This window comes from Miscanthus floridulus, chromosome 5, assembly GCF_019320115.1.
Source record: "Miscanthus floridulus cultivar M001 chromosome 5, ASM1932011v1, whole genome shotgun sequence".
Lineage (NCBI taxonomy): Eukaryota > Viridiplantae > Streptophyta > Magnoliopsida > Poales > Poaceae > Miscanthus > Miscanthus floridulus.
In genome coordinates, this window is record NC_089584.1 from 43,693,480 (window position 1) to 43,837,658 (window position 144,179).

The window sequence follows — 144,179 nt, forward strand, 5'->3', positions numbered from 1 at the left end:
ACTCCTGTGAGGCATTAGATTAGGTGGTTCTACCATAGGTGGTATTAGAGCATAAATGAGGAAATAAAGCTTCAAAAACCTTTCCTAAAATAAAATTTGACAACAAATTCTTTTCAAAGAATATGACGTCTTTATGCGAAGTTATATAAGTAGCCCTATTACTATAGTTATGTATCCAGGATAGATAGGCACTCTGCTGACTTAGGAAGACTTAATCAATTTTTCTGTAGGTATACTGACCCGAGCATAGTCTGATAGTATCGACTAGCTATAGGGAGAGAACGATGTGCCAAAAATCTAAGAACGGTTGTCCTATATATTGGCAATAGTGGAAGGATGTATAGGACGTGCATTCATGCATATCCTAGTTTGTGCATTGTAGTGCCCGTATTGCTTGTAGATACACCCTCCATAGGTGTCACGCGTGTCGTATTGTGCACGACTGACTCTTTCCTGTTCTGGAGTTATTTCTACACTGTGGCTTCATGCTCCGCGTTCACCTAGTGGTTCATGCCGGTCAGTGACCCACATCTCCTATACTCTTTTCTACGCTTTTGTTGGACCCTTGCCCTATAGTCGTACTAGTCAGTAATGGCCTCGGACATCGCTCGCCTCGAATGCGTGAAAAATTCGGTCGATTCATTTATAGTGATTCTACGTAAGAACCCTGGTGGACTGCGCCAGGACCATCGATCGCTCTGTCTTTATAAGTAGGGCCTGGCTGACCCATTGGTACCACCACTCAGCGCACTTTAGCTCACCTAGTTTTTTCCTTTGAGCAAGCTTTTCGCTTAGTCCTTCCTCACAACACCACCAGGGATGGCAGGAGCCTGGGTTAGTAGTTACTGCCTGAATGTTAAGGGTTTTCTTAGAATCTTGCATGACACCCTGCAAAAGCTTAGAGCCAAAGATTGTCCTAAGTATGAGGGCCGTGAGTATGAGAAGCATGGCACTGAGTGGTGTGAGGTTACCGTCTACATTGGGAAGAGTGAAGAGTTCCCTGATATCACCGAAGCCTAGAATGTGACCGTAATCGGGTTTCGCTTCATCGACACCTACCAGGTTGTATCCCACAAAGCCTTGTGGTACCTTTGCCAGATCTATGAAGAGCCCATTGCTCGTACCCCCATGAGGTTCTTTCAATCTTTGGAAAAGAATCAACGGGACATGGAGGGCTCGCATGGAGGCTTTGCAAGGGCGAGATGCATAAGAGGATAGTCCAATCATGGTGCACTTGACCATGTACCTGCTTGCTCTAGATGAGCAGTATGACCTGACAAGCCTCGGAGCTGAGGAAGTGCCTCCGACTGAGCCGAAGAGGCCGAGATCTTCTCTAGGATGCTCCAAGTGTAGCTTGTCGAAGCGCATGCCAGTGCGACAGCTACAGAGAGTCGGGAGACTGCCATATCAGAAGCCCTGAAGGAGGCTAAAGATCAGCATGCCCATCAGTTGGGAGAAGCCTATCTTATCACCAGGGCCAAGCGGAGGACGCTGACTGCTAAATAGCAGGATCCCTTGATTATAGAGGGAATCCCTATCCACCTGCCAGAAAGAAGGAGAACCGGTGTTGCTAGTACCTCTAGCACCACCACCCATGGAAGTTTTAGAAGTAGAACCCTTGATTCCTCTCACTCAGCCATTGCCAAGAGAAGAGGCAGATCCATAGCCAGGGCGGTAGAAGAATCCACTGAGCCTAGGAATGAAGATGCAGTGGTCCAGAGTAGATTAGTTGCCTTAGGGATGATGTAACCGTAGTAGTAGTGCTTTTCGTCGTTGTCCTCTGGTATCAGTACTCTTGTTGTGTTGTTCGTCCGTAGTTGTTGGGATCAGTTCGCCGTAGGGGAGAGTGAATGCCTGTATGATGTACCCGTATAAGACCATTGGAATGTGTATTTTGTTTATTTCACTGTGTTTATTACGTCCATCTACCCTTAAGTTTATGAGACGTGCTTAGAGTTTTCAAGGGTGATGTTAAGCGAGTTACAAAAGAAGTTACCATTCAGATACTAGCAAACCAATCATGATTGGATAACATAGGACACTATATCGACTAATTGTGGATGCCCCAGTAGAACACTTGAATCTCCCTAAATCAAATCCTGTCATTGGATTTGAATTCCCTATTCCTTGTTGTGAAAGGAACCCTTGTTGTTTGAATCTTCCCTTGCAATACTCCCCTTATTCTGTGGTCTATGACCCCACCACCTTCATTGCATGTAAGTTGGTAATAGTTGCCTGGTTAATAGCTTATGGTGCCACTGACAAAACTGAGGGCTCTCTGTGGAACAGCTGCCACATGGTGATGCTGCTCGGCACACGCTGGTATCAAGGTTGTTGACCTAAGTACCTTTACCAAGTTACACCGCCATACCGCTTTTACTACAAAATATTCTCCTTGGAAATGTTTAGGTGTTCAAATGGGAAATCCACAATGGGTTGATGAAGTAGTGTTCTCCCAAGGTAAGCAAGAGAATGTGGTTTCAGAGGAAGAACGTAGGACATGGTCTTGGTTTACATGAAAGACGGATGTGGAACAAGGAAGGGAAGAAAAGAAGAGTCGTAAGGAAAAGTTAGCCAGTGGGTAGTCGGGAGTGATTGAAAAAGCCTGAGTGGACGTCATGTCCCAAGCCTTGTGTCTAGCTTGACCGCACTACTGCATGCTGGGTTATTTCGTTGCGTGCCCTACGAATGTCATCTGTGTCAGGCCCATTAACACTCCGTTCTCGCTGTGGTCGCGGCATAGTGCCGCACTCACCATCTTCGTGCACTGTGCTGTTTCTCTTTCCCCCTAGCATCCGGTCGGCTCTAGACTCCCATGCCTCGTCCCCCGTACCAGATCCCCCCTCTTCCCCCTCCCTTCTTTCTTCTTTTGGGGACACTGGCTGCCCTGCACTGACTGCCTCGTCGAGCTGAACCCCCTCTCCTCTCCTCTCCCTTATCCTCTGCCCGCTCGCGTAGGAAGCGCACCACGGCCAACTTTATCCCCATAGCATGAACTGTCTGTGTATCCCATCCATGTCGTCTCTACTTTTGGTGCATTGCGTTCCACCTCCATTCGCCACTATAAGATACCCTTGGTCCTTGCTCTTCTTCTTCATCCCCATCCCCTCGAACCTGACGTAGAGCTACTGAGATCCAATCATTATTGTGGAGCTAGGTTCATCAGTCTAAGGTGATAGTGTAATCTGAGAAGAAAGGATCTGGTTTCCTGAAGAAGTTCAAGTATACCGTTGGTTAGTTTGGTCTTAGGGTTCACGATGTTTGACTTCTCAGTCTCCTGTTTCTGGATCTATTGGTCATACGCCATGTTTTGAATAATCATTATCTTATTGTTTCTTCATTGCCCTCGTCTATCACGACTTCTGGATTAAGCTTTGGGTGTACTAGGTTGCTCTTAGCAATGTATCCCTAATCCCCGTGTGGGTTAGTATTCGAAGTCGTGTAATCTTTCGTGTAATTTCTAATTTACAAAATGTAATAGCGTTTTCCCTCTTTTGGTTCTTGCTTCAAATCTCAGGACGAGATTCTTTTTAAGGGGGGTTGGTTGTAACACCTCTGGTGTTACGAGCTTGCTTAGCACCTAGGTTAATACCTAAGAGAAATTAGCAAAACAAGTTTTCAGGATTTAAAAGTTTAAAACACACATAGAATGATGAGTGAGTCTTATGTGGTTCGCTTTGATGGACTTAACTAAATACCTGAGTTAATTCACTTAGTGCGTAAAAGTATTTAAAAATATTCGATAACGGTTCTAGCAAGTAAATGGCGAATGGCTTATTCTGTTGGATTGAGCATGAAAACAATTTTTATAAACAAAGTGAAATATAACTTCTATTTAGAACTTAAATAAAATTTGAAGTGCAAGTTAGTAGTTGAGAATGCAATTTTTTTGGTGAGTAAAGGTTGTTCAATGGTATATTGGGAGCTTCAAAATCAAATCCGTAATTCAAACTAGAACATTTCGTTCAATTAGCGGGGCAATGAACTTATGCTGCGGATGCCATTTTTGGTAGAGTATTTTGGCCAAAATAGCTAAGGGTGCTTAAGTATCTCGCTTCATGTGTTAGTATGTAGTGCGGGCTAGTGAGTGAAATAGTCGTTGGGTGAAATTAATAATGTTTGGGTATCCCAAAAATATCGATAAAAGTGGTAGTAGCTGTTAGTCTAAAACTGAGTCTTAACTTTGAAATGTTGGTAGGCAATGCCATTTTGGCAAATTAATTATAGAAAATCTAGTTAAACACTTGTGCTATATTCTTATTTAGTGGTTTACACCAAACTGAGTACGTTGTGGTGATATGGTAGTTGGTATGTTTGGAGCTTGTTTTGGCCACTAAATAATTACGTTAAAACATCAAGAAAATGAAACGGGTTCGGCCATTAGGCCTCTAGCCGTTGTCACCACGCGTCTCAGCGCATTCTGCCAGTGTTTGTCCGCGCCGTGGCCTGGCCTACCGACTGAGCGCCTGGCCGAGCCTAGCCACCATCGCCGCGCTGTCGTCACCGATCGCCTGGTCGCCCTCCTACCGTGCCTTGCCCCCGCTGCCCCTGCTGGCCAGCCTTGTGGCCGTCAGCTGCACGTCGGGCCCGGCATGGCCGTACCCGCTCCTTATTGTGCGCAAGCTATAGCCAGCCATGGTGCTGCTCATGCACATCAGGCATAGGTCTGTGCCTTACCCTCTCATCACCTCAGCCGCGGTAGAGCTCATCCTCTGCCACTCGACCTGCCTACCTCGCCCTTGTCTTGATGTCGTCGCGTTGCCTACTGCGTCGCTGTTGCATGTGGCCGCGCGCAGGCACTTCTTTATGGCGTTGTCCGTGCTAACCGATGCGCCCTTCCTGGCCATGCCGTGCCACGTGTGCCCCTACCCCATGCCCTAATCACTCGACCAGTCAGCTCGCCAACTCACCCTAGCTCAGAGACTTTAAGTCGTTTCGTCATCACTAGTCACCATGACCGCCGCTCCTGCTCCTCCAAATTCGCCAAGCACAAAGCATCCCCATCCAATTCCTTCTAGCCAGGAGTGCTTTAGGTTTCTAGCTTGCTCATGAATGAAATCGTGGTGGAAATCGTCCACCAGAGAGCGCGCACGTAGCATCGCCATCGCCGTCGGTCAGCTCACCGCTAGAACAGAGCACGATTAGGGGTAAGGCCCTAACCGGCGGTAATGGTTCGATTGATGGCACCAATAGTCGTTAATCGATCCCCTCTATCAGGGTGCTCACCCTCCTTCGGCCAGGTTTCTCGCCAACGACTCGAGGGGTGCGGCCATGTCCACCTTGGAGTGTTGCTACCCTGGTCACTCGTATGTGGCCGGGCCAGCTCGACCGTCCTTCGCTCCAAACATCTCCACAGCGCGGACCGCGGTGAGCCCCTACTGCCTTCCCACCAGCCTCTACCTCTCCGTTAGCATCCTAGGACGTCGGCAGTGCTTGTGCCACCGTGGCGGGTGGCTCGGCGCCATGGACAGAGCGTTGGGACTATTGTTTTTCTCCCAACCGTCGTCTTGGAGTTCGTCTTGGCCCTACGGACGCTCGTCGGCTTGCTCGGGTAACCGGTGCCCCACTCTGTTGACCGCGCGTAGGTGTGCTGTGCCGGCCGGAGCTGCGCCGCTGTGCCTAGGCACGACGGGGGTTTCAGTCTTTGCCAAGGTGACGTTTTTTGGGGTGCTCGGTGCGAAGTATGTCTCTGTTGTAATAGTGTGCGGAGTCGTCGTGTGATAACGCGTAGTACGAGGACTCTTCTGCAAAATTGCCAGTGCTCACGTGGGCTCCACGTCGTGGGCCGCTCGTTGGTCTGGCCTGCTATGCGCGTGGCCGTTCCACGCGGGTCGTGGTAGCTGCTGGGCCGAAAGGGGTTGTCGACTGGCCCTTTCCGTTATCTAAATGCTTTTCTAATATAGGTTTTTAGTTAACTTGTAAAATCAATATAAAATAGTATAGGAATCCAAAAATTATGAAATCAATTTTGTTAGTCTCCTAAAATCATGATCTACCCGATAGTGTATTTTGTTCATATAAGTTTTATATGTTTTTAGGGTTGCTCTAATTATTTGAAATGTTTAATATTGTTAAAATATGAACTTGTGAGAATTTTTGTGAGAAAATGATGATAGTGTTGACTCTAAAAATTTTACAGTAAACTCCTAATAATATTAGTTACTCATTGTAATTTTTATAGCTCCAGAATAATTAGTTTGCTAGGTTAACTATTGAGCCCTAGTTTGAATATATATTAAATCAATGAAATAGATAAAGAAATGCCTTGGGGTTTCATGACTAAAACATTGGTTGAGAAGTAATGTCTTATTCGATAACATGGATACGTAGACTAGCGTATTAGAACTATCTCGTTAGCTTGTGAGGCGTGATCGGATTTCTAATCATTTCGGTTGTCGTCGATTATTTATATTTATGCATTTGCATCAATACTTATCATAATAGGAACGACGGTGGATCAGTTTTTATAAATGGAAGTTTTATAAATGGAAGTTTTATAATTTATTGTCATAGTTTATATCCATGCTTTATCATGTCAGGAATAGATATTTATTTCCGCTGTAATTCTGATCACATCTTTATATTCCGTTGTTCAATTAAATTGTTCATAACTCTAATAATATGAATACATTCCGCTGTTATAACAATAAATATTATACTCTGATGTTGCAAGAAAAGTGATGTAAGAAAGAGCTAAAATGGTGCAAGCTTTATTCTTTCATTTATGATTCTGATGGAAAAATGTGGATTTTCGGGTTCTCCCTTGTGGTGTGCTCGACAAAACTGCGTGATTTAGTGTCGTTCCTTGGGTACTTAGTGTCTAATAGAAGACGAATACTCCTGCAAGGCATTAGATTAGACGGGTCTATCATGGCTGCCCGTCGTACGTCCGTCGTACATCGTCCGAAGTGGCCGGTCGCCGGCGGCTGTGCGACTGCGGCCGTGCTCCAGTCAGCTCGTGTGGTGCAGACGTGCAGTGCTCTCATCAACTGTGCGGTGCGGCGGCGGCGGCCAGCTGCTGGGTGGTAGCAGTCTAGCAGTAGAAGATGGCGATGGGTGCGTGGGCTTAGGCCTTAGGGTTTAGTAATTGATGGCCCAATATAAAAAAAAACAAATGATAGGAAAAAAAAATATGACGCACAGAGGACTCTAATTCAGCACATACCATAACAACTTTATCCTGCACGGGCAAACCACCACGTCTTTGACGCGTTCCTTACACAGTTGGTACGCATTCCATTAGTTAAAGGAACAAGTCGAAGCTGTATACCCCTTCGTTCTACAATTCCTAAGAGTGTCGTACCACGTTCCACATTCCCGTACCACGTTCCCTACGTTCCTGGAACATGGCCTGCTAAGGTTGTAAGTGCAAATATAATATTAAGGATTCTACAAGCGCACGTAATATCATTGTAAGCATATCACCGAAAATATTCTAGGTATTATTATTTATATTTTATCATAGAGAAACAATAGAATAAAGATTTATTAATAATAAAGAAATATCTATTAATCAACGAACCAGCATGGCTAGAGCATGAGAAAATATAAAGATAGGAATTAAATATAATGACACTCAAGAGATAGACCATTAATGATTAAACAAATGTGATAACTTGGGTGAGGTATATATTCTTACTACAAGCATATATGTACTTATTTGGGCTTTGTTCAGTTTTAAAAAGTTTTTTCAAAAAGTGCTACGGTAGCCATCACATCGAATCTTGCGATATATGCATGGAATATTAAATAGTAGATGAAAAAAAACTAATTACACAATTTGGATTGGAAATCACGAGACGAACGTTTTAAACCTAATTAATCCATAATTAAATACTAACTACAATAGCTAAATTCCCAAATTTCACGCCGACTAAACGAGATCTTGTTGTAGCAACGCGTGGAGACGTGGAGGGGGCGAAGTTTCTGGAGAATATTCGGTGTGAGGAGGTGATCGAGGAGTTTTCAGTCAGCTTTGGGCGATTGACTCGCCGCCGCCACGGAACCTTAGGGTTCGGCCCTCCGATTCCACCCAAATCCCCATCTCCAACTCCGACGGGCGGCTCTTCTATATCCGGCGGGATCTGGTGGAGTCAAGGCATATCTCTCTGGAAGACTGCTTCCGGGTTGGTCGCTCGAACAGGATCACCAAACCGCCGGTCGAGCTCAGTTTCGCGAGAGATTTCTGGGGCAAGGGGGGAGAAAAGGAGTCCTTCGCCGAGATCCTCAAGCTTCCGATGGCGGAAGGTGGGAGATGGGTGTGGCAACCGGAGCCCAGGCGGCCTCCGCAAGGTCCGCGTCCACCTCCTCCTCGATCGTCGGGGCCTCAGAATCTAATAGCGATTCCCGCAACCCCAGGTGCAGGGATGGATGGATTAGGGGCGTGTTCACCAAGAGCAGCAGAGGCAACCCCGACCTCCACCACCACCACCCTGGCAACAAGCGCCTCCTCCGCGCCAGCAACAACCGCCACCTAGGCGGGGAGCGGCGCAGGGACGCGACCAAGTTACCTAGAACCAAGATCAAGCCCCGATCATCGACCCAAGGTATCGCAATCTGACTTGCTACAACTGCGGTGAACCAGGGCACTTCATGGGGAATTGCTTGAAACAAAAAAATTGCTTCATTTGTGGGGTAGCGGGCCATCACATGAATGTTTGTCCTGTTTGGAAAGCTGATCATCCTATTGCTGCTTATGTGGGGAGTTCTAGTCATGGATTAGAGTTTTATCAATTGGAGATCCCTTCAGTGGAGTCTACTCTGTGGTTGAATCTGACAAACTGTGGAGTGGTTAGAGTTAAGACTGGACAAATCACGTTGGCTGAGTTAGAGGCTGAGCTTTCTGAAATATATTGTAAAGAGTGGCCATGGCAGATTAGGGAGCTTGAACCTGGGAAGTTTCTGGTGCGGTTTCCTTCTCACAAGAAAGTTTCAGATATAAAAAATTATCCATCCTTCAACCTGAGAAAAGAGGGTGTTCAAGTGGAAGTCTTAGAGTGGATAGGAGATCTGGAACCTTTTGCTGCGCTACAAGAAGTGTGGGTGTAGATTCTGGGAATACCTCCTAGGTGGTGCCACTGGAAGGTGTTTGCCCAAATTGCATCTGGGTTTGGCTTGATGATTGAGGTTGACTGGACTACTATTTTCAAGACTTTATATGAAGTTGTGAGGATTAAGGTTGCTTGCAGGGAATACTAGTAAGATACCTAAGGACAGACTGTATGAGATGAACAAGGACCTGTTTGTGGTGTCTTTTGATGTGGAAGGTGTGAAGGCTGCTGATCATAGACAACCGGGCAATGATGACGGTGGGGGTAATGATGATGACAAGAAGAAGGATAATGGTGAGGATGATGATGATGATGACCTGTTAGATGATGATAATGACCTTACTAAGGATAAGATGCTCCAAGATAAGGAGAAAACACCTGCTAACGAGAATAGGCAGAGCTCTGTTTCTGGTGCCAGAACAGTCAACATTGGGATGGACCAATCTGATCCATGGGGGCAAGAAAAGCAATTGATTGCTAGCATGAATGGAGTTGTGGACAAGCTGTTAACAACTAAGGAACAGGTTACACAAGGTCAGCATTCTACTAATGATGGAGAGAATGTTATTGCTAATGATAACCTGAAAGGAAAGGGTACTATGAGTATCATTAATGATATTCCTCCGGTGGATGATGGTGATAGCTTACATGCTGGTTTAAACCAGGCCAGTGGAAGTCTTGTATCTAAAAAGGCTGCAACTCTAGTGAGTATGGCATAATGTCAGTTTCAGACACCTGATGCCTCTCAGAGTCAGAATTCTGATTGTCAAATTGTGGGTAACAAGTTCTATAAGCTGATAAGTGAAGAGTCTCATCACTCCAAATGGGAGGAGTTTAGGAGAATGGCGCAATCGGCTAGCATGAATGAGGAATGTGCTAATCTGTTGAGAAGAATGGACCTGGAGGATTCTGAATCTGATGGGGAATCTTCTAAGTCAGAAATGGCTGTGGATGAGAAAGTGATTTCTCTGGGGGAATCGGTAGACAATAAAGAAGCTGATCATGTTGAGGAGATCCAAGAAGTGGGGGTTCTACAAGATGAGCGGGTGACTCAGAAGAAGATGATGCAATCTGATGGTGATCTAGTGACTGAACAAGTCAAGAAGAGGCAGAAAAGGAAATGGGGCCCTATCTTGAGGATTGATCGTCCTAAGAGAGTCCCAAAGGATGGAAGGACTGTCATGCAAAAGGCTCAAGATTTTAAGGAGGCTGGGAATACGATGAAAGGTATAACTCAAAGAACTTCCTTTGCTTTTGAAAGCAATGAAGTATTATTACAAAAGGCTGTGAGCGTGAATATTTCTTTTGGTAATGATAGTAAGAATAAAAAAAGGGCGTACCCATTGTAGAGAGCTCCCGCTCTGTGCGGGGTCTGGGGAAGGGTGTCAGTGGCAAGCCTTACCCACGCCTGTCCAATGCCAGGAGACCGCGACTCGAACCCGGGACCTTCCAGTCACAGGCGGTAAGACTCTACCGCTTACACCAGGCCCGCCCTTCTAATGATAGTAAGAATGTTCATGAAAAATTGAATAACCTAAAGAATAAAGAATTGGGTGATAGAGAGGCTTTTGAAAACAATAACCCGGAGGCTAACCTCCCTAGTAATCTAGATATTGCTGTATGGGTTGAGGATTTTCCTCCTTTAAATGATGTGTGTGCTGGTCCTATAAAGAAACCTTCCTGTATGGATCCTAAATCATGGGTTGATGTAGCTTCTAAAAGCTGTGGTGATAACTCTGATATAGTTAGCAATGATAGGAGCCTTTTTGAATATTAGGGGCCTTAATAAAGAAGGTCGTCTTCAATGCTTAGCAGATTTTGTGAAAGATAATAGTTTGGATTTTGTTGGTTTACAAGAAACAAAAAAGAAAAACTTAAATGAGTCTTTTCTTTCATATATCCATAAGGATTTCAGTTGGCATGTGCTGCCTGCAAAGGGGATTGCTGGGGGTATTTTGGTTGGTTTTAATGACAGAAAATTTGAAGTGCTAGCTTGTATGAATGGGGAATTTTGTGCTTTTGTCATGGTTAAAAACTGCTATGATAAGTTTGTTTGGGGTTTAGGGTTTAGGGTTAATAGATGTCATGGTTAATATTTTGTACCTTGAGCCAGCAGGATAGGGATAGAATGGATAATATTAATAATGATTTGGAGGGCTTGTGGAGGCTAGAAGAAATAAGAATTAGGCAGAGATCTAGAGATAGGAGGATTAAGGAGGGGGATAGAAATACAGCTTATTTCCAAGCTGTTGCCAATCAGAGAAATATGAAAAAAAGAATTCCTGGCCTTGATGGGCCTGAGGGAGGGGTGGATTGAGGAGAATGATGTCATGCTTAAGCATGCTGTTTCCTTTTACAAAACCTTGGTTGGTATGGAGGAGGACAAGGGGGTCAGTTTAGGAGAAGATTTTTGGGAAGAAAGTGAGAAGGTGTCTGAGGAGGAGAATGATATGTTGGAGGCTCCTTTCTCTGAGGCTGAGGTGAAGGAGGCTGTCTTTGGCCCTTATGCTAAAGGGGCCCGGGACCTGATGGTTTCTCTTTTCTTTTCTATCAGATTTTGTAGGATATTCTTAAGAGTGATTTAATGGAATTAGTCAATTGTTTTGAGAAAGATATGTTGAATCTAGATAGGTTGAACTTTGCTATGATTACACTTTTACCTAAGGAGCCTGATGCCAGGACCCTTAAAAAATATAGGCCTATTAGTCTTTTCAATTGCAGTTTTAAGATTTTTGGTAAATTACTGAATAATAGATTGATTAAAGTGGCAAATAGATTGATTGCATCTAACCAAACAGCCTTTATTAAAGGCCGGTATATTTTAGAAAGTGTGGTGGCGGCTCATGAGATAATCCATGAGGTCCATAGGAAGGAGTCAGGAATTATTCTGAAACTTGATTATGAGAAGGCGTATGACTGGGTTAGTTGGAATTTTCTGGAAGAAAGGTTAAAGTCTAGGGGTTTTGGAGCTAAGTGGAGAGGTTGGATATCAAAGGTGGTACAGGGAGGTTCCATTTGTATTAGAATGAATGATGAGAATAGTACCTTCTTTAAACCAGGGAAGGGGCTTACACAAGGGGATCCCCTTTCTCTCCTTTTTAACTTGGTAGCTGATGTTTTTACTAGGATGCTCATGAGGGCAGCTAGAGTAAATCTGATTTCTGGTTTGTTGCCACAATCTGAACCTAGGGGCATCATTAGCCTCCAGTATGCTGATGATACCTTACTTTTCCTTGAAAATAATCTGGATAAAGCAGCCAATTTAAAGTGACTGTTAGTTTGTTTTGAGCAATTGTCTGGTATGAAAATCAATTATGATAAGAGTGATCTTTTGGTTTTAGGAGTAGATGATGAGAGGGCCAATGAGTTTGCTAAAAAATTGTGTTGCAAAAAGAGTGATTTCCCTATTAAATACTTAGGAGTTCCCTTACATTTTTCTAAGTTGAGAAGAGAGGATTTACAGCCTGTGATTGATAAAATTGTTAAGAGGATAGCTGGTTGGAAGGCCAGGCTCCTATCTTATGCAGGAAGACTGACCCTACTTAAGTCTTGTCTAGCCAGCATTCCTATATATTTACTTTCTGTAATCAAGTTCCCCAGGTGGGCTATTGACATGATAAACACCCATATGGGGCACTTTCTTTGGAACAACAATGAGGATAGACACAAATATCATTTGGCCAATTGGCAACTTGTTTCTCAGAAAAAGGAGATGGGGGGTTTGGGTATCCCTGATTCAAGGAGTTTGAACATGGCTCTCTTAAGTTCTTGGATTTTTAGATATCACTTAAATTCAAACTCCATCTGGACAAGAATTGTCGATTTCAAGTATAGAACTAAGAAACCTAATATTTTTTGTTGTCCTGATGTGGGTGTATCCCCTTTTTGGAAAGGGGTTATTTGGGCTATGCATGCTGCCCATATGGGCATTAAATGGGTAGTTGGAAATGGTGAAAAAGTGAGATTTTGGGAGGATCAATGGCTTGTCAATACTAGCTTGGCTATCCTTTTCTAGCCTCTTTATATTATTAATGAACAGCAAGGAAAGTCGATTAGGGATGTTTGGGATGGTGAGGAGCTCCAGCTCTCCTTTAGGAGAAATGTGTCTGAGAGACTTATGAGTATGTGGGAAGAGTTAAGAGCTGCTGTGGAAAGCATTGTTTTAACAGATGAGGAGGATCAAATCTTCTAGAGTAATAGCTCATCTGGAAAATATTCTGTGCAGTCTCTATATCGAATCATTAACCATAGGGGTGTGGTTCCAGTTTTTGTTCAAGCTGTTTGGAAGAACATTCCTCCAAGGGTACAGTTCTTCCTTTGGTTGCTATCTAATAATAGAGTGCTAACCAGGGATAATCTAGCTAAAAGGAGGGAAGTTACTGATCCTACTTGCCTGCTTTGTGATGAAAAAGAGTCAATTTCTCATTTGTTCTTTCACTGTTGTGGCTAAGAATGTTTGGGAATCTGTCTCATTTTGGCTTACTAGAACTGTTGGTACTGACTTTGAATCTGTTGCTTCCTTGTGGATAGCAAATAAAAAGTTCATGGTGTGTAATATTGTCTCTTCGGCGATTATCTGGGTGCTTTGGAAATTACGCAATGAATTATGTTTTCAGGGAGTGCCGTGGAGTGGGATGAAGAAGGTGTTTGCTATAGTGGGAAGGATGCTAAGAAGCTGGTTGCCGATGTTCAAACCGGTGGTCCAGGAGAAGATGGAGCAGGTGAATCAACTGGTGAAAGTCGAAGCAAGCTCAGCACCGTGGATCAAATGGAGTTTGGATACATCAGGGTCGGTTCAATCAACTGTTCAGCTTTTGGAGGGCTCAGGAAATGCGTCAGTCTTACAACGTAATAGGGCTTAGATGTGGTTTGGCTGCCGTTCCTGGCATGCTCTTTTCCCTTTTGGCCATATGGCCCTGCGTTTGTGCGCCTAAAGTACTATGAACTGCAACTTATTGCTTTATGGTAATAAAGCTGGGGAAACCTATTATTCAAAAAAAAGATTAACTCCATATTCATGCATAAAGGACATTGCTATGAAGAGCATGGCTAAACATATCTCTTCTCTCGCAACCGGGTCGTACTAGTCCTACAAATGAGGTGGATTACGGAGAACCTTGTAGTTGTCACTCTACTTGGTCTACCACACGTTCTCACTTGCAGGGTGCATCCACAGGCACTACTATGTATAAGCACCACGCTTACACAGTCTGCTAGTTAGCGCGGTCGACCACTAAGCTAAGCGCTCTACGATCCTATGCATAAGCATAAAGATAACTTCGATTACTTCTAAGTGTATAACCAATGTAAGCATAATCAAGTAAATAATAATATAGCATGTAAGTATTGAAGTCTCATAAGCTATGAAAGTAAAGATACAATGGCTTACCAAGCCTCCGATACTAGATCCAGAATCTAGACATGAGTCCACTCGACCCTAACTCTTAAGATAATAATCTACTACATTGGAGAGTGAAAGCATCTAGGCTCCTAGTTGGGTTTCGGTGATTAATGACAATACAAGATTATTATGACTAACGCGTGTTTTGCAGAGGCAATTAAGTTAGGTCATGGTAATGGAGATCGATTGGGCAATCATGGATGTCATGCCCCTATGATGGAAATCGTTTCGGTTTTCAAAGGATGGACGACAAGGTTAAGGATGACTAGTTCTAAGTGTCGATTGGAGTTGGAGAGACACTTAGAATAGTTTAGGACTTTGTTTTTCCCTTGGCCGTACTATTAAGGGGGTATGGACGGGTAGCTTGACCTAGGTGAGTCTAGTGAGTTAGGTGTGGTGCACACTTACTAAGTCTAGCACTAGGTAGCTCCAACAAAGCCCTTAGATCCTATGGAGCAAACTTTATTCACGTATGATCGAAAGTTGGAAGTGAATGGAGGGTCAAATACTGACCGGACGTTGGCTCCGGTGCGATCGGATGCTAGCCGCAGGGTCCGGTCAGTTCATTTGACCGAGGAGATTGCGTCTGGTGTGACCGAACGCTGGGAGGTTAAGTGACCGGACGCTGAATGCCTGCGTCCGGTCGACTCCAGTAAGGTTCCAGAAGAGTGAATCTGCGACCGGACGCGTCCGGTCAAAATTGACCGGACCCTGAGGATCCAGCGTCCGGTCGAGTACAGTAAGCATCCAGTGAGGGTAAAATGGGACCGGACGTGTCCGGTCAGTGGTGACCGGACCCTGCCAGCGTCCGGTCAACACTTAAACACTGGTGTGCGGGTTGAACTGACCGGAGCGTCCGGGCAACATTACGGGAGCGTCCGGTCACCCCGCAGAGGCACATAACGGTTCGTTTTTCAGGCTATCTTATAAATAGAAGCTCCACTCGTGTGTGGAACCACTTTTGCTCATTCCAACAGCTAAGAAACACGTTTGTGAGTGCCAAGAAGAGCAAGGTCCTAGTGATGTGATTGAGATTTGAGAATCCAAGAGAGTAGCCTCATTAGTGAATCAAGAGTAGCAAAGTGTGCATCCACCGTTCTCATTAGGCTTCGCATGGTCAAGTGAGAGTTCGTGCTTGTTACTCTTGGTGATCGCCATCACCTAGACAGCTTGGTGGTGATTGGGAGCTTGGTGATCACCCGGCGGAGCTTGTGGGTGACCCAACTCAAGTTTTGAGTGGTTGTGGGTGATTCACCACGACGGAGTGTCGAAGAATCAACCCGTAGAGAGCACTTGATCCTTGCACGGATCAAGGAGGAGCTACACCTTTACGCGGGTGCTCCAATGAGGACTAGTGGGGAGTGGTGACTCTCCGATACCTCGGCAAAACATCGCCGCGTTCCTCTCTCTCTCTATTTACTTTGAGCATTTACTTTGAGTATTTACTTTGAGCAATTCAATACTTGTTCTTACATTCATAGAATTACCATGCTAGAGTAAGTTTGGAACATAGGTTGCAAGTCCTTTATGCGTTAGATTATTAAAAACACTTTTATAGGCACAAGGGGTTAATTGGGCTAACCGTAGACTTTAATTATTGCAAGAAAATTTAGAATTAGCCCAATTCACCCCCTCTCTTGGGCATCTTGATCCTTTCAGAGAGTTCTATACCTATTCCTCGTGGAGTGACTTAATATTGATCTCGATGATCTCTCATGGATTGAGGATGGCCTTCTGGAGGAGATCAGGGGGCCTTTTACAGGTTGGCCGACCCCCTGTCAGCCTCTCACCCTGATCTTTGGTGGTAAGTCTTGTATGATGGTCTTGAGGCCCTTTTGGGTTGAGTCCATCACGGATCATCAAAATTACTTCACGTATTATGGACCATTTTGGCTCGTACAATGGCTAAATTCACCTGCATGCAAATATTCATCAAGACTTGTGCAATTTGTTACTTTAAAGCTTCTAGTCCTATGGTGATTGTTTGATTTTTAGGATTTAAGCAGGTAAAATTAACGGTTTATTTTGGCGGTAGAGACCATCAACAGCAACATGCTCCACCATGCGCTTACCTCGCTAGAGTTGGATGATGTAACAGAACCGACCAATTATACGAAATTAAGTAAGAAAATCATCCGCCAGAGCAGACGCTTTAGCAAACTTAAGCCCGTATAACCCGGTAGTCCGTGAAATCACGAAGGATTTCAAACCAATTCATGTCCCAGCCATGATCGTAATAAGTTTAGCGGTCACCAATCACATATTACATAAAAGTTTGCATAACAGATACATCAGAGTTTAAACATAGTTATTACAAAACAAGTTCGAATAAAAGTAGCGGAAGGCAATTGTTTAAAACCACACACACTCACACGGAGTTCAAATATATTGCCATCGAATGATCATCTCCCACAAAAGCATCAGATGAGACGTAAGGAATGACCATGCCCATGGTCCTAAGCATCACCCATCGCAGGATACAGGCAGTTGATACAGTAGCCATAGTACATCTGCCCATCTGCAACAAGTGGAAATAAAACCCTGAGTACGAGAATGTACTACTTACCCGACATAACCGAAAATAAATGACACCAAGGATTATGAAGGGCTTTATAGTGGGGTAGCTGACTCATTTGCAAAAGAAGCATTTTTAGCATTTCAAGAACCTGTCTAAAAGCATTATTGCCAAGTTAATTATTATTAACCTGTCAACTAGGTTTGCACCTATGCTAGATTAAACATGTGATTAAACAGATAATGATAACCAATGATCATTAATCAACTTCCGTGCTGTCATATTCATTATAACTGTCCAAGTGTTCCATAACATTTACTACGATGAAGTAACTCAAGTCAAGTGCTCACTATCCAGGAGCGATGGCGATTCGAATCGATTCCTAACCAGCTGGTGATTTGTTCCTTACACAAATCTCACTCACCCGCTAAAGTGAGATATTGATCACCGAGTCAACTTTCCAGGAACCTCGAGTTTGCCAGGAACCACATGTACCCGGGGGCCGACCGACTGCACTTTGGCCTTATCATCCCGCCCCCGTGTCCTACCACACCTGCTTCGGCACAGTGCGCTGCGGGCAATTTACTCGGCCCGAAAAATCTCCCAGCTTCGCGGTCGGAAGGTACTTTATCCGGCCAGCTAAATGTAAGGCATGCGTTCAACATGACTCGAGGCCCAACAACGGCCGGTCCTTAATCGACACAGACGGAAAACACTACAGTCCAAAACACTGCAAGTCCCCGTCCGGTCTCAACTTCATTTAACACTTAGTTATACCATGACTTCATAGTCATCCAAACAGATCCAGGTAACCACCTATAGCTCGCAGGTGACAGGAAATCACCCGACTTCTACCGGTCTAAGCCAGCTAAGCATTGACTCGATTACGGATACCAGGGTAACAAGGATATAGTATAACAAAGGTAAGCAAGGTATAATGCAGCAACGGTTGCAAACAACTCCTGAACGTAATGCATTAATTAAAGTAAAGCATTTAATTAAATCATTGCAAACCGGGAGAAAAATGCTCCGGGGCTTGCCTCTCTCGAAGGAGCTCGGACGGTGATCGGGGCACTCCGGAAGTTCCTCAACGCCCTCCTCGTCGGCTTCTGGCACTTCCTGCGGCTGCACCTCGAACTGCTCCTCGGGCTCCTCGGGTATGACGACTGGGTTCTCGGTTTGCGATCCTGTATGATGCAATGCGCGTAAGTGATTATGCAAACGGTGCATCGAAGGGGATGAATGCGATGGATATGTTTAATGCAAGGTAGTCAACATCATTCAAGAAACTATACTACGAGCACATGTCATCTACTGCATTCTCTTCTACTACTAATATTTAAGTGAACCTATCTTATGAAATGCTTCAAAGATACACCAAAGCTTTACTAATTTCTTAATCACACTTAAAGCAACACTGGCTTAAACCCTAATTAATAATAGGTTTGAATAGCAACATATATTTCTGATGCTCCTAAAAATCTGAGAAAATTACAGTAGCATACTACTACCCTAAACAGACTACCATAAAAATTTCATGGCATTTGGATAAGTAAACTATCCTACACAAAAATGACAAGCTATAGCATGAAAATGAGCATGAAATTACTTTGTACTATGAAAAGTGTCAAACAACAGAATTAATATTTTTCCTAGGTTATTCATAGCATATAATGACTGTACAAAATTTACCACATGCATGTTTTATACAAAATTTGCTCTCTAGCAAAAATAACAAAAATCAGCCATTTAAGGTACTTGAACTACACCTCAAAATTTTCCTACAGCACATACATGAAATATATTTTTCCTAGGAAGTACATGACATAAGAAGATTAACAAACTTGGAATCATATTTTTCTGAAGCCTATATATTTTTCTACATATTTTTCAAGTTATCAGCAATATTCAAGATTAAATAAAATCCTATAGAAAAGTATATCAAACATGACATGCAATAATTTTCCCAAGTAGATCTGGTAATAAGGAACCTAGAAAAATTTGTTTCAACAAATTTGGAGCAACTTTGAGTATCCAAATATTTTGCAAACCATTTCTGTTTTCAAATAAGAATGAATAAATTGAAAACAATTCTTCAAAACCCTACTGGGCCGGCCCGAAGGGAACAGCTGGCCCACGGCCGCTTTCGGCCTGCGCGGCCCGAGCGAACAGGAGGAGCGCGGCGGCCCAACCGGCGGCAACCCCCGGCCTGGCTCGGCCTGGCCAGCCGAGGCAGAGCGCCATGCCGGAGCGCGCGCTGGCGCGACGGCGGGGCTCGGCCAGCGGCCGGCGGCCGTCTCCGGCCATGGCAGCGCAAGCCAGCAAGCGCAATAGGTGTGCGAGGCCAAGGCGAAAGCAAGCAGGCAACTACGCTCGGCTGAGAAGGGGAGGAAGAGGGCGCTCCACGGCGGCCGAGCACGGCGGCGCCATGGATGCCGGTGGCGAGGCGCGGGGAGGCTTACCCAGGGCTCGGAAAGCGGCGCAAGCGCAAGCGTGAGCCAAAGGGAGGCGAGGCGGAGCTGCGGGCGCGACGAATTGAAGAATGGCTCGGTGGTGAGGGAGTTTGACGCCGGCGGAGCTCGGGGCTCGCGGCGAGGGCGGAGCTCGGGCTCGCGGCGAGGGCGGAGCTCGGGCTCGCGGCGAGGGCGGAGGGAAAGGCAGCGCGGGAGGAGTGAGGGCAGAGCGCGTGCGACTGGCAGCAGGGCGCGCTCCTCTTCAAGTCCGCCAGTGCGCTGCGCGGTCAGGGCTAGCCGGGCGCGTGGCGGACACGCGGCGGGCGTCGCCTGACGCGTTCGGGACGTGGCGCGGCGACGGGCACGGCGCGCGGAAGAAGAAGGCGCGGCGCGCGGAGGCAGGCCGGGCTGGCGCGGTGCTGGGCTGGGCCGAGCGAGGCGAGGCGCGGGGCGCGCGGGAGCTCGCTGGGCCGGCTTCGGCTGGCAGGCCAAAAACGAGGCGGCGGCCCGCTAAACAGAGAACACCCTTTTCAATTTCTAATTTCAATAAATTTTCAAATAACAGTTTTCAAATATTATTTTGAGCAAGAAAATGACCTCTTTTGAAAATGTACTAAAAATGAAAGTTGTTTAGAATTAAATTCCCTACAACTTTGCTTTTATGACCAAAGTCCAATTCTATCTAGATTTTAAATTATAGAATCAAAGTTAAATTTTAACTCAAAACCCTAATTTTGGGGAATTATTTTCAAAGCAAAATTTGGCAATAATTCAAATACAAACCTTGCTCCAAAATTTGTGCTAAACCATTCTAGATGATTTACAAGCATAACCAACAATTTCTACTCAACTAGCCAGCAAGAATCAGGGCAAAACAACTCTAATAAGTGTATGCACCCTTTTCTTTTCACAAACATGCTTCGTATGTTTCAAAGTAATGTTTCAGTTGTTATATGCCAGATTATGCGTGTATGAATAGGATGCTTGATGATACACGATATGTATGATTAGCAATGCCTAAATGCAGGCATAACACCGGGGTGTTATAGATGAGAAGGCCATCCCAAGCATCTTCTTCATCCTCAAGCCATGGAGCAAGCCCGAAGCCGATCTCCCTACACGAAGCATCCTTGGGCGCGAGGTGTTGCTGTTGGAGCATCCCCATGACATGGTGAGCAAGCCCCAAGCCTTCTCCCTCTCCATCCCCATCTCTACCAGTCTCCCTATTGAGATCCATGCCCATCCATTGGCCACCATCACCATGGGTAAGCTTGAACTCCACGCACATCATGCATGATGACCCAACGCCTAGGTCGAGTTCCCCACATTACTAGAAGATCATTGGAACAAACCACACTTGAATTAGTCTCTAGATGCACCTGAAATCATTCTCAGACAACAGATTTCACACGTCATGTGTGAATCATATACTTGCATGACTTCTTGCTTCTCCTTGGATTGATCTTCAAGTCTCTTCATGAGCAAGTCCATCTTAGCTGACAACATGTCTACTTCTTTGACCATATGCATACCTCCACCTTTCTTGTGAGGCTGGAGACGTTCTTCCGACCAGCCTTAGTTGGAAATCATCTTCTCTATAAGATCTTTTGCTTCAGTGATAGTGAGTGATAAGAACGCTCCTCCAGCAGCAGCATCCATATTCTCACGGGCGCTATTGATCAACCCGTGGTAGAAAGTTTGCATGAGCAACTAATCCGATCTTCCATTCTATGATGAGGATATTTTGAAATATATTCTTGAAGGCGTTCCCATGCCTCGAGAATTGATTCATCATGTTGATGCTGAAAGCTTGAAATTCTTCCACGCAAGGCATTGGTTTTACCCATTGGAAAGAACTTTGCTAGGAATAAATATGTCATAATGACGGCTTATAGTTAACGTTAACGACCATTAACAGTTGCATCATTTGTTTTACCCCATAACCTGCCTTAAAAATTCTTAGAATACCATGTATTTCAGAACAGAGGGAGTATATCATGATAGCCACGAGAACTTGAACAAATATACTCCATCCCATAATATAGTACATTCAAGCATTAAAAAATGTATCCAAATATAAAGGATTTTAGAGAATAAGATATAACTTTGCATAAAATAGTACCACAAATGTGGTAAGTATTATATCTTTACTTGTCATTTATAAACTTCTCTAGGACAGAGGGAGTACATGTGCTTGTGCAATCTTACCAAATATGGAAGACACCTACTAGCACCATGTCAAAAGCCACATAACATTTATTTATGGATAGAGTTATCGCACGACTTGTCGCGCTCCCACGCGAGCGCGCGACCTCGCCTGCCTCCGCCTCCCACCATTGCCCGCGGGCGCTGGTAACATGTCGCCTCGCTGCACTGCCCATCCTTCGCTCCCCGACCGTCGGCCCTGCCCTCCGCTAATTCGGCGCCTCCACCAACCGGCCACCACCAATACTCTCCCACCCCTATTTCGCCCAAACCGCCGTCTCCACCACCATGGTCGGCGGCGCTTTGCCGCCTCATCACCCACCCACCCACCGCCACTAGCCGCTTGGCCAACCTGGTGCAATCTAGAGCTGGGGGAGATGGCTAAACCCTAACCCGCTTTCGACGACAGCGATGACGCCGGCGCTAGCTCGACGGTCGCACGGTGTAGCAAGCATGTGACCGTCTGAAAGCTCTAGTTTGGTTTTGGTGAATTGATGAAACCCTAAGTGCTAGCCTAGTTTATCAAAGTGATTATGAGATAGGTAGCACTACTCCAAGTGATGAAGCAATGGTGAAAATCATGATGATGGTGATGGCATGGTGATGATCAAATGCTTAGACTTAGAAAAGAAGAAAGAGAAAACTAAAAAGCTCAAAGCAAAGGTGAAACTTGATAGGAACTTTTTTGTTTTGGTGATCGAGACACTTAATGAGTGTGATCACATTTAGGATCGATAGCCGTACTATTAAGAGGAATGAAACTCATATCAAAATGCGGTTATCAAAGTGCCACTAGATGCTCTAACTCATTACATATGCATTTAGGATCTAGTGGAGTGCTAACACCCTTGAAAACATTTGTGAAAATATGCTAACACATGTGCACAAGGTGATACACTTGGTGGTTGGCACATTTGAGCAAGTGTAAAGAAGATATAGTTGAAAAGGAGTTAGTCGCGCTGGTCACAGAGTGACCGGACACGTCTAAAATTGGGACTGGACGCGTCCGGTATTTTATCCAGTCTTGGGGTAGTCAGACAGAAGTGATCGGACATGTCCGGAATCAGGACCGGACGCGCCCGATATTTGGACCCGAGGTGAGCGACTAAGTGAAAGTGACCGGACTCTGGCTTAGTGGAGTGACCGGACGTTGACGAGTTACTGTTCAGCATCAGGTCAAAGTGATATAGCCCAATGTAGGATTGCTGAGAGCGACCGGACGCGTCTGGTCGTCACACCGGACATGTCCGGTGTGAACCAGCAAGTATCTGGTTTTCAGTGCAATAATTCATCGGACGCTGGGAGCGTCCGGTCCGATGTGATCGGCCACGTCCGGTCAGCCCAGAGCGGCTCTGGGAGCTCTCTGGACTCGACCTGACGCCGCGTCTCCTGGGTCCAGTCATTTTCTAACAACGCGTTCGATCACGTAGTATTATTGTGCACAGAGATAGCCGTTGGGCGCCAATGGCTAAATAATTTGAATGGGACACGTGGCGGTTAGGCTATGACCGGACACAGCGACCGGACACGTCCGATCACCACACCGGACGCGTCCGGTGCACATGACCTACGCGACCGGTCGTCCCGTAGTCAGTCCAATAGTTGAGCCAACGACTCTATTATTTGGGGGTGTCTATAAATATCATTTGGCTGGCTCTAGCTCACTCTCTTGGTCATTTGCATTGACATAGCAACCTTGTGAGCTTAGCCAAAGACTTTCCACTCATCTTCCTCATTGATTCTTCATCTTTGTGAGATTAGAAGTGAAAACAAATGCATTGCTTGAGTGTTTGCATTTAGAGGCACTTGGTGTTTGTGTTTCGCTGCGGGATTCGCTTGTTACTCTTGGTGGTTGCCGCCACTAGACGTCTTGGAGCAGCGAGGATCGTTGAGCGGAGGTTGGTGATTGTCTCCGGCTCCGATTGTGGTGATTGTGATGGGTTCTTGATCTTTCCCCGGTGGAGAGCCAAAATATACTCTAGTGGATTGCTCGTGGCTTGTGTGATCCTCATCTTGTGTTGGTTGTGCGGCACCCTATCAAGGTTTTGGCGTGTGATGCCAATTAGCGCGTGAACCTCCAAGTGAGTGAATCGCCATAACGAGATTTAGCTTGCCGGCAAGCAAGTGAACCTCGGTAAAAAGTCATTGTGTCATCATTTGATTCCGAGGTGATTGGTCTTCATTGGTATTCGTTCTTGTGATTGATTGGTTCATTTCTTGACTCGGCGGTATAACCATCTTGTTCTCTCTCTTTACATTATCGCAAATTAGTTGTCAAGCTCTTTATTGTAGTTAGTCGTAAAAGCTTTTTAGTTTGGTTAGTGTGGCTCTTTAGTTAGCCTTTGAGAGCACACTAACTTAATGTAGTGACATAGCCATTGTGTGGATAGAGATTATATAAACTAGAATTGTGGTAGGTGGCTTGTATTTTAGTAGGCTAGCGCAACACTCGCTTCGCCTCATATTTGTCTAACCGGTTTGTTAAGTGTTGTTGTAGAATTTTTTAATAGGCTATTCACCCCCTCTAGCCACTAGGACCTTTCATCGTCGCATGTTAGAGTTTACATTTATTTATTCCATTCCATTGCCAAACTCCTTTTATATATATGCCACTAAAGACATACATGTAACACCCTCGGTGTTACGCCTTAATCAAAATACTAAACCATGTCATGAGCATCATGTTTATGTATTATTGCATGTGGTAAATGAGAAATTAAATTTTATTGCACTAATTCTCAAATTGAGCTCTAATTTATTCCTTGTCCAAATTGTCCTTCCAGCACGTCATCTCTCTCCACGTGAGAGCTCCATAGCCACAAAGTCAAATGATACATTATTATCATTCACTAATTATTAGCATACCACTTGACAAGATTTATATCTCCATCAATCTTGCGACGCGCCACGGTCATCTCTCGTTGCTCTAATTATCCCGCCTTTACTTTGCTTGCTAATCACCTTGCAAAATTATCAGTGCATGACGCGTTGCCGCTGCCATAGTGTGTCGCACACGCTACGCATTAATCTCACTCACAAGTTTGGCTCACTGAGCACGTCGTTCGCTCACTGCTCTGCAAACGCAGTGCACGCACCCTTTCCTCACGTCAGACTGAAGCAGTGAAGATTTTCCTCACGCCAGACCAAAGCAGTGAAGATTTTCCATACGTCGACACTGTACTGGTGGTCTTACATGAAGCAAGATATCACCCAGTTCGTTGCGGAGTGTGACACTTGTGGTAGAGTCAAGGCAGATCATATGTGTACTCCTGGGTATCTGCAGCCCTTGCCCATTCCTGTTTGGAAATGAGAGGATATTTCCCTAGATTTCATTATGGGTTTACCCCGCACCTCCTCGGGCTTTGATTCTATTTGGGTCATTGTGGACCGTCTCACCAAGTCTGCCCACTTCCTTCCGGTGGACACTAGATACAATGCCAAGAAGTATGCGGAGTTATACTTTGATCGGATTATGACCCTACATGGAGTTCCTCTCACCATCATCTCTGATAGAGGGTCAGTTTTTGTCTCTCGTTTCTGGGAGAAACTCCAGGAGTGTTTGGGTACTCGTCTTCTTAGAAGCTCGGCATACCGTCCCCAGACTGATGGTTAAACTGAAAGGGTGAACCAGGTGCTCGAGGATATGCTGCGGGCTTGTACCATCTCTTTTCCTGAGAAGTGGGATCAGTGTTTGAAGCTGGCCGAATTTTCTTATAATAACAGCTATCAGGAGAGTATCCGTATGGCACCATTTGAAGCTTTATATGGACAGAAGTGTAGGACGCCACTAAACTGGGTTGAGGTAGGAGACCGTGGGTACTTTAGGCCGGATTTCATAAAGGAGGCTCGAGAGAAAGTAAATATAATTCATGAACACTTGAAGTCAGCTCAGAGTCGACAGAAGGCTTACGTAGACAAACGAAGAAGACCTTTGGAATTTGCAGCTGGAGATTATGTGTATCTCAAGGTATCTCCTTTGAGAGGGGTACATCAGTTTGGTGTCCATGGCAAGTTAGCCCCTCGGTATGTGGGTCCATACAAGGTGTTGCAGCAGTGTGGTTCCGTTGCTTATCGTCTCCAACTCCCTGAAATTCTCTCGGTAGTTCACAATGTATTTCACGTCTCGCAACTAAAGAAATGCCTATGAGTTCCTGAAGAATCTGTAGAAATAGAAGGACTCCCGCTCCAACCTGATCTGTCTTATGTGGAGCATCCTATAAAAATTTTGGATGAGAAGGAGAGAGTGACCAGGAACAGGGTGATAAAGTTTTACAAGGTACAATGGCAAAATCATTCTGAGGCTGAAGCCATGTGGGAACAAGAGAGTTACCTACTGAAACATTACCCTCATCTCCTCAATGGTTCTGATAGTTAGTTGCTGCGTCGAAATGTATTTCCTACCTTGTTCTCACACTAGGCACATGAAATCTCGGGTCGAGATTTTGTTTTAGGGGGGTAGATTTGTAACACCCTCGATGTTACGCCTTAATCAAAATACTAAACCATGTCATGAGCATCATGTTTATGTATTATTGCATGTGGTAAATGAGAAATTAAATTTTATTGCACTAATTCTCAAATTGAGCTCTAATATATTCCTTGTCCAAATTGTCCTTCCAGCACGTCATCTCTCTCCACGTGAGAGCTCCATAGCCACAAAGTCAAATGATAAATTATTATCATTCACTAATTATTAGCATACCACTTGACAAGATTTATATCTCCATCAATCTCGCGATGCGCCACGGTCATCTCTTGTTGCTCTAATTATCCCGCCTTTACTTCGCTTGCTAATCACCTTGCAAAATTATCAGTGCATAACGCGCTGCCGCTGCCATAGTGTGTCGCACACGCTACGTATTAATCTCACTCACAAGTTTGGCTCGCTGAGCACGCCGTTCGCTCACTGCTCTGCAAACGCAGTGCACGCACCCTTTCCTCACGTCAGACTGAAGCAGTGAAGATTTTCCTCACGCCAGACCGAAGCAGTGAAGATTTTCCATACACGTTCATCCACAGACATGTGGAAAACACTGTACCTCCGCAGAAAACACTGTTCATCCACAGCAGCATGTCGTTCCCGCGGCGCTTTATTACCTTTAAGCAAGCTAGTTTAGCCACTAAACTTACGACACGTCGTTGTCGCGCCTTTGCTTCTCCATTTCCTGCGTCTCCTGTCTTTAAAAGGGACACGCCGAGCCGCCGAGCCATCTCGCTCCGCTGCTCACTTTTTTCTTCCTCTCAAATCAAGTTCTTCTGTTCTTGCCCGAGAGAGCTGCGTCTATCGATTTCTCCCCGAGCTATAATCAGCTGAGGTAGCTAGTTTATAATTGATCTTCTTATTCTCTAATGTTTCCTTGACCTGTGGTCTCCTCCTCAATTAATTCCTTGACCTGCATGAATGAACCAGCGCCCACCGCTGAACACGTTCAGCCCAAAGCCCACTCCAGTCTTGATGTGCTCGTAAGTCCAAGACCACTCAAAGTTCATCCTTGAATTAATTCTCTCATGACCAAAGACCACACCACCGCACATGGCACGGAGCCAGAGGACAACCCTGCCAACTCGTTCATGCTTCCTGACTACCTGGCTTGTCATGACCACCCACAATCAGTGCTATATATGGTTCTGCTCCGCTCCACGCAGGGCAAGCGATTGCTAAGCTCCCTGGTGTCTCTCCTCTTGCATTGCCTCCGCACATTGATCACCGTAGGTGACACTTCATTCAATTCTGAGATAGCTAGCCTGCAAGAATTCCTTCATTCTTCTTCTTATTTTCTTGACCCGTGGTCTCATCTAGTATTTCTAGACCACAGTCATGTGCAAGACCAATAGCGTGATTAGCCTCCTCCAATAATATCATTTTCTTCATCTCTAGAGCTCATTTGAATTTATTTATTGTGAAATAAATTTTGTTAGATTCATAAATTCATGATCTATCTGTTAGTGTAATTAGTTCGTATAGTTCAGTGATACTTTTAGGGTTACTTTATTATTTTAAGATGCGTATTATTATTATAGTTATTTAGAGGATGAATTTTTGTGATGCTTTGGTAGAAGTGCTAGCCCTAGAATTCTTTTACAGCAGGTTCATTGTATTATTATGTATTCACTGTAATTTTTGTGGCCTTAGAATAGGTTGATAAATATGGTAGCTAGTGCACCTTGTTTTATCATATATATAGTAAATTGATATCAGCAATAAGGATGCCTTTAGTTGCTAAGATAATACATGAAATGTTTCATACCTGTTTAGTGGGAATAATAGGTAACTTTGTGTATTAGTCATTAGAGTTAGCTTAGTAGCTTGATAGATGTATTCTTATTTTAAGAGTTGTGGTTGCCTATATATTAATTATTGCATCATCATCACTGTATGCATATAGAGGACGAGCCACTGGAGATTGTGACCTTCGGCGAGCAAGAGTACGACGAAGTCGTCGAAGAGTACGAGGAGATCCTCGTGCAAGAGGACGTTCCGGAGCCACCCGTCACTGACTTTGCTGACACCGCGCCTGCCCAAGGTAAGCCCTGGTGCATAACCCCTATTTTTAAATGATCACTGAATATATTTATATGATATGCATTTACGTTACAGGCATTTTATGGAAGCTACATGCATAAATATATCCACCATGAGTCCTACTAGTACAGGTCGAGTAGCTGCTATGCTCAGGATGTCGGTAGCGTGAGTAACCTGTCGTTACTCGCAAATAGGTGATTAAACTATGATATCATGATGAAATAATAGAAAGGAAAATGGTGACCGGACAGGGATGTGGATTTGGTACTGATGGGTGTGAGGGGTTGTATCCTGCGGCCAACAGGGCATAGCCCGGTTATACTTTTTCCCTGTCTATGTCGATTAAGGACCGGTCGTTGCATATGACTCTAGGCAAGTCACAGATTATTGTCCCGAGCACATACTTGGGTATGGGCGCAGGGAAGGCTTGCTGCTCTCTTGTTGCGGATCCGGCTCTTTCCAGACCGACTGATGGGAAGAGGAGGTGGTGGAGGTCCTTGCACCGTACTGAGTCCGGAACTCAGAGGCGGGGGCTTGGAGTCTAAGTTTGGACGGGGACCTGGACACCTGGAACATGAGAGTGGTGGGTTAGTCCTGCTTGTGCCTGGGGTACAAGTGGTGCGTGTGTCTTCGGGGCACCCAGCTGGGCACATTGATTCGCGAATCGCCGGGTTATCCGGTACGGCTTGTCTGCGGTTTAGCACCGTAGTAAGAACTGGAAGTGGAAAAAAAGAAGGAACAGTATCGATTGCTCAACTCTTGCTTGAAAGTAGAACATGTGCTTATATAGATTGACTAGATGAAAATTTAATACGGCTGATGATAATAATGTATCAATAAGGACTCACTATTAGTATTACTTTTTGCTAAAAGAGAACCAGCAAACCATAAAGCCTAGCATATTCCTTGGAGTCGGGAAAGTATTCCCACTATCGGATAAGTCTTGCGAGTACATTGTATACTCAGGATTTATTTACCCCTGTTGCAGGTGACGCTTGAGGAGTTCCTTGTGTGGAGGATCCATCTGGTGGGCTCAGACAGAATCCTCGTTATCTTATCGCTAGATGTTATCTTTTAATATTCCGCTGTTTATTATTCTGCACTCAGTATTTGGTATTGTAATAATGTACTTTTCAAGAAACTCTAATGTATGAGATAGACTTGTGTTGTAACTCGTTTTTATTATTGGATCCTTGGGAAAAATGTGGATCTTTCGGATTCTTCCTTGGGGTGTGCCCGACGGACACCGCTCGCTGTAGTTACTTTCGGGGTGCTTAGTGTCTGATGGAAGACGAGCGCCTTCATAAGTACGCTATTTCGGGTGGTTCTGCCATAACACAGCTGCAAGTTTGAAAACGATAAATTCCTTAATCCGCATGCTCACTTTCAAACACGTGGCTGGCTAAAGCAAAAGTACATTTGACGAGTAAATACGGCGTGCCAAGGACTACGGCTGTGAAGTGAAACTCAGAAAGTCAGAAGTCCATTCCTACGGCTCATGGACCCGGTCCAGACAGTCCTAGTGGCGGCGTGGGTAGATGGGCAGTACGTCGCTCGCCTCGCCTACTCCTCACCGGCCCCCCATCCTCAACCCGCCACTATAAATCCCTCTGCTTCCGCCCAGCTCTGCTCCGCCCGTCCCAGCGACGCACCACTGATCTCCCGGCGAAATCCCGCTCCCGCGTCCCCCCTCCTCCGGCCGCGCCTCGTTTCGCCCCCGCTCCGGAAGGTTCGCTGCTTCCACACCCCCAGCATGCACACTCCCCCGCTGCTTCTGCTGCCGCTCTCGCTCTCTGCGGCGTTAGGCCGAACGGTCGGCGGCCCGGATCGCCGGGCCGCGGATCTGAGGATCCGCGTGCGCCGCTGTCGGCGGGATCGCTCGTGGATCTCGCGCTTCGCGTGTGATTTAGTGGGTTTGGGCGGGAATGGGCTGCCTGCATGCCGCTTGTGATCTGAATTTGGCCGGGAAGTGATCCCATAGCGCGACTTTGGTCCGAATTGCTGCCCGGTGGTGCGAGGAGTCGTGGGGTTTTGTTGGATACTGGTGATTCGGACTTCCGAGTGCTGTTTTTGTAGGGATCTGAGGGGACCGAGCGGTCTGGTAGTGTTGGGTTTGGTGGCTTTGGCAGCGACAATTAGCGAGGGTTTAAATTTGTCGTGTTCGGGAAGTTAACTTCGATATTCATTCTGGCTTAGTCCGTTGTTAATGATCGTTTAACTCGTTTGCAAGTGATGTCCATGATCTTGTAGGAATGGGTTACTGGGCATTTGAATTCAATGACTCGTATGTTATTAGGAAAAAAAAGAGAAATGCTAATGGTCAACCGGTTGATTTTAGGGACATCTCTCAACCGTTTTTTTGCCATCGGATGGCGTTCGATCCTCCTCTCCCGTCCTCCCTCATCCGTCGATAGAGAACCAACCGGATAACTTCGGCCTCGTGCTCGCCCAGGCTGCGTGTCCACCGCCGAGTAGTGCAGCATGTACGTGAGCAAAGGAGAGAGGGACTGCTCGTGGGGCCCGCGCCGGTTGACCAAGAGTGGAGCAGAGGCGCTGCTCCCTCCGTTTCTTTCTGCGTGAGAGGCCGACACCGTTTCGTTTTGCCTGGGGATGCGTGTGCACGGGCGTCCCGGGCACCGCCCCTTCCAGTTGCAGCAGTTTTGTGTGGATTTTGTATATTTTTTTTGAATTTTGTGAAGAATTTGTGAACAATTTGACATATTTCTTTGGTGTCTGGAATCCATAAAAAATAATTTGTATTTTTTTTTTGAAAAAATTGGCATATATTTATGCTAATCTCAAATTACATCACTCTGTCCAATAAATTACACTGAAGAAATCATTGTAAATATAGTAATAAGTCGGTGTAAATATAGCTATAAGATAGTGTAAGTGCATAGAAAAAATTCAGTTGATGGAAGGGGCTAAATCAACCAGTTGAAAAAGAGATTTGGACAGCAGGAATAGTAGCCTTACCAATATTGGACTAGGATGCTAGAGAAACAAAGAGGTTTGGACGACTTGGATGTTGTAGCCTATAACTTGCTCGATTTTGTCATTGAAGAATGATGGAAGTAGTTGGGCAATGATGCCAATGCAATGTGCTGGTCTGTTGTACTTGAGATCTGATTTTCTGCTTCGATTTTGGCTCCTTTATGGTATACTTTTGGATGTTGAGCTGTATTCTGTATGTTGTACTTGAGATCCGATTTTCTGCTTTGATTTCAGCTCCTTTATGGTATGCTTCTGAATATTGAGCAGTATTATGCGGGTTGCTGAGCTTCCTGTTTTATTTGGTGTAAGTGGATTTTGGAAGACAAGCTCACACCTGGACCTGGGGTGCGTTTGGATAGAAGAAACGTTTCAGTTTCTTGTGAGAATCGGGTGATTCACTTCCAAACGGTCTTTCCCGCAAGTGATTCGGAACCGAAACGTTTCACCCGTTTCTACTTACGCATGTGAAACGGTTGGAAGCTGGTTTCGCACTGATTCTCATCTCATTGCTTCCTACTTTTTTTGTTCTTTTTTTTTGCTTAATTCTTTTTTAGTGCAACAAGTTAAAATGCTTTGTATTTAAGTTGTTCTCCATCCACAAAAAGTTTAGAATTTTTTTGAACATATTTTTATTTAAGAGAATCTGAATCTACCAGCCAAACGATTTCCTAGAGTGACTCCGATTCATCACCAGAAACGTTTCTTAAGAGAATCTGAATTTGAAACGTTTCTGCAAGAATATTGAGCCCTGTCAAACGCACCCTGAGTGTCCTGTTTATGCTTTTGTATTTGACTATTTTCTTGATGTGGTCATATTATAATAGGATTTAATACGCCTTGCGTTAGTGTTTATAGTTTAGGACTGTAAATTCATTTTTTTTGTGTTCGCTATAAATTATGCCTGTAATTCTTTGTTTGAGATCATTGTAAAAGATTCCTTACCTACCTGGTTATGAGATATGAGAAGTAGAATTAGCTATACTGCATGATTGTTTACTGGAAAAGAATTCAAAGAAATTAACGTAAGTTAGCTATAGAGCTTTCAGTTTTGTATTTTCTCGCATTTGAGATTCATCTTGTAGCTGTTCATTGCAATGGGATGGATTTATGATAGCCCACTATTAGTTTGGTTCTGGTAGCTCACTGGAATTTATGTACAAGGACTGTCAGAAGTAATATTAATTATGATTTTGTATTGTCTGCCCGCTAACTTTTCTGTTTAGCATATTATATAATTCATTTTTTTACAGGTGCAGTAAATCATGGCGACTGGCCAACTTTTTTCGAAAACTACGCAAGCACTATTCTACAACTACAAGCAACTTCCCATCCAACGGATGCTTGATTTTGACTTCCTCTGTGGTACACATCAACTCTTCATTCTTGGTTAACATGGTTGAATGGCATTCCTGACTTACTTATTCCTTACCGACTTTGTGTTCCTTTATAGGGAGAGAAACACCTTCTGTTGCTGGAATAATCAATCCTGGTTCTGACGGTTTTCAGAAACTTTTCTTTGGACAAGAGGAAATTGCTATTCCAGTTCATCCTACGTAAGTTCTGTAGGTCCTCGTATCCGCCATTTCATTGGGCAAGAAAATTGTTCTATCTTTGGTGATGACTATGCTATTGCTAGCACAACTTGGTATTTACTTGTGTATCTTTTGTAGAATTGAAGCTGCCTGCCATGCACACCCAACAGCTGATGTATTTATCAACTTTGCATCCTTCCGGAGGTTAGCTATTATTTCAATTATTCTTTTGCGAAACAGCGCATGGTCTTGAGTAACTACATGTTAACTATATTTGAGGGTTTTGCAGTGCTGCTGCCTCTTCAATGTCAGCTTTGAAGCAGCCAACAATAAGGGTTGTAGCCATTATCGCTGAGGGTGTTCCTGAATCAGATGCAAAGCAGCTAATTAGTTATGCACGTGCTAATAACAAGGTAAGGACTAAGCTTAACAAACTGTTTTTTTCAGACCAGATGATTCATTTACAAGTTATCATCTAAACAGTACAGCTTCATATCAATGAAGGATTATATCCTTCTAGACAAGTTTATAAAAAAATTGCTTCTGGTTCATCCCAGATATTGCTATTGGCACACTCCATGTCTTGTCACCTGCATATTGTCCCTTATTTTTGGTAAGCAGTTTTAATATTGTTTGAAGGTCATCATTGGACCTGCAACAGTTGGAGGAATTCAAGCTGGTGCTTTCAAGATTGGTGATACCGCTGGAACCATTGACAACATAATTCAGTGCAAGCTTTACAGGCCTGGATCTGTTGGTTTTGTGTCTAAATCGGTATTGCCTTCGTACCATTCTTTCTTTATTTGGTTTGGTTGTCTACATACAACAGCAAGAGCATGAGCCTTGGATTTATGTTTAGCTAGAATATGGAAATATAAATGCATATGCAACTAGTTTTTAGGTTGAATTGCTGAATTTCTGTTTCTTCTATTGCTCACTCATTGGCTAGTTTATGTTCATTTGCATGAGTATATTCTGAGTGTAGTTTTGGATGATCATATGCATCCCAAACGCCAAATAGGCCATGACAAACTAACATTTCATTTACATCCTCAGGGTGGCATGTCAAATGAGATGTACAACACCATTGCCAGAGTGACCGATGGTATTTATGAAGGTAACACAGCTGTGTGAATATTTTATATTTTCAGCGCACACAGATGAATCTGTACTAACTATTATTTTCAATGGTCAGGAATTGCAATTGGAGGGGATGTTTTCCCTGGATCAACTCTGTCAGACCACATTCTGCGTTTTAATAACATACCACAGGTTTGACATTTACACTGGTTATTAGATCCATATGTAAAAAATAGTTAGTTTCTTGTAGTGTTATGCATATGCATATTCTTCGTTTACCTTTATGGTGAATTGTCTGTGATGGTGAAAGGTCCTAATGGCTAGAGGGGGGTGAATAGCCTATTAGAAATTTCTACAACAACACTTAGCAAACCGGTTAGACAATTATGAGGCGAAGCAAGTGTTGCGCTAGCCTACTAAAATTGCAAGCCACCTACCACAATTCTAGTTTATATAGTTTCTATCCACACAAAGCTATGTCACTACACTAAGTTAGTGTGCTCTCAAAGGCTAACTAAAGAGCCACACTAACTAAACTAACAAGCTCTCACAACTAGCTACACTAAAGAGCTTGACAACTAGTTTGCGGTAATGTAGAGAGAGTGAGCAAGATGGTTATACCGCACCTCAGAATCAAATGATGACATAATGATTTTTTATCGAGGTTCACTTGCTTGCCGGCAAGCTAGTCCTCGTTGTGGCGATTCACTCACTTGGAGGTTCATGCGCTAATTGGCATCACACGCCAAACCTTCAATAGGGTGCCGCACAACCAACACAAGATGAGGATCACACAAACCACGAGCAATTCACTAGAGTACCTTTTGGCTCTCCGCCGGGGAAAGGTCAAGAACCCATCACAATCACCATGATCGAAGCCGGAGACAATCACCAACCTCCGCTCGACGATCCTCGCTGCTCCAAGCCGTCTAGGTGGCGGCAACCACCAAGAGTAACAAGCGAATCCCGCAGCGAAACACGAACACCAAGTGCCTTTAGATACAAACACTCAAGCAATGCATTTGGATTCACTCTCAATCTCACAAAGATGTTGAATCTATGATGGAGATGAGTGGGAGGGCTTTGGCTAAGCTCACAAGGTTGCTATGTCAATGCAAATGGCTAAGAGAGTGAGCTAGAACCGGCAATGGGGCTTAAATAGAAGCCCCCATGAAATAGAGTCGTCGTACCCCTTCACTGGGCACTGCTCGGGGCGACTGGACGCTCCGGTCAGATCGACCGGATGCACCCTGCCAGCGTCCGATCAACGGATGGCTGCCACGTCATTCCTCTCTTCAAATACTGAGCGTCCGATCCCAACGGTCAAGTGATGACCGGACGCAGCACAGTGCCACGACCGGACGTAGGACCCCAGCGTCCGGTCACTTCCAGTAAGGTTCCAGCTGCGACCGGACGCGTTAGTTTGATCATGACCGGACGCAGGACCCTAGCGTCCGGTCATTTCCAGTAAGCCTCCATTCGCAACCGGACGTGTCCGGTCATGCCCGACCGGACTCACCCAGCGTCCGGTCACTCACTGTCTCCTCTATGCACTGCCACGTTAGCACGACCGGACGCACCCCGCCAGCGTCCGGTTGAAGACCGACGCCAGCATCTTCACTGCTTCCACTGACCGGACGCACCGGTCCATTTGAGGCCAGCGTCCGGTGCACTTTGTGAAACCCTGTCTTTTCTGTACAGTGCGCCGGTGGCACCGTCGGACTGTCCACACTCTACAGACGGACACTCTGCCAGTGAAGTTTCTTACCGTTGCTCCCAAGTACTAAACACAATGTGTATCACCTTTGTGCATGTGTGTTAGCATATTTTTCACAAACATTTTCAAGGGTGTTAATACTCCACTAGATCCTAAATGTATATGCAATGAGTTAGAGCATCTAGTGGCACTTTGATAACCGTATTACGATACGAGTTTCACCCCTCTTAATAGTACGACTATCAAACCTAAATGTGATCACACTCGCTAAGTGTCTTGATCACCGAAACAAAATGACTCCTACCACTTATACCTTTGCCTTGAGCCTTTTGTTTTTCTTTCTTCTTTTCCAAGTCCAGGCACTTGATCATCATCATGGAATTGCCATCATCATGTCATGATCTTCATTTGCTTCACCACTTGGAATGTGCTACCTATCTCATGATCACTTTGATAAACTAGGTTAACACTTAGGGTTTCATCAATTCACCAAAACCAAACTAGAGCTTTCAGATGGCATGTACACTCTAATAATATATTAAGACTACTCCTGTACCATACTCTTACACACCTTTTATTCGACAAATAAAATCTTTTGACTTAATGGTTGTTCAGCATAAGAAAGCTTTCAGCATGATGTTCAACGTTTACAATTTGTAACTGAAGCCTGGAGCATTGGTGTACTAACTTGTTGTATTCCATGTTTGTTGGTTTCAGGTTAAAATGATGGTTGTTCTTGGTGAGCTTGGTGGAAAAGACGAGTATTCACTTGTGGAAGCATTGAAACAAGGAAAGGTTCAGAAACCAATCGTGGCATGGGTTAGTGGGACATGTGCACGTCTATTCAAATCAGAAGTGCAGTTTGGTCATGCTGTAAGTTTTGGAAAATAACTTGGAACCCCCCCCCCCCTCCCCCTCCTCCGGGTTTCTGTCAGAAGAATGGTGTATTTACTATCCAGAGATTTTTTTTCTTGGGACGAACAGGGTGCCAAGAGCGGTGGTGAGTTGGAATCAGCACAGGCTAAGAATCAGGCACTAAGGGAAGCTGGTGCAATTGTGCCTACTTCATATGAAGCTCTAGAAAGTGCAATTAAGGAGGCATTTGACAAACTGGTATGTTGGTGAGTTTTGCTACATTGTTGTCTTTTAAGCATTAGTATTGAATAATCTAATGTATGGGAATCAAGTTTCTGAGGCTCAAATATATTTGACAGGTTGAGGAAGGAAAAATTTCTCCTGTGACTGAATTTACACCTCCGTCCATTCCTGAGGACCTTAAAACCGCAATCAAGAGTGGGAAGGTCCGAGCTCCTACCCACATCATCTCCACTATCTCTGATGACAGAGGTTAGGTTGCTGGTGCCATGTTATTCTATTTATGCTTGGTTTTTTTTCATCTGTATGTGTCTCCCCCCTCTCTCAGAGCTGAGGAAGTAATATTGGGTGCATGCTTGTGATGCAGGTGAGGAACCATGCTATGCTGGTGTCCCTATGTCTACAATTGTTGAACAGGGTTATGGAGTTGGTGATGTTATCTCTCTTTTGTGGTTCAAGCGCAGCCTTCCTCGCTATTGCACTCAGTTTATTGAGGTAAGTTAGGGTATATATGATATACTGACATTGATACCATATCTTCTTTACAGAGTTAAGGCTGTAGTAGCTGTTGACTATTCTGACTAACAATGGTTTTCTATCCTGAGTTCATTTAATCTATTTTTTTTTCATGCGCCTCATAGATATGCATCATGCTTTGTGCCGACCATGGTCCCTGTGTATCTGGTGCTCATAACTCTATAGTTACTGCTAGGGCTGGAAAGGACCTTGTTTCCAGCTTGGTGTCCGGTGAGCTATTTGATTTCTACATGCAAAACTTCTACCCTTTGCATAGGTTACCAATATTTACGGCTGAAACACTGAAACGGAGTTTTATTATCACAGGATTATTGACAATTGGTCCCCGTTTCGGTGGAGCAATTGATGATGCGGCCCGATACTTCAAAGATGCATATGACAGGGTGAGCGAACTTAGATTCTCCTTGATGTTTTTAGCATCTCCATGTTTCTTAGATCGTTTAATCACTGTAATGGGTCTATCAATTGGTTGCAGAACCTCACTCCATACGAGTTTGTTGAAGGCATGAAAAAGAAGGGAATCCGTGTGCCTGGGATTGGTCACAGGTATAGCACACATAGCCTTTTCATGAGTCAATCATAAAAAAAATCTTTGCACTTGAAAATGGTTTTGTGAGACAGAAAATTCACTCGCCTGTGTCAATTAGGATTAAGAGCAGAGACAACAGGGATAAGCGTGTGCAGCTTCTACAAAAATATGCTCACACACATTTCCCTTCAGTCAAGTACATGGAATACGCCTGTCAGGTTGAGACCTACACCTTGTCAAAAGCCAACAATTTGGTCCTGAATGTTGATGGTGCGATCGGGTCACTTTTCTTGGATCTTCTGTCTGGAAGTGGAATGTTCACCAAACAGGAGATCGATGAGATTGTGGAAATTGGTTATCTTAATGGGCTCTTTGTGCTTGCACGTTCAATTGGCCTGATCGGGTGAGTCCTATTCTGTTGTTAATTGGCTTCTCTTTGGTTATGCTATGCAATGATTGTAATGTTTGGGTCTTATGTTGCACTTACACATTTTCCTAGTTTGACCATTTGTTTTGCAACTAGTCACTTTTCTGAAAAAAAAATGTGCTACTTTGATTCGCAGGCACACCTTCGACCAGAAGAGGCTTAAGCAGCCGCTCTACCGTCACCCATGGGAGGATGTCCTGTACACCAAGTGAGATAGAGCCATTCTTTGCAAGGCATAAAGTATGTCTGTACACTTCATAAATCGAGCAGTTGCAAAAAAAGGCCGAAGTTGTGATTGTTGATGAAACTAGAGGAGAGAGAGGAAGAGGAACATCACTAGTCAGCACTAGATTGTGTGTTTTGTGTTGAGTTGCAAATTCAAGTCCTGATTTTTGTCCGGCCAAGAACCGTTAGGCCATATCTATTTGAAATGATTCAAGTCCTGATTTTTGTCCTGCCAAGAACTGTTAGGCCATATCTATTTGAAATGATGCTTCCATTATTATTTCACGATATACGGCCTCAGAATTGAAGTTTCCCTTTAAATGAAGTCTCGCATACGCCCTTTGATTTATGCGTTGATAAATTGCATTTCTTCAGGCACGCACCATTTGTGATGGTTGCATAAACCATCCCTTTTTTCCATCCAAATTTCCTCCGACCGTCCGACTTGTACGCAACAGATCGTCAAAGGACACCTGTAATCATTTTCATTGCCTGTGTGTGTGCATCCAAGTCAGGCAAAACCCCAACAAGTACGTAATAAACTTGCATATATAATAATTTTCACATGGTTATTGCTGGCCGGACTAGGAATATGATCTAGCGTGGCTCCGCGTCGAGCCAGCCGTCGGCAGAGACGTAGGAGAGGTCGACGAATTTGGCGAGGTCGTCGCCGCTCAGGTCCTTGGTCCATGGCACCCGGCCCGTCCGGTTGGACCCCTGCCCCGTGCACCCTTCCTCCACCATGGTCAGCGTGCCCCTGTTTGCAGTTGCAGATTCGATTAAACCAGTCAGTCGGTCAGATTGGCAAAATGCCAAGCAGCAGGGCTCTCCGATAGACAGACAGATGAACCAAACGACCACTCACTCTGTGCCCTTGTAGCTCCACGCGTCCCACCCCTGGCTGACGACGACGCCGGACATGTCCGTCTGGTAGAAGATGACCCTGGCGTAGCGGCGCCACGCGCGTCCCAGGTACGCCGGCGTGACGCCCCTCACAGTGCACCCTTTGAAGACGAAGCCGCTGGAGTCGGCCTCGCTCATCCGCCCCTGCGCCGTGATGAAGCCGGGCCACACGGGCGTCCGGGCCGTCCATATCTCGCACCCCTGGAAGATGGACTGGCCGTTGCCGAAGATGAAGTCCATGGCGCCCTCGATGTAGCAGCCCTCGTAGTAGTGCCTCCCCTCGATGTCGCTCAGCGTGTCCTGGACGCTCACGAAGCCGCACCGGTAGAAGGATGACCGGTCGCCCGCCACCAGCGCCGCCACCGCCGGCGCGATATTCCCGGCCCCGTTGTACGTGTTCTGCGACGACGACGGACGCCGGCCACACCGTTGCATTGTAAGAATAAGAAACAAACAAACGCCTGCTCACTCAGCCAAAAGGGCGTCGGGCCGGACGACGTACGGACCTTGAAGGTGATGTCGCGGGCCATGAAGTCGGCTGAGTAGGCGGCGAACGTCGGGGAGGCGGCGGTGCTCGAGTCCCCGCCGGCGTGGTCCGCCCACTCGATCGACGTCTGCTGCCACCCCTCGCCTTCCAGCAGGATGAAGCTCTTGTTCTGCGGTATCATCACCTTCTCACTTGGTGCATCATGCATCGTGACCAACAAAAAAAAATACAGAGACAAAATTAGCTCCATTGCTATTACTGTGCGTCTGTGCCTGAAACTGAAACCGCCTGTTGAGAAGTCTTTCTTCTTAGATTAGATTAGACGAGCGAAACATGTAACTGAAAGCTGGGCGGGGAAATGGAATGAATCTGGATTGGAGACACTCAAACTAAAACCTTTCACGTTCTTCATTCAAGCGCAGGGTCGAGATCCATCCATACTCTGAACTCTGAACAATACAAGTTGCACTCGAACTACACAATGCAAAGCGACGCACTGCATGGATCACTTACTTGTACACGCCGGCGGCGACGTGAACTCGGATCCACTGGCCGTTGCCAAACGGCACAGAGTCGACGGCGTCCTGGACGGACGTGAAGTCGGTGCCCCCCTTCCGGTTGACGAAGATGCTTCTGGCCACCACGGCCCTCGCCGCGTCGTTGCAGCGACCTCGAGGCACGGCGGGCGCCATGGAAGCGAGCACGGTGGCCAAGACGGCTAGGGCCATTTTGACCAACGGCGGCCCTCGCCGGAGCCTCATGTTGCCCGGCCCCGAGAAGACTTTACCGGCGGCGGCGGCAGCAGCAGATGGGAGCAGCAGGGCAGCAGCAGGGCGGTGGACCACGACGGGGCAATTAGAAGGGAGTAAATCCAGGGGCGAGTAATTGTCGTCATGGCTGGATCGCCGGCCGTTCTGAGCTTGGCAAGTAATCGTTTCAGTTCCCAAGTTTCTATAAGCTGCCTGAGAATGCGTATCGTCTCACGTGATTTTTGTCTAGCCGCACCTGCTTCTTCGTGATCCTCACCTTCCATTCCACCGATGGAGGAGGTTTCAAAGCCTGCTCTCTACGCTCATTATTGCGTCTAGTAAATATTAGCCCCTTTTTTCGCCTTCATAAAACCTAGCATACTTATTCAAATTTATAATAAGCAAGTTTTAGTGTATACTAGAAATTACACTAGTACTACGCGGAGTAATAACTAAAAATGCTTTAGCACTGTATTTGCTGGTTGCTATGTATGCACATTGCACACGGTAAATTTTTTGACAATATCAAGTCTTTGGAGATATTGCTCAAAAAAATTACGCCTTACGTCCTCAAAAAGAAGGCATGACATACGGTTGACTGTTCTTATTTAGTCAGCGACATGGGCCCCGTTCGGCTTGCTGAAACTTGGCTGAATTCGCTGAAAAACGCTGTTATGGCTGAATTATTGTGAGAGAAAAATACTGTTCCGGCTGAAAAAACAAGCTGAATATTGCGGATTATAAGATAAGCCGAACGGGGCCATGGTCGCCAAATGATTACCATTAGGCCGGCATTACAGAAATGCATTATACTGTGTGTGATGAAGCCTACTAAATGAGAGGGAATTAGGTAAGGAGGATCCTTTATAAGTATATATATATATATATATATATATATATATATATATATATATATATATATATATAGTAAGGTTTGTAAACCTTTATTAGTTTATAAGAAAATTATAGACTGTGTTACATAAATAATTTGCCATCGATCTGGTATACATGATGTGCACATTCTAGCGTTACTTTTTTTTTTACTTCAATGTAGATTATTAAAGCCTTCCATAAAACATTGGAGCATAACAAAGGATATGTTATCCCCACTATGCTTGTTGGTTGACATTGATGGAGAGTCACCAAGATTCCAAGTGCTTTGCATCACCAAGATTACATGGATACAAACCCCCTTACTCAAGCTATTGGCCTAAAACTCTCAAAAATATGTTAACTAAGCTCAAAACCAGCCTTGGATTTGATCTCTAAGTTCGCATATGGTGGATTTAGTGTCTAACACTTGGTCTAGGTTCTCATAGCTCGAGGGCACTCGAACACACTTGAAATGGCTGGCTAAGGGCATATTAATAGCCCACCAAAAGCTTCTAGCATTGAGAAAAGCCCGCAAACACAAACATCATTAGATGATCTGATGCTCCCTAAAACCCCTCATTAGATTGTCTAGTAGGGTATCTGACCATTTCTAGCTATTGGCATTTGAGCCATTTCCACACGGTCTCATGCCACTGAATGATTCGCCAGTTGGTACCGTGTTGTCCACCATATCATCTGGTGGCTCACTTCATCCAAGTGCCCACATTCCTGTGAGTAGCACCGGATGAACAACCACCTCCTTTAGCTTCTTTATCGTATGAACTGTTATCCCTATTAACCAATGCTTTCAATAATGTGCACACTGTTGTTCATCATTGCTTGATCCTATGGCCTTCACTTCTCATGATATCATCTGGTGAACTCTGGCTTCACTGTGCATCATCTCTACATGTCACCATATGACCTGTTGGGCCTCATCAAGTGCTCGAATGAAGTATCTTCACTATATGTTATTTCTTTTTAGATCTTGATCAATCTTCTTCTAGTTTGTTCCTTAGCAATCAAATGCAAGAATTATCTATTGGATATTCTTTTGACTATAGCTAGTATACCAGAAGAAGGCATTATCCTAGTGATCGTCCTAACAACTCTGTTTAACTATAAAGCCAATGGTAGCGCCAACAGATCTAGCAAGGATAGCTAACATTTCGGCTACCAAGTTGTATTGCTGCATATGTATATGGAGTGGCACAAAATCTCCAAGGGTGTGATTGGTTAGGTGTAGGGCTTAAGCCTGGTGCCCTGGCTGCACTACTAATGTATAACTTTTTTGAATTTAGTTACTTGTTTGGTTTGCTACATGTATAAAGCAGTTAAGTTGAATAGATGCTAGATTCCTTTTAGGGCCAAGCTTCATGCAGAAGGTCATCTTTATGGTTCTACCGATGTCACAGAAGATGACAAATAAGAGAAATTGGTGAGAACATGAGCAAAAAAGTGGATTACCTACCTTGCCTCTCTATAATATATGGTGGGGGAAAAGCTAAGTCAAGATTGTTCTCCCGGTCAACTATTAGAGAAGCAAGCAAATATATAGGCCAAAAGTTCAGAGTGCAGCCCAATAGGTTATTGGCTAGGCAAGTAATCAACCCCACAGGAGATCCTGAACCACTAACCCTACACTTATTCTACACCTAGCTGGCCCATCGAAAGCCCATGTCAAGGTGCCACATAAAAAAGTAGTTAATCCTAGATCCTATCTACTACCGCTCCTAGTTCCACCCTCCCCCACTGCTAGCTAACGCGAAGGTAAGATTAGGGCTGAAGCCCACTCACCACCAACCCTACGCGCTCCCACATGCCACAACCCTATGCTCAACATGCCCTCACTCCTGACCACAACCCTTGTCCCACAATCCCATAGGCCACAACCGTACACACAAGACGCAACGCATGAGGTAGAGCTGCTCATCTGCTCCAATTCAAGCTTCTCAAACCACAAATGTGCTCATATCATATGTGGAACACCTAGATTCGAAGATGATGAGCTGCTACTTCATTGGATCTATGACCATAGTGATGGTGGAAATTATCTTAGATGGTGGATGTCTACCTCCTATCTACTCCAAATCGATTAGTCCTTCAGCTCCAACAGTGTGAAGGAAGGTGATAGTCAATCTCTCTCTCACTCTCTCTCTCTCTCTCTCTCTCTCTCTCTCTCTCTCTCTCTCTCTGTGTGTGTGTGTGTGTGTGTGTGTGTGTGTGTGTGTGTGTGTGAGTGTTCGTGCTAGATGGGGGCAGACCTAGTAGTGTGGCGGGCGGGCTCATGACCCCCTACTGCTTTCATGCTAATGGAACCCTTCCTAATTTTTGTAGACATGGAAGAGAGTAAGGAGGGGCTCTAGAGGTTGAAGGTGACTTGAGCCCCCTCTTCTGTAGATTTCTAGATCCACCACTAGTGCTAGATGTGTATAACTATTTATTCTTTTTTTACAAAGCACATGGCTATTTACTTCTGACTGGTCGAGTAATAAGAAATAGGTGTATGTAATGGATCACAGATGTCATGTTAATACGTGATGTATGAAGAACTAATGAACATCTATGGGTGACGAACTGATGAACATGTGCAGGGATGGAGATCCCCACACGGATTAATCTTCGTATGGGAACGAGGAAGGGAACAAGGAGAAAAGCTCCCCCACGAGTTTTGATGGGATGTGGAATGTTTCTTCACGTGGGGATGGAGGGAGAGATATTTCTCGATGATAATTCCCATATCCATCCCTAGTCCTAGGGGCATCATCACACGTTCCAACGAACAAGTTGACCTGGCCAATGCAATGACCATCCAACATGACGAGGTGACATGGCAATGTGTGGATGGCCCAAGAAATACATTGGCCCGTTCGACATACGGGTAAACACGCACATCTAATATTTATATCTCTAACCATTAATTTCTAGAAATTTATATTGTTTAGCATCATAAGATTTATATTTTTAGATTCATAATGAGAAATATATTCATAATATACAATTTGCATGTTTTTTTGGACAACATATATAATTTGCATGTTGTTAAACTATACAAGGTTATAGGGATTTTGGTGGTCAAAATTAGAAGTGTTGACTTATGTGAAGTTAGAACTATAATAATTGTGAACCAGGGTGTAAGTATTTTTTTTTTCAAAATGTAAATAAATCAAGGTGTGGCCTAGGTCAAACAAGGTACTTTTTTGAAATTATGATTGTTTTTTTTGTGAAGGGAAGGCATAATTATTATATTAAAACATGATACAGTATATCCCTAAATTACATATGAAAAAAACTAAAAAAGATACAATATTCTATACAGATTCTTCTATCGTCTTCATCCTTAGTGGCTCGTTGAACACCAAAGCTAGAGTGCAGTCCTTATACTAAATCCAATGATGAACCCTAAAATATGGGACATGCCACGAAGGTCCAATGTGCTGGAACCAATCCAAAACACATCTTTGCATCTTGTTGGACGCCTAATTTTCTCTCCGCGACTATTGACGATGAGATATATAACCCAAATTTACTGTCCTCATGGGGAGTGTTCAAGAGCACTCCCCACTTGTAGATAATAATGGCCACAAATTGGCCTCCTACCGATGCGACACGATGATGACCTCATTGTGGCAATCTCTGGAATCATCATAGGTAAGATGATCCCGACCAAATATCGTCTAATTACACCGGTAGACTTATTTAGATGGTTTGTTTGGTTCCACTAGGCTAAAAATTAGCCCTTCACTTTTAGCTTACTTTTAGCCTTTGGGAACCAAATAGGTAGGCTAAAAGGGGAGGACTACTTTTTAGCCCCATAAAGCAACTCCAACAACTCGGCTATTCTTATCGTGGAGGCTATTTTAGAATTTGTATAGCAAAAAGAAGGCTCCAACAGATATGCTATCTAATTTTGTAAAATATGAAGTTGGCTATCCCTTGATTTTCGGTGGCCATATATAGCCAACCACAGGCGTTGGCTATATGACTTTGTAAAATAGCAGGGCTGTTGTAGATCTCTTCTTTTTTTTGATAAGTTTTCTATTTTATAAAACAGCTAAACAATGGAATTTGTCAACTAATTTTTACAAAGCTGTTGGATTTGCTCTTAGTCCATTAATTAGCCCCTCAAGGTGGGTTAAAGAGGGCAAAAGTGCTAACATGTGACTTTACTCTCTTTCTCTCTCCTCTTCCTTTCACCTTTTAGTCGCCTTTTAGTACCTGGATCCAAACAGCCATCTTAGACTAAACTTTAGCACCTTTAGTCCATGGTCTAATCTTTAGCCCAAGGACAAAGAACCAAACAGGGTCTAAGCAAACCAAATCCAAATTGCTATTGTAAATGATAGATGAGTCTCCTCTCATTCTTGCCACCAGCGGACTCGTTGGAAAGTGCTCGCAGCGGCGAGGGGCCTAAAGGGCGGCAGCTTGACACCTGTGTTATAAAATTATAATTGCTTTGACTAGCAAATCTTTACGTAACACATTATCTTAAATGAACAAAATTATATATTTTGAAAAGATATATTATAAAGTTCTGATATAAATAATTAAAATTAAGAGTTTGACTTAAGATAAGGAACTTAGATGGACTTCTCATAGAAGTAAGTAAATAAGATTTGAGGCACGATCATGTGACGTCAGGCACTCCGAACGTGCCAAGAGATATGGCCCTGATAAAACATGATCAAATATACGAATCATGGCATACCATGTCTGTGGCCACTGCCTCATGAACACGCAAGCTCTCTAGTCTTGTCTGACACAAATTCACCACGCTATAAGTATATCTTCTCAAACGCATCCAGTCAAAATTTCAATTGGAAGCCGTGAAGCGTATGACGATAACCACTCCACAATTTCCCGTAAGAATTTAATTACTGCCTCGCTCTCCTCGGTACAAAAGGACGACGACTCTTGGCGACGCTCCAAAGTAACGAAATACGAGGGCTCCGCTCCGTAGCATTTGCTCTTTTATATTTCCTCACAAACCGTCCGCACCGCCAACCCGAGCAGGGTCCTGGCCTCGCTCTCTCAGCGTCGGCCTTGACTGCGAATGGAAGCCCAGCTACCGCAGCTGGACGACGACGACGACCTCTAAGGTTGGCCAGCCATCCTCCAGCTCTGCGCCGCGCCGTCAATCGCATGGGTTGTCCTCGACCTCGAGAGGGATCTGCTGTTGCGATTGTGTTCATGGCCTTGCTCTTCCTCTTAGCTGGCCAAGGTCTGCGACTCTGCATGCTGTATTTGTTGCTCTCTTATCAGTCCGTCAAAACTTATATTAGTGATGACCCTTTTCGATCGTCTGTTGCATGATATGCACGACAATGGCTGACCAAACCATTTACTGATCACTGTGCAGCTGGAGTAGTGTCTTGTCATCCGTCGCCCACCGTAGCGGTGAAGCATCAGGCAGTGCACGTCCGCAAGCTGCTCAACAACACCAGCAGTAAGAAAGATTGGTACTATGTTTTCCTCTTTTTTTTGGCTTTCGGATTCGGAAAAGTTTGCTGGACTACTTGGGCTCATCCCTGCTGTTATGTACACTCCTCTATGCGTGCATGTGTTGATGTTAGAAAATTAGGTATTTTCATAGTCAATTTAATCCAGAAATAAAACATCAGCAAGTTCGTGACAACGTATATGTGCATGTGTATATCACTAACAAAAGCTACAGCATGCAAATATAACATACCGATCGATACAGTAAGTACGCAAAGTACGGTAATAAGAGAGTTTAGAGTGTACCCAGCGGAGGGTCCTATGCCGAGAGCATCGGAGGCTCCATTCGCACCAGACATAATGTGTTGCTTGAAGTCGTGGACCACAATCGATGCAGGAAGGTGTACGCAGTGCAGTCCCATGAACGGTCACCGGGAAGAAGACACCTTGCTGTTTCGCGAGCGATCACCAGGAAGAAGACGTCTTGGACGAGCAGTCGTGGAATCGCTCCCCAAAAACCTAATCGCCGCACACCCCGTGCAAGGTTCGCAGGCGAACGAGGGTTCTGGAGGCACCTTCTCTCCCATTGCTCCGTGCGCGCAGAGGTACGGGATGGAGATGCGAAAGTAGCAACGGGCAGCAGCAGAAAGGAAGAGTGAGTGGTTTTTCAGCGCGCGTTAATCAAAATACGAGCACCTTTTTTTATAGAAGCAAGAGAAAGGAGATTCAATGAACTTGGACACTGTCACAGGTGATTGATAGCCATTAACGAGCCATTAGTTACCAGTAACCTCCAGCCGTTACTAGTCATTGGTGTCAGCCATTAACTAGCCTTCAGTTATCAGCCTTTAAACCACGTCGGTTGCTAGTCACTAAACACAGCGTTAGTTACTAGTCATCAACTCATGATTAAAAACTGCAAAACTAGACCAAGCCCAGCCCACACATCATGTCGTCGCGCCGCGCCGCGCCTCAGCACGGCTCGGCGAGCGAGCGCGCATGCGTGTGGCACCCTCTCTCTCTTCCTCAACTTCTCAATTAGTGCACAGATAGTTCACCAATTTAAGTTGGTTAAGATACTCCTTAACTGCCCATTTGGGATTAATCACTTTAACCACCTAGCATTAATTGTGGGCCTTGAGATTAAATGAAATAAATGGGCCTAGCCCAAATATTCCAACAATCCCCACCAAATTTCGAGGCACACGAGAAATGCTCTCATTTCCACTGCTGCTTTTATATACCAGTTTTCGATGGAGACTGTTAAGTTGAACATCCACCTAGAGAAGAGGCTACACTTATTCACAACTGATCAATAGACTATGCCTTGAATTGACAGTCTTGTGTAAACAAACTTTACCAAAACTCTTTTCTGGTACTAGGCTGCTTAAAAGCATCCCCGTGGTTTGGAGCGTATAAGTCATACTCCAGGCCTTTCATGAGTATGTAGAGATTACCAAAATCTTATAGACTGTGACCAGCAGTCTGACTCATATAGGTGTGTTTCTCAAAAGATGTTCTGTAGGACAACATCTTTGCTTTAGCAAGCCACTTGAACACATTAAGGTAAAAACCAACCTGCCTTACAGAAAGGAAAGATATGCATCAGAAATGAGTCTTACTAAGGATCTTTTCTCACAATTTACCACTAGCTTGTTTCACCATCCTACTTCACGGGATCTCCGATCACATAGAACAGGTTACCACTATAGTAAATTTCATGTGGGTCTCAAACCCATCTCTCTCAATGCACTTTCTATCACATTGCGTGACAAACCCTTAGTGAATTGATCTGCCAAATTGTTAGACGTGTGAACATAGTCCAACGCTATTACTCCAGAGTTCCTCAATTTTCTGATAGATTTTAGTCATCTCTTAACATGCCTTGTAGACTTCATGTTATCCTTAGAACTGTTAACCTTCGGAATCACAGTCTGGTTATCGCAGTTCATAGAAATAGCCGGTATGAGTTTTTCAACAACCGGTAAATCCATAAGGAGATAACGAAGCCACTCGGCCTTAGAGCCAGTGGCATCTAATGCTGTGAGTTCTGCTTCCATTGTAGACTTCGTTAAGATAGTCTGCTTGCAAGACTTCCAGAAAACAGCACCACCTCCAAGCGAAAAACACACATCCACTTGTGGCATAAAGCTCATCAGTATCAGAGATTCAGTTGACATCACAATAGCCTTCCAGCACCTTCGGGTGTCCGGTATAACGAATAACATAGCTCATAGTGCCTTTTAGATAGCGTATCACTCTCTCAAGAGCACGCCAGTGAACATCTCCCGAGTTTGACACAAATCGGCTCAGCTTGCATACAACAAATGAGATGTCAGGCCTGGTTGTACTAGCAAGATACATGAGCGAACCAATGATCTGGGAATATCTCAATTGATCCCTTGCTATTCTATGATTTTTTCTCAATAGCACACTCGGGTCATAAGGTGTAGGAGTAGGTTCATAGTCACTAAACCCAAAGTGACTCAGCATCTTTTCCATATAGTGGGATTGTAACAGAGTTATCCCACCATCATCTTCTCTTAGAAGCTTGATATTAAGAATAACATCAGCCTCTCTCAAATCTTTTATTTCAAAATTATTAGATAAAAATTCCTTCACCTCCTCAATCACTTTGAGGTTGGATCCAAAGATCAGTATGTCATTAACATATAAGCACAAAATAACTCCTTCACCCCCGCCATACCGATAGTACACACATTTGTCAGCTTCATTCACAACAAAGCCAACAAATGTTAAAGTTCTGTCGAACTTCTCATGCCACTGCTTAGGAGCTTGTTTTAGGCAATGTAATGACTTTAATAATTTACACAACTTGCCTTCTTGACCATTTGCTACAAACCCATCCGGTTGATCCATATAGATCTCCTCCTCTAATTCTCCATTTAGGAAAGCTGTCTTAACGTCCATTTGGTGAACGATAAGACCATAAGAGGCTACCAGGGAAAGCAAAACTCGAATTGTAGTCAATCGGGCAACCGGTGAATAAGTATCAAAGAAATCCTTACCTTCCTTTTGAGTATAACCCTTGGCCACAAGTCTTGCCTTGTACCTCTCGATAGTACCATCAGGCCTAAGCTTTTTTCTGAACACCCATTTGCACCCTATAGGCTTGCACCCATAGGGACGATCAACTATTTCCCAAGTTCCATTAGACATAATAGAATCTATCTCACTCTGTACTGCTTCCTTCCAAAAGTCAGCATCGGGAGAGGAATATGCCTCTTCAATGATCGTTGGTGTGTCATCCACAAGGTACACAATATAATCATCACCAAAAGACTTTGCAGTCCTCAGTCTCTTACTTTTTCTAGTGACTATAGTGTTATCCTCCTCAAGATTTTGCATATAGGATTCCTCAATTTGTTCTATCGGAGTAAAATTTTTATGCTCATGGGGAATTATAAATTCATGACCAGTCGTGCTAGGTGTATTTTTCATGGGAAATTCATTCTAAAAAAATGTAGCTGCTCTAGATTCCATGATTGTATCAACAACCATCTCAGGAACACTAGAATTTATAATTAAAAATCTATAACCTACGCTGTGAATAGCGTAACCAACAAAAACAGAATCAACCGTCTTTGGTCCAAGCTTTTGCTTTTTGTTTATTGACACATTCACCTTTGCCAAACAACCCCAAGTTCGCAGGTAAGAGAGATTTAATCTCTTCTTCTCCCATTCCTTGAATGGTGTAATTTCTTTGTTCTTTGCGGGCACCCTATTCAGGACATGACACGCTGTCAATATAGCCTCACCCCACCATTCCTTAGATAGTCCCACAGTCTCTAATATGACATTAACCAAATCAGTTAGAGTGCGGTTCTTTCTCTCCGCAATCCCATTGGACTGTGGTGAGTATGGTGGTGTCCTCTCATGAATAATTCCATGCACCGCGCAAAACTCAGAAAATTCATTTGAGAAATACTCTCCCCCACAATCGGACCGCAAACGCTTGATTTTCTTCTCAAGTTGATTTTCTACCTCAACTTTATAGACTTTAAAACAATGCAATGCTTCATCTTTAGTTTTCAATAAATACACGTAGTAAAATCTAGTACAATCATCTATAAATGTCATGAAGTATCGTTTACCGCCTTTAGTCAATTCGCCATTCATTTCACATAAATCAGAATGAACGAGTTCTAATGGTGCCAAGTTCCTCACCTCAGCAGCCGTGTGAGGCTTGCACGGTTGCTTCGATTGCACACACACCTGACACTTAGAATCTTTGACTAAGTTAAATTTTGGGATTAAATTCAGATTTGCAAGCCGCGTGAGACAACCAAAATTAATGTGACAAAGTCGTGAATGCCATATATTCGACTCATCCAAAACATTAACATTGTTCACTACTTTATTACACACATCATCAAGCAAAGATAAGCGGAACAAGCCTCTACAATCATAACCTTTTCCAACAAATGTTCCATGTCTCGACACAACACACTTATTGGACTCAAGCATAATTTTAAAGCCATCGCGACACATTTGAGAACCGCTAACAAGATTCTTCTTGATGGAGAGAACATGCTGCACGTTCTTTAATAGCACCATTTTTCCTGAAGTAAACTTCAGAACGACCGTACCAACACCAAGAACACGCACATGCGAACCGTTTCCCATCAGTAAGGCTCCAGTCCTGGTCGGCCTGATAGGAAGTAAACAAAGAAACATCCGCACACACATGAATATTAGCACCGCTGTCCATCCACCACTCAGGTGAAAGACAAACTAAAAGAACAAGAGGTAAAAAATTACCATACCTAGATATTCCTCCTTCAGTCTCGCTAATCACTATGTTTGCTGATTTCTTTTCTTGCTTATATTTACGGTCTGGGCACGCACTTGCTCAATGCTCATCACTCCCGTAAATAAAGCAACCTCCACCTTTTTTGTTGTTTTTCTTCTTAAACTGTGCAGTTTGCTTAGGATTTGTATTGTTGTTCTCTTGCATGTTCTTCTTTTTATTATGGGATGCAAATGAGTTTTTCTTCTGCACCATATTGGCAGTGGAAGACTCAACTCCTTTTCCATGGTTGTCATTTGCTCTCACCCTCTCCTCAACATCAAGAGATCCAATAAGCTCAGTCACGCTAAACTCTTGTCTCTTGTGTTTTAGAGAAGTAGCAAAATCCCTTCAAGAAGGTGGTAGCTTAGCGATTATACCGCCAGCCACAAACTTATCGGGTAACAGACATGGAAAATGTTCTAGTTCCTTTGCTAGCGCTTGTATCTCATGAGCATGTTCCACTACAGAACGATTTTAACCATTTTGTAGTCATACAGCTGCTCCATAAGGTACAGCTAACTACCAGCATCAGAAACTCCAAACTTTACCTCAAGAGCATCCCATAACTCTTTGCCTGATGTGCAAGATATGTAGTTTTTCTCATACTTAGGATGAAGTGCACTAATCACGATGCCTCGAAATAGGTTATCGATAACCAAGAACTTTTGCTCCTCCTCAGGAGTAAATTGTTCAGGCTTCCCCTGTGCGGCGTATCATAGCAGTCAACCACAACACCATCTTGGCATGTCATATCATAAAATTCTTGCCATCAAAATTATTCGGCTTCAAAGCAGCAGCAAAACCACTGATAGAAAATTGCCTAACATTAGGTTTTTGGATTGTTAGAAAATTAGACATTTTCATGGTCAATTTAATCCAGAAATAAAACATCAGCAAGTTCATGACAACATATATGTCCATGTGTATCTTACTAACAAAAGCTACAACATGCAAGTATGACATACCGATCGATACAATAAGTACGCAAAGTATGGTAATCAGAGAGTTTAGAGTGTACCCAGCGGAGGGTCCCATGCCGAGGGCATCGGAGGCTCCATTCATACTAGACATAGTGCGTTGCTCAAAGTCATGGACCACAGGTGACGCAAGAAGGTGTACGCAATGTAGTCTCACGAATGGTCACCGGGAAGAAGACACCTTACTGTTCCGCGAGCGATCACCAGGAAGAAGACGTCTTGGACGAGCAGTCGTGGAATTGCTCCCCAAAAACCTAATCGCTGCACACCCCATGCAAGGTTCGCAGGCAGACGAGGGTTCTAGAGGCACCTGCTCTCCTGTTGCTCCGTGTGTACAGAGGTACGGGATGGAGATGCGAAAGTAGTAGTGGGCAACAGCAGAAAGGAAGAGTGAGTGGTTTTTTAGCGCGCGTTAATCAGAATAAGAGCACCTTTTTTTATAGAAGCAAGAGAAAGGAGATTCAACGAATTTGGACACTGTCATAGGTGATTGATAGCCATTAACCAGCCATCAGTTACTAGTAACCTCCAGCCGTTACTAGTCATTGGTGTCAGCCATTAACCAGCCATCAGTTATCAGTAACCTCCAGCTGTTACTAGTCATTGGTGTCAGCCTTTAAACCACATCAGTTGCTAGTCACTAAACACAGCGTCAGTTACTGGTCATCAACTCGTGATTAAAAACTACAAAACCAGACCAAGCCTAGCCCACACATCACGTCGCCGTGCCGCGCCACACCGCGCCTAAAGCGACCTAATTTCCGCGAAGGGAAATCGACAGAGTCGAAGTGTAATAAGACCATTGTAGATCATATTACCCAAATTCCAGTCGAATATCACATCCATACAACGATAAATTCAGAGTACAAATAGTGCGGAATTACATAAATTATTACATCGCCGCATTGGCAGAATCAAAAGTAGCATTCATTCAGAACAGCTTGAAGATAAGATCACCAAACTCGAGCGTAGGCACGAACCCCTCAACCGTCAAACTCCTCGGAGCTATACTCCTCAGCAGAACCTGTGTGCCAAAATTTATCAGTACGATTTGTACTCGCCACTCCCACCCTATGAGCGTTGCTATGTGGAAATTGGATGCAGGTTGGATATATTCAAAAGGAACCTATAAGGCTGGGGTTTCCTATGTATTAGCACATTAAGTATATAATAATAGTTGGTCAAGTTTTAACACCATTCCCACACCCATTCCACCCCATGTCCATCCAGAGCTAGGTTTCGATCTTGGGATCGATATACCACCATCCACATCATTACCATCCCATCTCTCAGTTGACAGGCCAACTCCCTCTCAGCACTGTCTCAAGGCCCGTAGCCCCTGGCTACGACCGACACTCTCTCACAGGGGAGGAAGAGAAGGACTCATCTCACTATCTAGTTTAAGCGAAACCTAGGAAAGGTCCATAGCCAACAAGTCGGCACATGTATCGATCGATCAACCATACACTCTATAGAGGTTTTACATAACCACAAGATCTGCCTTCTTCGCTGACCGTCGTCAACTGGGCTGATTCCGGCCGCTTTCTAGCCTAGGATAATGCCACTCTACCATTTAGCCCTGGTACACTCCAAGTCTAGTCTGGGGTGGCTGAAACTATGAGTCATGAGCCGGGTCCACAAGGTCTCCATGAAGTCTCGGAAGGGTGTGGGGGAAATCCTCCGCACCCCGTACCTCCTTACACTATCCGCTATCAACCTAGCAGTAGTGGCAATATCCTACCAAGTAGTCCAGCCATCCCGCACCATATAGGGCGAGTGGTACGTAAGGCTTCCCAGTGAATCTGAGTACTAGTAAGTCCTTAGGGATGACCAAGCTAGAATATCTTCATCAGGGTTTCCATTTACCGTGCTACCACAACACCTCCACCCTGGGCTCCTCCCATCACAGGTTCACACCCAGGACCACCTCATATACCATTTACCCACCACAGGTATCCATTTCCAGGGGTGCCCAGGTAGCACCCCATGGCAAGACTTGCCCCAGGCTCGTCGTATACTCCAACTTGGTCGACACAACCCTCACCCTCCACACACCCAAGTCACACACACAGCACTCTCCCCATAGTCCAGATAACACCAGTTTCCACCACGCATTAATGTAGTATAAGCGTAGTAGAAGTATTAGCAATGAAATATAGTGGCAAGCGTGTGTCTAGCCTAATAGCAGGGTATGCAGGGGTAAGGTTGCGTCAAGGTAAAGGCCATCAAGTAAGCATACTACCATGCAAGTCCTATCATAGTATGTTTATAATAGTAAAGTAAAGCAATAGCAGTTCTATATTAGCCATGCGTAATAGGTGCTACGAGATTGGGTGGGATGTGGCACCTTTAGTGTAGTCGTCTCCGTTCTCCTCACGGTACTCACGATCCTCGTCCGTCTGGTTCTCCTCCGAGTCTGCAACGATCGTATTATAGTCGCGTTAGCGATGTCTATAGAATAGCATAAAGAAGCAATGAAAATTCAAAAGAGCCAAATGCACTCAAACATGGGTTCATTGCGTAAAGCTTGATTTTAGATGAATTTTGGTCCTAGTTTCGTATTTTTCCGAGGTCGTATGAATTAGTTATGAATTTTTGAAGTTTAAATTATTTTTGAAAATGGAAAAGGCTGAATTAATCCTAGGCTAACACGTGTCAGGCTGTGACTGGTCCACGTGGCATGCTGACGTCAGCATGACATCATTGGCTCGGCTCTGAGCTGACAAGTGGGGTCCTGCTGATGTCATCATGACGTCATCAATGTCATCAGTCCGATAGGTGGGACCAGGGGCTCTTGGGTCACTGACATGTGGGTCTGGTCAAAGTCAAGGTCAAGTCAATGGATGAGTTAGCGGTCCATGGATCAGGGTCACTGACGTGTGGGGTCAGTGCTCCTGATGCCAGCAGCTAACGTCATCATGACGTCAGCATGATGTCACCCTAGCTATGTTGTTACTGATAGGTGGGACCCGCATGACGTCAGCATGACATCACTTACCGACATGTGGCTCCCGAGTCTTTGTGTCATTGACATGTGGGGCCAGGTCAACTATCAACGTTGACCGGTCAACGGTCAACTCGGACTGGGTCTCAAACGGGCTCTGGCGGGCTCGGGTTGGGCCGGTCTGGGCTGGGCCGACCCAAACACATGGCATACTATGGCGCTGCCACGTCATTGTCATGGGCTCCTACTGGGCTTCGTCTACCATGTGGCCTGCACTGTGTGGTCCACGGTGAACTCAGGTTCACGGTCCATGGACCGTTTGTAGGCCTACGGTGGACCGAGTCCACCGTCTTTTCCTTTCGGCTCGACTCACGTGCACCGAGTGCAGGGCTACGCTGCCCATCTCACCCCCTCTCCCCTGTTTTTCCCATGGCGGCTTACACGCCGGAGGCGAGCGCCCGGTGAGCCTCGCTAGTGACGCTGGTGCGCAATCGATGCGGGTGAAAGCTCCGCCGAGCCTCGGCGTCTTCATTGGTGGGGTTCACGTGGCATGCGGGGTCCCATGGTGTGCCGGCCACGATGGCGGTCTTCCGGGCATGATGGCGGCGTCGGTGAGGTTGCTACGGCCTCAAAGAGGCATCTTGGTGGTGTGTGTGAGCTTCACGAGGCTATTGTGGGCACAGTGATGTTCTCGTGCTGCCCTAGCGACCTCCGGTGGTGGCTGGCCGCGTGCACAGAGGCATTGGCAGGGTCTCAAACGGCGGCGAGCTCGTACCGATTGGCTGGGGAGGGGTCTCAGCAAAGTGCTCACCACGTAGTGCTCGACGAGGCTAGGCGATGTAGTGGCGGTTCAAGGCCATGTAGCTCCAGAGGCAGTGCAGCGCTGCTGTAGCCGATCGTGGCGTCATCTCCTGCTCCGACGACTTCGGTGGTGCTCCGATGGCGCCCCCTTCTCCCTTCTCCCTCTTCTCCCTCTTCTCTCTTGGCTCGGGTGCGCTGTGGGCGACCACAAAGTGGCGGCGGGGTGATGAGAGAGCTCAGGGGCTCCCGGGGTCGGGGCTCTTATAGCCGAGCTCCTTGGCATCCATGGCGGATGGCGATCGAGTGGTGGAGGCGCGGGCATCGCATCCAACGGCCCGCGCGTGGTTGCGTTGGCGCGGCGCTAAGGGGACAAGGCCAGGAGATTCGTGTGACCCCCTGGCCCGCACCTGCCACGCTGGTCGGGGCTTGGTCGGAGGAGTGATCAGTGTGCGGGGAGGAAGACAACACTATGGCTGGCGTGTGGCTGACGTGTGGGGCCCGTGTGGCAGCGGCAGCAAGCAAGGCAGACGGGCGCGCGGGTGTGAGCGGCATGCTGGGCCAGCTCGTGGGCCGCGTGTGCGCGCGCTGAGTGGAAGGCGGGCGTGGTTGGGCTGGCTGGGCCGCGAAGCCGAGCAGGCCTGGCTACTATGAGGCTTCCTTCTTCCTTTTCTTTTTCTATTTTGTTTTTCTTCTTCTTTGTTTTGAATTCAAATTTGGTTTGAAATTTGAATTCCAAATTGGTGTACCTTTTAGATATGATGCCCATATCATTATTATATATATATTAGGAATTTATTTAGCTATTTTGTATAACAAAAATAGGTGTAGTTTTGTTATACACAAATGGAAATAGTTTTCTTTTTAAACATGTATTCTTTGATTTGAGTATTAATTACTTTATGGTGTATTTCTTTAAAGGAGTTTTTTTAGGCATTACATAAAACAGATGAAAATCCAATCACCATTTTAGTTAACATTATATGCTATGTTTCTTTTGTCAGCATTTATATAAACATGATTTAACATATGGCATGCCATGCTTATGTGTTGACTTGGGTTGGGGTTAGACCTAATGCATCTCTTTGGTTGGGTTTCTATACATGACACTTATCAACACATGGGAGTTTTTGAGAAAAATTTTGTAGTTGGTATTTTTGGTGTATGGATTTTTGGGTTGTTACAGTCCTACCCCCTTAATAGAATCTCGTCCCCAAGATTAAAGTGTAACGTACTCTTCGAAAAGATAAGGATAGTGTAGCCGGAGGTCAGACTCTTTCTCCCATGTTGCTTCTCTCTCTGTGTGATTGCTCCATTGGATCTTGCACATAGGAATAGTCTTGCTTTGGGTCTCTTTGGTATCTCTGCCCAGAATTCTGATAGGATGTTCTTTATACTCAAGTGTATCTTGAATGTCAAGTGTATCAGTTGGAACTACTTCATCGGGCACTCTCAAACACTTGCGTAGTTGTGAGACATGGAATATGGGATGTACACCTACCAATTCCTCAGGTAGCTCAAGTTTGTAGGCGAGCTTTCCAATCCTCTTGTAAATCTTGTATGGGCCAACAAATCTAGGGGCAAGCTTTCCTTTCACGTGGAATCTGACAGTTCCACGTAGCGGGGATACCTTGAGATAGACGAAGTCTCCCACATTGAACTCAAGTTCTCTTCTTCTTTTGTTAGCGTAGCTCTTGTATCGGCTTTGAGCAATCCTCAAATTCTCCTTCACTTGAGCAACTCCTTCTTCGGCATCTTGAATCTTAGCGGAGTCAAAGAATGATCTTTCTCCCGGTTGGGACCATATCAAAGGTGTCTTACAAGGTCTGCCATACAGAGCTTCAAATGGCGACATCTTGATACTAGCTTGGTAGCTGTTGTTGTAAGAGAACTCTGCATAGGGTAGGCATTTCTCCTAATCAGAGCCATAATTCAGCACACTAGCGTGAAGCATGTCTTCTAAAATCTGATTTACTCGTTCAGTTTGTCCATCTGTCTGTGGGTGGTAAGCGGTACTGAAATCAAGTTTGGTTCCAATGGACTTGTGCAGGGCTTCCCAGAATCGGGACACAAACTGAGGACCACGATCAGACACAATTCTAGAGGGAGCTCCATGCAGTCTGAGAATATGCTCAACATATAGATCTGCTAATTTTTTGGCATTGGTCTTGGTCTTAACTGGTACAAAGTGAGCAATCTTGGTCAAACGATCAACAATCACCCAGATGGAATCATTGCCTTTCTATGATCGGGGCAATCCAACTATGAAATCCATGGATATGCTCTCCCATTTCCACTTGGGAACATCCAGAGGCTTTAGCAATCCTGCAGGCCTTTGATGTTTAGCCTTGACTCTATTGCAGGTGTCACATCATGCCACATGTCCTACAATGTCTGTCTTCATGCCTTTCCACCAGAAGTGTTTCTTCAAGTCTTGATACATCTTTGAACCTCCAGGGTGAATACAGTACTTGGAATTGTGAGCTTCTGACAGAATTTCCTCTCATAGTACTGGGTCAGATGGAACACAGATTCTGTTCTTGAACTAGATGGTTCCTTGTTCATCTTCTTGGTGGTTGGTCTTGTAGCCTAGTTTCATCAGACCACGGAGATATTCGATCTCTTCACAACTTTTCTGAGTTTGACGGATGCGATCTGTGAGATCATACTGTATGCGGAGCTCATTCAACAAGCCATGCAGTAGTATCTCTAGTTGGAAATCATCCATCTCTTCCTTGAGCTTAGGTGGTACGGATTCAGTGATCAAAGTGTGATAGTAACTCTTGCGACTGAGAGCATCTGCGACTACATTAGCTTTTCCCGGATGATAGTGAATTTCCATGTCATAGTCCTTGATCAACTCTAGCCATCAGCGCTGCCTCATATTCAAATCTTCCTGAGTGAAAAAGTACTTCAAGCTCTTGTGATCGATATAGATATCACACTTGTTGCCTATCAAGTAGTGTCTCCAGATCTTCAAGGCATGCACAACTGCTGCTAACTCAAGATCATGAGTAGGGTAATGGTCCTCGTGTTCTTTCAGCTATCGAGACGCATATGCTATCACTCTTCCATCTTGCATCAGTACACAACCAAGTCCTTGATGGGATGCATCACAATAGACCACAAAATCTTTGCTGATATCAGGCAATGCTAGCACAGGAGTTGTCGTAAGCTTTTGTTTCAATTCCTAGAAGCTTTGTTCGCACACGGGCATCCATTCAAACTCCTTAGTCTTCTTCAGAAGGTTGGTCATTGGACAGGCTATCTTGGAGAAGTTCTCAATGAATCGACGATAATATCCAGCCAATCCCAAGAAACTTCTGACTTCTATCATGTTACGTGGTTGATCCCACTCTTTCATAGCTTCAATCTTGGCCGGGTCAACTGCGACACCTTCAGCTGATAGTACATGGCCTAAGAAGGCAACTTCCTATAGCCAAAATTCGCATTTACTGAACTTTGCGTAGAGCTAATGTTGGGCTAGTTTCTCAAGCACCGTTCTTAGATGATGTTTGTGTTCTTCAGTGGTGGATGAATAGACAAGGATGTCATCAATGAATACCACCACAAACTTATCCAGATCATCCATGAAAACCTTATTCATCATGTTCATGAAGTAGGCGTGAGCGTTCGTGAGTCCAAAGGACACCACGGTGAACTCAAACTGCCCATACCTAGTCATGAAAGCTGTCTTTGGGATGTCACTCTCTCGAATCTTCATCTGATGATAGCCAGATCTGAGATCAATCTTGGAGAAATACTTGGCACCTCGAAGCTGATCGAGCAGATCATCAATCCTTGCAGGGGGTACTTGTTCTTGATGGTGACTGCGTTCAAGTTCCGGTAATCAATGCACATTCTCATTGAGCCATCCTTCTTCTTAACAAACAGAACAGGGGATCCCTAGGGTGAAGCACTGGGTCTGATATATCCCTTCGAGATGAGCTCATCAAGCTATTTCTTGAGCTCGGCCAGTTCATCAACTAACATGCGATAGGGTCTCTTGGCAATGGGTCCTGTTCCCGGCAAAAGATTAATGATGAACTCTACATCACGGTCTGGTGACATACCCGATAATTCTTCAGGGAATACATTGGGATAGTCTCTGACCACAGGCACATCATGAACTGTCTTCTCCTCTTTCTGTGATTCTGAACTGGCTTTAAGGGCACACAGGATAGAGGTGGACTTTCTAGACTGGGGTTCACATCTAATGACTTGGCCTGATGGGTGGGTCACTTGGACATATCTAGGTGAACATGATATGATACCTCAGTGATTTGTTAACCAATCCATACCTAAGATGACATCTAGGTTTGTGGAAGGTAACAGGGTTAGGTCGGCTTTAAAGGTAAGGCCCTCAATGGCAAGACTCACTCCCTTACAGATGTGGGTGCACTTTAGGTCTCCTAAAGGTGAGCTGGTGATGATAGGCTTTCCACGTGGGGTTATAGGCAGGTCATGCTCTCATGCAAACTTGGATGATATGTAAGAACAAGTTGCTCCAGAGTCAAATAGAACTAATGTAGTATTGTCATTAACTAAAAACATATCATACACAACGTCAGGGGCAGCCTGTACTTCCTCGGTGTCCAGATGGTTGAGACGTCCATGGGTAGCAGATCCCTTGAACTGAGACTTCTAAGTAGCTGAGTTCTGTGGGCACTCAGCGGCTTTGTGACCTGGCTGGCCATAAGCAAAGCAGGTGAAAGGCGTACCACCTGTAGGGGTTGGCGCGGGTGCCTTCCAATTTCTAGTGTTTGGTGCGGAGCGGTTCTATGCTGGGCGTTCACTCACTGAGCAGGGACGGTTGAAACGGTCCTGAGTGTTGCGGTCCTGAGCATAACGGTCCTAGGTGTAACGATCCTGAGCAGGGCGGGAGTATTTGGCGGTGTAGCCTCCACTACCCCTACTCGATCCAGGGTTGTCATCCCTATTGTGGCGAGAGCATTCCCTGGATGGTGCATCTCTGCGGAACCTCTTGCGATCACGGCCACAGAAGGACTCCTCAGGCTTACACTTCCTCTCCCTATACTCCTCTCCAGCTTCAGCCTGATCTTTCTCGATCTAGATGCAGCGATCCACCAGAGCACGCAACGTGTTACTCTCAATACCGCCAAACTTCAGCTTGATGTGCGGGTTAAGTCCCTTGTGGTAATAGTACAGCTTCTCCTTCTCAGAGTTCACAACATAGGAAGGTGCATAGCGCAGAAGATTGGTGAAACGAGTAGTGTACTCAGTCACCCTATCTTTTCCCATCTTGATGTTGCGGAACTCCTCAGCTTTGGCCTCCATGATACCCTTGGGAATGTGATACTCAGTGAATGCTTCGGCGAACTCATCCCACGAGATGTTAGTAGGGTCCTCATGGGAATCACTGAAACTGTCCCACTAGGCATGTGCTGCACCTGTGAGCTGGTGTGCGGCTGCTCCAACACACTCATCATTGGTGAAAGTAGTGAGGTCAAGCTTCTTCTCCATCTCCTTGAGCCAGTCATCGGCTACAAGTGGGTCAGGGTCGGTGCCATCATAGGTAGGTGGCCTTAGCTTTAGGAATCCTTCTAGCTTCCTTTGGATGTCATTCTGCTGACCTCCCTAGCGACGGTTTGCTCCATCTACGAGAGCTACAAAAAGCTGGGTCTATTGTGCCATCACTTCTACTAGGTTTGGTGGTGGTGGTGGCAGAATGTTCTCCTCAGGCGGCGGAGTATTCTCTAGGTTGAAGGGTATCCCTCCATGTCCACGGCCACAGCCATGGCCACGGTTGTTGCTGTAACAGAACCAACCAATTATACGAAATTAAGTAAGAAAATCATCCGCCAGGCCAGACGCAGGAGCTGGGGTGGGCCGAACATGGGGCGCGCGAGCGGCGGGCGTGGCGGCAGGCCGGGTCGGCTTCGGCCGTGGGCCGAGAAAGGAGGGGATGGCCCGCGAAAGGAGAAAACATTTTTCTCAATTTCTATTTTTAAGAAATTTTCAAATACCAGTTTTCAAATATCATTTTGAGCAAGAAAATGACTTCTTTTGAAAATGGGCCAAAAATAAAAGTGGCTTAGAATTTAATCCTCTACAACTTTGCTTTTATGACCAAAGTCCAATTCTTGCTAGATTTTGAAGTATAAAATTAAAGTCAATTTTAACTCAAAACCCTAATTTTGGAGAATTATTTTTAAAGCAAAATTTGGCAATAATTTCAATACAAACTTTGCTCCAAAAATTGCGCTAAATAATTCTAGATGATTTACAATCATATCCAAACATGTTTTACTAACCTAGCAAGCATAATCTGGGCAAAAACAACTCCAAACAAGTGTATGCAACATTCATGTTTTGCGAGCATGTTTCATATGTTTCGAAGCAGGGTTTCAGTTATTATTTACATGATTAGGCATGTATGATTAGGATGCTTGATGATGCATAATATGCATGATTTGCATTGCCTAAATGCTGGCATAACACCGGGGTGTTACAGCCCTCCCCCCTTATAAAAATCTCGTCCCGAGATTTGGGTTACGAACCATTTGTTATAAAAATCTTCATAAGCTTTTTGTAGATATTCTCCCATTTCCCAAGTTGCATCTCCCTCATCATGGTGATTCCACTGTATCTTGTATGTTTTCACCACACTATTCCAAGTAGCACGTTCTTTAGTGTCTAACACACGGACTGGTTGCTCACAATACACCAAATCTGATTTGAGTTGGATGCCTCGAGGTTCTATTCTTTCCTTCGGAACACGCAAACACTTCTTGAGATGAGATACATGGAAAACTGGGAAGACGGTACTCATTGTCTCAGGTAACTCTAACTTGTAAGCTACTAGACCTCTTCTTTCCAAGATCTTGTATGGTCCTATGAATCTAGCGGCAAGTTTTCTCCGGACTCCAAACCGTTTCTTCTTCATTGGCATGACCTTCAGATAAACATAGTCACCAACTTCAAACACAAGAGGTCTCCTTCTGTCTGCATAACTTTTCTGACGTGATTGGGCCACCTTCATATTTTGTTGAATAATATGAACTTTCTTCTTGGCTTCTTCTACAAAGTCAATGCCATAATTCCTTCTATCTCCAGGCTCGACCCAATTTAGTGGTGTTCTACATTTTCTGCCATACAAAGCTTTGAATGGAGCCATCTTGATGCTTTCTTGATAACTATTATTGTAAGAAAACTCAGCTAATGGTAACCATGACTCCCATGATCCCTTAGAAGACAATACATAGGCTCTTAACATATCCTCCAAAACAACATTCACTCATTCAGTCTGACCATCTGTCTGAGGATGATAAGCGGTACTACGAATCAAACTAGTTCCTAAGCCTTTATGTAAATGTCCCCAAAAGTGAGCCATGAACTGTGGCCCTCTATCAGATACTATAGTCTTTGGTATACCATGCAACCTCACAATTTCTGTGATATACTTCTTGGCATATTGAGGTGGTCGATATTCTGTCTTGACAGGCAAGAAATGAGCGGTCTTAGTAAGACGGTCCACAATCACCCAAATCGAATCATGTCCCTTTTGAGTAGTGGGCAAACCCGAGATAAAATCCATACTTATATCATCCCATTTCCAACTAGGTATGGACAAAGGTTGCAACAAACCGGCAGGTTTCATATGAATAGCTTTCACTCTACAACACGTGTCACATCTGGCAACATATGCTGTAACTTCTTTCTTCATTTTGGTCCACCAATAACAAGGTCTTAGTTGTTGATACATCTTACTACTTCCCGGATGGATAGATAGCTTAGAAAGGTGAGCTTCATCCATGAGTTTATTCCTAAGCTCTCGATCCTTGGGAACCACAAGACGGTCGTCAAACCACAACACGCCCTGTTCATCCACTCTAAAATGCTTAGACGGCTTTTCTTTTATTTTCTCTTTGATGTGGAATATTCCCTTGTCGGTTTTCTGGCCTTCTATTATCTTACTCTCCAACGAGCAACTAATCTGAATACTATGTAACACAGCTGGATGCATCAGATCAAACCCATCTTCAAGTAATGGCTGCACATTCAAGTAATGTGACTTTCTGCTCAAAGCATCTGCCACTACATTGGCTTTTCTAGGATGATATTGCACATTCAAGTTGTAATCTTTGATCAATTCCAACCATCTGCGCTGTCTCATGTTCAGCTCTGGTTGGGTAAAGATGTACTTGAGACTCTTGTGATCCATGAAAATATTGCACACATTACCAAGTAGATAATGTCTCCAAATTTTTAGGGCATGCACAACTGCAGCAAGTTCAAGATCATGTGTTGGATAGTTGACCTCGTGCTTTCTCAATTGACGTGAGGCATAAGCAATGACTCTACTTTCTTGCATAAGAACATAGCCCAATCTAGTTTTCAATGCGTCGCAAAACACATCAAATGGTTTCTCAATGTCTGGTTGTGCGAGAACAGGAGCAGTGGTCAACAGTTTCCGCAAAGTGTGGAAAGTTGCTTCACACTCCTCTGTCCACACAAACTTGTGATCCTTCTGTAGCAGAGTTGTCATCGGCTTGGCAATCTTTGAGAAGTCTGGTATAAAGTGATGGTAGTAACCGGCTAGTCCTAAGAAACTTCTAATCTCAGGAACGGTGGTCGGTGCCTTCCAATCCATAACCTCTTGCACCTTACTTGGATCGACTGAAACTCCATTTTCTGATAGAATGTGACCAAGGAAAGGAACTTTCTTCAACCAGAATTCGCATTTGCTAAACTTAGCATACAGCTTATGATCTCTAAGTCTGGTCAAGACAATTCTTAGATGCTCTTCATGATCCTTCTCGTTCTTGGAGTACACCAGAATGTCATCGATGAACACGACCACAAACTTATCCAATTTTGGCATGAAAACTGTATTCATCAAAAACATAAAGTATGCAGGAGCATTTGTCAAGCCAAAGGATAGGACAAGATACTCATACAACCCGTATCTGGTGGAAAATGCAGTTTTCGGTATATCTTGTGGCCTAATCTTGATCTGATGATAACCGGATCTCAAATCTACTTTTGAGAACACCTTAGCCTTGGATAATTGGTCAAACAGAACATTAATATGAGGCAAGGGATACTTATTCTTGATGGTTACAACGTTAAGTGGCCTGTAATCTACGCACATTCTCAACGTGCCCTCTTTCTTCTTCTTCACAAACAAGGCGGGACATCCCCATTCAGACTTGCTTGGCCGGATAAACCCCCTTTTTGATAACTCTTCTAGTTGCTTCTTCAGCTCAACTAATTCATCGGGAGGCATCCGATAGGGTCTCCTCGAAATCGATGCTGTTTCGGGGATTAACTCAATTCCAAACTCAATATCCCTATCTGACAGAAGACTAGGTAGCTCATCCGGGAATACATCTGGAAACTCACACACTACCGGAATCTGATGAATAGGAATAACTTCAGTAGCACATGTAACACTTATAAGGTCTGTTCTCCAAGGCAATGGTACTTGGAAAGTACCCTCACCCAGGGGATCCTTAAGGGTAAGTACCCGACTTTCGGTATCTATGACTGCTCCCTAATCCTTCATCCAATTCATCCCTATAATGACATCCAAAACTAGTCTAGGCATAACTATCAAGTTCACTTGAAACTTCCTGCTACCTAATTCAAGGGTTGCCCCTCGAACCATCCGGTTGGTCAAAACATCAGCCCCTGCTGAACTTATACGGTAACCATAACCTAATTCTATGCATAGTTGTTCATGTTTCTGTGCAAATGCTTGACTCATAAAAGAATGCGATGATCCAGAATCAAATAGAACAACTGTAGGGTTTTCGTTGACAGGAAACTTACCAGCGGTTACGGGCTCTCCCTCAGGAATTTCATCCACAGTCGTACTATGCACCCTAGCATTATAAGTCTACTGCTTCTTCTTAGGCAGATAAGGACAAAACCTTGAGAAGTGGCTGGGTTGGTCACAATTGTAGCAGGGTCCCCTCACTGTCCCAGCAGATCCCACAGCTCCCTTGGAACTGCCTTGTACCGCAGTTGCGGCTGCCTTGTTGGGCTGTACTGCCATCTTGTAAGGCTTCTAGGGTCCATAGAAATTCTGACTTCTCTGCTGAGGTGGCCTGAACCTAGCGCCCGGTGCAGATGGATGATAGGGAGGACGACCTCCCGCAGGTGCTCTTGCTTGGGACGGACCACCTTCTAGGGCTCTCTTGCGAGTCTTAGCTGCGGTGCTAGCATTGTTGTTCTTTTCCTACTTCAGACAATCACTGATAAAGTCATTGAATCTAGCACGGTTGTTGGTACCCACATGCTTAATCATCTTTGGATTGAGTCCCCTCTTGAAACAGGCGATTCTCTTAGCATCAGTGTCAACCATGTCGGGAGCATAACGACACAAGTTGTTGAAGGCATGCAAATATTGCGTCATAGTCTTGGTGCCCTGATTCAACGCCAAGAACTCTCCCAACTTCATCTCGGTCAGGCCAGGTGGAATATACACTCCATGGAAGGCCTCAGCAAACTCTCTCCACGAAATCTAAGCATTTGGAGGGAAGGTGTTTCGATGGTGCTTCCACCATATTCCCGCTGGTCCTTGCAACTGATGTGCAGCATACTCCATTTTCAATACCTCAGTCATCCTCAACACACGGAATTTATCTTCCATAGTGTTGATCCATTCCTCAGCATCAAGTGGCTCTGTTGCTTCCTTGAATATTGGTGGCCTAGTGTCCATAAAATCTTTGAAGCTGCTATATTGATTCACCCCAATGCCACCACCCTGATTGTTACCGCGCTGAACGTTGTTGGCGATGGTTCGCAGAAAATCCTCCATGTTCTTCTGGGATTGTTCCGTGTTGCGCTGACTCCCGAGCAACTATGCGAGGAACATCTCTAGGGTAAACAGGGGAGGAGGTGGCAAATGTGGTTCATGGGGAGGCTCATTGTTGTTGCCATGGTTTCCACCACCGCCACCAGTCCCCGCACCATTAGCACCGGTCTCAGCGGCCTCATACGTGGTACAACGAGTGTTTGTCATCTGCATATTTCAGCAACAAGTAATGATTGAGTGAAGCTGTAATAGTTGTGAGTGAAGGAAAAATTATGCCATACTGAATTTACTGGAGAGAATAAATTCATACAATAAAACAGAGGCACAACAATCGCATCCCAATTAAAACAACATCACTAATCAAATTACTTCAACAGCAAACATCGCGCCCATACAACCAAATTGCCAGCATACATACACTAGACTTTTATGCGTTCAGATATCGCATTAATAGCCAAGTTCCAATCACATGCCAAGTCTCATAAGTTCAAAGCAAAATACATTAGGTTACATACCAACAAAAGAAAGGTCATTGTGACAGGACCTAGATACTAGCGCAAGGCAACTAGCCTACTCCTCGGGGCCATCGTTGGGATCGGAGACGTCACCATCGCCCCTAGGTGAAACTATAGGCTCGTCCTCGTTGTCGTCATCGATGTCCATGCCAGCGGCGTCTGGAGGAGCATATGGGCCAACCCCATTGTAGAGCACATGAAACTCCTTGTGTAGGTTGACGTTGTACTCCTCTAGCTCATCGACCCTCTGCAGCAGAAGGTCCCTCTTGTCCCCGGCTTCATTCCTTTCCTGAACCAACTATCCAATCATGCGGTCTACATTGTTGTTGGCTTGAGTCAACGTATGCACCCGCTGTATAGCTCTATCACCTCTCTCAACCGCCTGGTTTTGCTGTAAGTTCATGTCAGCCAACTGCTCCTGCAAACTAGCTATAGCACGTGCCTGTCTCTTCTTCTGCTTTCTCCCCTTGAGCTTATCATGGCCACGTAAGCCAGTCAAAGTCCAGTAGGTACTCTCAAGACCCTCATACGCTCTGATGGCGGTGAACATAGCACTCATAGCATGGTTGTCGCTAGCCTGTCCCTCAGCTGGACCTCTAACCAAGGCACTTCCCTAAGGCTGAACCCAAATAGCATCACGAGGATCATCCCTAGGAAAAGTGCCAGCTAGAGCTGCTGCAAGCTCACTAGGAAATCTGCTCATGATATCCCTGATGACACGAAAAGCTGCTCCCTCTGCACCCTCAGTAGGAGTGCGACCCTCAAACTCCAAGTGCTAATCATCCCAATCTGGAGCATCACCGAGAGCAGGAACCGTGATCTCCACTACTGCAAGTCCATCCACTGCTAACTAGCTCTCATTCCAAGAGTACACTGGCTCTTGACCCTCTGGGTACCCCACATCATGGAGCACTCTCCAAAGCAAGGTCGGCATGCCAAACTTGCTCAAGAAGGTGTCCGTGGTGCGGTGCTCCCTCAGGGCCAACGGACATCGAGGTGCTCTTCCTCCGGTGGACTTACGGGCGGTTTGCTTCGTGCGGGCCATCTGTAGCAAAAGTTCTTTTATTACTCCGTGGAAACATATTTTAGGTGATACAACTTTTATCAAAATGAGATAATCAATTTATAAGGGGAGGAATGCATGGCATGAATGAAATGCACAAGTAATATGATGTATGTACGTGCCGTACGTTCTCACAAACTTATGAAATAAATAATTTCTAGCGACGAATTCGGTGGCATACAAATGATCTCTCAAATACGTAGCTAATACGTTCTACACGATAGCGTTGTTATGTACCTGCAGAAGATTCATTTTAGCCCACTTCCCAATGAATGCATAAAAGCAGTAAAATTTTTATCTACACGCTCTACACGAATCCCCAGATATGTGTACAACGGTAGTAACTACCCGAACCATCGTCCTATTGATGGCATCGCCTCAACAGACGGAAGACCCACACATGAGATACCTTTGTAAAACATGCATAGAACATGTAATTACTCCAGCATCATATAAGCATTCACCCTAGATCGGTGGTGTATCCGATCATGCTCTCACAACTCACACTTACTGAGGCGTAGAGGCAATTGATCCATACACTACCACTCAAACAAGTGGCACTCATACAATAGCACGCCGTATGAGCGACAAAAGAGAAATATGATGCAAGAACCCCAAGTCAGTACTTAATTAAGCCACCTAAAGTCCTTAACTAGGCATAAAGGATATGACCACTGGCACACTTTTTAATTTGGAAATCATGTTTTTCAAATGCCTTTTGTTTTAAATACACTTGTGAACAGTAACATGCTAAACCATGCTCTGATGCCAGCTGTAACAGAACCGACCAATTATACGAAATTAAGTAAGAAAATCATCCGCCAGAGCAGACGATTTAGCAAACTTAAGCCCGTATAACCCGGTAGTCCGTGAAATCACGAAGGATTTCAAACCAACTCACATCCTAGCCAAGATCGTAATAAGTTTAGCGGTCACCATCACATATTACATAAAAGTTCGCATCACAGATACATCAGAGTTTAAACATAGTTATTACAAATGAGTTCGAATAAAAGTAGCGGAAGCCATTTGTTCAAAACCACACACACTAACACGGAGTTCAAATATAGTGCCAGCTGATGATCATCTCCTACAAAAGCATTAGACGAGACGTACGGAATGACCATGCCCATGGTCCTAAGCATCACCCATCGTAGGATAAAGGCTGTTGATACAGTAGCCGTAATACATCTGCCCATCTGCAACAAGTGGGAATAAAACCTTGAGTACGAGAAGGTACTCAGCTAGACTTACCCGACATAACCAAAAATAAGTGACACCAAGGAGTATGAAGGACTTTATAGTAGGGTAGCTGACTCATTTGCAAAAAGAAGCATTTTTAGCATTTCAAGAACCTTTCCAAAAGCATTATTTATCAAGTTAATTATTATTAACCTGTCGACTAGATTTGCACCTATACTAGAGCAAACATGTGATTAAGCAGATAATGATAACCAATGATCATTAACAACTTCCATATTGTCATATTCATTATAACTGTCCAAGTGTTCCATCAACATTACTACGATGAAGTAACTCAAGTCAAGTGCTCACTATCCAGGAGCGATGGCGATTCGAATCGATTCCTAACCAGCTGGTGATTTATTCCTTACACAAACCTCACTCACCCGCTAAAGTGAGGTATCAGTCACCGAGTCAACTATCTAGGAATCTCGAGTTTGCCAGGAACCACATGTACCCAGGGGCTGACCGACTGCACTTTGGTCTTATCATCTCGCCCCCATGTCCTACCACACCTACTCTAGCACAGTGCGCTGCGGGCAATCTACTCGGTCCGAATAGTCTCCCAGCTTCGTGGTCAAAAGGTACTTTATTCGGCCAGCTAAATGTAAGGCATGCGTTCAACATGACTCGAGGCCCAACAACGGTCGGTCCTTAATCGACACAGACGGAAAGCACTACAGTCCAAAACTCTGTAAGTCTCCGTCCGGTCTCAACTTCTTTTAACACTTAGTTATACCATAACTACATAGTTCTCCAAGCAGATCCAGGTAACCACCTATAGCTCGCAGGTGATAGGAGATCACCCGACTTCTACCGGTCTAAGCCAGCTAAGCATTGACTCGACTGCGGATACCAGGGTAACAAGGATATAGTATAGCAAAGATAGACAAGGTATAATGCAGCAACGGTTGCAAACAACTCCTGAACATAATGCATCAATTAAAGTAAAGCATTTAATTAATAATTGCAAACCGGGGAGAAAATGCTCCGGGGCTTGCCTCTCTCGAAGGAGCTCGGGCGGTGATTGGGGCACTCCGGAAGTTCCTCAACGTCCTCCTCGTCGGCTTTGGGCACATCCTGCGGCTGCACCTCGAGCTGCTCCTCGGGCTCCTCGGGTATGATGACTGGGTTCTCAGTTTGCGATCCTGTATGATGCAATGTGCGTAAGTGCTTATGCAATCGGTGCATCGGATGAGATGAATACAATGGATATGCTTGAATGCAAGGTAGTCAACATCATCCAAGAACATATACTACAAGCACATGTCATCTACTACATTCTCTTCTACTACTAATATGCTAAGTGAACACATCTTATTAAATGCTTCAAAGATACACCAAAGCTTCACTAATTTCTTAATCACACATAAAGCAACACTTGATTAAACCCTAATTAATAATAGGTTTGAATAGCAACATCTATTTTTATTGCTTAGAAAAATCTTAGAAAATTACCATAGCATAGTACTACACTAAGTAGTCTACCACTAGATTTTTATGGCATTTGAATAAGTGGATTAGCCTACACAAAAATAACAAGATATGGCATGATCATGAACATGAAAATACTTTGTACTGTGAAAAGTGTCAAACACCAGATGAAATATTTTTCCTATGTTCTACACAACAAATAATCACTGTACAAAAATTTTCACATGCATGTTTTATACAAATTTTGCTCTCTAGCAAAAATAACAAAAATCAGCCATTAAAGGCACTTGAGCTACACCTCATAATTTTTCTATAGTACATGCATGACACATATTTTTCCTAGTAAGTACATTACACAAGAAGAGTAACAAACTTGGAATCATATTTTTCTGATACATATAGGATTTACTAACCATTTTACAAGATATCAACAATATCAAGAATTAATTAAAGCTCTATAGAAAAATATCTCAAAAATGACATGCAATATTTTTATCATGTAGATCTGGTGACAAGGAACCTAGCAAAATTTGTTTCAACAAATTTGGAGCCGAAATGAGTACACAAACATTTTCCAAAGTATTTAAGTAGAAATCTGAAAATCATTTTTGAAATCCTTTTAAACTTCAGCTGACGAAATTGTTGGGTGCACCCGGTGCTGTGAACCTAGAGGGGCTACCAGGCAGGACCCAGTGGGTCAACCGGCCCCACTGGCCAGTCACCCAGAGCCCTCACCAGCCACTACGGCTGGGCCCTACGGGTCAGCGACTCGAGAGCAGGGGAGGAGCTCCGCCGGCCGGTGCTCACCGGCGGCGAGCCCTTCCGGTGGCACGGGTGGTGCCAGCGTGCACGCCACGCCGAGCCGCACTGGCTGGGATGGTGGAGGTGGCTCGGCGGCGTGACGAACCACATGGCCGTGGCAGTGCGCTCGTCGGAGAGGAAGAAGGCGGCCAAGCTCGGTCCTTACCTCGAAGACGGCGGCCGCAAGCGAGCGCAAGCGAGGTAGGGAGGCTAGGCAGAGCTGCTGGTGGCGGGAATCGAGGAATGGAGGCATGGGAGGGGGTATGCCATCGGAGAGGCGCGGCGCGTGATGGCAGAACTCGTGGCGCGCGCGGGAGCTGCTGCCGCTGCGGTCACTGCTGCTGAGTGAGTGAGGGAGTGGAGAGTGCAGCGCTATGGGCAGAAGAAGGCGCGAGCGTGGAGGGCGAGGCAGGCCGTGGCTGCCGCGCGGCGGGCATCGCCGGCGCATGGTCGCCACACGGTGGTCGCGCTCTGGCGTGGTCGGGACGCGACGCGCGGGAACGGCGTAGCGCAGCGTAGCGCAGGCTAGACGCGGCGCGGGGCAGGCCAGACGCAGGAGCTGGGCTGGGCCGAACGCGGGGCGCGCGAGCGGCGGGCGCGGTGGCAGGCCGGGCCAGCTTCGGCCGTGGGCCAAGAAAGGAGGCGACGGCCCACGAAAGGAGAAAACATTTTTCTCAATTTCTATTTTTAAGAAATTTTCAAATACCAGTTTTCAAATATCATTTTGAGCAAGAAAATGACTTCTTTTGAAAATGGCCCAAAAATAAAAGTGGCTTAGAATTTAATCCTCTACAACTTTGCTTTTATGACCAAAGTCCAATTCTTGCTAGATTTTAAAGTATAAAATTAAAGTCAATTTTAACTCAAAACCCTAATTTTGGAGAATTATTTTTAAAGCAAAATTTGGCAATAATTTCAATACAAACTTTGCTCCAAAAATTGCGCTAAATAATTCTAGATGATTTACAATCATAGCCAAACATGTTTTACTAACCTAGCAAGCATAATCTGGGCAAAAACAACTCCAAACAAGTGTATGCAACATTCATGTTTTGCGAGCATGTTTCATATGTTTCGAAGCAGGGTTTCAGTTATTATTTACATGATTAGTTATGTATGATTAGGATGCTTGATGATGCATAATATGCATGATTTGCATTGCCTAAATGCTAGCATAACACCCGGGTGTTACAGTTGCCACCACGCCCCCCATTTGGTTCAACTGGTTCAGGGGTGGGTGCACGTCCACGGTTCATTAGGCGATTAGATCGGTGGTTCGACATCTGCAACACGGATCATAGAGAATTTAGTGTTTGTGCCATAAGTGCTTATAATTCAATATGATTACATGATTTTGACGATTTAAAGAAAAACATTCATACTATCCAACACTCATTACAAAGAAGCAATAAGATTCATAAGATGCAATAAGATCCAAAACATTCATTACATGTGTTTTATTACATAGCATCATCCCCAGTAGTTACACTTGAAGACATGCGAGAATCGTACTACGCATAATGTCTCATAATACATCTCATAAGGGATACATCATGGGGTACAACTTACGAAAGCTACTGACATGACTCATGACCACGCAGGGTCATTCTACTCTAACTCGTACACCGCAGCTGGGATACGACTGTTCTCGATCTCGATCTCCTCATCAGACTTGTGAAGTCGAGACACGTACTTCAAGGCCTCGGCGAGCTCCTCAGTAGGCTTGGCTCTAGGTAGGGTAGGGCAGGCGTCTAGGTTAAGGCGAGTCAGGGCTAACTCGAACTCCTCTATCCTAGGCTTCGTCTTGCTGTGAATCTCCTTGGGTAGCTGATCCCACATACCCTTCATCTCCCTAAGACGCTTCTTATCAGACTTCTACCAAGCCTGCCATGTCCTCTCACACTTGTCCTGTAGGTACTCGTTCTACCTGAGTGCCTCGATCAGGTGACCTTGGTTGCGAACGACCTTCTTCCTAAACTCCTCTAAATCCTGAGTCATGGTCTTGTTCCGAGATTGGATTTTTAGCATATCAATCCCCTTGGACCTCTCTCTGTCTCCCCTATGGTTGAACGCAGCCTTCTTGTCGTCCAACTCTCTCTGCAACTCCAAGACCTTGCTGTCAAGGTAGTAGTTCCTGTTGCCTAGGTCGGCTGCTTTGTCCTATAAGTCAGCGACCTAGGCTCTGTGGACTTCTTCATGACGGTTGAGCTCATCCTGTAGCTTGGCGACTGTCTCAAGTAGACTAGCTCGCTCCTATGCTCCCTATGTGTCTCACTCCTGGTACTCCCACAGAAGGGCCTGGTCTGGACGTCTCCTCTACTCTAGCTAGGACACGTACCTGTCCTGCTCCAGTAGGTGAATAGCTAAGACACGAAGGCATCTGTCCTCCTCGGCAAAGATAACTCTGCCGGCTACGAAGCTCTGCCCACTAGGGGTAAGGCTGAGGTCGAGGGCCTAGGGAAGTAGATGGAACTCTGTCATCTTTAGGTGCTTGTAGTGGTCCCTCATCACTCTGCGAAGTGCCTTGTGTGAGATAGCGTGCAGTCCCTCCTCGACTGTGTCCTCTATAGTCAACTCGGTGAAAGCTGGGATAGAAGGTAAGGTAGTGCTAGCTGGGAACTCGACTGAGGTGACAATTGGTCCTTCGATTCCTCCTTCCTGAGCTAGCTTCCTGGTGCAGGTGACCTTGACAAGCTCATCGGGGACACCTAACGTGACGAGAACTCGGCAGAGGGTCTGTGCAAAACCTCCGAGCTCGCATAGGTCGAAGGTAAGCTTGGCGTGGTCCAAGGGTAGCGGTCCTAGAGGCAGCCAGTCGACGTTCATTGCCATCTGCATGTTTTAAGGAACAGGTGTTAGCAGGTCAATAATAGATAAGCCTTGCATAAAAGTAAATGCAGGGTCGGTATATAACCGAAAGAAGGGCTGTTCACATCCTATTCTATCGTCCATTTCTAAGGGTTTCGTCCTATGGTCAAGTATGGCTCTGATACCAACTGAAGCGACCTGATTTCCACGAAGGGAAATCCACAGAGTCGAAGTGTAATAAGACCGTTGTAGATCATATTACCCAAATTCCAGTTGAATATCACATCCATACAACGATAAATTCAGAGTACAAATAGTGTGGAATTACATAAATTATTGCATCGCTGCACTGGCGGAATCAAAAGTAGCATTCATTTAGAACAGCTTGAAGATAAGATCGCCAAACTTGAGCGTAGGCACGAACCCCTCAACCGTCAAACTCTTCGGAGCTATCCTCCTCAGCAGAACCTGTGTGCCAAAATTTATCAGTATGATTTGTACTGGCCACTCCCACCCTATCAGCATTGCTATGTGGAAATTGGATGCAGGTTGGATATATTCAAAAGGAACCTATAAGGCTAGGGTTTCCTATGTATTAGCACATTAAGTTTATAATAATAGTTGGTCAAGTTTTAACACCATTCCCACACCCATTCCACCCCATGTCCATCCAGAGCCAGGTTTTGATCCTAGGATCGATATACCACCATCCACATCATTACCATCCCATCTCTCAATCGACAGGCCAACTCCCTCTCGGCACTGTCTCTTGGCCCGTAGCCCCTGGCTACGACCGACACTCTCTCATGGGGGAGGAAGAGAAGGACTCATCTCACTATCTAGTTTAAACGAAACCCAGGAAAGGTCCATAGTCGACAAGTCGGCACATGTTTCAATCGATCAACCATACACTATGCAGAGGTTTTACATAACCACAAGATCTGCCTTCTTCGCTGACCGTCGTCAACTGGGCTGATTCCGGCCGCTTTCTAGCCTAGGATAATGCCACTCTACTATTCAGCCCTGGTACACCCCAAGTCTAGTCTGGGGTGGCTGAAACTGTGAGTCATGAGCCAGGTCCACAAGGTCTCCATGAAGCCTCGGAAGGGTGTGGGGGAAATCCTCTGCGTCCCGTACCTCCTTACACTATCCGCTATCAACCTAGCAGTAGTGGCAATATCCTACCAAGTAGTCCAGCCGTCCCGCACCATATAGGGCGAGTGGTACGTAAGGCTTCCCGGTGAATCTGAGTACTAGTAAGTCCTTAGGGATGACCAAGCTAGAATGTCTTCATCAGGGTTTCCATTTACCATGCTACCACAGCACCTCAACCCCGGGCTCCTCCCATCATAGGTTCACACCTAGGACCACCTCATATACCATTTACCCACCACAGGTATCCATTTCTAGGGGTGCCCAGGTAGCACCCCATGGCAAGACTTGCCCCAGGCTCATCGTATATGCCAACTTGGTCGACACAACCCTCACCCTCCACACACCCAAGTCACACACACAGCACTCTCCCCATAGTCTAGATAACACCAGTTTCCACCACGCATTAATGTAGTATAAGCGTAGTAGAAGTATCAGTAATGAAATATAGTAGCAAGCGTGTGTCTAGCCTAATAGCAGGGTATGCAGGGGTAAGGTTGCGTCAAGGTAAAGGCCATCAAGTAAGCATACTACCATGCAAGTCCTATCATAGTATGTTTATAACAGTAAAGTAAAGCAATAGAGTTCTATATTAGCCATGCGTAATAGGTGCTACGAGATTGGGTGGGATGTGGCACCTTCAGTGTAGTCGTCTCTGTTCTCCTCACGGTACTCATGATCCTCGTCCGTCTGGTTCTCCTCCGAGTCTGCAACGATCGTATTATAGTCGCGTTAGCGACGTCTATAGAATAGCATAAAGAAGCAATGAAAATTCAAAAGAGCCAAATGCACTCAAACATGGGTTCATTGTGTAAAGCTCAATTTTAGATGAATTTTGGTCCTGGTTTCGTATTTTTCCGAGGTCGTATGAATTAGTTATGAATTTTTGAAGTTTAAATCATTTCTGAAAATGGAAAAGGCTGAATTAATCCTAGGCTGACATGTGTCAGGCTGTGACTGGTCCATGTGGCATGCTGATGTCAGCATGACGTCATTGGCTCAGCTCTGAGCTGATAAGTGGGGTCCTGCTGATGTCATCATGATGTCATCAACGTCATCAGTCCGACAGGTAGGACCAGGGGCTCTTGGGTCACTGACATGTGGGTCCGATAAAAGTCAACGTCAAGTCAACGGATGAGTCAGCGGTCCACGGATTAGGGTCACTGACGTGTGGGGCCAGTGCTCCTGACGTCAGCAGCTGACGTCATCGTGATGTCAGCATGGCTGTGTTGTTACTGACAGGTGGGACCCGTGTGACGTCAGCATGATGTCACTTACCGACATGTGGGTCCCGAGTCTTTGTGTCACTGACATGTGGGGCCAGTTCAACTATCAACGTTGATCGGTCAACGGTCAACTCGGACTGGGTCTCAAACGGGCTCTGCGGGCTCGGGTTGGGCCGGTCTGGGCCGGGCCGACTCGGACACATGGCATGCTGTGGCGCTGCCACGTCGTTGTCATGGGCTCCTACTGGGCTTCGTCTACCATGCGGCCCGCACTGTGTGGTCCACAGTGAACTCAGGTTCACGGTCCATGGACCGTTTGTAGGCCTACGGTGGACCGAGTCCACCGTCTTTTCCTTTTAGCTCGGCTCACGTGCACCGAGTGTAGGGCTACGCTGCCCATCTCACCCCCTCTCCTCTGTTTTTCCCACGATAGCTTACACGCCGGCGACGAGCGCCCGGTGAGCCTCGCCAGTGACGCTGGTGCGCAATCGATGCTGGTGAAAGCTCTGCCGAGCCTCGGCGTCTTTGTTGGTGGGGTTAACGTGGCGTGCAGGGTCCCGTGGTGTGTCGGCCACGGCGGCAGTCTTCCAGGCATGACGGCGGCGTCGGTGAGGTTGCTACAGCCTCGAAGAGGTGTCTCGATGGTGCGTGTGAGCTTCACGAGGCTATTGCAGGCATAGTGATGTTCTCGTGCTGCCCTAGCGGCCTCCGGTGGTGACTGGCCGCGTGCACGGAGGCATCGGCAGGGTCTCAAACGGCGGCGAGCTTGTACCGATTGGCTGGGGAGGGGTCTCAGCAAAGTGCTCACCGCGCAGTGCTCGGCGAGGCTAGGCGATGCAGTGGCGATTCGAGGCCATGTAGCTCCGGAGGCAGTGCAGCGCTGCTGTAGCCGATCGTGGCGTCGTCTCCTACTCCGGCGGCTTCGGTGGTGCTCCGATGGCGCCCCCTTCTCCCTTCTCCCTCTTCTCCCTATTCTCTCTTGGCTCGGGTGCGCTGTGGGCGGCTACAAAGTGGCGGCGGGGTGATGAGAGAGCTTAGGGGCTCCTGGGGCCAGGGCACTTTTGGCCAAGCTCCTTGGCATCCATGGCGGACGGCGATCGAGCGGTGGAGGCACGGGCATCGCATCCAACGGCCCGCGCGTGGTTGCGTGGGCACGGCGCCAAGGGGACAAGGCCAGGAGATTTGCGTGACCCCCTGGCCCGCACCTGCCACGCCGGTCGGGGCTTGGTCGGAGGAGTGATCGGCGTGCGGGGAGGAAGACGACACTATGGCTGGCGTGTGGCTGACGTGTGGGTCTCGTGTGGCAGCGGCAACAAGCAAGGCAGACGGGCGCGCGGGCGTGAGTGGCGTGCTGGGCCAGCTCGTGGGCCGCTTGTGCGTGTGCTGAGTGGAAGGCGGGCGCGGTTGGGCTAGCTGGGCCGCAAAGCCGAGCAGGCCTCGCTGCTGTGAGGCTTCCTTCTTCCTTTTCTTTTTCTATTTTGTTTTTCTTCTTCTTTGTTTTGAATTCAAATTTGGTTTGAAATTTGAATTCCAAATTGGTGTACCTTTTAGATATGATGCCCATATCATTATTATATATATATATTAGGAATTTATTTAGCTATTTTATATAACAAAAATAGGTGTAGTTTTGTTATACACAAATGGAAATAGTTTTCTTTTTAAACATTTATTGTTTGATGAGTATTAATTACTTTATGGTGTGTTTCTTTAAAGGACTTTTTTAGGCATTACATAAAATAGATGAAAATCCAATCATCATTTTAGTTAACATTATATGCTATGTTTCTTTTGTCAGCATTTATATAAACATGATTTAACATATGGCATGCCATGCTTATGTGTTGACTTGGGTTGGGGTTAGACCTAATGCATCTCTTTGGTTGGGTTTCTATACATGACACTTATCAACCACCTAGCATTAATTGTGGGCCTTGAGATTAAATGAAATAAATGAGCCTAGCCCAAATATTCCAACCATCCCCACCAAATTTCGAGGCACACGAGAAATGCTCTCATTTCCACTGCTGCTTTTATATACCAGTTTTCGATGGAGACTGTTAAGTTGAATATCCACCTAGAGAAGACCATCTCCTTCGAGTACTCCAGCTCTTTCATTTACAAAATGGAAGTCGCGACGGTCTCATGTGGTGACATATAGCTAAGGTGTCGTGCTGTCCCATCACCCGTTTCTTGTCAGCGCCGTCCACCATAGCCCGGTGTACGGAGAATACATACAGTCTATCAGTTCAGTAATGCTTTACCTTTGTTGAGAACTTGGGATGATGAACTATATATGTGAGATGGGTTTTATTTTCAACATAACATGAGTTTAACTCATCTAGTTTCTTTACAGATTTGCAATCGAATGTAAGAATTCTTTAATGTATATTCGTTTGATAGCTAGTATACCAGAGGAAGGCATATTATCCCAATGATCGTGCTTGCTGATAGTTATGAGCAAAAGTTGGGTTTCAATGGTTATGTAGAAAAGTCATTATGATAAGTTATCTGTAAAATATCATTAAAAATACATATTGATAAAGTTACTATTATTTGTTGTGGTAATAAGTTATGTCCCTTCAAATTTTATGCACAAAAGTCATATGTATAACTTTTTAACTTTCTAAAAATAGAAACTTGTGGAAACATTTTTTTCAAAAAAGAAAAGTTGCGGGATAACCTTATGGTTCACTAGATTCTATTCTACATAAGGCGCCCCCAAATAATCGAGGTAAAAACTGTGCATGCACGAGTTGCTAACATTCGTCGATTAGTGGCCCTGTGCTCGAATAGCCCTCCGCTCTCTCTATTGTCTTTCACTATCCAACTGTAGCAGTAGCAGCAATGGCCAGCGACATTAGTGGCCAAGCGCCTTGAATCAAATTGCCAAGCAATGGTACACGGCTACACCGTTGTTGCTTCCTCATATCCGAGCACCAAGACCTAATGGAAGGAGAAAAGGATGGGCACCATCCTACGACTATGGCGGTGGCAAGATTTGGCTAAGGTGGAGAGCGTGGTGGAAGTGTTCTTATGCTAATTGATTACATGCTTAAGGCATATGATCACAACATTATGTGTATTTTTGTAATATGCCACGTTTAAGGCATATGATCATTACATTATCACTCACTAATGGGAACTTGTAAAGTTTGCCGTGATCCATTTTGTGTAATTTGGTTTGGGGCAAACACAACATTTATCCTTCATATTAGAGGTATCAAAGCTGTTTTTTGGCCATTATTTTGCAATAATTTGTGATTATTAGTGAATGTGGTATGTATGTGCTTTCTTTTTGGGTTTTGGTTTAGTTAGTGGCAAGGGTTCTCCCTATCTAGTTTTTGGTTTAGTTTGATGAGTATTTGAATAGGTTTCATTGGAAATGGTAATATTGAACTCATGGTATTGCTCAAATCAAGAAGAAGCAAGCATACTTGATATGGCAAAATGAGACAAGTTGTTAATAGTGGCTTGCTTTACATGAACAACAAGAGAATGATAGTTTATTGGTGTTTAAGAATGAGTCAAGAGTGCATAAGTGAAGAAATTTCGAGCAAAGGTCAAATGGCTAAGGAGACAATATATAATGGATACAAGTTGGCTTCAATATCGGTTTGCATGTATGTACAAATACCTAAAAAGCACTATGCATTGATATTGATCCAATTGGACGAATGAAGATGAAAATTATCAAGAATGGTGCTATTATGAAGAAATATGAATCCAAGGCTCAAAGTAGAAAGAGACATTCATATGCGTATCTTTGCTCTCATTGTTTAGGATTGTGCTTACATGATGAAAATAGATATTGGAACGAAGATGAAGGGTCTCAAGCCAAAAATGAAGAGGATAAAAGGAATCATGAATTGGTTTGACCATATTGATTTTGATTCATATATGTCAAGATATATAATAAAGTGAAGAGGATGCAAGTCATGTGAGATAATGATGGAGAATATTTGAAATATGACTTAATGAACAATCTTGCCAAAAAGCCCAAGATCATTTAAATCGTAGTTCGGAGTGAAAAGTTATACTGTTTTCAGTGAGGTGGACTATATTGTTTTGGACAAATTTCTACAGATTTGCGAGGAAGTTCTGCACTGTGTAGGTTCAACGACTAGTTTTAGAGCTATCCCACTCTTGGAGAGGTTGCTGATCTTTAGATGATATTAGACAATCTCTAAGCCTTGTGTGTGCTCTCCCCAATCCCTCTTTGTGAGGTTTGTTTGATTAGTGTGAGATTTAAGTGTTGAGTTGATAGATTTCGAGTTAGAGAGCAAAAGAGCACAAGTCAAACCCCTTGGGCACTTATTGGCTTTGTCAATTTCGTGAAGCATTTATTACTCTTGGAGGTGAAGCCTCCTAGATGGCTAGGCATCGCCAGACAATCTCTCATGCTTGTGGTGGTGAGCTGCGAGAAAGTTTATGAGGGTTATGATCTTGCACTGGAATGGAAAAGATCAACTAGTGGAGAAAAGGAAAGTTTTCCAGAGGGACCCTGCACGAGCACGAGTTTTTGAGTTGCTTGCCACTACCTCAACGAAGACATAGGGTTTAAGTGGGAACCTAAACTTTGGTGAAATAGATCACTTGTGTCCTGTTTTTTGAATTGCAATATTTTTTTCTCTTTCCACTGGGTCTATTTGGATGTGTGTGTTTGTGAGTGTAGGTACTTCGTTGACTTGCTACTGGGCATCTCCAAACATATCTACAAATTTTGTTTGAGCTTGAACTCTCAAGACATAGTAAACTTCATGTTATTCTGTTTTGTGTAGAAGTTCCGCAGAATGGCTGACCAAACAATTTACTTATCACTGAGTAGCTGGAGTAGTGTCTTGTCATCTGTCACCCACCATAGCGATGAAGAATCAGGCAGTGTACGTCCGCAAGCTGGTCAACAACACCAGCAGTAAGAAATATTGGCACTATGTTTTCCTTTTTTTGCTTTCGGATTCAGAAAAGTTTGCTGGACTACTTATTGATATCATCCCTGCTGTTATGTACACTCCTGTATGCATGCATGCGTTGATGGATCGATCAGCCGGCGGCGGTAACTCTCACGGAGGAGCTGCGGCATCGGTGAACCTCTGCTCGGAGGTGTCCCAGGGCAACGCAGGTAGCCTGCCCAACGGCGTCCCCTCCTACAGCTTGACCATCAGCAACACATGCCTGGACTGTACCGTCCGCGACGTCCATGTCGGGAGGATCTGCCACCGGGGCTGGGGGGGGGGGGGGGCTCAAGCCCCCCTACCGTAGCCACGCCCATAATAAAAAAAATGACATTTTCAATGGGACTGAGGGAGTAATGTTGTAGCCTGTAAGCACTTTTTTACTTTTGATTTGTCTCTATTTACACATTAAAATTGCTCAAAAATTTGATAAGAAGTTAATTGATAAATTTTAGATTGTTTGAAACAGTCACAAGCATATGGAGCCAACTGGACTGATATCCCAATTTACATGTGTTTAGTGTTTTATAAATGCTATTGTTCACAAGTCACGAATCTTCTATTGTAGGTGGCTAATAATTAGATGCTTAGCCAATTTGGCATTTTGTGTCAATTAATTCTTTGTTTGTTTTGTGTTTAATTAAGAAAATTTAATTCTCTTAATGTATTGGTTGCTTCAGAATCGTGCATTTTAACTTCAAAATATGGTCTAAACATTGGAATATCGCATATATAGCTATTTCTTGCACATATATAATATATAAACGGTTGTTGCTACCGAAGAACCTATATGCTTGGTTTAGGCCTTAGTTTTGCTAAAATCATAGCTTTGTGTCTTTGGAACAGTTTGAATTTAAGCCCCCCTCCCTAAACTTTTATCCTGGATCCACTGGCATATTATCCCAATTAATATTGATCTATGCTTGCTGATAGTTACGAACAAAAGTTGTGTTTCAAAGCTAGATTGTAATCCTGCGAACATTCATCGATTAGTGGCTTTGGGCTCGAATAGCGCTCCGCTCTCTCCATTGTCTTTCACTATCCAAACCGTAGAAGTAGCAGCAATATGGCCAATGACATTAGTGGCCAATAGCCCTGAATCAAATTGCCAAGCAATAGTACACGACTACACTGTTGTTGCTTCCCCCAATTATATCCGAGCACCAAGACCTAATGGAAGGAGAACAGGATGGTGCCTCAACCCTTTTTTTTTGCTAGTGGCGCTGATGCTGCTGGCATGGTGACGAGGACATTTCAACCATACATGCTTGCTCAAGTGTCAACCATTCACAACACAACATTGAAGACACAAATCAAGGGTCATTTCCACGAAGACGTGCCAAGAAACTACAAGAGCAGATGAATTCAATCCTAACTGATTATAATTCCAACACTTCTAAGAATATTATACTACCCAAGTATTCTACTTTGGTTATATTTAGGTGTACACATAAAGAGGAGGATGCGACTCTACGTGGAGAAGAACTACATCAATCAGACCAAGGTTTTCATCATCTGTTCCAGTCTGATAAAAACAGACCTGAGTGATAAACACAAAGTGATAAACATGAGCCAGTCTTATAAAAATGGACCAATCCGATAAATACTGACCAGTCTTTCAGGATAGAATGTTGGTACAACTTCTCGTGCAAAACTGTACCATTCTACATTGTTTCTGTAACACCCCAGGTGTTTGGCTTCCACATTTGCACTGGCATTTCATAAACATGAGCATCATTCATCTATTCATGAGCTTAGAATTGTATGAAACATGCTTTTGAAACATTGCAACATATTGTTATATTGTATGTGTGATTGTTTTAGGAAAATGAATAGTGTGTAACACTCAAGTGCAACATGTGCAACACACTTTAGTGAAACATGGTTAGCTAGTACAATGCCACAAACTCATGAAACACATGAAACATGGTTTTGAAACAGAAGTAACAAAGTCACTTGTTTTTCCTTGTTTCAATACATGTGATGCTTGATTTTGGTGTGACCAATGTGTGGTGTGGCTAATTATCCTCTCAAGCAACTTAGTTATACTTAGAATGTCATTAGGAACAATGTTCATGTTGATCATTTTGCCTAATTAAGTTTCCAAGTCATGGTTTGACAATTGTTGACCTCTAGAGCTCCTTGGTTTGACTGTTTAAAAAGTATAGCTTAGAGTGTTTGCATGTCTAAGCAACCTAAAGCAAAGTTGTAGCAAATTTTATAAGGAACAAACTTTGTTTAGGAGTCAAGTCATGAAAATGTGCAGGACATGCTCAAATAGGGCCCACAAGCCAGAAATCAGTGCTGTTTCAACACTTAGAATTTTTCTAAGTGTTGGAGCTGTTTTCCAATTTCATGAAGGGGACTTTGGAGCCTTGTAGATTGAAATCCATGGTGAATTAGCTCGAGCTCATGTTGAGTTAATTGGAGTACTCACCTAGCTCTATCACGTAGTTCAACTGGATTAGCAATTGGCCAAGTCGATTAGGAGATAAGCACTGTCGAAGATCGCCTGTCAGTCAGCTCCATCAGGCTTGATGGCCGTTCTGATCAGGCCGGTCATGGCCGACCGAGGCTAGAGGGTGGCCACCGTGTGGACGCCATGCGCTCGACTTGCCTTGACCGCGCTGCACGCTGGCTAGCTTGATGTGGAGGACGCCCTGCTGCCTCTCCACTCACCCGCACGTGCTCTGCCTCCCACTCGCTCGCCCTCTCTCGCGAAGCCGCTGCTCTCCATTACCGACGCCGCCAGCTTTGCCACCGCTGCTCGTCTTCGACGCCGCACCTTTGGCCGATCCATCTCGGCCATCACCGCATCTTCCTCCACTCCACCTCTCGGACCTCTCGCTCTATCTCTTTGACCCTTTGGTAAGGCACATTTTGATTTCCGCCGCCGTGGACTTCACCGGAGTATGACGCGCATACGGTTCACGTGGTCATGGCACTTCACCACACCACGCACTGTCTCTTCCTCTGGTCCAGCACTACACTAACTTGCAGATGCTCTGGTAGGAATAGCTTTAGACACTACTGAGCGTGTGCCTAGGAACACACCGGTGCGCCTCACCATGTCCGCCATGGCTGTGAGCACGAGCTCGCTGTGGCCGGCCGCCTCTGAACCTTCCTGCCTCTTCTAGTGCGCGCATGAGGTCCCGTATGAGCCATAGTGTCTACCTCGAAGACGTAGTCCTAGGATTCACCACCATTGAGCCAGAACCACAATGCCGTCGTGATGCTCTGGGCGCCGCCGTGTGATCGTGCGTGTGGCCAGGCTCAGCGGCGCTACCCTAGCCGCCCTTACCTTAGGTTACCTCTGCGTTAGGTCTCCAGGTAGCTCTAGCGCCTTTCACCGGGTTATATCATGGCCGGAATTAGCCGGCGTGCCATTAGGCATCACCGCTGTCCGCCATGGCCACCGCCGTCCATGCTCTGAGGAACCATCCGCCGTGCCCCGTACCTCCCTCGACGCGGTTCGGCTCGGAGATGGCGTCGTTGATGACGCGACCGCCAGAGCCCTCCGCGGCGGCGAGGAAAAGCTTGCCGAAGCGCCGCGGCAGTTCCCTCCCCTGTTTTCATGTCGCTGACGCGCAGGCCCAGCAGACAAGTGGACCCCGCCTGACAGTGACTGAGTATTCAAAGATAGTTCAATTAACTCAGATTTGATTGCTGTTTTGTAAAAAATTGTTTCTCCAGTTTTGTAAATCCAAATTGGGTGGTTCCAATTTTGTTAGGATCATGGCGAAGTGTAGTATTTAGGAAAAATATGATATGAACACTTGTAGTGGAATTTTTGGATGAATTAAATTGAAACTTAAAATGTGTTTTTAAATGAATGCAAACTTGTTTAAATTATATCTTGAGTTCCTGTGCTCCAAAAATTATGACATTTTGTTGGTAAGCTCTTCTTGATGAATAGAAGCTCTGGTAAAAATTTCAGAGTCAGTGCATGTATAGTTTTTGAGTTATAGATTTTTCCTTTTATCATTGAATGATCCTTGTGTGAATTTTAGTAATTTATCTATGAATCCAATGACCATGAAATTTATTGGAGGATGTCCTAGTACCTTAAGGATGCTAGGAAAAATATAAAATCTATTGCTTGACACTTTTCACTAGGGTTTCCTAATTATGTTATTTTTAGCCTTTATGCCTTGTCATTTTTGTGTAGGATGTTATACTTGCTCAAATGATGTGAAATTTTTACAGTAGTCTCCTTAGAGCATGTAGTACCTACTGTAATATTTGTAGATTAAATGGTGCAGTTTTCATATATATTTATCATTTCTCTTAATTAATTAAATAAATTAAGAAAGGCATTAAAAGAAATGAATTGAGAGTGAACACTTTATTTTCTGGTGTTCTTGTGATATGTGTGATAAGTGAGTAAAGTTGGTTTTGTCCAATTATATGTCTACAACATAAGTTAATAAATATTTCCTTGTATTATGTCTTTCTAGACAGTTCTCGGGACTTTATAAAGTTCCCCATGATATTTTGGTTTGATGGGAAAGTGGTGAATACAAGAGTTGTAGATAAATTATGTATCAAGCTCCTGTAAAAATTTGGTGGCATTTGGCCCAGTAGTTGAGGAGCCACCGTCGTTCAAAGTTGGATCACAATTTCGCTTGCTCTTTGTCTTGTTTGGACCTGATCATGTAGTTGTGTAAATTTGACCTAGCAAAGGTTGGAATCAGGCCTTGAGGTTTGAAAATGAATTGTAGGAAATTTCATAAGCTTTCCAAATTGTCTTGTTGCCTGTCATTTTGATTTGTAGATCTTTGGTTATGATCAGTTTACTGTACCGCTATATAAGTTTCTGTCTTGCTAAAATACGAATGTTTGTGTGTATGCTCAGTTGCGATGTTCTTGTTGATTGTTTATGTGCTAGCCTAACTTGAGAACATGCTTAGGTGTAGGTGCTAGGTCCTTAACAGAAGATGAGCAATTGTACATTAGATTATATAAACTTGGTAAGTTAAAGTGATTTAAATAGAGCTTAAGTCAGAAAATAAGGACTGCAGTGAGCATGTGCATTCCCCGAGCATTCCTAACTTCATTCATGTGCATCCATAATATTTATCTTGCGCATACATGCAATAGGTGTGCCAGAGGGAGTGACGCTTCTGGAGTTCGAGGAAGCGAGCCAGGAGGAGGAGCCCAAAGTTCAGGCAATTGACGAAGCAACCGCCGAGGAGGAGTTGCCCAATTTCCCTGACCACCACCCGTCCTCTTTCCTGAAAGGTAAGCCCCGGAGCATATTAAGTCTCCCATGTTTTTACAAATATCTTGAGTATCTTTTATTCGTTGATGATGCATTAAGTATAGGAATTGGTTGAAACCAATTGCTGCATTATATATCTATCCTTGTCCAGATATCGCACTTGAATCCTAATTAAGTTCAGGAACGGACTAAATGCTTAGCCATGCTTAGTGCGGTAGGAGTCGGGAGATTCCTGTCACCTATGAGCTTTAGGATGAGGTGGATCACGGTTGGCTATATTTGCTATCGTGGAAAAGAACCATGTTAATAATGAATTAAGACCGGGCTGAGTCTTGTGTAGGTTTGGACATAGTGATTCTGTCTGTGTCGTTTAAGGATAGATACGCTGTATGTCCTTGTGTCATGTTGAACACAGCCTAACATTTAGCTGGCCAGATAACTCGTTCCGACCGCGAAGCCTAGTAGCTTGATTCAGGCCAGGGACGCGAGCAGTGGTCGCAATCTAGATGGCAGTAAGGATGTGCGGAGAGCCATTGGCGTAAGCCCAAGGGTAGGTTAAGTCACCGAGCACTCATGGCAGAGTGGTTCTCTGATTTTGCAGCACTGATTGGACTCGCGACTCTTGAATTGTACCAAAGGTGACTTGTTTGCGACCCTGATGGGGGAAGCAAGGTTTGTGTTAGGAATACCACTCCAGCTAGATAGGAATCGATTCGAATAGCCGTCTCTCCTGGATAGTGAGAACTTGACTAAGCAGCGGCAATGTAGATTCAATTAATTTAACGATATGGTTAAATGGATGATGATGATAAGGTTGTCATGATTTATACCTGCTATGGTTATTCGGCCTGTTCGCTGGTTGGTTTCTGGACTGGTTTGGGCTGGCTGGTACTGGTTTATTGTGAGAGGAAAACACTGTTGGCTGGCTGGTTTGGGTTGGCTGAAACCAACAAGTGAACAGGCCAATTAATGTTTGCATCTTAATCAAATGATTGCTTAGTACAGGTGCTAATATAGATGACACGTTAATGGCTAAAAGTCACTACTAGTTCAGGTTAAGAGTTGATCATTATTACTTATGCTTTTCCACAAAAAGAAAGTGTCAGCCAGATCCACTAAATTAAGCTATGCATGATCCTTGGTGTCATTTGTTTTGGTTTCTGACGGGTAAGTCTAGTTGAGTACATTCTCGTACTCAGGGTTTATTCCCTCTTGTTGCAGATGACCTTCTATATCAGGGCTTCTGTAAGTATTGTCTCCACCCGACGGGTGACGAAGACTAGATCATGGGCATGATCTCTATTTTTTATCCGAATGCTTTTGTGGGTTGTGATCAACAGACTGGTACTTGTATTTAAACTCAGGGTGTGAGTTAAACTATTTGCTTCTGCTACTTTACAAGACTTGTTTTGTAATAACAATGACTCTGAGGTGTTGCAATCTATTTGCAAACCGTCTGTGAAATGTTGTAACGTATGATGTGTTATGTTGAATTACTATGATCTTAGTTGTATGCAAGTTGGTTTGAAATCCTTCGTGGTTTCAGTTGACTACCGGGTTTATATGGGCTCAAGTGTGAGAATTTGATCGTTTCGGCGATTGTTTTTTGTACTTGTGCTCTTATAAATTGGTTGGTTCTGTGACAGCTGGCATCAGAGCTAGATTCAACACTAAACATGTCATACGAGTATTTAAAAACAAAAGCTTTTGTTGTGAAAATGGTTTTCCAACTTATAGTTCTATATAAGTGTTTAAAAAAATCTGAAATTTTATAGTGTGCTGGTGATCACATCCCTTGTAGCCCACTTAAGGACTTTCAGGTGGCTTATATAATTACTAACTTGAGGGAAAGTGATTGTTTCTATTTCATCATCCATGCGGTGTGCTATTGCATGGGTGCCATTCGCTTGAATGGTAATGTATGGATCAACTGCCTCTACGCCAAGGTAAGTGTGAGTTGTGAGAGCATGACCGTCCAACTGTCGGTCTAGGGGAGAGTTAGTTGTGGTTACTGGAATATTTACATGTTGCATACATGTACATATGAAGGTACTTAATTGTGGGTATATCTGTCGGGTAGTTTGGATTACCAACGTATATATATCTGGGGATGTATATATGGAGAGTATCTTAGTTTACTACTTTCATTGTTAGCATTATATCTTGTTGGGTTGGGCTGCAATGAAATTTTCTGTAGGTACGCTAACAACGCACCATGTAGATTGACTAGTTACCGCTAATTGAGAGAACGTATGTATGCCACCGTATATTCCGCTAGAACTTAATTTTTCTTAGGTTTGTGAGGACGTACGGAACGAGCATGCATCATATTTACTCATGTCATTCATATTGCATTACTCCCTCCCTTATAATTGCTTATCCCAATTATTAAGTTTCATCTCTCAACAAAATAATCCTCTCATGAGAATTGCATCCCTTTTTATACAGATGGCCACGCTCGTGTTTCCTCCTAGTAGCAGCACCTTTTTGGACCAGTTTGGTATGCCTACCTTGCTCTGGAGGGTGCTAAGCTCAGTTGGGTATCCAGAGGCACCCCGCTACATGTGGAGGCGGACGGTGCCATTAGGAGATGTGCCATGGTACATTGTGACCTTGATAGTGCTGTAGAACCCCATGAGACCATTGTGGCATGGGTGGAGCATCGAGACTGATGGGCAAAGCCCCTAGGAAGCCACTCAAGTTGCTGCCCTTGATATGCTTATGGACATAGCACAGAGCTTCGGAGATGAATTAGTGGGTGGACCAGCTGCATCCATTCCCCCGAGTGGCTCCTACAGAGGCTGAGTGGACTCAAGAAGTTGGCCAGGCCTTGGTTCGAGGCCGTGGTGAACGTGTTCAGAGCGATAATGTGGGAATGAGTGCTATGATGGCCATCTTGAAGCTTTATCGAGTCAGGCAGGACACCCTCTCTAGTGTGTTAGAAGAAGTTGGCAAGGCAATGGCAGCCCAGCACAAGTTCAGGTTGTGTGCCCGCAAGTATCACCGTAGGGCGGAGGCATGTGGGTGAGCTTAGCTAGAAGTAGATGAGATTTGGGGCATTGCAAATTATCGCATGCAGCAGTGGGGGCAAACCGCACGCGAGAGAGATGAGCTTCATAACCAGCTTATGAACCTCACCATAGAGATAGATGAGGTAGTATAGGAGTTGGACTATGTGACCCATCATAGAGATGCAGCCTTAGAATTGGTTGAAGAAAGGCGTCAGGGCTGGATCATGGCTAACCACAATGCTTTTCAAAGGGAGCATGAGCTCCAAGAGCATCTTGAAGAGCTTCAGGTTGAGCACCATCAACCGAACAACCGTCTATTTCCTATTCCTCACCCCATACCAAGGTATCCTAATGTGGGTGGACCTCAAGTGATTGAGGTCGATGAAGAAGAAGAGGACGTGCAGATGGATGTCAATGCAGCTGAACCTACAAATGAAGAGGAAGAGGAAGATCCTGAAGAAGTCTAGGGCGTCTCCGATGTGGACAGCGATCACTTCGATGAGTAGTTAGTTAGCAAGTCTCACTAGTTTAAGCTTTTGTAGTCATTAGTGTAATGGACTTAGTACTATGACTGATGTTGGATGTACCTTTTAATTTGAACTTGGCATGTAATGTACTTTAATCCGCTCCCTTCAGGATGCTTATCTTGTTGGTTAAGTTTAAAACTTGTCTTGTTGGAATGCATTGCGTATGGCGCTAGTAATCTAATTGATGATGTAGTGATTGGAGAATGAATTATTACCTCAGTTTATTGTATGAATTTTACATTCTCTCCAGTAAATTCAGTTGGGCATAATTACATTGTTCCTCTCCAATGTGCTAACATCACCAATAATTGCTGGTTGCGCATTGTTGTAGATGCCTTGCACTCGTTCCACTGGTGTGGCTGGGGATGATGATGATCTTCCACCGCCACCACCGCCCACACTCACAGAATTGATGGCAATTCTTGCTAAAGGACAACGCACTATGGCTAAGGCTCTCCACATGATTGCAAATCATGATGGTCGTGGTGCACGCCAAGGACCGGAACCAAATCAGTATAGCAACTTCAAAGATTTCCTTGACACTAAACCATCGATCTTCAAGGAGGCTGATGAGCCCCTCCAAGCCGATGAGTGGCTGAACACTCTTGAGCAGAAATTCTGTCTGCTCCGCTTGACAGAAGTGCTCAAGACTGAATATGCTTCTCACCAACTGCATGGGCCAGCTAGTATTTGGTGGAGTCATTATCGGTCCACTATGCCCGCTAATGCCCAAATCACTTGGGATCAGTTCAAGTCTACTTTCAGGGGAAATTACATTCCTCCTGGTCTCATGGCAATCAAGCATATGGAGTTCATGAAGCTAACTCAGGGGAACAAGAGCTTGAATGAATACCTACAGGCTTTCAATAGCCTTGCAAGGTATGCTACTGAGTTTGTGGTCACTGATGCCAAGAAGATCGCTAGTTTCAAGCAGGGACTTAGCCCCAAATTGATGAAGACTATGGGAAATTGTAAGTGTGCTCATTTTAATGAGTTTGTGAGTGATGCTTTATCTCAAGAGAACAACAATGCTATATATGCTGCTTCAAAGAATCACAAGAGGGTCTATGAGGTGGGTGCCTCACAATCCAAGGCTCCAGTCACACATAGGGCTCCATTCCATCCTCCGGCATTAGCTGCTAAGTTTCGCCCACCACTGAAGAAGAATCCAGGCAAGACTAGATTTTGCAAGGCTTTTACAGTTGGTCTTCACAAGGGCACTACCAGTCAAGGCAGTTCCAATGTTCCTCCAAGCAACATGCTGTGCTAGAACTATAACAAGCCAGGTCACTGGGCAAGGAAGTGTCCTTACCCTAAGAAGAATAACTACCAAGGTGGCTGTGAGGGACAGGTGAACCAAACTAATATTGATGATATCTCGTCAGGAGAGGTAGTAATGGCTGGTAAGTTTCTGGTTGATCAAAACCCTACAGTTGTACTATTTGATTCGGGTGCTTCACATTCTTTTATTAGTCCCACATTTGCATCCAAGTTTATGTAGAAAACATACACTGTTGAGGGTGAGGGTTATTGTATTAGGGCTACCAGTGGTACTATCCCAACCAAGCTTATAGTCGGGGACGTGCAACTTGAGATAGAGGGGCGAAGTTATCAGGTTGATCTGGTAGTTTTACCAGGGCTAGGTATCGACGTGATATTGGGAATGAACTATATGAGCAGTCATGGAGTGCTTATTGATACATCAACTAGAGTAGTCATGCTCAGAGATCCTTGTAATCTGGAAGGTTTTCTAGTACAGCTACCTAGGGACATCAATCTTTCTTGTGCAGCTAATGCGGTGCAAGCAAAGGTTATGGCAGACATCCCTATCATGTGTGATTTTCTAGATGTTTTTCCTAATGATTTGCCTAGATTGCCCTCAGATCGGGACGTGGAGTTCAAGATAGAGTTGCTACCTGGTACAATGCCCATCTCTAGAAGGCCTTATCGAATGCCTCCCAATGAACTAGCCGAACTTAAGATCTAGTTGAATGAACTTCTAAAGAAAGGCCTTATCCATCCTAGTTCGTCTCCGTGGGGGTGCTCAGCTATCTTTGTGAAGAAGAAGGATCAATCACTACGCATGTGTGTAGATTATAGGCCTTTGAATGTAGTTACAATCAAGAATAAGTACCCTTTGCCATGCATAGATATCTTATTTGATCAGTTGTCTAAAGCAAAAGTCTTTTCCAAGATTGATTTGAGATCGAGTTATCATCAAATCAAAAGTCGACCTGAGGATGTTTCAAAAACTGCATTCTCTACAAGATACAGTCTGTATGAGTATCTTGTTATGTCTTTTGGATTGACCAATGCCCCCGCACACTTCATGTATTTGATGAATTCGGTGTTTATGCTCGAGTTGGACAAATTTCTGGTGGTATTTATAGATGATATCTTGGTCTATTCTGAGAATGAAGAAGATCATGTTGAACATTTGCGAGTGGTTCTCACTAGACTGCGTGAACATAAGCTTTATGCAAAGTTCAGCAAGTGTGAATTCTGGCTTCGTGAGGTGCCTTTTCTTGGACACATGTTGTCCGATGGTGGAATTATGGTGGATCCCACCAAGGTGCAAGAAGTGTTGGACTGGAAGGCTCCAATCTCGATGCACGAGGTTCGGAGTTTTCTAGGATTGGCTGGCTATTATCGTCGCTTCATCCTGGATTTCTCTAAAATAGCCGAGCCTATGACTCGGTTGCTGCAAAAAGACATGAGGTTTGTCTAGATGCGGCTTTTCACACCCTGCTAACCCTTCTAACTTTGGCTCCGGTTCTGGCGCAACTAGATATCAAGAAACCTTTTGATGTGTTTTGCGATGCATCAGGGACAGGTTTAGGAGGTGTTCTTATGTAGGAGGGTAGAGTCATTGCTTATACCTCTCACCAACTTCAGAAGCATGAGGTGAACTATCCTACGCATGACTTAGAACTCGCTGTAGTTGTTCATGCTTTGAAGGTCTGGCGACATTATTTGCTTGGAAATGTGTGCAATATCTACACTGATCATAAAAGTCTTAAGTATATCTTCACTCAACCTGAGTTGAATATGCGTCAGAGAAGATGGCTCAAGTTGATCAAGGATTATAACCTCCAAGTGCACTATCATCCTGGCAAGGCAAACGTCGTTGCGGATGCCTTAAGCAAGAAATCTCATTGCCACTCTTTGATTGAAAGTGACCTCCATTTGTCAAAACTCCTACATCCTGCAGTCCTTCACAACATCACCATCAGTTGTACTCTACAGAGTCGATTATCGAGCTACAGAAGACAGATCCAGGTGTGTTCCACATCAAGCATAAGATGAAAGAGCAAGAAACCAAGCATTTTTGGGTAGATGAGAATGACGTGTTATGGTTCAAGGATAGATTAGTGGTTCTGAAAGATAGAGAGCTTAGAGATCAAATCCTATCCGAAGCACATTCCTCGAAACTATCTATTCATCTTGGTAGTAGCAAAATGTATCATGATTTGAAGCCTCGCTTTTGGTGGACCAAGATGAAGAAAGAGATAGCCGCTTATATGGCTAGGTGTGACACTTGTTGTCGGGTCAAAGCTATGCACATGAAAGCTGGATTGCTTCAGCCACTCTCTATTCCAAGTTGGAAATGGGAGGAGATAAGTATGGATTTTATTATTGGACTCCCTGCTACTCAGAGGAATTTTAACTCTATTTGGGTGATTGTAGACCGTCTGACCAAGTCTGCACACTTTATTCCTATCCGCATAGATTTCCGTCCAACTGACTATGCTGAGTTGTACTTCAATCAGATAGTCTGACTTCATGGGATACCTCGCACTATTGTCTCTGATAGAGGACCATAGTTCACTGCTCGCTTTTGGGAGCACTTACATGGATTGTTGGGAACTAAGTTAGTAAGAAGCTCTGCCTATCATCCACAAACCAATGGGCAAACTAAGCGAGTGAATCAAATCTTAGAAGATATGTTGAGAGCATGTGTCATCTTGGCTAAGGGTTCATCAGAAAAGTGGTTGCCCCTAGCTGAATTCTCTTACAATAATAGTTATCAAGAGAGTATCAAGATGGCACCGTTTGAAGCTTTGTACGACCGAAAGTGTAGAACTCCGGTGAATTGGGTTGAAGCCGGTGAAAGGAGATATTATGGAATTGATTTTGTTCAAGAAGCTGAAGAACAAGTCCATACTATCCAGACCCATATGGCCATAGCTCAAGCTAGGCAGAAGAGTTATGCTGATCGCTGTAGAAAACCTATTGAGTTCGAAGTTGGAGACTTCGTTTATCTGAAAGTCTCACCCATGAAGAGTGTCCAACGCTTTGGTGTGAAGCGAAAGCTTGTGCCAAGATATGTCGGTCTGTTTCAAATTATTGGACAAAGTGGTAAGGTAGCATACAAGATCCAATTACCTCTTGAGATGAGTGCTATCTTCTATGTCTTTCACGTATCTCAGTTGAAGAAATGCCTTTGCGTCCCTAAGGAGAGAGTTCCACTAGGGGATATCGAGTTAAAATCATATTTGACTTTTGAAGAGAAACCGGTCTGAGTAATTGAAACTCGGGAGCGAGTGACTCGAAGTCGGGTGGTCAAGTTTTACAAGGTCATGTGGAGTAATCTGGGTAGTGAACGCGATGCAACGTGGGAAAGAGAAGATTATTTGAGGGATGGTTATAAGGAATTCTATCAACAATGGTACGCTTGTCAAATCTCGGGATGAGATTTTTATAAGGGGGGAGGGCTGTAACACCCCAGGTGTTTGGCTTCCACATTTGCACTGACATTTCATAAACATGAGCACCATTCATCCATTCATGAGCTTAGAATTGTATGAAACATGCTTTTGAAACATTGCAACATATTGTTATATTCTATGTGTGATTGTTTTAGGAAAATGAATAGTGTGTAACACACAAGTGCAACATGTGCAACACACTTTAGTGAAACATGGTTAGCTAGTACAATGCCACTAACTCATGAAACACATGAAACATGGTTTTGAAACAGAAGTAACAAAGTCACTTGTTTTTCCTTGTTTCAATACATGTGATGCTTGATTTTGGTGTGACCAATGTGTGGGTGTGGCTAATTATCCTCTCAAGCAACTTATTTATACTTAGAATGTCATTAGGAACAATGTTCATGTTGATCATTTTGCCTAATTAAGTTTCCAAGTCATGGTTTGACTATTGTTGACCTCTAGAGCTCCTTGGTTTGACTATTTAAAAAGTATAGCTTAGATTGTTTGCATGTCTGAGCAACCTAAAGCAAAGTTGTAGAAAATTTTATAAGGAACAAACTTTGTTTAGGAGCCAAGTCATGAAAATGTGCAGGACTTGCTCAAATAGGGCCCACAAGCCAGAAATCAGTGCTGTTTCAACACTTAGAAAGTTTCTAAGTGTTGGAGCTGTTTTCCAATTTCATGAAGGGGACTTTGGAGCCTTGTAGATTGAAATCCATGGCGAATTAGCTCGAGCTCATGTTGAGTTAATTGGAGTACTCACCTAGCTCTATCACATAGTTCAACTGGATTAGCAATTCGCTGAGTCGATTAGGAGATAAGCACCGTCGAAGATCGCCTGTCAGTCGGCTCCATCAGGCTTGATGGCCGTTCTGATCAGGCCGGTCATGGCCGACTGAGGCCAGAGGGTGGCCGCCGTGTGGACGCCATGCGCCTGACTTGCCTTGACTGTGCTGCACACTGGCTGGCTTGATGTGGAGGATGCCCTGCTGCCTCTCCACTCACCCACATGTGCTCTGCCTCCCACTCGCTCGCCCTCTCTCGCGAAGCCGTTGCTCTCCATTACTGACGCCACCAGCTTTGCCACCGCTGCTCACCTTCGACACTGCACCTTTGGCCGATCCATCTCGGCCATCACTGTGTCTTCCTCCACTCCACCTCTCGGACCTCTCGCTCTATCTCTTTGACCCTTTGGTAAGGCACATTTTGATTTCCGCCGCCGTGGACTTCACCGGAGTATGCCGCGCATACGGTTCACGTGGTCATGGCACTTCACCGCACCACGCACTATCTCTTCCTCCGGTCTAGCACTGCACTAACTTGTAGATGATCTAGTAGGAATAGCTTTAGACACTACTGAGCGTGTGCCTGGGAACATACTGGTGCGCCTCACCATGTCCACCATGGCCGTGAGCACGAGCTTGCCGTGGCTGGCCACCTCCGAACCTTTCCTGCCTCTTCTAGTGCGCGCATGAGGACCCGTATGAGCCATAGTGTCTACCTCGAAGACGTAGTCCTAGGATTCGCCACCGTTGAGCCGGAACCACAATGCCGCCGTGATGCTCTGGGCGCCGCCGTGTGACCGTGCGTGAGGCCAGGCTCACCGGCGCTACCCTAGCCGCCCTTACCTTAGGTTACCTCTGCGTTAGGTCTCTAGGTAGCTCTAGCGCCTTTCACGGGGTTATATCATGGCCAGAATTGGCTGACATGCCGTTGGCCATCACCGCTGTGCGCCATGGCCGCCGCCGTCCATGCTCCGAGGAACCATCCGCCGTGCCTCGTACCTCCCTCGACGCGGTTCGGCTCAGAGATGGCGTCGTTGATGACACGACCGCCAGAGCCCTCCACGACGGCGAGGAAAAGCTCGCTGGAGCACCGTGGCCATTCCCTCCCCTGTTTTCATGTCGCTGACGCGCGGGCCCAGTAGACAAGTGGACCCTGCCTGACATAGTTCAATGAACTCAGATTTGATTACTGTTTTGTAAAAATTGTATCTCTAGTTTTGTAAATCCAAATTGGGTGGTTCCAATTTTGTTAGGATCATAGTGAAGTGTAGTATTTAGGAAAAATATGACATGAACAATTGTAGTGGAATTTTTGGATGAATTAAATTGAAACTTGAAATGTATTTTTAAATGAATGCAAACTTGTTTAAATTATATCTTGAGTTCCTGTGCTCCAAAAATTATGACATTTTGTTGGTAAGCTCTTCTTGATGAATAGAAGCTCTGGTAAAAATTTCAGAGTCAGTGCATGTATAGTTTTTGATTTATAGATTTTCCTTTTATCATTGAATGATCCTTGTGTGAATTTTAGTAATTTATCTATGAATCCAATGACCATGAAATTTATTGGAAGATATCCTAGTACCTTAAGGATGCTAGGAAAAATATAAAAATCTATTTCTTGACACTTTTCACTAGGGTTTCCTAATTATGTCATTTTAAGCCTTTATGCCTTGTCATTTTTGTGTAGGATGTTATACTTGCTCAAATGATGTGAAATTTTTACAGTAGTCTACTTGGAGCATGTAGTACCTACTGTAATGTTTGTAGATTAAATGGTGCAGTTTTCATATATGTTTATCATTTCTCTTAATTAATTAAATAAATTAAGAAAGGCATTAAAAGAAATGAATTAGGAGTGAACACTTTATTTTCTGGTGTTCTTGTGATATGTGTGATAAGTGAGTAAAGTTGGTTTTGTCCAATTATATGTCTACAACATAAGTTAATAAATATTTCCTTGCATTATGTCTTTCTAGACAGTTCTCGGGACTTTACAAAGTTTCCCATGATATTTTGGTTTGCTGGGAAAGTGGTGAATACAAGAGTTGTAGATAAATTATGTATCAAGCTCCTGTCAAAATTTGGTGGCATTTGGCCCAGTAGTTTAGGAGCCACCGTCATTCAAAGTTGGATCACAGTTTTGCTTGCTCTCTGTCTTATTTGGACCTGATCATGTAGTTCTATAAATTTGACCTGGTAAAGGTTAGAATCAGGCCTTGAGGTTTGAAAATTAATTGTAGGCAATTTCATAAGCTTTCCAAATTGTCTTGTTGCCTATCATTTCGATTTGTAGATCTCCGGTTATGATCAGTTTACTGTACCGCTATATAAGTTTCTGTCTTGCTAAAATACGAATGATTGTGTGTATGCTCAGTTGCGATGTTCTTGTTGATTGTTTAGGTGCTAGCCTAACTTGAGAACATGCTTAGGTGCAGGTGCTAGGTCCTTTACAGAATATGAGCAATTATACATTAGATTGTATAAACTTGGTAAGTTAAAGTGATTTGAATAGAGCTTAAGTCGAAAAATGAGGACTACAGTGAGCATGTGCATTCGCCGAGCATTCCTAACTTCGTTCATGTGCATCCATGATATTTATCTTGCACATACATGCAATAGGTGTGCCGGAGGGAGTGATGCTTCTGGAGTTTGAGGAAGTGAGCCAGGAGGAGGAGCCCGAAGTTTAGGCAATCGACGAAGCAACCGCCGAGGAGGAGTTGCCCGAGTGCCCTGACCACCACCCGTCCTCTATCCTGAAAGGCAAGCCCCAGAGCATATTAAGTCTCCCATGTTTTTACAAATATCTGGAGTATCTTTTATTCGTTGATGATGCATTAAGTATAAGAATTGGTTGGAACCAATTGTTGCATTATATATCTATCCTTGTCCAGATATCGCACTTGAATCCTAATTAAGTTCAGGAATGGACTAAATGCTTAGCCATGCTTAGTGCGGTAGAAGTCGGGTGATTCCTATCACCTGCGAGCTTTAGGATAAGGTGGATCACGGTTGGCTATATTTGCTATCGTAGAAAAGAACCATATTAATAATGAATTAAGACCGGGCGGAGTCTTGTGTAGGTTTGGACATAGTGATTCCGTGTGTGTCGTTTAAGGACCGATACGCTGTACGTCCTTATGTCATGTTGAACGTAGCCTAACATTTAGCTAGCCGGATAACTCGTTCCGACCGCAAAGCCTAGTAGCTCGATTCAGGCCAAGGACACGAGCAGTGGTCGCAATCTGGATGGCAGTAAGGATGTGTGGAGAGCCATTGGCGTAAGCCCAAGGGCGGGTTAAGTCACTGAGCACTCATGGCAGAGTGGTTCTCTGATTTTGCGGCACTGATCGGACTCGTGACTCCTAAATTGTACCAAAGGTGACTTGTTTGTGACCCTGACGGGGGAAGCAAGGTTTGTGTTAGGAATACCCCTCTAGCTAGATAGGAATCGATTCGAATCACCATCTCTCCCGGATAGTGAGAACTTGACTAAGCAGCGGCAACATAGATTCAATTAATTTAACGATATGGTTAAATGGATGATGATGATAAGGTTGCCATGATTTATACCTGCTATGGTTATTAATGTTTGCATCTTAATCAAATGATTGCTTAGTACAGGTGCTAATATAGATGACAGGTTAATGGCTAAAAGTCACTGCTAGTTCAGGTTAAGAGTTGATCATTATTACTTATGCTTTTTTGCAAAAAGAAAGTGTCAGCCAGATCCACTAAATTAAGCTATGCATGATCCTTGGTGTCATTTGTTTTGGTTTCTGACGAGTAAGTCTAGCTGAGTACATTCTCGTACTCAGGGTTTATTCCCTCTTGTTGCAGATGACCTTCTATATCAGGGCTTCTGTAAGTATTGTCTCCACCCAGTGGGTGATGAAGACTAGATCACGGGCGTGATCTCTATTTTTCTTATCCGAATGCTTTTGTGGGTTGTGATCAGCAAACTGGTACTTGTATTTGAACTCGGGGTGTGAGTTAAACTATTTGCTTCGGCTACTTTACAAGACTTGTTTTGTAATAACGATGACTCTGAGGTGTTGTAATCTATTTGCAAACCGTCTGTGAAATGTTGTAATGTGTGATGTGTTATGTTGAATTACTATGATCTTGGTTGTATGCAAGTTGGTTTGAAATCCTTCGTGGTTTCAGTTGACTACCGGGTTTATATGGGCTCAAGTGCGAGAATTTGATTGTTTCGGTGATTGTTTTTGTACTTGTGCTCTTATAAATTGGTCGGTTCAGTGACAGCTTCATGGTGCATGCTGCACATGGATGGAAATCTTATCAAGTCTACTTTCACACCCAACAAACGGCTCGTCTTTTCGACTTCCCATTAGGGAGTTACATCTCTTTTAGTGGAGGTTGCTTAGGAGGCCAACAACCAGCCACGTAAAGACTCTTGGGAATTCACTTCATGGAAGACTTTTCACATACTCAGTCTCTTGATTTCCATCTCATGTTCATACCTATCTAGGAGGATTGTTCCTAATATAAATATCCCTTTGTTCCAAGGCAAAGATAGACTTTTGATAATTAGAATACAAACCCTTTGTTTAGCTGTGTGCTAACAAAACCAGAGAGAGATCTCTGCCCCTTTGCTCTTGTGTTTTCCTTCATGGAGATTACAGAAGCGGCCGCGTCATCGGCACCCAATCCATGCTCCTAGTCCATTGATTCCAGGTTGCGTAGAATTGTTTCTTTTAGAGTGTGGTTGGGTGAATCCTTGGTTCAGGCTACTATATAGAGACGGTGGTTGGCTCCTTATGCGTGTCATCAGGTTGCACTAGTTATCGTTGCTTACAGCAAGTTATCAGCTATTCATCAGCTAGTTATCAAGATCAAGATCCTACATCATGAAGATCAAGACCAAGGACCTCATCATCTGGTATCAAAGCTTCAGTTGCTGTCGCACCCAGTTTTAAGAACAAAACTAGGTACATCCCATATGTGTGCCCAGGAATTCAATTTACACATATAGTTACAAATGAAGGGGTAATATCAAAGACAATGCCTTTACTATATAGTGCATAAATATTTGTTACAAAAGGCATAGTCTTACTTTACAGTATATACTATAACTTTATTCTTCTGGTGAAGCCTCCAACACCATAGGAATCATCAATTGGTTGATCACAAGCCTAACACCTCTTAGAAAACTCCACTGAAGAACCTCCATCTGGTACCCATCCGGAATTTTGCCAAAGTATTGAAATAAAACAAGCATAAGCTACTACCGCTTAGCAAGCATAACATGAGGGGATGCAAGCTCAATAGGCTTAACTCGGCTGAACTGTGGTAATCACTTTTAGTGGGTCATATTTTATTATTAATCATAAGTTGCTAAGTTATGCTTGAGCTCCCGAATGTGAATAATTAGAGATATCAACAATTTTAATCAGAACCCAAACCATCCAAGTAACCAACTATTTAGTAAGGATCCAGGCCGCTCGTATCCATGAGCATGGCTGATATACCAGTTTTACACTCTACAGAGGTTGTACACTTTCACCATGTGTTGGGTTCATAAACCTGGGGTCCCTAATGGGCCCACTTCCCTACAAAAGCTTGCCCCAGCAGATGACATTACAGACGACGCACAACTCCTGGGCCGGCCTAGATACCTAACGATAGGCCAAAAGAGTGATCCAGTGTTTGACCGAAAGGCCTCCGACTCCGACCGGAAGGCCTAGACAAGGAGGGGATGACACTCGCTTCTAGCTCTGACCTACTTCTCTGACCGAAAGGCCTGGCCAAGGAGGGGACGATGCTCGCTTCTGACTCTGACCCGCTTCTTTGATCGGAAGGCCTAGCCAAAGAGGGGACGATGCTCGCTTCTGACTCTGACCCACTTCTCCAACCGAAAGGCCTAGCCAAGGAGGGGACGACGCTTGCTTCTGACTTTGACCCACTTCTTCAACCAAAAGTACACCAAACCTCTGCTTACAGCTCTTTCTCTGATCGACACGGTCGGAGCCGACTAGGAATGACTGAATGGGGATGCCCGCTCGGTAAGGACCCAAGAAATCAGGAGGAACAGATAAGGTGAGGCGTTCAAAGTCAACTATAATACCAAGGACCGTACCCTGCATACCTACAGGACAGTACTAACATGCCATGCCAGAAGGGTGCTTTGCGACCTTTCAGACATGTTAGAACACAAACAGTGTTGTAGGCACCGACATTTGTCCTACAATATGGTAGGCGCTGACATTTGCCATGCCAGAAGAACACGATGGAGTCTACCACATGCATCTAGGCGTCAATAGTATTGTGGGCACCAACAAACCATCTTGTACCCGACAGCATGGGCAACAAGACTAGGTAGCACGCACACACTCTCTCTCTCACTTGTAAGGCTGTCCCCTTCATCTATAAAAGGGGATGCACCCTCTCCTAACAAAACAGACGAACAACAAACGGATCATTCTGACTCTCTCTCTACTAGCTTTAGACATTCTAAGCACTAGAACAGTTTCACTGCTCTCAAACTCTAAAGCTACATAGAGCATACGTTCCAATACTTAGCACACATGGGAGCAACCGTCACTCTTGGCCCTTCAGTCCAGAGTCCGACCGGACCACTTACACCCCCATCTAATTCCCATTCGTTTGTAACCCCACAACAAACTTCGAGCACCTAGGCTCAGGAATAAAAATCATCGACTGACTCAAACTAGACATAGGACATGTTGCCTGAACCAGTATAAACCCTGTGTCATTGAGTGCTAGGCCACATCCGATCATAACGTATAGCAAAACAACAAATATTTACTTGTTGGTCACTTTTCGCACTGACGGTTGGCACCGTCCATGGGGAGAACACAGTACGTTCACGCTTTTGGTCATCAGATGGCCCACCTTTCTGCCATCTTTGGCATGGCGGGCTCAAGCGATATGACTCGCTTTGGCTCGCTAGAGTTTCCCATGCTCCCACCTATTGGGATGTGGGTTCCTCCAGTCTTCAAGCCATCCCAAACCTTCCTCTTTGGAAGCATGGACTTCATCGCCGACTAGCTCGGCGTGCTTCGCCTTTGTGAGGAGGCACTTGTCCCGGCACCCATCGGAGGAGGAGCGCCCTTTGTCGGCTCCGGGCCACCCGCCGACCTCAACAACGAGACGCCTATGCTTCACTCTGAGCCCACGCTAGGATTAAACCTCACTATGAGTAACGTACATATTGTTCTTTACTCGCTATTTCATATCTTCCACCAACTCTCTGGAGGGCCCTCGTTGTCCCCACCGTGACTGCCATGCAACCAGTTCCCTATGGCCTCGCATCCCTCATGGACGCATATGCGCCGGGGCTCCAAAGGATGCTGATGCCGCCCCCTCTCACATCCAAATTCATGGGGTTGGCGGGCTATGCTCTCGCCTCTTTCCATGCCCTCATGGATGATGAGGTTGAAAGCGATGGCTCCAGCATCGGCGATGTCATGGCACCTAGCCACCCTTTGTCCTGAGAGTGTGCTATGGCAGACGCTTTGGGACAGCCACCGGTGGTAGTAGAGTCTCTACAGACTCACACCCCTCTAGACCCTCGTGCAGAGGCCCTTGCGAGGGTATAGGAGCATGGAGAGGAGCTATGACAATGGCAGCAGAGCCAGCCACCACCTACGCCAGCACGCTCAGCGCAGCATGCTGCGCCATGCGTGCGTAACCCGGCAAGCGGCCCTCGAGGTCACACCCGCCTGGTCCAGCGCAATATTATGGATGGAGGAAACAATGCCCAACAGTTCACCTAGGCTGGCCAGAACATTGCTACTACGGCGATGCTTCTACGCGGCCTTCTCGAGCCCATCGACCCCTAGGAGTAGGTGATCCACCAGAACCTTCGAGCGCTAGTGGAAACCACCGTCGTTCAATAGGCGAAGAGCTCCATGTCGCAACACCGACTCACGGCCTATCTCTCCACCAGGGGAATGGGGGCGCACCAGTCGAGTCGCTCCATCCACTCACCACTACAGTCACCGGGCGTGGAACAGGTGGTCATAGCTGCACCATAGCCTGACCTAGCGCTTGCTCCACACCGGCCACATTGCATGAATGCCTTAGGCTGAACCGAGATGCTCGCAGCGTCATCAATAATCGACGTCAAGCCCGCCATGATAATGACTTCCATCATGCGGCGGTGAGAGCAGGTGGCATAGGCCCTAGCTAGACCATCGAGGGGAGCGAGGAAACGTGCCCCAGGCATGGTTGCCGACTGGACGACTGGAGTCCCAGCCTAGACGACCTAGGACCCTGGGCCTTTGGCCATCGCATCCAGAGAGTGCCGTTCCCACAACGCTTCCGACCACCTACCAACTTCACCAAATATACTAGGGAGACAAATCTCGGTATATGGCTCGAAGACTTCCGACTTGCCTACCGAGCCAAAGGAGTGGATGATGACCACTTCATCATTCAATACCTCCCCATCTACATGGGGGAACATGTTCGAGCATGGCATGAATTCCTCATGCATGACAACATCCGTGACTTGGTGGATCTCAAGAGGATCTTCATTAGGAATTTCTAGGGGATGTATGTCCATCCTAGGAATTCCTAAGACCTCAAGAGCTGCTAGTAGGAGCCCAATGAGTCCCTACGGGATTACATCTATATGTTCTTAAAACTATGCAACTCCCTTCCTGATGTCGATGACGTGGACATCATCAGCGTGTTCCTCTCTGGGATAACCTGTGAGTCCTTGATCCACAAGCTCGGCTATCTGAAGCCCCGTACCACCCGCGACCAGCTCGACGTCGCTAGAAACCATGCCTCTGGCAAGGAGGCGGTCGGAGCGGTCTTTAGTGGAGGTCGGGACAAGGGCAAGGCCAAGCATGAGGACTAAGATGAGGGCCCCTCCATGCAAAGGGGCAAAAAGAATAAGAAGGATCGGCGTCAACTGGCCAATTCTACTTTGGTCACCGCGGCCGATCGTGCGGGCAAGCAGCCCTAGCAGGGCCTGCCCGACCACTTTGACAAGCTCATGGAGAGCCCATGCACCAACCATGCCTACCCTATCAAGCACCTCTATAAGGACTGTGAACTCCTCAAGCGCTTTCTATGATAGGCCGGTGGGCCAAAAGAAGGGAAGGGCAAGGAGGCAATGGCCAAGAAAGGAGGCACGGTGGGCAAGGATGGGGACGACTTTCCTGATCCCAAGGAATGCCTCATGATCTTTAGAGGATCTGATGCCATCTACTCCAAGCGCCAGCACAAAGTGTGCTACAGAGAGGCCTGCGTCGCCAAAATGGCCATCCCATCCTTCCTTAGCTAGTCAGAATCTCTGATCACTTTTGATCAGAGGGACCATCCTTCCCACATCACTAGACTAGGTCGCTACCCGCTCATCATTGACCCCATTGTCTGCAAGAAGCGCCTCACCAAGCTGCTGATGGACGGAGGCAGTGGCCTCAACATCCTCTACATTGACACCCTCAATGCCATGCGCATCCCCGGTCAGAGCTTCGCTCAGTGAGCTCTCCCTTCCATGGCATAATCCTAGGGACGTAGGCATACCTGCTTGGGTAGATCGACTTGCCCGTCACATTTGGCAACCGAGCTAACTTCTGCTCGGAGGTCCTCACCTTTGAAGTGGTGGACTTCCTAGGGTCCTACCTTGCCATCTTGGGGCAGCCATGCTACGCCAAGTTCATGGCGATCCCCAACTACACCTACCTCAAGTTGAAAATGCCAAGACCAAACAGCGTCATCACTGTGGGTAGCACCTTTTTGCACGCCTACATGTGCGACCACGAGCATTATGAGCTCGCCACTGCCGTCATCAACTCAGCCAATCTCCCTCAGCTCGGAGAATCATCGACCCCAACAATCCCGAACTACAACATGCCAACCTCCTCGTCTGCCTTCCGCCCACTCGAAGAAACTAAGGTGGTGGGAATTGACCCCACCGACCCAACTAAGATAGTACAGATCGGGACCCAGCTCTTGACCAAATAGGAATGCGAGCTCACTAACTTCCTATGCGCCAATCGTGATGTCTTCGCATGGAAACCTTCTGACATGCCAGGCATACCACAGGACATCACCGAGCATGCACTATGCCTCGTCCCGAGCTCAAAGCCTGCCAAGCAATGCCTGCATTGCTTTGATGATGAGAGGTGTAGGGCCATAGGCGAGGAGGTTGCCAAACTCCTAGCAGCTGGATTCATCAAGAAGGTATACCACTCTGACTGGCTAGCCAATCCTATTCTTGTTAAAAAGAAGATCGGGAAATGGAGAATGTGCGTTGATTATACTAGCCTCAACAAAGCATGTCCAAATGACTGTTTTCCTTGGCCACAAATAGACCAGATAGTCGACTCCACCTCGGCATGCAAAATCCTCTCCTTTATGGATGTCTACTCATGCTATCACCAGATCACGATGAAAGAGTCCGACCAGCTCACAACCTCATTCATCACCCCGTATGGTTCGTACTGCTATGTAATCATGCCTTTCGGTCTAAAGAACACTGGCGCCACCTATCAACGGTGCATGCAGCAATGCTTCACGAACCAAATCAACCCGCTCAACCAACCTGATCAAGTCGAGCGGCCAAAACCAACAATTGCCGTCTATGTTGATGACATAGTGGTCAAAATGGCTCAAGCTTGTGACCTGATCGCAAACTTGGCCACAACATCGTGAACCTCCGAAGGTTCAACATCAAATTGAATCCCAAAAAATGTGTTTTCGGTGTTCCAAATGGGAAGCTGGTTGGATACGTCATGTCCGAACATGGCATCGAGGCCAACCCCGAAAAAATCATAGCCATCTCCAACATGGGCCCTATACGCAATGTCAAGGGCATACAAAGGCTCACCGACTGTTTGGCCACCCTGAGCCGATTCATCTCTCAGCTAGGCGAGTGGGGAATGCCTCTCTACAAGCTTCTAAAAAAGATGTATGCATTCATCTAGACCGAGGAAGCACAGTAGGCTTTAGAGAGCCTCAAAGCATCACTAACAACAGCCCCAATCCTCGTTGCTCCTGAACGGGGAGAACCCCTCCTCCTCTATGTCACGACAAGCAACCACGTGGTGAGCGCCGCCCTAGTTGTCGAAAGGGATGAGCCGAGACACCACCTTAAGGTCCAACAACCTGTATACTTCGTCAGGGAGGTACTCATCGACGCAAAGATTCGGTACCCCTAGGTGTAGAAATTGCTATACGCCGTGCTGATGGCGCCCCGGAAGCTCCTACACTACTTCACCGACCATGAAGTCTTGGTCATCACTTCATACCCGTTGGGAGACATCATCCACAACCGCGATGCCATGGGACGAATCTCTAAGTGGGCAGTCAAACTAATGGGCCACGCCATCAGGTATATCCCCCCACACCGCTATTAAGTCTCAGGATCTTGTGGATTTTGTCACCGAATGGATAGAGGTCCAGCTCCTGACCCTAGACATCACCCATGAGTATTGGATAATGTACTTTGATAGGTTTGTAATGGCGCCTGGCTCAGGGGTTAGAGTGATTCTGATCTCCCTAGATAAGAGCAGGCTCTGCTACATGATCTGCCTCCACTTTTTGGCCTCAAACAATGCCATAGAATATGAGGCCCTCATCAACGGACTGTGCATCGCCATCAAGCTCGGCGCTATGTGACTCTACGTCTGCAGTGACTCGGAGTTGGTCATCGACCAAGTCATGAAGGAGTCCTCTTGCAAAAGCCCCCTCATGGCAGCATACTGCTAGGAGGTGCACAAGCTCAAGGACAAATTCTAGGGGATCAGACTACATCATGTCCCCCGAAAGGACAATGACGCCGCCAATTTTCTCACAAAATTAGCTGCCAGGCGGGTTCCATCTCTAGATGGGGTCTTCATCAACGACCTTCAGGAACCGTCCACCCGCATCCTGGAAGGTTCGATCCAGACACACCCTAATGCTAACCTGGCGCTCGGGGGCTCCGACCTTGGTGCCTCCATGACAACATCGCCCACTGATGTCACTGTGGTAGCACTCGATCAAGCCGACTGGCGAGCACCGCTACTCACCTACCTACTCGAGGATGTTCTCCCACCCAAAAGGACTAAAGCACGACAGATCGCTCGACGCGCTAAGACGTTCATCACATTCAGTAACAAGCTTTACAAATGAAGTCCATCAGGAATACTCATGAAGTGCTTCCCTACCGACCAAGGGAAACAACTCCTCCCCGAGGTCCATGCCGAAATCTGTGGACATCACGTGGCCCTAAGGTCATAGGTGTGAGGGATGCTTGTTCTACGCCTGACAAACTCATTTTCTAGCATAGGAACTCCAAAGCATTCCCATCACCTGGCCATTCGTGGTTTAGGGCCTTGACATGGTAGGACCCCTCAAAAAGGGCCCGGGTGGTTTCACTCACCTACTCGTAGCGGTGGAAAAATTCATCAAGTGGATAGAGGCAAAGCCCATCACCAACATTCGTTCAGAAGAGGCAGTCAAGTTCTTCCTCGACATCATCTACCATTTCAGTGTTCCTAACTGTATCATCACTGACCACGAAACTTACTTCACTAGGAAGAAGTTCCTAGACTTCTATGATGGATACAGCATCAGGATCGACTGGGCCTCGGTTGAACATCCATGTACTAACGGTCAAGTCGAACGTGCAAATGGCATGGTCCTCCAAGGACTCAAGCCTCGCATTTTTGACCGACTCAATAAGTACGCCGAGCGATGAGTTGCAAAGGTCCCAGCAATCGTCTAGAGCCTAAGAATGACTCCGAACCAATCCATAGGGTTCACAACCTTCTTCCTGGCCTATGGAGCTAAAGTAGTGTTGCCCTCCGACATCGACCACGGCGCCCCAAGAGTGAAGGCCTTCGATCGCGATTGAGCCGCGGTGTTACAGCAGGGTGCAGTTGACCTGCTTGAGGAGGCTCATGAGATGACTGTCATCCGCTTCGCTTGCTACCAACAAACTCTCTATAGGTACCATGAAAGGAAAATCATAGGGAGGATCCTCAAGGTCAGAGACCTTATACTCCGAAGAACCCAATCAACCAAGGAGAAACACAAACTCCCTCCCCCATGGGAAGGTCCCTATATGGTGATCGAGGTGATCCAACCAGGCACCTACCAACTGAAGGATGACAACGGCAACGTTCTCACCAACACTTGGAACATCAAACAGTTACGTCATTTCTTCCCCTAAAAATTTGGTCTTACCACTTTCTTTCATTCAATGTTTGCTCCTACAAGCACCCCGGCCCGAACACTCTTGGCCTGGGTCACTCGAGGGCTCCACGAGGGTGCGATACCACCTCTCTTTTTTTACTATCATATAGTAAATACTTTTTACCCAAATGAAAGGGTAGTCTACTCCTTTAAATACCCTATGTAACTTTGCCTTAAACTACCTACCGATCACACCCCACCATGACCTACAGTTACAAGCAGCGTAGCCTCGTGGGCCACGTCTAGGTTCTTAAGGTTGCAGCCTATTGGTCAAATGGGCAGGTGCAAAAAAGAAAGGATAAAAAACAAAGCTATGCTAGGGTAAAAACAAAGAACAGATGGGACAAGCTTCCCCTTATGAAGTGATTCCATCATGAAACAAAATTGATGTATTCATGAATACAAACTGTTCACATGGGGGCTTCCCCACAAACTTATCCTTTACATATGCTAATTACTTCTACTCTAAATTCTACTGTGGCTGCCCAGCGGCATCGGCTGACGGCGCGACCGATGAAGATAAGGGCTGCTCGCTATCAGATGGGGTGACACTCGCTTCCAACCCGGCCTCCACTCCATTCGTAGGCTGGATGACATCTTCTTGATGCATGCCTTTAGCCATGCTCGCATAGCGAGCCTCCATCACCCACTGCGTGGAGACTTGCTCGGCAACCATCTGTGCGCATGGCACCAAGCTCTCCCCAAGCGCATGGATGGCATCCACGCTCCATCCATCGGCGTACCCCCTGTAGATGGCGGTGAAGTCCAGGCCTAGGTGGTGCGTCACCACTGAGGTCAGCACCCCCGACATTCCATAGAACATCCTATCGGATATGAGTGCCCGAACCTCATTTGTGACCTCCACCAGCTAGATGGCGGGCGTGCTGGTGCTTGGCGCTGACCCGAACACCTCAGACACAACCAGCTAGGTGACATTGTAGATCTAGTCAAGCTCCCCCTTGAGAGCACATACCTCTTCAAGGGACTTGGCCAGTGCCTCTGTGCTCTGACCGGCCACTGCCTTGGCGGTCTCCAGCTCTCACTCCAGAGAACTGATTCTTTCGCCTAGTTATAGAAAAAGCACGACAAGTTTAGAAGCAAGGGAAAGGAAAAGCCAAGACATCAACCAAAGGCATAATAGGTACATACTAAGGTAGGTGTTCTCAAGGATGGAGAGTCCTTCCTCCTGCCGGGTCACCTTCTCGAGTAGCCAAGCATTTGACTCCTCCATCCCAAGCACCCACCCCCGGAGTGCAACCACTTCTCGATCAGCCTCCGACCGGGTCTTCCACTCCATCTCCATGGTCTCCAAGGACTTCTAGACCTTCACCGCCGCAAGTCCCCGCTCAGCAGCGGTCGCTCGTTCCGCTGCGAGTAGCTCCGCCGCTCGTGCTCCTATCTCCTCGGCCACCTAGTCTTGGGACTCACGGTGGGTGGACTCCAGCTGGCGCTCAAGCTCATTGACCCACCATGACATCATGGCTTCCTGCTCCATCCGACCGTGCTCCTCCTAAAGGAAACAGGACTTACGGATCGACTTTGCCTCTAACTACTGTAAAGCAAGAAGCAAGCACGCTGACACAACTAGTAGAAGACCAAGGAGTTGAGGACAAACACTAAAAGCATAGAAAGCTTACCTCAGCAATGCTTGGCAAGTCGACTAAGACTACCTGATGGATGAGCTCAACCCACTCTAAGGCCTCCCTGAGCATCACCTTGGTTTGGGCGAGATTAGACTCCATCGATAGGCCTCTCTCCTCCAGGAAGTGCCAGAGCACCACCTCCTCATTGTTGCGAAGGACAAACCAAGCCTTCCTTGGGTCACTGGGTAGGGCGACACCAGCTCATGGGTCACCTTGAACCCGCTAGAAGATCTAGCCACCGAAACATCGTGCGATGACCAGACCACCGCCAGCTCCTACGACGGTGGGATGGCCGACTGCTCCACCCTAGCACCTACCTCACCGGAGCAGAGGATCTCCACTATCTCAACCCTATGGCCCACTAGCAGATGTTCTGCCTCTAGCCTGGCTGCATCATCTCCCAACACCTCCAGCTCTGACCAGGAGGGCGAGCCATGCGTCCCTCCACCGAGCGAGGTAGGGAGCCCGGTCTCCCTCCTCTCTTCTGCCACAACTGGTATGGGGGGATCACAAGGGTCACCTCTGACCTAGCCTCCACTATTACCACAAGGATCATCGCCATCACCACCACTGCCGCTACCACTGTGCTCACGACCGGCCACGAGGGCGCAACCCCTAGAAGGAAAGGACGCACTGCCGCCAACCTGCTTTCCTCACCACTCGTTGTAACTCGCTGCAGGCTAGGTCTCCACTCCTCTTGCATGGGAGGTGGGGTGATGCTCAACCCTGTCAATCCCTAGCCGCTGTCCAAAAAGTATAGGTCAGTCATGCTCAAAAACTCAACTGTGAGATAAAAAAGGGACACAGATGCATACCTGGACGAAAGCGGTAGGACCCTAAAACACTAACCCAGTAGCAACGAGCCCGCCAGATGAGGACCGCTCACGGGTCATGACCCACGCCCTGTCACATCGACTGCAGGGGGAGTTGACCCAACCGGCTCCTGATCGGTCCATGAGTCACTGCGACCGTCGGCTCATGGCGCACCCATTGGGGTAGCTGACGGGGCATATCCCCATTGTGGCTCGTGCGCACGTGCCAACCCCAAAGACATGGGGGTATGGGCGTACTCCTCCGACTGGCTAGCATGCCTCACCACGCTCGAAGCAGGGGGGGCGATGCCAATGATGCCTCTAAAGGGCACGACAAATGCGCCCGCTTCACCTCTCGCTCGTCGTCGGCGTTCGTGCTCATGGCACGCTTCTTTGATGTAGGAACATCGATACGCCTCTCCATATTCTGCCCACCGCCGGTGGACATGGCCGCAGGCACATGATGCTCCACCGAGGTCACAACGATGCCTCAGTCTCCATCATCCTCGGAGGTGATCACATCGCCACCCATCTCCGCGGGCTCCTCCGACTTGATCTCCGCCTCCATGTCGCTCAGATTCTCGCTGGCCCACACTCGCCGAGCGATCTCCTTCTCCTTCTCATGCCTCCTTTGAGCTTTCTCACCTCTCTTCTTCTTCTTGGCGTCCACTGCCTTCTTCTAGGCAGCTTGTCGAGCTATGCCCTTCGGCCCCCTTGGGAGATACGGCCAAGATTTGTAACCGGCAAGTCCCTACGAAGCGGATGACTCAAAGTCAAAATACAGGAGAACAAAAGGAAAAAACACAGAGTAAGTTGAGGAGAGTGTACCAGAGTAGACAGCTTGGGCCCTCAGCTATAGCAAATGGTCGAGCCAACTCCAGACCTCATCCTTCACCATCACCTCTGGTGACGCGCGGTCAGGATATGTTGGGCCCAAGTAGTTCCACATCGGGCGCCTCCTCTCTGCTAGCGGGGTGACCCAACATTAGAAGAAGGTGTGGTACACCCGTAGCCCATCGAGGCCATGCTACACTAGCTTCTAGAGCTCCACTTCGATGACCTCTAGCTTGTTCCACCGACTCAAGGGCCCCCATGACTAGCTCTCCTGCCTTTCTGGTCTCCTTCTGGTGAATGATAGGAACGACGCCTTCATTGGAGTCACAGGGGGAGTACATGGGGTAGGAGCCTAGTGGCCTTGGCTTCTTCTATAGCGCAAAGCCTCCAACCGACGCGGTCCTAGGCGGCTTCCCCTCTAACAAGGCTCGCTCGATGAAGATCCACCAAAAGAAGTCCACGTGCGGCTCTAGGCCCCACTCATTAAGGAGCCTACGCAAGAACCAGTGCACAGGATATCCTAGCCCATGCTCATGGAAGGCGAGGAAGGAGACAACCTCGTTGGACTAAGGTCGCAGAATAGCCTCCCCCGACGTAGGAGCCCTCTAGTGTGCCACCTTCTTCGGCGAAAGCAGCCCCTTCTCGGTGAAGGCGGCCAGCACCACCTCATCTATGTTGGATGGCCTCTAGTTAGACATTGCACTCTAGATTCACAAACGGATCTATGAGTTCTCCTCTCCCTTGCTTTACCCTTTTTCTCCTAGGAACCACCGCGGCCCATGAACAGGCTTGGCGAAAAGGAAGGAGGAGAAACAACAGTTAGAGAATAGGCGAAGGAATGGGATGGAAACCCTCACCCTTCCCCTATTTAAGGAGGAGACACAGCAGTTGGAGAAAGGCGAAGGATTGGGGTGAAAAACCCTCTCCCTTCCCCTATTCAATGCGGATAGGCATACGGTGGGACGCATCCTAACTGATGGGACGCGCCCTGCCAAATGAAATGACATCTAGTTAGATGGGACATGGCCTAGGCATGGCCCACCACTACCACACGTAGACAACCCTCCGCCTTCCCAAGCCGGACTTGGAAGGGCCCAATGATGGGATCTCCATCAAGGAGAGACCAACGGGCTTCCTGAGTCGATCGGACAGCTCAGGCGACTACCGAGAGACAGGTAAGGAGCAGTGGGATGCCCCAAGTGGGCCATGCTATCTCTATCATGAACAATGAACACGGATCCCATTTGGACATATCCAATAAGAACTCCTCAAACCCATCACTCGAGTCATCAAGGTAACTTTACCAAACCCTCTTACTTTATTTTCTAATGCATGATCATTCATTCATCCATTCTAATGCATGCATTCGCACATTCATTCATACCATCATCCATTCATCCCATACATCCAAAGCATCGCATATGCAATTAATGCATCACAACACTTCATGTTGCATCACGAAGCGATAGTTGCCTCATTCAACATGAGCAACGACCTACCGGGGTTCGAAGGCCAGCCCACGAAGGGCTCGAGGCCACCTCATGTCATATAGAGCCATGTGAGAAAATGCAGATGAGCCATAGCGGCCCTTGCCTAGTATGGTCAGAAGCAAATAAGGTCATCTCAACGTTCTCGTTCAATCCTAACCTTGAGCCATGCCCACAGAATCTCTATCGAGGGGAGGCCAATAGGCCACCTGAGTTGGTCTCTGAAATGACCCAGGCATCTACTGAGAGGTGGGTTAAGGAGCAGTGGAATGCCACATGAGGGCTATGTCGACCCCATCATGAACAATGGACCCGAATTTCGCTCGAACGCACCTGTTAGTGAGCTCACCGAGTGCGTCACTTGAGCCATCGAGGCAAGCGACGTTAGCTCAGCCCCTCTAGTTGTGGAAACCATAGATGGGGTAACGTATGAAACTAGACCAACCCCTACCAAACCCAATAGGGCTCAGGGGCTTAGGTCGACCCAACGCCGAAAAACAACCGACCGCGCAAGTCACGGGCGGGACAAACATGGGCAAACACCCTAAAATGATAGAAACACAGGAGTCTGCGACCCTAGGAAAGAGTATGAAGATATTTAGTCTCCAACCGACTCACCAATCAGACGCAGGCTCGAGGGCTACACCCACCGGGTGCGCTCACGTGCACCGTTGGCAAGTCAAAAAATCTCCCAGATGATTCTACCCGAATCGCCCGGGGACTCAGGGGCTACACCCACCAGGTGCGCTCGCGCGCACCCATTAACAAAATGAAAAATCCCCTAGATGATTCTACCTAAATCGCCCAGGGGCTCTGGGGTTCCTGTCGGGTTCATAAACCTGGAGTCCCTAATGGGCCCACTTCCTAGCAAAAGCTCAGCCCAGCAGACGACATTACAGACGACGTGCAACTCCTAGGCTAACCCAAATACCTAACAACAGTCCGAAAAAGTGATCTAGTCTCTGACTGGAAGGCCTCTGACTTCGACTGGCTTCTCTAGCCGAAAGGCCTGGCCAAGGAGGGGACGACGCTTGCTTTCAGCTCTGACCCACTTCTCCGACTAGAAGGCCTGGCCAAGGAGGGGATGCCGCTTGCTTTCAACTCTGACCCGCTTCTCTGACCGGAAGGCTTGGCCAAGGAGGAGGCGACGCTCTCTTCCAACTCTGACTCGCTTCTCCGATTGGAAGGCCTGGCCAAGGAGGGGACAATGCTCACTTCTGACCAAAAGTACACCAAACCTCTACTTACAACTATTTCTCGAACCGGCGCGGTCCGAGCCGACTAGGAACGACCGAACAGGGATGCCCGCTTGGTGAGGACCCAAGAAATTAGGTGGAGCAGATAAGGTGAGCCATTCAAAGTCAACCATAATACCGAGGACCGTACCCTACACACCTACAGGACAGTACTGATAGGCCATGCTAGAAGGGTGCTTTGTGACCTTTCGGACATGTCAGAACACAAATAGTGTAGTAGGCGCCGACATTTGCCATACCAGAAGAACACGATGGAGCCTACCACATGCATCTAGGCGTCAACAGTATTGTGGGCACCGACAAACCGTCTTGTACTCGATGGCGTGGGCAACAAGACTAGGTAGCACACGCACACTCTCTCTCTCTCACTTGTAAGGCTACCCCCTTCATCTATAAAAGGGGATGCACCCTCTCATAACAAAATAGACGAACAATAGATGGATCATTCTAACTCTCTCTGCTGGCTTTAGACATTCTGAGCACTAGAACAGCTTCACTGCTCTAGAACTCTAAAGCTACACAGAGCAGATGTTCTAATACTTAGTGCATGTAGGAGCTCCTGTCACTCTTGGCCCTTCAGTCCAGAGTCCAATCGGACCTCTTACACCCCCATCTTATTCCCATTCGTTTGTAACCCCACAACAAACTTCGAGCACCTAGGCTCAGGAATAAAGTCACCAACTGACTCAAACTGGACGTAGGGCACGTTGCCTAATCTAGTATAAACCCTATATCATTGAGTGGTAGGCCACATCCAATCACAATGTACGACAAAATGACAAATATTTACTTGTTGGCCACTTTTCGTACAGACACCATGAGTCGTGTTGCCCATATGCCCGGGTTAATTACTCCCAAAACACTTCCAAGGTGAGCAAGCAAGGTACACTACGAAGCTTTTCCCCAGTCATTCTAATAAGGAGCAGTCACTAAGGATTCGATCTCCCAAGTGTTATGGAGTCATCTCCAAAAATGGCACTAATACCCATAGCATAGTACACACCTTGGGGATGAGGCCCATACCCAGCCTAGTATGCTCCTCTTGCCCTTTCGATAAATTGCTACAAACTAGAAAGAGCAGGGTACTGGACTAAGACCAAAGCCATGTGGTTCTCATGGTTGTACTATAAGTCCTGGGTTGCCACTTAAAGATGAGTCCTTATGGAGAGAAACTAGAGCACCATAAGAAAAGGCCCAATGCTCTAGCCCCCTTGGTTCCATGTTGCTAAAAAACATCTTTTAATACCATGTTGTATATATCTTTAATTGTATTCTTTAATCAATATTAATTGGAGCAAACTAAGCATACTACCCACATGCAAAACCCATAGGTAAACCAAGGATAGGATAATCAATATCAAGGTAAATAGACTCCAAGTGGTTCATTAACATATGCATATGAATTGAGATTGCATTAAAGTGAATATGTAACAAGGAGCCTCATATTATACTTGCCATGAACAAAATGCTCCTACTAATCCTGCTCGTCAAAGTAGTACTCTTGATCACCCATGAATTGCTCATCGTCTATACTCAATAATCACAGCAACATACAAGCATCCAGAAGTAATCATGCATAGCAAACAAAAGCTATGGATTAGAATAGTACACCAATAGCATAAAATCAGGATGAAAAGTTTATAAAACAAATCTTTATCTCACTAGGAACACACAGACACGAAGATCACAAAAATCAGAGCTAAAACAAAGAAGTTATGAATTAAACAAGATTTCCTTTAATAAAATAATAGATTAAATCTAACCTTGAATTTTTAAAAGTTGAAAACATACTTAACAGTAGTGTGAACATGTAGATTATGCAATTATGAGCCTAACACAACTTGAACGGATCAAATCTGAGTTAAAACAAAGATTTTATGGCTAAAACAAGATTAGTGGCAAAACTATAAATAGATGGAACTTGATTTTAGAATTTAAATTAATAAAATCGGATTTTAAACCGAACACAGGGGCCATGGGCATGAAAACAAAGAAATACAGGGGCTCTTTAACAAAATTGTATTAACGGTGGGTTCTATACTAGAAAACTTCAGGGACTCTTTTGCAAAATAGCCGGGCGAAGGGGTATCTTAAGATCTGGACAGTTGGATCGGGATTGGATGGCACGGATTAGATCAGGAGGAGAGAGAGCGCGATCGATGGAAAAGAAGGCTGGCGCGGTAGCTGCCATGAACGGCGGCGAGAAGCTCGCCGGTAGAATCGGTCTAGGGCCTACGGGCCACCACTGAGCAAAGCGAGGGCACCGAGAGGTAGCGGGGAAGACGACAAACTCACCTAGTAGGTTTTCATCGGTGAAGGCGGGTCGACAGCGACGTGTGGCTCAACGAGGTGGACAGCGTCGATGGTGGTGCTTAGGGTTGCGGTTGCTACGAGCTCTATGCGAGGTAGCGGCTTGCTCTAGGATTAGGTGCAGGCGGCGGGTGCATAGGGGCGCTATTTAAGGGTGGGTGGCATGGGCAGCATGCTAAGCGGGTGTAGTGGAGGCGGACTCCATGGCGGAGCGGTGTCCAGCTTAGACACGAGCGGAGAAAGGAGACGTGTCTGACGAGTGGGCCCGGGCTGTCAGCGGGATAGGAGGCGCGGGCCGCGACGTCAGTGAGAGAGAGAGAGAGAGCGCGGGCGGCTATGCTAGGCTGTGACCTGGCTGGGCCGGCTCGCTGGGCCACGAGGAAGAGGGAGATATGGGCTGTGGTGGAGAGCAGGCTGACTGGACCAAAAGAGAGAGAAAGGGGGAGAGTTTTCCTATTTACTTTTCTAAATTTCCAAAGCAATTTTCTAATCCAAATTCAAATCAATTTGAAGTTTGATTTCAGTCCACACAATACAAAATAGTATGCAGCAGCATGAATGCATAAACATGTAGGTGAACCTTATAATTGATTTTAAGTTAACAAAAATTATTATTTTTCTAAGTTTAAATGCTCACAAAAATACATAATTAAATCAAATTCTCCTATTTAAAAACAATGCAAATTTTAGGGTGTTACAATTCTACCCCCTTTAAAATGAATCTCGTCCTTGAGATTCGAACGATGCTTACTCAAATAGCTATGGATATGTTTTTCTCAGATCCTCTTCTCTTTCCCACGTAGCCTCATCCTCTGTATACAGATTCCACTGAATCTTACACATCTTTATAACTTGGCTCCTCATAACCCTTTCCACCGTTTCCAAAATCTTTACCAAAAATTCTTCATAAGTGAGATCTTCCTTAATTGTAAGCTCCTCTAATAGTATGTGCTCTTCTGGTACACGCAAACACTTCTTTAATTGAGACACATGGAACACATCATGCACACCTAATAAACTCTCCATAATTTCAACTGATAGGCTACTTCACCATGTCTCTCAACAATCCTAAATGGCCCAATATATCTTGGTGCTAGCTTTCCTTTCATGTTAAACCTTCTCACACTTCTCATAGGTGACACTTTTTGATAGACATAATCTCCAAGTACAAATACCAACTCTCTTCTTCGTGTGTTAGCATAACTCTACTGCCTTGACTATGCCACTCTTAAGTTTTGTCTGATAGTATGCACTTGCCTTTCAGCATCCCTGAGGATCTCAGGTCCAAACACTTGACTTTCTCCTATTTGGTTCCAAAATAATGGAGTTCTGCACTTTCTACCATATAGTGCCTCGAATGATGCCATCTTGAGACTCTTCTGGTAACTATTGTTGTAGGAGAATTCAGCATAAGACAAACTCTTATCCCAACTTGTACCATATTGCAAAGCACAAGCTCTCAACATATCCTCTAAGATCTGATTGGTTCTCTCTGTTTGTCCATCAGTTTGTGGATGATAAGCTGAGCTGAATTTCAACTTAGTATCCATAGACTCATGCAATTTCTTCCAAAAGTGTGATGTAAACTGAGTACCTCTATCTGACACAATCTTCTTAGGAACTCCATGCAAACATACTATCCATTGCATGTATAGTTCTACCAACTTTGCACCTGTATACGTAGTCTTGACTGGTATGAAATGAGCAACCTTAGTCAATCGATCTACTATTACCCAAATAGAGTCATAACCACTTTGAGTGCGTGGTAATCCAACAATGAAATCCATACCAACTTCTTCCCACTTCCACTTAGGTATCTTCATAGGTTGGAGTAAACCTGCTGGCCTTTGATGTTCTGCCTTGACTCGTTGACATGTGTCACATTTTGCTACATATTCTGCCACATCTCTTTTCAAACTGTACCACCAATACTTCTCCTTGAGATCAAGATACATCTTAGTACTGCCTGGATGGATAGAGTATGCTGAGTCATGAGCTTCTCTTAGAATAATCTCTCGAATGGACTTTATCTCTAGCACATAGATTCTCTTTCCGAACCACACTATTTCCTGATCATCCAATCAAAAACCCGATGCTTTACCAATTGTGATAAGTTCTGCTATCTCCTTGATTTTCTCATCTTCCAACTGATCCTTGTGGATCTCTTGTTCAAGTGTAGGTTCTACTTCCAATTTGATAGCATTTGTGACTATTCCCAAATTAAGATGCTCAAATTCTGCACATGACTCCTTAGGTAACTATGTCACTAGAGCTTCATTAACATAGCTCCTTTGGCTTAGAGCATCGGCTACAACATTTGCCTTGCTAGGGTGTTAGTGTACCTCTAGATCATAGTCCTTGATTAGCTCTAACCAATGTCTCTGCCTTAGGTTCATCTCTAACTGAGTGAAGATATACTTCAAACTCTTATGGTCTGTATAGATGTCACACTTATGCCCAACAAGATAATGTCTCCAAATCTTCAATGCATGAACCACAGTTGCTAACTCCAAATCATGGGTGGGATAATTTAGTTCATGCTTCCTTAGTTGCCTGGACGCATAAGCCACTACTCGTCCTTCTTGCATACGAACACAACCTAGACCAAGTCGAGATGCATCATAGTAGATGGAGAAACTCTTGTTTAGATCTGGTAGTACCAGCACCGGAGCTGTAGTCAACCTTTTCTTCAACTCTTTAAAACTAGCTTGGCATTGCTCAGTCCATACAAACTTAGCATTCTTCTCAAGTAGAGATGTCATAGGCTTAGCAATCTTAGAAAAACCTTCAATGAACCTCCGATAATATCTGGCCATGCCTAGGAAACTTTGGACTTCACTTACATCTTGAGGCGGATTCCAACTCAACACATCACTAACCTTCTTTGGATCCATAGCTACTCCACCATTAGAGATAACATGCCCAAGAAAAGAGACTTCCTTCAGCCAGAACTCACACTTTTTTAACTTAGCATACAGTTGATGTTCTCTAAGTTTCTACAAGACTAATCTCAGATGCTCTTCATGTTCTGCTTCTGTTTTGGAGAAGACTAGAATATCATCAATGAAGACCACAACAAACTTGTCGAGATATTCCATAAACACCTTATGCATCATATGCATGAAGTATGTAGGGGCATTAGTCTATCCAAAAGGCATAACCGTGTACTCATATAATCCATACCGAGTAGTAAAGGTAGTCTTACGAATGTTCAATGAACGAATCCTCAACTGATGATAACCAGAGCGAAGATCAATCTTGGAGAACACACAAGCACCTCGTAATTGATCAAACAGATCATCAATTCTAGACAAATGATACTTGTTCTTGATGGTTACCTCATTGAGAGAGCAATAATCCACACACATCCTCTTTGTACCATCTTTCTTATCAACAAATATAACTGGGGCTCCCCAATGTGAAGAACTAGGACGTATGAAACCTTTATCATGTAGCTCCTTTAACTGTTTCTTAAGTTCTTCTAGCTCATTAACTCCCATTCGATATGGTCTCTTGGCTATAGGTGCTGTTCTAGGCAAAAGCTCAATAATAAACTCAATATCATGATCTGGCGGCATACCCAACAAATCATCAGGAAAAACATCTAGAAGCTCATTAACAACCTCGGTCTTATCCATGGTTGCACCATTCATCTGATTAACACTGCACACCTCTCTTGTCATTGTAGTTTCCTTGCATATAACTTCTTCTCCTAACTTGGATGTCAAGTGTACTGTACCATTCTCACATTGGATAATAGCCTTTCATGGATTTAGCCAATCCATTCCAAGAATTACATCTATGCTTGAAGACTTTAGCACAATTAGATTTGCCACAAACTCTACCCCCTTATTTCAACTCTTACACTAGGACACATTAGAGTAGCTTGCATATCCCCACAAGGTGAGTCAACTAACATCTATTTCTTCATAGGACACTTTGGTATATTGTGCTCCTTAACAAAACGATGTGCAATAAAGGAATGTGAAGCTCCAGAATCAAATAAAACTGATGCAGGGTTAGAGTTGACTAGACATGTGCCAAACACAACATATAGGGCTTCTTGTGTAGATTCTATCATCACATAATTGACTCTACCTTGCACATGGTTCTGCTATTTGTGGTTTACATTCTAGGGCTACTGCTTGTTCGGTTTCTTCGGGCACTGACTTGCATAGTGACCGGGTTCACCATAGCGGTAGCACTTCTTGCCTGAAGGGAGAGTGTTGGGCACACTATCCTTCATTGGAGAGTTGATGAGGGGTTCCTGGGGTGGACTCTGGTTCACATACTATTGCTCTTGCTGGTATTGAGGGAGTTGTTGAGGAGGATCAAAATCCCACTAACTAGCTGGTTCCTGGTACCTTTGCCAAAATTCTTGCGGTGGAGTGTAGCGGGGGGGGGGGGGGGTGTTGCTACCTATAGATTGGCTTTGAATTCTCCTTTTCTTCTCTTCCATTTTCTGATGCTTGTTCTCAATCAAAATGGCCATATTCACCAAAGTTTGGAAGTCAGGATACACAGCAGTCATCAACTGCAGTTGAAGTCCATCATTCAATCCTTTCAAGAAGCATTTTTGTTTCTTGGCATCATTAACCACCTCTCCTACAGCATAACATGATAGCTGAGTGAATTTGTTATGATACTCACACACTGACATGGAGCCTTGCTTCAAATTGAGGAATTCCTCCTCCTTGATCTCCACCAAACCTTCTAGAACACGATAAGATCTAAAGGTGGTCTTGAAATCTTCCCAACAAATCTGATTTACATCTTTCTCAATCTGAAATGATTCCCACCAGTCTGAAGCTGCTCCTTGAAGTTGACCAGAAGCATAAAGCCCTTTCTGATGGTCATTACACTGAGCTATGTTAAGTTGTCGCTCCACAGCTCTAAGCTAGTCATCAGCTTCTAGTGGGTCGCTTGCATGAGAGAATGTCGGCGGATGTCCCTTCATAAATTCACCACGCTTGTCCCTTGGTGGTGCTTGATGTGGGTTGATGCATACATTCTGAACAAAGGTCTGTAACAATTGAGTCTGTATCATCATAGATTGCTCTATAGTTGGAGGATTTGGTGGTGGTGGATTAGCATTGGGCGCATTCATTCTGGCATCACGTAAAGCACTCCTCCTAGTAGAAACCATCTATTTGCAACATTTAGCACAATTATTGGTTGTAATCCATGATTTGGAAGTAGTTCACATGATAAAACAATCAATCTGAAAATTTCTGGACGAGAACTACCAATAGCAGTTCAGAAAGACAGCCATATCTCAAGTCCCAGAAATCATATGAAGGCGTTCCTTATTTGGATAGAAAGCTTACAAAATTCTCTACAACTTTCATATAAACCACCTTGCCAGATTCTGAGGTTAAGTTAGTCGGAAATAGAACACAACTGAAACTATTCAGACTCCCAGACAGTGTAGAAACTTCAACTTGTAGAGGTCATAACTCCCAAACCATAATAGATGTGAAGGTGATTCTAGTGACATATGAAAGATATAGAAGTCTACTTTCATCCATAAAACTTTCATGACTTTTGGGCATCTACCTTTGGAGATATAACCCAGTGAATGCTGACTGCTCAAAAAACAGCATGCGCAGAGACGAGAAAAACCAACCCAACTATCTAATCATTGGTCCTTATGCCTTATCATGTAAACTAAATGAAATTGTGAGTATACCAACAATACCATTGTAGTCATTACAAAGATCCAAATCAAGCATGAACATCAAGACAACCATTCAAACATTAAAGGTTCACAATTCAAGCATTAGGATTCAATGACTCTACTCACGTTACTAGCGTTCTTGTTGTATCAAGGGCTCAAAACTCTATAGCTTCACCTTCATTTTGCACAAGAATGTGGTAAGTGATACCTCTAAAAGAAATTCAAAGAAAGGATGGAGATAGGAACAAAAATGTATAGCAACAAGGAGGAGATGAACAACAAAGACAAGAATATAGCATAGAAGAAAATAGCAAGGTTTATAGATCAAGGATTTCATGGCAAATTCTGGACCTTAAAATGACCATTTTTAACTAGGCTTGCGTTCTACAGTCGACATAGCTTTGATACCACTTTGTCACACCCAATTTTAAGAACAAAACTAGGTACATCCCATATGTGTGCCTAGGAATTCAATTCACACATATAGTTACAAATGAAGGGGTAATATCAAAGACAATGCCTTTATTACATAGCGCATAAATATTTATTACAAAAGACATAGTCTTATTTTACAGTATATACTATAACTCTATTCTTCTGGCAAAGCCTCCAACACCATAGGAATCATCAATTGGTTGATCACAAGCCTAACACCTCTTAGAAAACTCCACTGAAGAACCTCCATCTGGTACCCATCCGGGATTTTGCCAAAGTATTGAAATAAAACAAGCGTAAGCTACTACCGCTTAGCAAGCATCACATGAGGGGACGCAGGCTCAATAGGCTTGACTTGGCTAAACTACGGTAAGCACTTTTAGTTGGTCATATTTTATTATTAATCATAAGTTGCTAAGTTATGCTTGAGCTCCCGAATGTGAATAATTAGAGATATCAGCAATTTTAATCATAACCCAAACCATCCAAGTAACCAACTATTCAGTAAGGATCCATGCCGCTCCTGTCCGTGAGCACAGTTGATATACTAGTTTTACACTCTGTAGAGGTTGTACACTTTCACCATGAGTCATGTTGCCCATATGCCTGGGTTAATTACTCCCAAAACACTTCCAAGGTGAGCAGGCAGGGTACACTATGAAGCTTTTCCCTAGTCATTCTAATAAGGAGCAGCCGCTAAGGATTCCATCTCCCAAGTGTTATGGAGTCATCTCCAAAAATGGCACTAATACTCGTAGCATAGTACACACCCTGGGGATGAGGCCCATACCCTGCTTGGTATGCCCCTCTTGCCATTTTGGTAAACAACTACAAACTAGAAAGAGCAGGGTACTGGACTAAGACTAGAGCCATGTGGTCCTCATGGTTGTACTATAAGTCCTAGGTTGTCACTTAATGATGAGTCCTTATGGAGAGAAACTAGAGCACCATAAGAAAAGGCCCAATGCTCTAGCCCCCTTGATTCCATGTTGCTAAAAACATCTTTTAATACCATGTTGTATATATCTTTAATTGTATTCTTTAATCAATATTAGTTGGAGCAAACTGAGCATACTACCCACATGCAAAAACCCATAGGTAAACCAAGGATAGGATAATAATATCAAGGTAAATAGACTCAAAGCGGTTCATTAACATATGCATATGAATTGAGATTGCATTAAAGTGAATAGGTAATAAGGAGCCTCATATTATACTTGCCTTGAACAAAATGCTCCTACTGATCCTGCTCATCAAAGTAGTACTCTTGATCACTCACGAATTGCTCACCATCTATACTCGATAATCACAACAACATACAAGCATCCAGAAGCAATTATACATAGCAAACAAAAGCTATAGATTAGAATAGTACACCAACAACATAAAATCAAGATGAAAAGTTTATAAAACAAATCTTCATCTCACTACAAACACACAGACGCGATGATCACAAAAATTAGAGCTAAAACGAAAAAGTTATAAATTAAACAAGATTTCCTTTAATAAAATAATAGATTAGATCTAACCTTGAATTTTTAAAAGTTGAAAACATACTTACAGTAGTATGAACATGTATATTATGCAATTACGAACCTAACGCAACTTGAACGGATCAAATCAGAGTTAAAACGAAGATTTTATGTCTAAAACAAGATTAGTGGCAAAATTGTAAATAGATGGAACTTGATTTTAGAATTTAAATTGATAAAATAGGATTTTAAACCAAAACAGGGGCTGCGGGCATGAAAACGAAGAAATGCAGGGGCTCTTTAACAAAATTGCAGGGACGACGGGTTCTATACTAGAAAACTTCAGGGACACTTTTGCAAAATAGGCGGGCGAAGGCGTATCTTAAGATCTAGACCGTTGGATCAGGATCAAACAGCGCAGATTAGATCAGGAGGAGGAGAGAGCGCGCGGTCTCTAGAAAAGAAGGTCGACGCGGCGACTGCCATGAACGGCGGTGAGAAGGTCGCCGGCAGAATTGGTTTAGGGTCTACGGACCACCACTGAGCGAAGCGAGGGCACTGGGAGGTAGCGGGGAAGACGGCGAACTCACGTTGGAGGTTTTCGTCGCCAAAGGCGTGTCATCAATGACGTGCGGTTCAATGGGGTGGACGACGTTGATGGTGGCGCTTAGGGTTGCGGTGGCTGTGAGGTCTAGGCGAGGTAGCGGCTTGCTCTAGGATTAGGTGCAGGTGGCGGGTGCATAGAGGCGCTATTTAAGGGCAGGGCGGCGTGGGCAGCATGCCAAGAGAGCGTAGTGGAGGTGGACTCTGTGGTGGTGCAGTGTCCGGCTCGAACACGGGCGAAGGAAGGAGATGCATCTGATGAGCGGGCCCGGGTTGTCAGCGGGATAGGAGGCACGGGCCGCGATGTCAGTGAGAGAGAGCGTGCGGGTGGCTGCGCTAGGCTGTGACCTGGCTAAGCCATCTCGCTGGGCCACGGGGAAGAGGGAGAGATGGGCTGCGGTGGTGAGCAGGCCGACTGGGCCAAAAGAGAGGGAAAGGGGGAGAGTTTTCCTATATACTTTTCTAAATTTCCAAAGCAATTTTCAAATCCAAATTCAAATCAATTTGAAGTTTGATTTCAATCCACATAATACAAAATAGTATGCAGCAACATGAATGTATAAACATGTAGATGAACCCTATAATTGATTTTAAGTTAACAAAAATTATTATTTTTCTAAGTTTAAATGCTCACAAAAATATATAATTAAATCAAATTCTCCTATTTAAAAACACTACAAATTTGAGGGTGTTACAGTTGCCACGGTAGGATTCTTTACCCTTAGCTACATATAAATTTTTGATCATCCTATCCACCAAAAAACCAGAAAAAATATTTTGCCATAGCCCTTTGTTTCAATATGTTATTCCAGTGAGTTTTGTTAAGTTTTGGTCCATTAGAGTCTTTGTTTTAGTTGCTGATCATATTATCCTTCACGTGTCCTTTATGACTCTTTTATATATATATGAAATTCTCCACAAAAAAATCTAAAACCCGTATCATCCTTCGCGTTAAATTTGATCCAATCAAGTTATAGCCAACGGTTGTGTCTTGTTTCTATAAAAAAAGTGTACAAGTGTTATATTTGATCTTATTTTTAGTTCTATAAAAAAGTGTGTTAAAAAAAAGAAGAAACAAGAAAGAAAAGTTATAAAAAAGAGTTGAGAAAAGTCATGAAAGAAGAGTTGAACAATCAGTTTGTTATATGCACAAGTGCTGAAGTTTTCATCAGTTGTACAACTAGATTGCTATCCATCCTTTGGTGTGAAATTTTGCTTTGGTTTGATTGCAACACTTGCACCCTAAGCATACTCCTTGTTTGCATCAAATCCAAACTTTCTTTGCGCGTGTGTTTGATCAATTTACATCACTCATATCTTATGGTCAGCACTAGGCATTGATCTTCTAGTTTGGAGTGTGATTTAGTTTTACAGTATCTAGAATTCAGATTGCATTCCTTGTGAATCATTCTCCACCAAGCTCCACATAAAAGCCACCATCATAAGAATGCTGATCTTGTATTCGCTTAACCATCACTTTCTTGTTACCACCACACATTCGTCTTCTGTAATCCACAGGAATTCATAAGAGCTTCGGTTGGTAAGAGAGGTGAGGTTATGAGATTTCCACATATATTATCCTAATCCACATATAAGCTTGCTATTTTGTATAGATATTAACCATGACAGGTCGAAGATATACCAATCTTCCATTCTATGGAAGTATCAATCCAGAGGAGTTTCTTGATTGGCAAGAACAAATGGAGATTGAACTTGAAGTCCAAGATTTTCTAGAAGCCAAGAAGATATCACGAGCTGTACTTGAGTTTGAAGATTATGCTCTTGATTGGTGGAAATAATATCCACATAAGCGCTCCATCAAGTATTGGGAAGATTTGAAGAAGGCTATGAGAAAAGAATTTGTTCCAAGAGAATATGGGTAGATTTTGCTTTGTCGTTTGCAGTGCGTGAAGCAAGGTAGTAAATATGTCCAAGCATATTATGATGAGCTATATTCTTCCTTGCATCGAGCAAATGTTGTTGATGACATGAATGCAATGGCATACTTCAAGAGAGGTCTTAATCCTAATATTGCTATTGCAATTGAGAAAAACATTTTAGAAGTATGCGAGGCCTTCTAAGTTGTGCAATCAAAGAGGAGAAGAAAATTATAAAGGTGCAGCAAGACAAGATCACACGGTGCATTAATTTGTGCCAAGACATATGTGCTAAGCTACAGCCCATTGTATCCTTTGTTGTTGGAGAGAAGCAAGCATCAACTCCATGCAAGAAGAGAGGAATGCTGTCCAAAAAGTTTCTTCAGTTGATTCAAGTGCTAAAAGAGGTGAACATCAACAATCCAACTCCAAGAAGAACTCTGTTGTGCAGCAAGAAGATAACTCTGTGTCTCTAGTTGATAAGAGAAATGATGAGGTGCGTGACATTATTTTGGATCATAGTGTTACACCATCTCTTGATATTGTTGCTGTCCCAAAGTGCCATTTACAATCTGAAATTGTGAAGGAAGATGTTACTAATATTTCCATCACTGGATGTCTCAATTCTGAGCAAGATAGAGAAGAAAAATCTGCTGCACATGCCACACAAGTTGAGGTAGAAGAAGCCACTATGCAAGTTGTGAATGATCACCAGGCGAGTTATGAAATTAGAGAACATCTTTCTTTGTTGGAAGCTGATCTTTTGAGTGCGGAGTTGAAGGAACGTGCTGCAATTCCACACCATGCAAGTCCAGAATTTTTTAGCAAGAAGCACTGTCACAATGCGTGAACACAAGTGTTGTAGATCCTACAAGTCTTGTGCCTTGTTCTAGTGCGGTTTTTTGGTGAAGTGACATGTTCTAAAATTATCCAGAATTTTGCTATGCAACATGGTGAAAAATTAGAGCCAAAATGTGATCAAGAGGTTGGTAATATTTCAAATTTGGAAGATGCATCTAATCTGAATTTGATGGCCAACCATAGTTTTAGCTTGAGAGCTGAATATGAGGAGAAAGATGTTATTGTTGTGCTACCCAATGCAAGTGAAAAATCCATCCAAGATGAAGTTCATCATGCTCCAATAAATCTGAAGTTTGAAATCGAAGTTGTTCCAAGCTTGAATGTGATGCCACAACATGTTGTACCATCAACTTCATTGTGTGAGGATATATTGGACAGTGGTGCTGAAAGTTTGTGCTCTAAAATGCCACAGAAAGTTCAGATTGAAGGCAAGATTGATGAAGATGATTCCAATTCAGCAATTGAAAGATCTTTATCTTTTGAGAAGGCAAATGATGGTTGTTGTGCTATGACTATTGTTGTCCCAATGCCACTGGATGAGACCATGAATGATGGCACATGTTCATATGTTGCTCCACAAGACATTGAAGATATTGTGCATCAATACCCAAGTGAGAATGAGAGCCACATAGCCAAATTGAGTGAGAGTGAAAACAAAAGTGAGTTGAGTGACTCCACTAAATGTGAGAATAAGAGCCACATAGCCAAATTGAGTGAGAGTGAAAACAAAATTGAGTTGTGTGATTTCATTAAATGTGAGGTTGAGAGCATCAATAAATGGAGTGTGAGAGATACACCACATAAAAAGAGAGAGCTTCATTGCAAAATATGTGAGGATGATTTTAACACTAACCCACTAATAACTACTTTTAGTGTTGTTTCTCAAAATGTACAGGTGTGCAAGGGAAAGGAGGAAGAGAGTACTGCTCATAACACTGCCATACCTAACGAGAGAAGTGAAAAGGTAGTCAATGTTGATAACCAATTCTTTGCTACCCCAAGTTTGAATCATGACAATAATGGAGGTAGAAATTCAGAGATACATTCTATTGCACTTACACCATGACCAAATCTAAAAGTTAATCAAAATAATTTAGATCTGAATTTGCAACATAAATTGGTGAGCAATTGTGATGATACACTTGTTTCTATTAGAATTGACCATACACAAAATCTTTGTGCTAATTTGATTGATCCACATGTTCATATGAGTTCTAAAAATTTACAAGTTGATAACAATTGTTCAATCATGCAAGATCATTGCTTTGCTTTGACTGATATATGTGATACTTTACATGCTAATAATGTTGACCATGTGAAATTGATTACTCATGCTAAATTTTCTACAAGAATATCTCTTGATGAATGTGTGTTCTATGTCATGCTTGATAAATTTGTTGAGATTGATAAAATGCTTGAAAGTGTTCTTGACATATCATCTATGAAATCTTTGAATAGTATATATAGCTGCAAGTTTACATTTAACTTGATTGGGCATCATGCTGTAAATAAATTTTATGTTTGTGCTCTTTGCATAACATGTGACAAGCTTGCTGGATTGAAGTTGAATAAAATGACCAGTATATCTTGTGAACCATACTTCTATAAATTTGAGATGAATAGATTGTTTAGTGCTTGTTGTTTAGAACTATAAATGCCATTCCCTTGTTCATATTCTCCCTTGAGTGAAATAAATCATGTGCAAAGTAGTGCAATCCATGCACCAAAATTTTTTTAGGACACATCTACAAGGATTAAGTTTGAAAGGTACGTGTCTAAACCTTTGCATGAGTTGTCTTACAAGAATTTTTTGAATATCATGAATGCTTCATTCCCATAATTTGATATGATTGATCTTAGTAAGATAAAATATGATAACAGGAACCAAATGTGTAGCAGAACCATCCAATTTATAAGAGCACAAGTACAATAGCAGCCCGCAAGCGGTCGCACTGTCATAATTGAGCCCATATAAACCCGGTAGTCCATCGAGTACCACGAAGGGTCTCGATTAACCATCAACATACAACCAAGATCATACATGATTCAACATACATGTTACACATTACATAAAGTTCACAAATACAGTTCATCCATCAGAGTACGAATTAAAGTTATTACAAACCACGTTTAGGTAAGATAGTAGCGGAAGCAAATTAAAAGTTTGAAACCAACATCTGCAACATTATTTAAATATAGTGCCAGCTCATGATCACACTTCCACAAAATCATAAGAGAGGGATTAATAAGAGATGTCTGCCCAGGGCTTACTCCTCGTCCATGGTAGGACAGAAGCAGTTATTGCAATAACCTTGATAAACTGTACCATCTGCAACAATGGGAATAAAACGCTGAGTACGAGAAGGTACTCAGCTAGACTTACCCATCATAAACCAAAATAAAGTGACTCCAAGGATCATGCAAGGCTTTATAAGTGGAGCTACCTTAACAACATTTTGCATAAAAAGCTTACATATTTAAGTATACAGTTATAATTCGGTCATCCAGTTAATTATAGCTATTCATCTCTAGATTAGCAACTAACCTATACCAAACATGTGGTATATCATTTAGTAGCATACAATAGTAACCATAGCCGGTATAATAATACCATATTCATCATAACCATCATTCTATTATATAGTTACTATGATGTTGGGGCTAGCCAAGTTTCTCACTGTTCGGGAGAGACGGCGTTTCAAATTGATTTCAACCAGCTGGGAATTTATTCCTAACACAAACCCAGGCAGACCAGATCAACGGTCACCTTAGGTCACCTTTGGTGCAACTCAGGTCCACATTTCGTGGGTTCGCCTAGCGCCGCACAATCAAGGATGATAAGCTGCTAGGACGTTCAGGCCCGGCCTACCCTTGGGCTCATGTCTGGCTCCCCGCATATCCTTACTACCATCCAGAGTGTGCACTCTAATAGAATGGGGCCTAGCCTGAGTTGAGCTACTAAGTTTCACGGTCAAAATGAGTTATCTGGTCAGCTAAGTGAGATGCATGCGTTCAATCTTGTCAGAAGTGCCAACAATGGTGCGGTCCTTAATCGACATAGATGGAATCACATGAGTCAACCTACACATAGACTCTGCCTAGCCTCTAGTTACATTACCCCATAGTTCTATTCCACGATAGCAAATATAGCCAATCGTGCTTCGGTATCCACCTGTATCTCGTAGGTAACAGGAAATCACCTGACTTCTACCGGTCTAAGCATGGCTAAGCGTATATTTAATCCTGGACCTACACAGGGTTAAATGTGTACATATCTAGACAAGGTAGTTCTATGCATCAAGTGGTTTCAATTCAACTCTTATCACCTAATGCATAAAACATAAAAGACTCAAGTGATATTTTATAAAACATGGGAGACTTAGAATGCTCCGAGGCTTGCCTTTGAGGAAAGAGGTTGGCCTATGATCTGGGCACTCAGGGAGGTCCTCAAGAGTTTACTCCTCTCCTTCTAGAGCTATGGCCTAAGGTGTCTCCTATTGTTCCTCCTATTCTTCTTCGTTGAACTCCAAAAGAGTTATCCCTTCGAACGATCCTATATGCATGAGCATGAAATAAGATATCATGGATGCATATATAATGACATGTATGATATGATATCATGTGATGAAATGCATCCTCATAAGTGTTTTCAATAGCATTGTATTAAGGTGATAACAAGTTGCATCTTATTTTACTGAGTAGGTGCACATCTCTTCTCAAGTAACTAAACAAATTCTCATCTAAGCAATTTTCTAGACTGCAAGACAGTAGCCAATTGTTTTGACCATGACTGGAGTTGTACATATCTAAATAATATGGATGTGGACTTTCTAGAAAGCTTATGAAATTGGCTACAACTTTCTTTTAATCATCTTAATGTGATTCAGCAGTTATCTAGGTCAAACAATTCAATCATTCCTATCTATTCAGAAAGCAAGCATTTCTGACAGCAGACTTCTAACAACCATAATTCTTAGAATGTAAGTCCTATGATTATGAAAATTTAAGACAAGATACATAAGTAAGTTATCTACAACTTTGTTATTAACAAGTTTCACAGAAAATGTCATTATCATCACGAAATTATTACCACAACAAAAACTACACATGCAGTCATCTAGTTGAATTATAAAGCAATAATTAACTAATTGCATACAACCAATTACTTCTAAGCCTAACTAATAACATCAATAGATCATATGCATCACAAGAACCACAGAAAACATCATGGTTAAACATTACTAATTTATTTATATTCATTTATTAATTTCCTTAGATAATAAGGTGATTTAAAAAATAAATATTTCTAGTCCTCAATAAATTCTGAAACAATTATAGTAGGCTACATATGACCCTAATAGTCTATTATACAAATTTCATGCCATTTAGACAAGCATAGCTACCTCTACAAAAATGACAAGTTACATATGCTTATTTTATCAAAAATAGATTAGCATAGTGAAAAGTCTCAAGAAATAGATTTAATATTTTTCTTACTTTCCTCCTAGCATGAGAATACTGTGTAAAAATTTGTATAATCATATGTTATGTATTTTTACCCCATTTATTTTCACTAGAATCTAGCAATTAATTAAGATTAAATAGGAAAACCATATTTCAAATATGCTTACTATAGGTTTAGTATTTTTCCTAGCTAGATCATATCAACACAAGATCATCAAAATTGGGATCACAATTTTATCACCTTCCTAGCTCAAGTTATGCAATTTACATGCTAGAAACTATTTTAAAATCACTTATCTTGCATAATTTAATTCTCCTAGAAACCTACCCTAAATAGCATATTTCATATTTTTATAAAATATTACACTTCAAGATGAATCCAACAAATTTTGGTTCACCCAAATTGGATATTCCTAGCTCAAGATATAAATTTTTGAAGTTTGTAACTAAATCTGTGAAAAAATTAATAAAGAAAATCAAATTTCAAATCGGGCGCTACGGCTAGGTGCACCCGGTGTATACACCCCGCTGCGACTGACGACTGGGCCCCATGGTCAACTCAGCCCCACACGATAGAGAGACAGAGCAGAGCACCGGCTTGATCGGCGAAAAGCTCACCGACGGTGAGGTCACCGGTGACGAGGTCGGCGCCAACGTGTTCCCCATCCTATTCCGCATCTATAGGTACTCTTGGTTTGCTCAAAGGATCACCGTAGCTAGCTCGCCGATGAGCACGGTGGCTCGGCGGCGGCGCGCGGTGGTGGACTCGTCATCTCCGGCGGCGGTATGTCCAGGTGAGCGCGGCTACAACATCAGCGGGTGGAGCTCTAGGGTTAGGTTAGGGCGACGGTGGAGCGGCGGTGAAGCTTGGCCATGTGCATGGCGGCATGGTGGTGGCACGGTGATGTTTCAGTGGGAAAGGTGACTCAAGCGTGTATCCGTATTCCCTATGAGCTTCGCCATCCTAAGGCTAAAACCCTAACACCTAATTGCGAGAGAGAACGATGAACGAACAGGCATGGCCACGATGACGTGCATGGCGGCAACGCTTGGCTCATGGTGGTGCAGCTCGCGTTATGGCTCTGGCGACGTGGTAGTGGCTCAACGAGCTATGGCTATAGCTTCTAGGACTTACGATGAAGATGAATCAAGAGAGAGAGATTGGAGGGGTGGTGGATAGGGCTGGCCACAGCAAGCTTGGAGCTCAGCGGCGCTCTGTGGCCATGGCGGCGACGGCGACCCACAATATGGCCTTATCCTTGCTCGAATGGTCATGCTAGCAACTCGGTGAGGTGAAGCACGTCAAAGCAGAGCTATGGGCGAGATGGATTGGACGGTGGTGCGGTGTGGTTGGCGTGCGAGCGCGACTGAGGTGCGCGGCCACGATGGCGGCTTGCTCCACTCGATTTCAAGTGAGAGAGTGAAGCAAGGTGAGGTAGAGAGAGTGAGAGCGCATGGAGAGTGAGCGGGGATGCAGCTGCCTTTGCTGTCAGCCCTAGCCTGACGCGTAGGCCCGACGCTGGCGTACGGCGTCCACACGGTGGACGCGGCCTGTGGTCGGTCAGCCACGACATCGCGTTGTCCTAGCCAGTTTCAGGCCTACAACATACGACTGACATAGCAAGTTCGTGCACATGTAACTCCGAAACAAGCTCGATTCAGCAAAAACTTCCCTAATACTAATTGTAGAGGTATCGGAGATCTACAACTTTGCTTAAATGAGTTTGGCCTAATTGGAGCTGGTTTACAAGTTACAATGCTCTAAAGTGGGCTACATTGAAACTAAAAATAGCTTCAAGACTTGGCGAAATTTCAAGTTTTGAAAACAGCATTTTGTTGATACTTGTGAGCTCTATTTGGCCATGTTAGTCACTGAATTAGCTCATGACCCTTAAATAAAGTTTGTTACCCTTGATGTGAACTACAACTTTTATTTAGGTCACACAGCCATGCAAACAATCTAAGCTACTATTCAACTTTGGTCAAACTAGTATCATGAAAATGACATTTCAAATGAAGCCGACACTTAGAAAAAAAATTTGGTCTATGTCATGAATATAAACATTGTTCCAATTATCATTATAGATGTGTCTAAGGTGTTTTTCATGACCTAACAATCATTTCATACATTGGTCACATATGATTACAAGCATAAGCATATATATATATAATCAACATTTCATGTGATAAGGTATAAGAATGAAATGAAATTTCATATGTTCATGCTCATGAATGCTTGGATGATGCTTACGCTCATGAAATACAGGTGTCAAATGCAAAGCTTAACATTGGGGTGTTACAAACTGTGTGGTTTAAAAGAAATCTTTGTGCTTCCATCTTCAAAGCTAACTATAGGTTTAGAAAAATTAAGAAGTTATTTCGCTTGCGATAAAAGAAATAATTCTTATATGAATCATAATGAAAGCAATGGACAATTTTCAATAAGTGATCATAATAATTGGCATAGGCATCCACCCTCTATTTTGTTTAGACTGTTTTCAGGAAAACAAAAGCCGAGGATGGCTTTTCTTGAAGGGAGGGAGGATAATAAGACCATGTCAAGGACATCAACATTCACTCCAAATTCTAAGCATCCATTCAAGTTGAAAGCTAAACTTAACACTAAATCATTTTGGTTTCCACATGCAAGACTGCTACTTGGTTTATATGATTATAGATTCAAATATCTCACTATGATGGAAGAAGAAGATTGTAATAAAAACATAGCATTTACCCCTGTTGGCCTAGCACAATTATTAGGCTTAGAAGAATCAGAGTCAAGGATGACTCCTTTTCAAGAAGGGAAGGATGATGAGGACATTTCAACCATACATGATTGCTCAAGTGTCAACCATTCATAATACAACATTGAAGACACAAATCAAGGGTCATTTCCATGAAGACGTGCCAAGAAACTACAAGAGCAGGTAAATTCATTCCTAACTAATTATAATTCCAACACTTCTAAGAATGTTATACTACCTAAGTATTGTACTTTGGTTATACTTAGGTGTACACATAAAGAGGAGGATGCGACTCTATGTGGAGAAGAGCTACAGTAATTAGACCAAGGTTTTCATCATCTGTTCCAGTTTGATAAAAACAGACCCGAGTGATAATCACAAAGTGATCAACACGAGCTAGTCTGATAAAAATGGACCAATCCGATAAATATTGACCAGTCTTCTAAGGCAGAATGTTGTACAACTTCCCATGCAAAACTGTGCCATTCTACAATGTTTCGTGGTGCATGCTGCACATGGATGGAAAGCTTATCAAGTCTACTTTCACACCTAACAAATGACTCATCTTTTCGACATCCCATTAGGGAGTTACATCTCTTTTAGTGGAGGTTGCTCAGGAGACTAATAGCCAGCCACATAAAGACTCTTGGGAATCCACTTCATGGAAGACTTTTCACATACTCAGTCTCTTCATTTCCATCTCGTGTTCATACTAGTCTAGGAGGGTTGTTCCTAGTATAAATATCCCTTTGTTCCAAGGCAAAAATAGACTTTTGATAATCAGAATACAAACCCTTTGTTTAGCTGTGTGCTAATAAAACCAGAGAGAGATCTCTACCCCTTTGCTCTTGTGTTTTCCTTCATGGAGATTACAGAAGCGGCTGCGTCATCGGCACCCCATCCGTGCTCTTGGTCCATTGATTCCAGGTTGCGTAGGTTGGTTTCTTTGAGAGTGTGGTCAGGTGAATCCTTGGTTCAGGCTACCGTATAGAGATGGTGGTTGGCCCCTTGTGTGTGTCGTCAGGTTGCACTAGTTATCGCTGCTTGCAGCAAGTTATCGGTTGTTCATCAGCTAGTTATCAAGATCAAGATCCTACATCATGAAGATCGGGACCAAGGACCTCTCACATGGCGTGACCTACTGCCAAGAATCTATGTTAGCTATGGGCCTATGGCGGTGGCAAGATTTGGCTAAGGTAGAAAGCTAGGTGGAAGCATTCTTATGCTAATTGATTACATTCTTAAGGCATATGATCACATTATGTGTGTTCTTGTAATATGCAACGCGTTTAAGGCATGTAATCACTCACTAATGGCAACTTGTAAACTTCACCGAGATCCATTTTGTGTAATTTGGTTTGGTGCAAAAACAACCTTTATCCTTCATATTAGAGGTATCAAAGCTGTTTCTTTTGCCATTATTTTGCAATAGATTAATAGTGAATGTGGTATGTATGTGACTTCTTTTTTGGGTTTTGGTTTATTTAGTGGAAAGGGTTCGCCCTATCTACTTTTTTCTAGGTCCTCCATTGGGCTTTCTGTTGGAATACAAGTATAAATCCTCTTACGCTGGTGATTGGTATAAAGCTGCTACCGGTGAAGATGTGTGTTGTACTGGTGGTTCTCAAACTGACGTCAATGGTAGCTAACCATTTCTAATGGCCTCTCACACTAGCAACTATCAGCGAAGGTCAAAATATACTGCTAGTGAAGTGCATCTAGGCCCTCCAGTGGGTTTTTGGTGGTTGGGTGACAAAACAATTAAAGGACTAGTGAGTTTGATGAATATTTGAATAGGTTTCATTGGAAATGATCATATGAAACTCATCGTATTGCTCAAGAAGAAGCGAGCATATTTGATAAGGCAAAAAGCGACAAAGAGAAACAAATATGATTTGTTCTTAATATTGCTTTGCTTTGCATGAACAACATGAGATTGATAGTTTATTGGTGTTCAAGAATGAGTAAAAAATGCATAAGTGAAGAAATGTCAAGCAAAGGTCAAATGACTAAGGAGACAATATATAATGGATATAAGTTGGCTTCAATATCAGTTTGCTTGTGTGGACAAATACCTAAAAAGACACTATGCATTGATATTGATCCATTTGGACGAATGAAGACGAAAATTATCAAGAGTGATGCTATTATGAAAAAATATCAATCCAAGGCTCAAAAGTAAAAAGAGACATAGTCATATATGCATGCATATCTTTGGTCTCATTGTTTAGGATAGTGCTTACATGATGAAAACAAATATTGGAATGAAGATTAAGGGTCTCAAGCAAAAAAATTGAAGAGGATATAAGGAATCATGAATTGGCTTGAACATATTGATATTGATTCATATATGTTAAGATATATAATAAAATGAAGATGATGCAAGTCATGTGATAATGATGGAGAATATTTGAAATATATGACTTAATGAACAAGCTTGCCAAAAAGCCCAAGATCATTTTAATCGGAGTTCAGAGTGAAAAGTTATACCATTTTTCAGTGAGGTGAACTATATTGTTTTGGACAAATTTATGTAGATTTATGAGGAAGTTCCGCATTGTGTAGGTTCAATGACTAGTTTTTGAGCTATTACAACTAGTTTTTTGGGGTGAGCATATATACCTATTCTACTCCTCTTTGATAGGCTTATGATCTTTAGATGATATTAGAAAGTCTCTAAGCCTTGTGTGTGCTCTTCCCAATCCCTCTCTGTGAGGTTTGTGTGATTAGTGTGAGATCTAAGTGTTGAGTTGAGAGATTTTGAGTTAGGGAGCAAAAGAGCACAAGTGAAACCCCTTGAGCACTTATCGGCTTTGTCAATTTCATGAAGCATTTGTTACTCATGGAGGTGAAGCCTCCTAGACGGGATGGCCAGACAATCTCCCGTGCTTGTGGTGAGCCATGAGAAAGTTTATGAGGGTTATTATCTTGCACCAAAATAATGGAAAAGATCAACTAGTGGAGAAAAAGGAAGGTTTTTGAGAGGGACCCTGCATGAGCATGAGTTTTTGAGTTGCTTGCCACTACCTCAACGAAGACGTAGGGTTTAAGCAGGAACCCAAACTTTGGTGAAACAAATAATTTGTATCTTGTGTTTTGAATTGCAATATTTTTCCTTTCCACTGGGTCTACTTGGTTGTGTGTTTGTGTGTGTGTGCAGGTACTTCGTGGACTTGATACTGGGCATCTCCAAACACATCTATCTATTATGTTTGAGCTTGAGCTCTCTAGACCTAGTAAACTTCATGCTATTCTGTTTTGTGTGGAAGTTTCACACTCTGCTAATTTGATGTGAAGTTTTGTTTGTTATTAAATTTAGAAACACCTATTCACCCCCTCTAGACAACATCAAGGTCCTTTTAGCTTGCAAATGTTTTTTCTATATTGGTGAAATACATCATAATTAATTAACTCAACTGATATGAAGCTATAGTCTCAGTGGGATGTTTCATGTCTCTATTTCTAAGATGATATAAAGCTAGTCTCGATGAGAAATTTCATGTCCCTATTTCTAAGATGTGTCTGTCTTGGAAACTAGAACATGAAATAACTTTTCTCAGTCCAAAATTTCATTTCACATTTTCATATACTATTTACAACACTTAATTCTTACATAGTGTTGTGACTAAATGTGCTATATGAACAACATAGCCACTTGCATATACTATCTAAATTATGTACTTGCATAAAATAATGTGAGTGAAAATAGTTTACTTCACTTTAATACGTATGATCTAAAAATATATCACATATATAAAATAAATTGCATATAGGGCATGATAAATATGAGACGTGTGGTGCACAATCAGGATGTGAGCTGCATGAGATCGGCCAAAACACGTGTAGATGAGATGGTGATCTCTCAATGCAAGTTTCTCGTTGTAATTTCAATATACAAATTATTAAATGATGACAACTCTTTGGGATTACTCTTTGACGATGCTCCGAATTAACGAAATGTTTGTTCGTGTCACCAAACATTATAATCACATAGACGAATCGGCTCGTCAATGCATGCGTAGTTCACAACAATATTGTTATCTTGTGAACACAGTAAGAGAAAGTGGAGTTGAAAGGCCCCCTACTATGATACTGTAGCCGCTGTAGGTGCAGACGCTGCACGGCTCACCTACAGCACTGTAGCCACATGCAGAGGCCGACGCAGAGTCAGCCCTATATGTTATCTAGTCACTGTTGCAACAGGGCAGCTGTACTAGGACTAGATGGATAAAGTTGTATAAATAGACTGCCATGGTATCTTAGTAAAGAGAGTTTAGATTTGTCATCTCCCAGACAGGGCTTCAGCCAACGCTGGTGTCTTGTACTGTGTGTGTATGCTCTGTTCTCCCTTCTTCTTCAAGCTCTAGCCATAGTGCGTGGGGACAAACAACGCTTGTTCATGGTCGGCACGGCTAGTGGGTGCTCGGCAACACTAACGGGTGCTCGGCAAGACTGGTGAGTGGCTCACTCACCTGAGCCGGTGATCCTGTGGGCCAACAAGTGGTATCAGAGCCATACAAGCGCCGTCGCCAGACTAACCGCTAGCGATGATGGGCGGTTCGGAGATGGACGACAGTAGTGGCACTACTGTGGCTGTCTAGCCACAACCAGAGGTCATTGTTCGCATGATGCAGGAGGTCAGTGGCACCAATTGGCCGACGCTGACTCGCACCAGCTATGGAGAGTGGTCGATGACCATGAAGGTCAAGCTCAGAGCCCGACGGCTCTGGAATGCTGTTGACAAGGGCACCGACAATGAGTAAGATGACATGTCAGCGTTGGAGGCTATCCTCACCGCTGTACCAGCGGAGTACAGGGAGCCGTTGGGGGCGAAGAGCTCGGCTAAGGAGGCATGAGAGGCTATTACGGCGATGCGCGTCGGTTTCGATCGCGCAAAGAAGGTGACGACCCAGCTTCTAAAGCAGGAGTACACCAACCTCAAGTTCAAGGATGGTGAAATGGTGGAGGACTTCTCCCTCCACCTGCAGACGCTCATCAGCAAACTGAAGAGCCATGGCATCACCGTCGATGAAGAGGAGGCGGTCTTCAAGTACCTCCACTCCGTGTCAGCAAAGTATATCCAGATCACTCTCTCCATAGAGACGATGCTGGACTTGTCCACCCTCACCATTGAGGATGTGACAGGCCATATGCGGGCAGCGGACGAGCATTTGGAGCAGGCGACAACAACGAAGGACAGCGACAAACTGCTGCTGATGGAAGAGGAGTGGGCTGCTCGGAGGAACTCTAGGAAGGCAACCTCCTCCAGCCACGGTGTCGATGGCAAGCGCCGCGGCAAGGCTTCTTCGGAGAAGAAGAAGCGGGTTGACCCCAACGCCTATCAGCACTATAGGAAGATGAGCCATTGGTCAATAGAGTGCCCAAATTGCAAGTAGGAGAAGAAGGCTCAGGCTCATCTGGTGCAAGCTGATGATGAGGATGAGGCTACTATCCTAATGGCGATGTTCTGTGCACTGCACGATGTCGAGGACGAGGAGAAGGAAGAGGCGACGACGGTGGAAGGACCTAGGAAGGCCCTAAAGACTATCAACCTCGACGAACCACGCGTCCAAGTCCACCTCAAATGTGTGGGCACCGACCAGGAGCAGCGGTGGTATCAGGACTCTAGTGCCAGCAACCACATGACAGGCTCCAAGGCATTCTTCTCTGAGCTCGACGATAATGTTACCGGTACGGTGAAGTTTGGTGACGACTCAAGTTTGGCTATCCAAGGGCGCGACACCATCATCTTTAGGTGCCAGAATGGGGAGCACCACGCGCTAACGGATGTATATTACATCCCACAGTTGTGTTCCAGCATCATCAGCATTGGTCAGCTAGATGAGCACGGTAGAGAGGTACTGATCAAGAACGGAGTCCTGAGGATCAGGGACCAGGAGCACCGACTTCTTGCCAAGGTGAAGAGGTCCCTAAACCTGTTGTACTTGCTTGACCTGAAGGTAGAGCAGCCAGTGTGCCTGACGGCAAGGCACTCTGAGGAACTGTGTGAAAGGATTAAGATGCCCAAGAGGGGGGGTGAATTGGGCTAATTACAAATTTCTTTGCAATAATCAAATCCTAAGTTTATCCCAATTAACCCCTTGTGCCTAGAAAGTGTTTCTATTGATCTAACGCACAAAAGTTTAGCTCCCTAAGTTCCAATCCTACTCTAGCATGGCAATTCTAGGAATGTAAATGACAAGTATTGAATTGCTCAAAGTAAATGCTTAAAGTAAAGAAAGAAGAAGAAACGCGGCGATGTTTTGCCGAGGTATCGGAAAGTCGCCACTCCCCACTAGTCCTCGTTGGAGCACCCACGCAAGGGTGTAGCTCCCCCTTGATCTGCGCAAGGATCAAGTGCTCTCTATGGGTTGATTCTTTGACACTCCATCATGGTGAATCACCCACAACCACTCACAAGTTGAGTTGGGTCACCCACAAGCTCCGCCGGATGATCACCAAACTCCAAATCACCATCAAGCTGTCTAGGTGATGGCGATCACCAAGAGTAACAAGCATGAACTCTCACTTGACCACGACAAGCCTAATGAGAAGGGTGGATGCACACTTTGCTACTCTTGCTTCACTAATAAGGGCTCTCTTTGGGATTCTCAAATCTCAATCACCTCACTAGGACCTTACTCTTCTTGGCACTCTCAAATGTGTTTCTCAGCTATTGGAATGAGCAAAAGTACCCCCACACATGAGTGGAGGAAGTATTTATAACATGGGCTGAAAAATAAACCGTTATGTGCCTCTACGGGGTTTATAGTGTGACCGGATGCGCCGGTCAGTTCACCCCGAACTCCAGTGTTTACAGTGTGACCGGACGCGTCTGGTCAAGATTTTTCCTCTCTGGAACCTTACTAGAGTCGACCGGACGCTGGCCCTCAGTGTCCGGTCACTTGACCTCTCAGCGTCCGGTCGCACCAGACGAAATCACCTTGGTCAAATGAACTGATCAAACCCTGAGCCAACGTCCGGTCACACTGAAGCCAGTGTCCGATCAGTATTTGACCCTCCATTCACTTCTAACTTTCGATCATATGTGAATGAAGTTTGCTCCATTGGATCTAAGGGCTATTTTGGAGCTACCTAGTGCTAGATTTAGCAAGTGTGCACCACACCTAACTCACTAGACTCACCTAGGTCAAGCTACCCATCCATACCCCCTTAATAGTATAGCCAAAGGAAAAACAAAGTCCTAAACTACTCTAAGTGTCTCTTCAACTCCAAACGATACTTAGAACTAGTCCATCCTTAACCTTGTCGTCCATCCTTTGAAAACTAAAACAATTTCCATCGTAGTGGCATGACCACCTTGATTGCCCAATCGATCTCCATTACCGTGACCTAACTTAATTGCCTCTACAAAACACACGTTAGTCACAGTAATCACGTATTGTCATTAATCACCGAAACCCAACTAGGGGCCTAGATGCTTTCAATCTCTCCCTTTTTGGTGATTGATGACAATACCACCTCGAGTATGTGAAAGAGATGAGGTTTTTAACATGCTTGGTTCATATAAGGTTTTGGTAATAAGAGCAAAAGTGTTAGGCAAGCTTATATGACCCAAGCCAACATGATGTACTCAAAAGATATGAAATAAGCATGAGTACTAGTAATAAAGCTCATTTGCATCGGAGTAAAACACGGAAGCAAAGCAAATGAGCATAGCACAAGTGATATGACATATAAATAATTCAAAGTAGAGAGCACACATGTCATATATCACGATCACATAGATATCACTATCACATAGATATAGTTCAATGCATAAAAGTAAACACACAAATACATAGTAGTGTATCACACATAAAACTCCAAATGTAATAGATAGTCTAAGTATACTAAGCTCCCCCTAGGTCGCTCCCCCTAAGTCTAACATACTCGATCCCTCTCCCCCTTTAGCGTCAAACACCAAAACCTAAGGGTCGGTTGGTGGGGCTGCAGCGGACGAGTCGGGCGCTAAGGTATGAGGAGTGAGCTGAAACTGGGCGCCATCATCATCTGACCCT

At 44.6% G+C, this 144,179-nt stretch overlaps 3 protein-coding genes and 1 non-coding gene across 6 annotated transcripts; 3 read left to right on the top strand and 1 right to left on the bottom strand.

The window, feature by feature from the left end:
* Positions 1-7,920: 7,920 nt before the first annotated feature.
* On the top strand, positions 7,921-14,051 carry LOC136449885 (uncharacterized). 3 transcript variants are annotated; one of them, XM_066450113.1, is made up of 3 exons: positions 7,921-10,277; positions 10,369-10,512; positions 13,667-14,051. In XM_066450113.1, exons 1-3 carry the CDS (start codon positions 9,893-9,895, stop codon positions 13,900-13,902), a joined length of 765 nt encoding a protein of 254 aa, XP_066306210.1. In that variant the 5' UTR covers positions 7,921-9,892; the 3' UTR covers positions 13,903-14,051. The 3 variants fall into 3 exon arrangements, with proteins under 3 accessions (XP_066306210.1, XP_066306211.1, XP_066306212.1); XM_066450114.1 differs by having other exon boundaries at positions 7,923-10,277; positions 10,400-10,512; XM_066450115.1 differs by lacking the exon at positions 10,369-10,512 and having other exon boundaries at positions 7,925-10,277.
* A 7,093-nt stretch (positions 14,052-21,144) lies between these two features.
* On the top strand, positions 21,145-21,252 carry LOC136455687 (small nucleolar RNA R71). The gene has a single exon (XR_010759167.1). It is a non-coding gene; the product is annotated as a small nucleolar RNA R71 (small nucleolar RNA).
* An 8,469-nt stretch (positions 21,253-29,721) lies between these two features.
* LOC136449887 (ATP-citrate synthase beta chain protein 1-like) lies at positions 29,722-38,571 on the top strand. The gene is made up of 17 exons (XM_066450118.1): positions 29,722-29,876; positions 32,392-32,503; positions 32,592-32,694; positions 32,812-32,877; positions 32,963-33,086; positions 33,313-33,447; positions 33,730-33,790; positions 33,869-33,945; positions 36,188-36,343; positions 36,455-36,583; positions 36,685-36,817; positions 36,933-37,060; positions 37,207-37,312; positions 37,409-37,485; positions 37,578-37,648; positions 37,750-38,034; positions 38,195-38,571. Exons 2-17 carry the CDS (start codon positions 32,404-32,406, stop codon positions 38,268-38,270), a joined length of 1,827 nt encoding a protein of 608 aa, XP_066306215.1. The 5' UTR covers positions 29,722-29,876; positions 32,392-32,403; the 3' UTR covers positions 38,271-38,571.
* Positions 38,572-38,880: 309 nt separating this feature from the next.
* LOC136454573 (probable pectinesterase 55) lies at positions 38,881-112,586 on the bottom strand. Its single transcript, XM_066454954.1, has 5 exons — positions 112,491-112,586; positions 40,187-40,635; positions 39,693-39,864; positions 39,149-39,585; positions 38,881-39,040 (listed from the first exon to the last, which is right to left on the bottom strand). The coding sequence occupies exons 1-5, from the start codon at positions 112,584-112,586 to the stop codon at positions 38,881-38,883; spliced, it is 1,314 nt and encodes a 437-aa protein (XP_066311051.1).
* Positions 112,587-144,179: the final 31,593 nt, after the last annotated feature.

Excerpts from the sequence above, each read along its gene's own strand:
- LOC136449885 (XM_066450113.1), top strand. The coding sequence starts at position 9,893 with ATGGCGCAATCGGCTAGCATGAATGAGGAATGTGCTAATCTGTTGAGA. Across the intron at positions 10,278-10,368 it reads GGCTGGGAATACGATGAAAG|TAAGAATAAAAAAAGGGCGT; the intron begins GTATAACTCAAA and ends TGGTAATGATAG. Across the intron at positions 10,513-13,666 it reads GGACCTTCCAGTCACAGGCG|GGAGTGCCGTGGAGTGGGAT; the intron begins GTAAGACTCTAC and ends TTATGTTTTCAG.
- LOC136454573 (XM_066454954.1), bottom strand. The coding sequence starts at position 112,586 with ATGTCCACCGGCGGTGGGCAGAATATGGAGAGGCGTATCGATGTTCCT. Across the intron at positions 40,636-112,490 it reads ACGCCGACGACGAGCGAGAG|GCAGCTTATAGAAACTTGGG; the intron begins GTGAAGCGGGCG and ends ACGCATTCTCAG. Across the intron at positions 39,041-39,148 it reads TGGAGCTACAAGGGCACAGA|GGGCACGCTGACCATGGTGG; the intron begins GTGAGTGGTCGT and ends AACTGCAAACAG.
- LOC136449887 (XM_066450118.1), top strand. The coding sequence starts at position 32,404 with ATGGCGACTGGCCAACTTTTTTCGAAAACTACGCAAGCACTATTCTAC. Across the intron at positions 32,695-32,811 it reads GCTATTCCAGTTCATCCTAC|AATTGAAGCTGCCTGCCATG; the intron begins GTAAGTTCTGTA and ends TATCTTTTGTAG. Across the intron at positions 33,448-33,729 it reads TTGGTTTTGTGTCTAAATCG|GGTGGCATGTCAAATGAGAT; the intron begins GTATTGCCTTCG and ends TTACATCCTCAG.